This window comes from Xenopus laevis, chromosome 3L (genome assembly GCF_017654675.1).
Source record: "Xenopus laevis strain J_2021 chromosome 3L, Xenopus_laevis_v10.1, whole genome shotgun sequence".
NCBI lineage: Eukaryota > Metazoa > Chordata > Amphibia > Anura > Pipidae > Xenopus > Xenopus laevis.
The window spans coordinates 152,848,180-152,962,556 of record NC_054375.1 but is presented as its reverse complement, the minus strand read 5'-3'; the positions used below and the strand labels follow the sequence as shown (position 1 = coordinate 152,962,556).

Sequence of the window (114,377 nt, the reverse complement as noted above, 5' to 3'; positions counted from 1 at the left end):
ATGGCCACCTTTGCATTCTTATTTAATGAGCAATCATGGTTATCAGCTAAGATTAACAATAACTCAAATAAATTACTACTGCCGTGCATAGTCTTAAGGTGGCCATACACGGGCCGATAAAAGATGCCGACAGACCAAGTCGGCAGCTTATTGGCCCGTGTATGGGGCCCCCCCCCGACGGGCTTCCCCGATCGCGATCTGGCCGAAAGTCGGTCAGATCTCGATCCGATGGGACAAAAAATCCCGTCGGATCGTGGCCGCATCTGTTCATTGATGCAGTCCCGCGATCTGACCGCAAGTTCCCGTTCGTTAGGACCCACGATCGGATCAGCCCAATATTGCCCACCTCAATTTTAGCGGGTCTTTCCGTGTATGGCCACCTTTACACACGCAGGCTCACGAGGAAACTTCAGGCGACTTCTGAAAACAAAGTGATCCGAGTGCCATCCTGACGGTGATTTACATTCTGGCCGGCAGGGCAAGGCAGTTCGGGGAGATTAGTCGCCCCGAAGAAGAGGAGATTTGTTGCCGAGTGACTTATTTTACCGAATCTGCCCTAAAAGGGTGTTGTAAGGTGGATTAAGCACCATTAAGTCTTCTAATGTTTAAAATGTTTTATTGATTTTCACACAAACAGGAAAATGAACATGACAATACCATGTAGACATGGAAAACATGTAAAATTGATATATTAGCATGCTATTTTCAAAGAACAATAACATTGAATGTAGAAACTACATAAAAACAAATAACTGAAAGTTAATTAAGCCAATGGATGTAAAAAGAATCAAAAGGGGAAGAAAAAAAAAAAAAAGAATTCCATTGTTTTCAGCAAAGTTTGAATACTCGGTTGCCAGTATATTATATACGGAGGAACCTCAACATTTGATCTTTGTTACCATTAAGTCTTCAGGGTTAAGGTGCCTTGGCAATTGAAACAATTTCAGAATATTCAGGGGAATTTTAGTAAACTTAAAGCGCAAATTCACTAAGATGCGAAGTTGCGCCAGGCGCAACTTCGCCGCTCTTCGCCGCACTTCGCCAGGCGAATTTTCGCCAGGGCTCCGCAAATTCACTAAAATCCGAAGTTGCGCACAGGGGTAGCGTAAGGTTGCGAAGTTGCGCTAGCGTTGTTTCGCTATATAAAGCGAAGTTGCGCTAGCGAAGGCTAATTTGCATACGGTGCGAAATTCAAATTTCAATGGAGGAACACGTATCAGCACTACAAATGCCTAGAAAACCTTCAAATCTGCAAATAAAAATTTTATTTTGCCCTACACATGTGCCCACTGTCTAGGTAAGTTGCCATGAGTCAGGAAATGTAGGGGGGAGGAAGGGGAGCCCCTATAAAATTTTCGATCTTTTTCAGCCTATCAGCCATCATGTAGAAAACACGCCAGTGTTTTTTGGGAAACAATCCCTATCTACTCTATTGCGCTTCGCCAGGTCTGAGGTGGCGAAGGAAGTCTAGCGTAAAAGGTAGCGTTCAGTACACTGCGCAAGTTAGTGAATTTGCGTAGTTTCATCGCTAGCGAAGATTCGTCTGGCGTAAGGTTGCGAAGTAACACTAGCGAAACTACGCCAGCGTTCGTTAGTGAATTTGCGCAGTAGCGAAAATGCCAAACGCTAGCGAATTAACGCTAGCGTTCGGCGCTTCGCACCTTAGTGAATTTTCCCCAAAGGGTCCTGAAACATTAGCCCAATAAGAATCTTCATTACTGGGATTAACTGGGGTCTGTGGAACCAGAAGTTTGGGGACTATGTAACCTTGTGGCACTCTAAGGTTGCCAATTGGCATATTTAGGATGGCATTTACATACCTCCCAACATTCTGGAAATAAAAAGAGGGATAAATAGAGTTGCCGCTTGTAGCATGGCAAAATTGTTGGACCACGACCATTTTGGTGGCCACACCCCCTAATTACCATGTTCATTTTACTAAATTTGGCAGTTTATGTAAGTTTGAACACATTGTTGATTACATTGTGTTTTTTTTCAGTTATTATAGTTTTGCTAATGCAGGTGAATTGTCCATTAAGCTGTGAGACCGGTTTATCTTAATTGTTACAATGACTTATTTGCTTATCTCGAAAGTTTTAAAAAGTATCTGTGCACCTGGTGGCTGTTCTGGGCTCTCTGCCAAAAGCCAATCAAGTTAGAAACATTGTATCTTTTTCTGGCTATTCAGTGTAGGAGATTTTTTAGTACGAATATGGGACTGCGAGATTAGCTGTCAAAAGCGTGACTGTCCCACGAGACAGTTGGGAGTTATGCGTTTAATTGCTCCTGAGCCTCCATATTAAGGACTGGATTTAGGTTTGCTGAGCAAGGAGCAGAGGATAGGGGTGATGGCATATGTTGGTTGGCATAAGCCTGCCAAATCTAATGGCATACAGTGTGTATAGTAAAATATTTGCCCTTACACTTATACTTTATCTTTTATAACAGACTTTCAAGTCCTGAATGGAGATGACAACCGTTTTCTGGCCAAGAAAACCCAGTACTCTTGTCTTTGTCCCACTTATCCCCTTGGCTGTCACACTTAACAAGGGCTTTGCATCCTAAAATATTTTGGTTGCTCCTCTAGCATAACTGGGAGGGTTTTTAGATGTTCTAAACTGATAAAACATGGTTTTCTGTCAGATCACAATAAAAAAAACTTCTCCTTCATATCCTCTGCTTGCTCTTGGAATGCTGTATCTGTGGAGCAGTTCCTCCAAAGCCTAAGGAACTGTCCCATAGGTATCCCACCCAGCAGATTTTTTGGGTGGCATGAGATAGCATGCAGTAGAGCAGGGATCCCCAACCTTTCCAACCAGTGAGCAACATTCAGAAGTAAAAGGAGTTGGGGAGCAACACTAGCATGAAAAATGTTCTTGGGGTGCTAAATAAGGGCTGTGAATGGCCATTTGGTAGCCCCTATGTGGATTGTCAGCCTACATTGAGGCTCTGTTTGGCAGTACACCTGGTTCTTATGCAATTTAAACTTGCCTCCAAGCCAGGAATTAAAAAATAAGCACCTGCTTTAAGGGCACTGGGAGCAACATTCAAGGGGTTCATGAGCTACTGGTTGGGGACCACTGCAGTAGAGTATTGCCACTGCAGGACTTCCTATAGATTGTTGTATGTACTTCTTTGTCTACCACCATCAACTTTACATCCAAGAATTCAATTGTTTGTAACTTGTATTCACTTATAAATCTTAAATTTACTTTATTTTGGTAGACAAAGAAGTACATAGAACAATCTATAGGAAGTCCTGCAGTGGCAATACTCTACTGCATGCTACCTCATGCCACCCAAAAAATCTGCTGGGTGGGATACCTGTGGGACAGTTCCTTAGGCTTTGGAGGAACTGCTCCACAGATACAGCATTCCAAGAGCAAGCAGAGGATATGAAGGAGAATATTTGGATCGAGGCAATGGACGTAAAACTGGAGATAGGGCATATCAGATATGTTGACAGGCCTTTATAGACTGCAGCAGTTGGTCAGTAATTTTGAAGGAATAATTAATGCCTTAAAAAATTGTTTTTTGATGAGTGCAAATAAATTCATTCAAAATAGGCATGAAAACTAATGACAATATGACCAAATTGAGGAATATGTGTAATGTTACTTTAAGAGTAGACGTGAGGTGGCAACACGCGATTGGTTTTAAAATTTTGGGGAGGGATCTCCTGGGGTATAAATCTTGTGACCAAATGGAAAAACAGTAATGCCGATGAATAAGTACCAGTGGGTACGAGACACGTAAGGCGGAACACCAATTGGTCTGTAGGCCTACTTTTTAATATTTATGCTAAATAAAGAATCATTTTTTAACTTTGAAAGAATGTTTTGGAATATATTTTTGGACTTGATTATTTATGCCTTGCATGGTTTCCAAGTTATACACACAAGTTACACACACGATTTAATTATATTTTATTAACAAGGCTCTGTGACCTTTAGCTCTTGTTTGCAGTTCCTTTCTTTATGGTACAAATACAGTCAGTACAGTGTAGATATTCCACAGAGAGGCAGGCAGGGCTTCATTCTCATGTGAGTAGATTAGTGTTACCTGCCTCCTCTCACTGCTCAGGTGTGTAACATAGTGTGTAACATAGTGTGTAACACAGTAACAGCCAGGGACTCGCTTGCATCATGGGCTTTGCTGGAAACAAGTTCTTCTTTCTCCTGTGCTGCGTGGGATACTGTGTCTTCAGTCAGCATCCAGTGGCCTTTCCTCAAGAGGAGACGAGCTCCTACTCCCCAGTATTCTCTTGTAGATAGAGTCTGTCTTTCCACCCAAAATATTAATCTCAAGATTCCTACCCCCAAACTTGGTCCCAAATTCATTGGTCCTTTTCCTGTTATTGAGGTCATCAACCCAGTTGCCGTTGGTTTTCAGCTACCTCCAGAGATGCAGATCCCTAATGTCTTTCATGTGTCCCTTCTCAAGTCAGATTCATCTTCTGAGTCTTCTCCCTCTCCTCCCTCTCCTGTTCTTGTAGATGGCCATCAGGAGTTTGAAGTAAAAAGAGTTTTGGACTCCCGGGTTTCTAGAGGTTCCCTGCAGTATTTGGTAAAGTGGAAGGGATTCGGTCCAGAAGAGTGTTCCTGGGTGAAAGAATGGACGCTGCGTCACAACGGTGGCGACAAAATGGACGCAGCATCATGACACAATCACACACGATTTTGGCGCCAAATGATGACTATTTAAAGCGCCAGAACACTGCAGTCAGTGCCCTTATATAGGTTCCACATAGTGAGTTCCTGGGTGCGCTATTCTACTTTCTAATTGATTCTGATCTTGACCTTGCCTGTTAAACCGTGTACTGAACCTTTGCTGCCTGAACCGACCCTTCTTGCCTGGACCTGACTACGCCTTTCTCTTAACCCCTTGGATACCTCAAACTGGTTGGACTGTGCTTCCTCCTTGGTCCCCTACCCCTAGTTGAGCCTTCGGGCCCCTTAAGCCCTCGAGTAGTTTAGAGATGAATGGGAGCAGCGAGATAGGATGGGGAGGGTTTATTGAGACTGTTGGTGACAAGAGCATGTTTTAGTTCGGAGTGAAAGATTCCAGTTGAAAGCGAGAGATTAAAGGAGAAGGAAAGTCTGGTAGCACTTGGGGGTGCCAAATGTTAGGCACCCCCAAGTGATTGTATTGATTTACCTGAAACCTCCTATCAGCCCGGGGTTTTTCTAGTGAGTACCACGGAGAAATCTTCTTCCGACGTCTTCTTTCTTCGAATTTCCCGGGGCTAACGCATGCGCAGTTGACCGAACGAGCTGAATTTTTAGTTAAAGTTTGGCTTTTCGTTCTGCTTTTCTCTCTTTATATTTAACGTATGAAACTTTCCTAATTTGAAAACCTTAGAAATGTGTTCAATACAATAACTTTATCTAAACCTTCATTTCTTCACTAACCCCAGTCAACACTTCACGTACAAATGCCGCCTTTACCATTAAACAACGCATTCTCCTTATTTTCTGCATCGACATAAGCAACTCTGTCACAGTCTGTCAAAAAATAAATAATTGAGAGAGGATAGATGAAGGGGGTATGAGGGTGCGATGGTCTGAAATAAAGAAAGTAAGCAATTTAGCTTATTCGGTTTCTCCTTGGGATATACACATTTAACCATGTTAGTGACTTTGGAAGTACATCCCATGGTCCCAGCATCCCTCAGGAGAAATTCCTTAAGCCCTGGTTAAGTGTGTACCTTAAAACACAGAGTAGTAGTTCATGTCCATGTGGGGTGTTGGTGTTGCTTTAACACAAGACATAGGGAATAGGCCATACCTACTTAGAGTCAGTTTACTCTCCTTGCACACCATTTTGGAATTAACACTTCAAGGTCCAGCATACAAGGTGTTGGTTTGTCTGTTGTTTTTCCCACAATGGGAGCCACCTAATTTATTTTACTATAGACACCCTCCTGCTCCCCACCCCAACTCATACTACTATCAGAGGGCAAATAGGCTCATGTAATGATCTAGGTGGGACCAGTATTTCCATAACTCAGATATACTGCAATCCTTACAACTGTGAAACCAGATCGGGATACATCATATTTTTAAGAGTTTTTGTATTTCATTAATTCCCTCTTTTGATTTTTTTTTATGTTTTATTGAGTGATTCCTTCTTCTACAGACTAGTGGAATGCGAACTGTTGCTTACGTAATTAGCACCCCTTACACCAGTGGTCCCCAACCAGTAGCTCGTGAGCAACATGTTGCTCTCCAACCCCTTGGATGCTACTCCCAGTGGCCTCAAAGCAGGTGCTTATTTTTCAATTCCAGGCTTGGAGACAAGTTTCTGGTGTATAAAAACCAGGTGCACTGCCAAACAGAGTCTCCTGTAGGCTGCCAGTTCATATAGAGGCTACCAAACAGACAATCACAGCCCTTATTTGACATCCCCATGGACTTTCTCATTCTTGTGTTGCTCTCCAAACTCTTTTAACATTTAAATGTGGCTCACGAGTAAAAAAGGTTGGGGACCCCTGCCTTACACTATTGCACTATTTTAACTCTTTATTGTTTATCACAAGATATAATAATGACAACACATCAAAGTGTGGACACTGAATTTATTTGGAATCAATTTATTTGCATTCATGGAAATTTTTTTTTTTAAGGCATTAATTATTCCTTCATTCACTGTTTAAGTTCTATTTTCTGATTTAGGCTATAGAGCTTCTTCTCCAAAGAAAAGACTTAAAGTTTTCTTTGCATGGTTTCCAAGTTATACACACAAGTTACACACACAATCTAATTATATTTTATTAACAAGGCTCTGTGACCTTTAGCTCTTGTTTGCAGTTCCTTTCTTTATGGTACAAATACAGTCAGTACAATGTAGATATTCCACCTAGAGGCATGCAGGGCTTTGCTTCATTCTCATGTGAGTAGGTTGGTGTCGCATTGTTACCTGCCTCCTCTCACTGCTCAGGTGTGTAACATAGTGTGTAACATAGTGTGTAACACAGTAACAGCCAGGGACTCGCTTGCATCATGGGCTTTGCTGGAAACAAGTTCTTCTTTCTCCTGTGCTGCGTGGGATTCATGGCAGGGGTAAGTACAATGGGGGGCAGGATATACTGACATATTGGGGAGGGGGTTCACTGTTTAAGTTCTATTTTCTGATTTAGGCTATAGAGCTTCTTCTCCAAAGAAAAGACTTAAAGTTTGATAGTGGTTTCCATACCGAGAGGAGTGGGACTGCTATGGGCACAAACATGGCCCCCTTCTTTTTCCAACCAGTTCCATGTCTTTGGAGATAGGAAACATCACCAGTCCTGTGTTTTACCATTTATTTGAAGGTGAATTATGAGGCTCGATTACTGTATGTTTTGTTCAGCCTTCTGATATTTTTTGTAAAACTGTTATAATGTTTTCATTCAACAAAAAAAAACAAACATGCAAAGAAGATTCATGACAGTGAACAAACAGTCATGGTGTTACATAGTAGTACCGCACATAGTAATGTTTCCATTATACTTCCCTCGCACCAATGCCTCGATGTTGCATGTAGTTGTAAGCGATGTCTGCCAGGTTTTTTACTGTCATATAACATATCAAACAATATAATAATAAAAAAATAACTAGAAAAGGAAAGAACAGAAAGAAAAGAGAGAGTGAAGAAGAGGAAAGGAGGAGAGAGAGAATGTCGCCATTTATTGATATCACTAAGCAGTATTTGTTATTTATAGTATATACCTTGGCGGAGGAGGCGAGGTTGTGGATATTTCTTTTGTCCTTAAAGGTGAACTAAACCCTAAAAATGAATGTGGCTAAAAATGTTACATAATATTATATAATAATATTTATATAATATATTACATAATATTTATTCCAGATATCGTAAAATAACAATCTAACAATCTTTTACCTTTATGGTGGGCTCATAACATTTTGAGGTCTTAGGTTGCAAGGGAATGTGGTCCTTTCAGCTTATTTGAAGGCAAACTGTAAAAACTGATTTTCGTCTCTTTATCGCAAGGTTTGGGATGATTCATAGAGTATTTTGTATAATTTATATTAGATCCATATTTCTCTACAGAATCTGCGGTTGTCTCATACTTTGTTTAGAATACCAACTATAATCAGAGATAGACAAAATACTCTATGTATCATCCCAAACCTTTTGATAAAGTGGTGCATCTCATTTTTACAGTTTGCCTTAAAATAAGCTGAAAGAACCACATTCCCTCGCAACCTAAGACCTCAAAATATTATGAGCAGTCTGTGCCATAGTAGAGATTTATTTTTTACAGTTCACGAGCCCTTGTATTACTGGCGTCTGTACGGTAACCAGAACACACCCATGTAGACACAGCGAGATCAGGCCTGCTGATAATGCCTTGCTTAGAATTGAAATCAGAACCTTGTTCCCACAGCCGGATGGGGTTCAAGCACGACCAGGGAGAGAAGTCAGATAGACTTTTCCTGCAAATTCCTACGAACCCAAATTTTTTAACATTGATGACACCTATTTGCTCAGCATTTATAGACTTCCTTTAAGGAGAATGAAATTAAAGAGTTTCAGTTTGTCCAGGTCTAGTAACAGCAGCCTATAGAACATTGGTAACAAATAAACAAGTCACCAATCTGTAATCTGGCTTACTGGTAGAATATACAGTAAAACCCTCATTTCTCCCCATTTTTCAGGGAACCAGAAAAAAATGGTGTAAAATCTGGAAAAATTGAAAATCAGGTAAATGCATTACGCATAATATTATGGGTGGGACCACAAAAGAATTGGTGTAAAAAGATGGAAGACTTAAAATCAGGAGATTTAAAATTGAGGTTTCACGGTATAATCTATTGGTTGTCGGGCTATTTAAACATATATTTGACAAAATCACATAAAAGAATTTAAGGCTCCTTATAAATAATAAACAGGAGGAGTCTTAAATAATATATGCCCAACTCTGAATTCGATATCGAGACTTCCCAATCAATTGGTACAAAGGGTGAAAAATCAGGACAACTATTTCACAAAATAATTAATTTATTTATATATAATAATAACAAATCAAATTATTACTTCTTACAAAATCCACCAAATACTTCTTGATATCCACTCAGTACAAACTCAAAATAAAATTTACCACCAGATATTAATCGATAAGACCAAAATCATCAACACAGCAAGCATCCACAAGACAATATACACTTTTACTATTAATAAGGTATTATCTAACTTGGAATCAAAGGAGGAATATGTGACTGATCTGGTCTGTTTAAGGAATTCTACCCTCAATCTTTTACTTTCCCATTAAGTCACTAGCTTGGACATCATAATATATATGTACTAATAAAAGGGAAAATAAACCCAAATTAAACAGAATTATTCCCAGTTTGCAATGCTGGGAAAGTCGATGTTTAGGGTATAACTATAGAATATATAGGAATAACAAATATCCAAGCAGACAACTTAATTGGTATTAAATATAACTAAAGTTCTCACTGGCCTGTGATATCACCCTGATCTCTCTTCCTGGAGCTTTAAGACATCTGATCCTTTTCTTTTATTTGGCTTGTAGTTTAAAAGTCTGTTTTTCTCTTTCCAGTCCTCTTTTTCAGTCCTTTCCTTTTCTTAGTCCTCTTTTTCAGTTCTTTCCTTTCTTAGTCTTTCCTTCTTTTAGCCCTGTAAGAAACTTACCCTGTTGGTCTAGTGGGCAGCAGGGTCCACGCCGCGTCCTTGGCGTGGACGCCCGCTGCGCCGCTCCTATCCTTGATCATCCTGCCCTTGCTGGCGCCATCTTGGATTACTAGGGCGCGCGTGGCGCGTCTGCGCGCCTCTTAAAGGCGCAGGCGCGCTGGCGTGAAATTGCGCACGTTTTGGCGCCAATTGGATCCCTATTTAAGGCCCATTCAGACCTGTAGCCAGTGCCTGTTATAGGATCATATCCTGTGGTTTCCTGAGCTTTTGCTACCTGTTTCTGAATTTGCTATCCTGACTGATTATCCGTGTTTGACCCAGCCTGTTCCTGACTACTCTGCATTCTGTATCCTGACCCTTGCCTGCCTACGACAACTCTTCCTGCTTAACCCCTTGCTTGATCACCTGGTTTGACCCCTTGCCTGCCTGACGATTCTATTATCTGCCTGCCTCGACCCAGCCTGTCTGACCATCCTTCTGCCTTATCCAGTCTGTCTGATTATCTGGTTTTGACCCCTTGCCTGCCTGATGATTCTGTTATCTGCCTGTCCTGATCCGGTCTGTTCCGTTTCCACCTGACGCCTTGTCCTTGACCTTCTGCCCAAAGACTCTTGCTATCCGGTCGTGCCCCTTTGCCAGCCAGAACTCCTCGCCTTGTACCCCTCGTTAAGTCCAGGTGGCACCCAATAAAGCTGAGGGCTCCTCCCGAAGTCCAAAGGTGGTCACACTACTGGTGAAGCCGAGCGGAGACCAGGGTCCTTGGCATTTGTTCTGGTATTGGGTGCCGGCCGTGACAAGCCCCTTTTTTCCTTCTTTCTCCTCCTCTCTTTCTATCCCAGTGTCTCCTAATTTATCCCTCTGTTCTGTCAAAAACTCAACCCCTGGGATTAATCAACTAACCAACTGGAATTGAAGGGTAGTCTCCAAAGTTAAACTATCACCAGATAATCTAAATATTTTGTAAAATGTCAATTATTGACCCCTGGACGTGATGTCCTACACTACCTGTAGATGGCACTATTGCCTCAAACATCGTGGCCTAAAAATATCCAAAAAATACAAAATAGCCTTTGACCCTCCTTGGTCTGGTGTTAAACATTAAAGTTGACATTGTCTGAGACTGGAACAATACTTAATGATTCCTTAATACCTTTGGTACATACAATATATTTGTGAACACACTAGCCGTTAAAAATTGGTCTGGTCTTTGATTAATTATTACCATAACAAACATACTGGGGCAAATTCACTAAGCCGCGAAGCGCCGAACGCTAGCGTTAATTCGCTAGCGTTTGGCATTTTCGCTACTGCGTAAATTCACTAACGAACGCTGGCGTAGTTTCGCTAGTGTTACTTCGCAACCTTACGCCAGGCGAATCTTCGCTAGCGCCGAAACTACGCAAATTCACTAACTTGCGCAGTGTACTGAATGCTACCTTTTACGCTAGACTTCTTTCGCCACCTCAGACCTGGCGAAGCGCAATAGAGTAGATAGGGATTGTTTAAAAAAAAGTCAATTTTTTTTCTAAGTCCCAAAAAAACGCTGGCGTGTTTTCTACATGATGGGTGATAGGCTGAAAAAGATCGAAAATTTTTTGGGGCTCCCCTTCCTCCCCCCTACATTTCCTGACTCATGGCAACTTACCTAGACAGTGGGCACATGTGTAGGGCAAAATAAAATTTTTATTTGCTGATTTGAAGGTTTTCTAGGCATTTGTAGTGCAGATACGTATTCCTCCATTGAAATTTGATTTTCGCGCCGTATGCAAATTAGCCTTCGCTAGCGTAACTTCGCTTTATATAGCGAATCAACGCTAGCGCAACTTCGCAACCTTACGCTACCCCTGTGCGCAACTTCGGATTTTAGCGAATTTGCGGAGCCCTGGCGAAACTACGCCTGGCGAAGTGCGGCAAAGTGCGGCGAAGTTGCGCCTGGCGCAACTTCGCATCGTTGTGAATTTGCCCCATAGGCTCTATTCTATGGATAGCCTTTAAAATTCTTTAAGATGTTCCCATCTTATACTCAAACAGACACCAAGGATTATACAACCTTTGAAATTTGCTTAAGTTTAAAGTTGTGAAACACCGGGGTCAGCAGATCTTTACCATCCAACATTAATTTGTATAAAACAAAATAAAACACTTATTCCTCATTACTACATGATAGATCAAAATATGCACAATATATAAATCATGTATACATAAAATAATAGAAGGTTATATTATATAAAATAGAAACAATTATATGTTATTATTGAACCTAAATATTCTTATATTCTTGAAAATTCTTGAAAATCCGACATGGTTAATTGATCGAAAATGTCGACAGGGGGGACAAGTGTCCCGGGCATGAAGGGGGGCCCGGCAGTGCTGCAGTTTTGAAAAGAGTCAATGTTTTTTTTAAAAATATTTTTTGGGGCCCCAATTTTTTTAACTTCTAAGGGGGGGGGCCCTGGCGTCAATGTTTTTTAAAAAAAATGTTTTTTGGGGCCCCAATTTTTTTTAACTGGTAATTTTTTTTTTTAATTTAACATATAATGGGGCCCAGACCATCAATAGCTTTTTATAAATTGTGTATGGGGGGTTACTTTTTTAGCGCTGATGTCTGTGTGGTCTTTGGGCGGGATGGAGTGGGGCTTGGGTGGGATCTGGGATGGGGCTTTGGCGCTAGTGTGGGCGGGGCCTAGGGGCCCCCAAAAATTTTGTTGTACGGGGCCCCGTAATTTCTAATGGCTGCCCTGCTTGCTAGAATTTACTGGTTAACTGGTAAAATATGGAATCTGTTTTTAATTAGTCCAAAATGTAAGAAATAATATACAAGTATGGGGCATAACTTATTGATAAAATAATTATTCTGTGTCAGGAGTAGGGTTGCCAACTGTTCCAATCAGGGAAGAGGGACAGGGGGGCGGATGATGTCTGTGGGGGCGGGTGGATGACATTGGGGGGGGCCGGCCACATGGCGTCAGGGGTGGACCAGTGATGTAAGATGACATCAGGGGTGATATTGATGACAAGGCCATCAGCAGTTGGCTGATCTCCATGTCATTAACGTCAGTGGCCTGTCCAGATTTCCTAATTTGGAGAGGCACTTTTCACCCTGACAGCTCTAAAAACCGGGCTGTCTGGGTAAAAACTGGACAGGTGTTAACCCTAGTCTGTTGCAGAGCGCTCCGCTTCAGTTTAAAAATGGCGGCTCCCATAATAACATGCCATTGTGTCGAATGCAACATATTTTCTTCATCTGCATAACATTTGCTGTCATTTTGATTTCACTTGTTTAATATGAAAATCAAATCAAATATTTTTATAATATATTAAATAAAATAAAAATGGCGGCTCCCATGGCTGCCACCTTATGTCATCGACAAGGCTAGTGACATCATTGTGCCACATTTCGGATCGATAATTCAAAATAAAAGGACGTCAGAGACCTGGGTTCAAATCCCGAACATAGGTCTTTCTTGCTGAACTTCCTGTTGCTCCTACTTTGTTTTCTTGCCTTGATCCATCGGTTCCTGACCTCCTGCTTTGACTTCATTACTTGCTGCTTTCCCTGATCTTGTTGCCTGAATATGACTGGATATGTGCCAAAAGTAGAATTTGTAGAAGGGGTTCAGTGTATTTAATTTCTAATTATACATTGGCAGCACCAATGTGTAATTAACCACTAATTATATATATAAACCATTGAATTGAACAGGGATGTGGTGTCTGAAACAGGTCAGATTAATTCATTGTTTTTTTTTAATTTTACAGTGGAGGAATAAAGGGTCAATTTAGAATTTTTGGCATAAACAGTGCAGATCTCCACTGGAAAAACATCTGTCGGGGCACCTTGACCTTTTAGCATGAATAGATGGATCAGTTCTAAGCAGCTTTTCAACTGGTCTATTGCACTTAATATCAGTTATGTTTCATGACTCTTCCTCTTCAGCCTTTATCCTGTCTACAGCTCAAAATGCAATATTGTTCTTGGAGTCACTGACCCCATCAATAGGGTTGGTACCGTCTTCTGAGTGACAGACAGGGCGGGTCCGATGATATCAGGGGTGGTCCCAGTGATTGAGGCAGGCAGATGATGTCAGAGGGCGTGCTTATGCCATCAGGGGTGGGGTTATGATGCGCGATAGGCTAATCACCACGCAATTCATTTTAAAACCAGGTCCAGATTTCCTAATTTGGAGATCTGGACTGAACGTTTTCACCTGGACAGCCCTCCCGAAAACTGGGCTGTCTGGGTGAAAAAAAAAAGTATTGATTGAGCCTTCTGCTTTATTTTTTGTTTTTCTGATTTTTTGTGCTGAGTATCTTTCTGTCATCCTCTCCTATTCACATCGAGTCTGTTCTCTAGTTGTTAGGATAATTATTTATTGCAACTGTTTAAATTTCATGGAAAAGAGCTGAAGAACAAATAAAAAAAGAAATAGAAGAAAACAAAATGAAGACTAATTAAAATACTGTACACACCTTTTACCAGGGTCTTGATCAAAAATCATGAGACCCCATGCTACTAAGTTAACAGGACCCTCTCCACAGGAGGCTCCAATTATTACCCACAATGATAGTGGACACTGCTATCAAGTAAAATGGGCCCAAGTGGAAAAAAAGCCTTTACGTCCAAACTTCCACTGTAGACCCCTCTACTAAACCTATACCTACGCTCATATCCCTAACATTGGCGCACTATCGCTTAAGGGGCTCTATCCCCACCTAGTCACTCCTCATTATGAAAACAGGATATCTGTGCTCGCTAGCCCTCTCTAACTTTCACTCTAAGAGTAAACTAACTAGCCACTACTATCCTCTAGCTAGCCCTGATGATACTAACCTCCCCATTGGTCTGGCCACTTTGGTCTGGATGCTGCCTCTTGATGTTCCTAGGCCTCTATAGGAAGTGCCTGAGCAAGACACTGCCTTATATAGGCTCCTGCAGGGGAATTCCCCTACAGGCCAATCATATGGGTTGGTGCCACCTACTGGCTAAACTAACACATTACCATAAGTATTTACAGTAATAAAATAAAATATATTTTACCTCGTTACAACCCAATATAATAAAAAAGCATAAAGAGTAGCAACAATGAAAACATGAGGGCATTAACTGACCATTTACACCCCAAAACCAACTTGATCCATAGGCTCTTTTTATGAACGGGATTCAAGTTGAACCCACCATTGCTGTCAGAGAAGGGGAGTAGCAGGCTTTTCTGAAGTTGCCTCCCACCTTAACCCACACTGGGAACCATATGTTTCTGGTGTGGGTTAAGGTGGTGTGTGCACCAGATCATACAGAGAATAAAACATTACACAGGCTAATACCATAGCCCGCTGAAAATATTGAAAATTAAGGCTAAAAAGATGCTTATTTGATTGGTCAGTAACTGATTTTGTTTATAGTTCATCTACAGAATTCTGCCGATAGACTCTTTTGATCAGTACCATCTTCCTCCTCCCAAAAACGCCAGTGCTAAGAACTCCAACCTTACATATGAGGAATCTGAGTTTGCAGACCTTCTCAAACTGATAGACTGGCCTTCACCTCCATTTTCCATTACCAACTTCAGTCTTTCCACCAACCCCAAGCAGTGCTGGTACGAGCTGATGAGTCCACGTACTGTATACCATGTGGGTGAAACATTAGAAGTTCTTATCACAGCCAAGGATCACTATGGAAAACTCAAGTCCTATGGTGGGGACTTCTTCCAAGCCAAGCTGCACTCTCCAAAAATTAAAGCTGGTGTCACTGGGCATTTGAAGGATCTTAACAATGGCACCTATTTAGCAACATTTCTTCTTCCATGGGAAGGGGAGGCCCAAGTGAACATCAGGTTGATTCACTCAAGTGAGGCTGTGTCTGTACTTAAGGACAAAAGAGAGAGACATCCGGAAAAGGTGAATGATGTTGTATTAAACAAATGTTCCCTATAGTTACCAATATTGGTCTGGTCCAACAGAAGATTGATGGGAGGGCTCAAGTCAATTCAACCTAAATTCTCTGGCACGGAATAGGTATTTTCCATTACATAAGACCCAAAACTGAACCTACTGTCCTCTGACTCCAGGACTTAATTGAAAATTCTATTTTTTTTTAAATGGAAAGGAAGGATGGGCCTTACTCAACAGTACCCCTTTTAATTCTCATACAGCATCTCTACTCCTGGAGGATCTATGTAGGCTGAGGAGGGTCAGTGGCAGATAGATAGATAGATAGATAGATAGATAGATAGATAGATAATAGATAGATAGATAGATGATAGATAGATAGATAGATGATAGATAGATAGATAGATAGATAGATGATAGATGTAAAAGTAGTGTTATTGAAGTTGAAATGGGGTCAAGAAGCGGAAATATAAAAGGAGAAGTAATGTCATATACATTTAGGGAGGGGTGGGGACAGGCATTCCCCATGTTTAATTTCATTATTAATTGCAGTTATATTTCCTTCATGTGACATTAATTTTTTCCTGTTTTATTCATCTTCTTCCCATGGTAGGCTTCTCCGGAGAAAGAGTGTATATGATATAGTGTATGTTGCTACATGTCATCTCAGGAACACAACGTATTTATTTAGCAGTCTTGCTTTCTTCCATGCTTTGGAGCCCTGCCACAGTACTATATGTTGGATAGATTCAGAATGATCATGATAAAGAGAGAGCATGGTACTACAGTCAACCCACGGTTGACCCTCAGACAAATATAGAATATATGGAGAGATGGCCCCCAAAGCAGGGGCAACAAGTGCACATTTACCTCGTTTGCCTACCCATTGTCCTACTCTGTATATAAAAGGAAGTCACATTAAACAATTGACAGAAAAAAGAGAAAAATAGGAATAAAGGGGAAACAATGACAGAACAGGAAAAAGGAGCAGACGAGAGTGGAGAGAGAAGAAGATGAGGAGTAGCTAGTGGACCTTATGCCTCTGGTTCCTTCAGGGATCCCACTCTTAAAACAAAGATATAAATAGATCATAATAAAGGAAGAGAGAAAGCCATAATGGCTAAATAATAATACACATATTGCCAAATGTGATGCCATCTCAGTTATATTACTCTTTGTGACTCTTGTGGGCTGAGCCCCACTCATTGTTTAGAGCAGTCTTTTTTTTCTCACTATTCACATTTATCTATAACATTATATGTGATGTATGAAATGGACTTTATCCCGAGAGAAGGGAACAAAATGCCATCATTCAGATATATACTTTTATACTTGATAAAAACAATATCAACCTAATGTTCTCAAGCAAGGGGACCAATATACAGATAAACACCACTTTAACAATTAATTAAGTTTGGTGAAACCAACTGAGTGTGTAAAAATGTGTGTACAGTTACACTGTCATTTACTACCTCCACCTGGTGCTCAGGTTATTATCTTACTCCCCACCCTGGGCCCTTTGGGGTGAGCCTTGTCAACTAAAACTAGTAGCATGAGGTGATGATGAATACAAAATTCTCATGTTTAGGGCAGACAAAAATGCTCAGGTTTGGGAAGATTAGTTGCACAGCGACAAATCTCCTCTTTTTTTGGGTTGACTAATTTCCCCTTACTGCCTTCCGCCGGGTGGAATGTAAATCACTGGCAGGATGGCAATCGGTGCGCTTAGTTTTCTGAAGTCACCCGAAGTTGCCTCACGACTTCAGAAAACGAAGCGCTCCAATTGACATCCCTCCGGCGATTTCAATTTTAGCCGGCAGGAGGCAGTTCGGGGAGATTAGTCGCCCCCAAAGAAGAGTCGATTTATCACTGGGCTACTAAAGGTGGCCATAAACAACAGATTAAAGATGCCGATATCGGTCCTTTAGATCAATTTGGCAGCTTATCTGCCCATGTGTGGGGGCTCCCGACGGGTTCTCCCGATTGATATTAGGCCAAAAATCGGCCATATATCGATTGGTCAAGTTTGATTTTTTTGTCCGATCCAGGACCGCATCGGCTAGTTGATGCGGTCCTGCGACCCATCGGAGCCCATTCGTAGTATTGTAATCCGATCGTTCGGGCCCGAACGTTCGGATTCATCCGATATTGCCCAGCCGTTAGTGAGAATATCGGGTTAAGATCCGCTCGTTTGGCGACCTTGCCAAACGAGGATCTTATAGTGTATGGCCACCTTAAATCTCCCCGAATCTGAGTGTGTGTCTCTGCCCTTATATAGTCCCTGACCCAGTTACACCCAAACATGATCCTTCCAACCCTGTACCACAACCTCTGATAAAGGAACAATGGGCAGTTTGATAAGCCTGAAAGTGTAGAAGGAAGAACAAAGATGGGGGATGTATATATATAAATATATATATATATTCAGCTCCTAATCAAATGTATTATGGTATTTAATATATAAGGGTTGCCATGTTGTCCCACAGGTGTATTTTAATGGGTATTTCCATTTTAATGGGAGCAGTGAAGTAAAAGAGTGTAACATTGCAGTCCGAGGAGGAGACGTATGTAACTACAGTGATCCTGTGACTGGGGACCCCTGGCAGTGCTTAAAACCCCAGAAGATGCCATGCGACTCATTGGTCTATCACTCCATGGGCGGGTACCGCAGAGTCACCAACTCACTGGAGGATTCGTTACTCAATGGGTGAGTTACATAATAACTGAAATTTGCTTTATAAAATTAATCTAGGATAAAAGTGACACTAACTTAAGCTGTTTCACTAGTCGTGATGTGAAAGCACGTGAGAAAATAATATAAACTGGATAGTGGCACAAGTATTAATATTTATAATGTGCCATCCCAATAAATCTGATGTCACAGCAGCTATTCTTGTTTTAAATCCTCTATTTCCAGGGGTTCAGCCCCCCTAAGGTAGGTAAAACTGGTGACATACTAAGCAAAACACCTGCCTTGGGGGAAACCAGCCCTCACTAAACCACTAAGGGGCAGATTTATCATGGGTTGAATTGAAAATTCACATTATTGAGGGTTTTTTTCAAGGCCAAAACTGTCAAATTGCTGTTTTAGTCAATGGGAGACGTTCTGGGAAGAATTTGAAGTTGTTTGCCGCCTTCCTGACATTTGAGTTTTTTTTCAGAGAAAAAACTCGAATCGAGTTTTTACATCTTGAATCTAATTCAATTTGAAATTCGATTCGAGTTTTTGGGTGATCCTATTCACCCGAATTTAACAAATTAGATTTTTTTAAAATTCAATTTGGATTGGTCGAATTTTGAGTTCATGGGAGTTTATGGGAGTATTTAAAAGCTCACATGAATTTGAAATTCGACTTTTGAGAAATGTGCCTCCCAATCTCTCACTCAGCTCTGTCACTGCTCAGAATATTAAAGGAGCTGGAGCTTTTACTTCAATCAAGATAGAGCCAGCCACCAACTCTACAGGTAATAGACCAACAATAAACTCAGTAAAGCCTCTTGTATATTCATATCTCTTATCCTAAATCTTCCTTCTCCTCTTCCTTCAACCTCCCATACACTTATCACATTTCCTGTCACTCTCTGTCTTTCTCTCCTCCTACTTATATTATCCCTCCCCCAGTACTACCTATCTTTTGTAGGTCTCACATCTAGACTTCAAGTCTGTTCTCCTGGCCAGGAACCAAGTCAACCTTCTGGGTTTTATAATAATGACATCTGGACATCGTTGGTCTGTCTGGGGAGACATTTCCCCAGCCCATCTGATGCTCGTGACTGTCTTAAAGGGAAGGACATACACATGTTTGGGGATTCCACTCTACGCCAGTGGTTTGAGTATCTGGAGAGCTTTATACCATGTAAGAAGATGAGAAGAAACTCTATCATATTAAACTTTAATGTTAATGCAAACCTTTACTTTAACAATACAACATAATAATACAGTATAGTGTATTATGTACACGGATATGGCTGGGCTCATAAAACAGTTAGGGGGAAATCTGAATCAGTACAACAGCAACCAAACATTTGTCCCATATCTTCTAGCTGGGTTTGTGAGTGAGTTTAGTTATATAAATTGGGATTACTGGATGAATCAAAGAGAATGTAGAAAATGTGAAGGCTGATATGGTCTTGCATAAAAAAGGGGCATTAACTCAAGGTATGAAAACATAATTATGTCTCTTTATAGGTCACTGGTGAGGCCTCATCTGGAGTATGGGGGCAGTTTTGGACTCCAGTCCTTAAGAGGGATATAAATGAGCTGGAGAGAGTGCAGAGACTAAGTGCAACTAAACTGGTTAGAGGGAGGGAAGAGTTAAATTATGAGGGGAGACTGTCAAGGTTGGGGTTGTTTTCTCTGGAAAAAAGGCGCTTGTGAGGGGACATGATTAGACTTTACAAGTACATTAGAGGACATTATAGACAAATAGCAGGGGACCTTTTTACCCATAAAGAGGATCATCGTACCAGAGGCCTCCCCTTTAGACTAGAAGAAAAGAACTTTCATTTGAAGCAACGTAGGGGGTTCATCACAGTCAGGACAGTGAGGTTGGGGAATGCACTGCCGGGTGATGTTGTGATGCTGATTCAGTTAATGACTATAAGACTTGGATGATTTTTTGGACAGACATAATACAAAGGCTATTGTGATACTAAACTCTATAGTTAGTATAGGTATGGGTATATAGAATTTATGTGACAGTAGGGAGCGGTGTGTGTATGGATGCTAGGTTTTCATTTGGAGGGGTTGAACTTGATGGACTTTGTCTTTTTTCAACCCAATTTAACTATGTAAGTATGGTCAATGGAAATAAGTGTAATGCAAATTAGGAAAAACTGGGAGAAGGTCAAAGGAAGAATAAGGTTTAGAAGGTGAAAGGAAAAGTAAATGTTGAGGTGGTCATACATTGGTCTTTTTTTTATTACAAACGTTAAGAGCTGAATATGCAGATATAAAGGTAGAAACAATAGAATTCTATCTGACGATTCAGCATTAAACACTGCCCGATGTTTGGGCACCTTTAAAGGCACCCAATCAAACAAAACATTTCTTAGCGATCAGCAAGCCAACCAATATCCAATTCTTTTGCCGATATCAGTCAGCTTGTCTTCCTCCATACACGATATCTGTGCAGGTATGGTCACCTTTAGACGGCCAAATGAAAAAAATGTCTTAAGGCCCCACATACACGGGCTGATAAAATCTGCCGACAGACAGAGTCGGCAGCTTATTGGCCCGTGTGTGGAGCCATCCGACGGGCTTTCCCAATCGATATCTGCCCGAAAGTTGGCCAGATCTCGATCGGGCAGGTTAAAAAATCCCGTCTGATCGCGGCTGCATCTGTGCGTTTATGTGGTCCCGTGATCCGCCCGCCCGTTTCTGATGCATTATGATCCGATCGTTGGGCCCATCGCCCACTTCAATGTGGGCATATCGGGGAGAGATCCGCTCATTTGGCGACATCGCCAAACGAGTGGGTCTCTACGTCTTGGCCACCTTAAGAAGGTGAAAGGCAGATAATAACTTATAATAAAAAAGTTGTATTGGGTTGTACTGTTTTAGAATCATGCACAATGACCTGAGATGGTAAAACGTAGTCCCCCCGAAGAATCCATATTGAAGCAACCAAATTCGTAATGACTTAGAAGATGATAGTGAGCCACACCTGCAATGACTTTGACATAGTTGGCCAGCTTAAATATAATTACAATACAATATATGGATAAACACTCCCTGTTAAATAGGAGGGCATTTTTTTAGTAGATTAAAGTACAAAATGTCTCAGTGTCCTATATGTATGTATATATATATATATATATATATATATATATATATATATATATATATATATATATATATATATATATATATATATATATATATATATAAGGATAAAGGATGAGTGCAGAAGACCTCTTGTTTTTGCCTGAGATGGTGTCTACACACCAATATTACACTTAAAAAAAGTTATTGGTAAGAATTTCATTTTAAATGGCAGAATAAATTATTTGCTACACAATGTCCTTTACAATACAAACGACACCATAAAACTGAAGACAGAATCCCTTTATGAATTTAAAATGCCGGGGGAATTCACTACTACTCAGATGGAATAAAGAAGTTACTTGGATGTGTTGCGAAATGTTTTCAAGAATATTTAGAAAGTTCAGTTGCTTTAAGGTGGCCATACATGGAGAGATCCGCTCGTTTGGCGATGTCGCCAAACGAGCGGATCTCCCTCCGATATGCCCACCTTGAGGTGGGCAATATCGGGCCGATCCGATCGTGGGCCCTAGGGCCCAACAATCGAAACCTAACGATGCCTAACGGGCGGTCGAATCGCGGGACCGCATCAACGAATAGATGCGGCCGCGATCCGACGGGCTTTTTTGTCCCATCCGATTGAGATCTGGCCGACTTTCGGCCAGATCTCGATCGGTGAAGCCGGTCGGGGGGCCCCATACACGGGCCAATAAGCTGCCGACATGGTCTGTCGGCAGCTTTTATCGGCCCGTGTATGGCCACTATTAGACTTACCTCCACTAGATAAGGGGATGGAATATTATGTAACCCTCTAAAGTGAGATGTAAGAGGTGAAGGAAGGGAAAAATGATGTAGTGTTGGGCGGCTGAAATGAATGTAATGTGCACAGAGTAGGCTTGCTGGCTACAGTAGATACTCCTAGAATGTAGAATAGTCTAGAACAGGACATAAGAAGAAGAAGAACACTAAACAGAATTCTTTATGATTCTTTCTTCAGCTCTAAAAAGAATTGATCTGCATGTAAATTACCAGTCTGGCCCCTTGCTAGCTGTGGATCCAGACGTTGGCCTGGTGATGAGATGGCGGGCACATGGAAACCCTTTGCGCACCACCAAGACTATGATCTCCGACCTGCACTATGAGACAGCCCACCTGTATGGGATTGGTGGTGGACCACAAACTGTCGTGGTCTTTACACTGTGGGCCCACTTCACCACATACCCAGTCAGTGTATATATACAGAGGTTGTTTAGGTTACGGAGGGCCATTTCCTCTCTGCTTTTCCGGAGTCCTAAGACCACTGTGCTGATTAAGTCGGCTAACACTGGCTACAAATCGATTTATGGCAGCGACTGGCTCTCCCTTCAGCTGGACATTTTACTCAGAGCTATCTTCAAGGGCATGGCTGTAACTATCCTGGATGTTTGGGACATGACCTCCTGCCATTACCTTCCTGATAATATCCATCCAGGAGCTCCAGTTATCAGAAACGAAGTGGACCTCATGTTGTCCTATATCTGCCCCAGATGAAATCATAAAGAGATTAACATTCAGACATTTAGACAAGAGCAAAAGAGATGTTTAGTGGTCTTCATAAATCTACAGTGTTGGTGTCATCTTGCTCTTCCGTTAGCATCTCACCCTACCATGGTTTCCATCCAAACGGTGCCAGGAAAAATAGGCACTACTGCATAATTTCCCCACTGCTACTATAGGCACCATCTCTCCTTACTATACCTGCTATCCCACAACCACACTCCCTTCCCAGAGACTATTATCCACTGTTACTATAGGCACCATCTCTCCCTACTATACCTGCTATCCCACAGTCACACTCCCTTCCCAGAGACTATTATCCACTGTTACTATAGGCACCATCTCTCCCTACTATACCTGCTATCCCACAGTCACACTCCCTTCCCAGAGACTATTATCCACTGTTACTATAGACACCATCTCTCCCTACTATACCTGCTATCCCACAGTCACACTCCCTTCCCAGAGACTATTATCCACTGTTACTATAGACACCATCTCTCCCTACTATACCTGCTATCCCACAGTCACACTCCCTTCCCAGAGACTATTATCCACTGTTACTATAGACACCATCTCTCCCTACTATACCTGCTATCCCACAGTCATACTCCCTTCCCAGAGACTATTATCCCACTGTTACTATAGACACCATCTCTCCCTACTATACCTGCTATCCCACAGTCACACTCCCTTCCCAGAGACTATTATCCCACTGTTACTATAGACACCATCTCTCCCTACTATACCTGCTATCCCACAGTCACACTCCCTTCCCAGAGACTATTATCCCACTGTTACTATAGGCACCATCTCTCCCTACTATACCTGCTATCCCACAGTCACACTCCCTTCCCAGAGACTATTATCCACTGTTACTATAGGCACCATCTCTCCCTACTATACCTGCTATCCCACAGTCACACTCCCTTCCCAGAGACTATTATCCACTGTTACTATAGGTACCATCTCTCCCTACTATACCTGCTATAGTTGTCTAAAGTCGTCCCTCCCTAGAGATAATTGTCCTGATTGCTAGTACAGGTGCTGTTTTGAGGACAGTCAAGTAAAAATACATTTACTATTTTTATAATGGGGAAACTTTCTAATTTCTTGATATTTCATTTTTTTTATTTAATAAATGGTATTTTATGAATCAGTTGCCCTCTTTGTATCTCTAAATAATTATGTGCATATATACTACAATATATATATATTCATGGCTGGATTTGTGGCAAGGCCACATAGGACTGGGCCTAGGGCAGCAAGATTTTAGGGGCAGCATGCCGCCCAGCCGCAATCCAAGCAGCACTGGGGATGCATACTCCTGTACACATCATCCCCAGTGCTCCAACACATGTGAATGTTTGCGCTCAGGGGTGGGGGTGGTGCGAGAGCAGATGCCGGGCACTAGGACCCAGTGGCGTCGGGGCACCTAAGCCCTAAATCCTGCCCTATATATGTGATTTATAAGTCATCTCTGCTTGAGATGAGAGAGAAAGTCGTGACTTTCCCTCTAGTGGCTGAAAATCTATTTTCTTGTTCTGTCACTTGGCAATGGCTTGGGAGCATTGCAGCCCACTCTGTATAGTAAATATTGTTGTGCACCCTTCTATGTTACCAGCAATGGCAGTGAGCTTTCTGACACTTATGGAAAGTTCTCTTGCCCCAGGTGCTTGCTTGTCTCCTGGTGGAGTTGTGTTGGGAGGAGAAGTGGGTGAGTAGCAGGAGATATCTGAGCAGCAGATTTGTGGCAGTTATCAGTACTGCTCAATATCTATGTTATTAATGGCTGTGATAGATACTGAACTGATACAGAACTGCAAGAACTCAGAGAATCAGTCAAGTTGTTTAGCGATCGTGAAGATGCTTGTGTAGTTACATTACCTCCCAGCAAAAGTCGGAAAATCAGAAAAGTTGTCTAACTTTGTTGTTTGTTTTAGAGAAAGGTTCCCCAATTATGTTTTAGCCCGTTATATCTTTATTGGATTCATCTGAAGCTTGCAGGGCTTGTGCAGCATTGTGGTGTAGAACTTGTAGAGTACGGAGCACCAATGGAAACCAGGCGTAGTTCACTAAAAAAGTAGACATTTATTAAAATCCAAATATAGCGTGCCCAGACATGATAGGGGCCATGCGCTCAACGCTTGCAGGGCTTGTTTTTTACACTCTGTGCTGTAGAAATTGTAGAGTACGAAGCACCAATGGAAACCTGATGAGCGCAGGGCCCCTATCATGTCTGGGCACGCTATATTTGGATTTTAAATATGCTTAATAAATTTCTACTTTTTTAATGAACTACACCTGGTTTCCATTGGTGCTCCGTACTCTACAATTTCTGCATTATCTCTGTCTGTGGGGGATTGCGGCTCACGTGTAGCACACTGGAGCGCAGCTGAGTCGGTAAGTGCTCCCACTAACTTCTTGTTTTTTTCTACAATGCCATTCTACTAATACTATGTGCCAGGTATCTAATCAAGCTTCTTATTCTGTGTTGATAAAAGGCGAGACAGTGAATGACTACATGCCACGACTGGCTGCATCTCTGCATTTCATCATTGTTACCATAGAGCAGTTTACTGTGTGTTCCTGCACTTCAGCATTGTTAAGACAAGATACACTCGTGAAGGAATTTATTAGGCGATCCCACCAGAAGCCATTTACTGCTGTACCCATGGTTTGTAACTACCAACAAGTCTTTTCCCAGCTAACTCTTGCACAAGTCTAAAACAGCGAGACCTCTAGTGCCCAACTATAACACATCACATTGTTACATCCTTTCTCTTTAAAGGAGAACTAAACCCCCCCAATAAAAAAAGCCCCATTGGCTACCCTAGATAGACCCCCCCTCCCTGCTTCTTATCCCTATATGAGGGTCCCTGGACAGCATGATCACTTATTTATGCAAAGTAAAGCAGTGGAGCTCATGGGCGACATCTTCCGGATCTTTGGATCCACTTTCCTCCCTTCAGAAATGTAAAGATTTTTTTGGCGAATGCACAGTTGGTATGAATACGGGACTGATCCAACTGCACGTGTGCCAAATAACGGAAAATTTTATCATACTTACCGTAATTTTCGTTTCCTGGTTACTATGGGCAGCATTCACACCTATGGGTTTATCCCCGCCCTCACTTTGTTATAGGACAGAAGTTAATTAGATTAATTAACTACTCTATATGACCCCCTTCTCCCCTCAGCTCACTGTCTTTTGATGTCCGAGATTATAGTGGGAGGGTTTGGTGTGAATGCTGCCCATAGTAACTAGGAAACGAAAATTACGGTAAGTATGATAAAATTTTCCGTTTTCCCTGGTCACTATGGCAGCATTCACACCTATGGGTCAGTACCTTAGCAGTCCGAACAGGGTGGGTTCACAATATAAACACTTACACCACTTATATGCATTAATATTATTAATCGGCCAACTGGACCGTCTCCAGTACCTTCCTACCAAAGGAAGTCTTTTCTGAAGTAAATAAATTTACATGATAGTGATTTAGAAATGTGTTTGTTGAAGACCAAGATGCAGACTTGCAAATCTTTTCCAGCTCAACATTCGCCTGAAATGCCCAAGAAGTACTCAAAGATCTTGTGGAGTGTGCTTTAACCCCTTTAGGAGATTGTAACCCTTTCGCCTTGTAAGCCAAATGAATACATTTCACAATCCATCTGCTCAAAGTAGCCGCTGAAGCTGCTTGTCCCTTCCTGGCACCATCGGGGACCACAAAAAGTCTGTCTGACTTTCTCCATTCCTTTGTTTTTTCCAAATAAATGGAAATACAGCGAACTAGATCCAACATATGCCACTTCTTTTCCTGTTCTGACACAGGATCTGGGCAGAAAGCTGGTAAAATTGATTCATGATTGACATGAAAAGTTGATACGACCTTAGGTAAATACCCAGGCACTGGCCTTAATTTTACCTGATGAGGTTGAATTACAGTAAAAGGCGAAACCGCCGACAAAGCCTGCAAGTCACTGACTCTCCTTGCGGAAGTTATTGCTGTAAGGAACACAGTTTTAATTGTGAGAAACATCTGCGATATTTCCTTAAGAGGTTCAAAAGGTTCTTCTGTAAGAGCCTGTAATACCAACGGCAGATTCCAGGTTGCTGACAGTGCTCTTACTGGAGGTCTGAGATGTAAAACTCCAGCCATAAATTTTGAAATGTTTTTATCCTTTGCGCACTGAACCCCTATGAGAGCTGAAATAGCCGACACTTGTAACTTTAGGGTTCTCAGACTTAGACCCTTATCAAAACCTGCTTGTAAAAAGGCGAGAATTTGCATAATATTTACTTGTTCTTGAATTATTTTCCTTTCTTTACACCATTCTGAAAAGATGCTCCAGATTCTATCAGACGTTCTGTTTGTAGAAATTTTTCTAGCAGACAGCATCGTATTGATTACCTGATTAGAAAGGCCCTCCTTACTTAACCTTTCCCTTTCAACCTCCAAGCTGTGAGGCATAAGACATGAGGATTGGGATGCCTGACAGGACCCTGACTCAAGATATCTTCCCTTTGAGGCAGTCTCCAGGGGCTCCTTATTACCAAGGATTTGAGCATTGGGTACCAGCTTCTCCTTGGAATTATTGCAATTATGTCCGCTTTCTCTGCCCTGATATAAGAGTCCTCTGCACTCGACCCATTATCAATATACTGCGGAGATTGAGACATTACCTTTGAGCATTGATTGTTTATTCATATATTGTATTTGTCTGTATGAATTCTGTGGTCACAGCCTCATTGCACCCCCACTTAATGGTTTTAAAACTAGTGGTGAGCACAACTTTCCCTTGTTTGTTATAGTTATACAGGAGCAGTGACCAGCTCTATGTTGTAGCTCCCACCCTTCCCAGCTATAGTCAGGTGATCCCACTGGTGTCTAATAAAAGGGCAGCCAAGTTTGGGAGGTTTACTTTGAAAGCAGCAAGTTAAGTTGCAGGTAAAACTAAGTCTCTTTGTAAAATGTATAATGAAGCAATAGAATTCTTAATGAATCAGATGCATGGAGGAGCACACCCTAAACTTAAATAGCAACTTGCCCGGCTGCTGGTAAATAAATAGTACCGCAAGATTTATTGAAAAAATCCTTGAGAAAGAGAACAGTTGGAGGCCCATTTACTAAGGGTCGAATATTGAGGGTTAATTAACCCTCGATATTCGACCATCGAGGTAAGATACTTTGACTTCGAATATCGAAGTCGAAGGATTTACCGCAAATACTTCGATCGAACGATCAAAGGAAAAATTGTTCGATCGAACGATTGAATCCTTCGAACGATTCGAAGGATTTTAATCCATTGATCGAACGATTTTCCTTCGATCAAAAAAGCTTAGAAAGCTTATGGGGAAGGTCCCAATAGGCTAACATTGGTGCTCGGTAGGTTTAAAGTGGCGAAGTAGGTAGTTAAAGTTTTTTTTAAAGAGACAGTACTTCGACTATCGAACGGTCGAATAGTCGAACGATTTTTAGTTTGAATCGTTCAATTTGAAGTCGAAGTCGTAGTCGATGGTCGAAGTACCCAAAAAAAACCTTCGAAATTTGAAGTTTTTTCAGTTTGAATCCTTCACTCAAGCTTAGTAAATGTGCCCCATGGTGTTGAAGTATTCCCATTGAATGCACTACTATAATATATATAGTGAATAAAGTACCACCTCTTGTAAATTATAAGGATATTATAAGTTAAGGAGGAGTTTCATGACCATATAAAAACATGAGGCCGAAGGCTGAGTGTTTTTATACAGGTCATGAAACTCCAAGGTAACTTCTAATATCCTCATATTTTGCAACAGGGGGTACTTTATTTATTATAATACACAAATTTCAGTGAGTCATGTGACAGAAATGACATCAGAACTCACCGTTTATAACTGATGACATCAGAACTCACCGTTTATAAGGATATAATTTACAAGATATTCATGGCTTTTGTGTATTATGAGGATATCATTTACAGTTTGATCCCATGGGGAAATGACCAGACTGTATATATATATATATATATATATATATATATATATATATATATATATATATATATATATATATATATATATATATATATAGTGAATAAAGTACCCCCTCTTGTAAAATATAAGGATATTATAAGTTACCGAGGAGTTTCATGACCATATAAAAACACGAGGCCGAAGGCCGAGTGTTTTTATACAGGTCATGGAACTCCGAGGTAACTTCTAATATCCTCATATTTTACAACTGGGGGTACTTTATTTATTATAATACACAAATTTTAGTGAGTCATGTGACAGAAATTACATCACTACTCACCGTTTATAACTGATGACATCACTACTCACCGTTTATAAGGATATAATTTACAGGATATTCATGGCTTTTGTGTATTATATGTATATATATACACTCTGATCTGGATTTCCCAATCGTGGGTGCTGGTTCAAATAATACATATAATTTTCACATAGAGCCGCACTCCATTTATCAGATAAATCAAGTTATATTTATTTGAATAAATATTTGTGTCCAACGTTTCGGCCCACCTTAGAGAAAGGCCCTGAAACGATGGACACAAATATTTATGCAAATAAATATAACTTGATTCATCTGATAAATGGAGTGTGGCTATATATATATATGTACATATATAATGTTGGCTGTCCAGTATTTGCACATTTGTCTCAGAACTGATAAAAACTGAATGACTTGAGTGCCAGCAGCTGACTCCTTTATCACATTCATTGTCGTTCACTGATTACTAGTCAAACATTTTGGGGCAGATTTACTAAGGGTCGAATATCGAGGGTTAATTAACCCTCGATATTCGACTAGGAACTAAAATCGTTCGACTTCGAATATCGAAGTCGAACGATTTAGCGCTAATCCTACGATCGAACGATCGAAGGATTATTCGTTCGATTAAATCCTTCGAATCGAACGATTCGAAGGAGTTTAATACAACGATCGAAGGAATATCCTTCGATCAAAAAAACGCAGGCAAGCCTATGGGGACCTTCCCCATAGGCTAACATTGACTTCGGTAGCTTTTAGCTGCCGAAGTAGGGGGTCGAAGTTTTTCTTAAAGAGACAGTACTTCGATTATCGAATGGTCGAATAGTCGAACGATTTTTAGTTCGAATCGTTCGATTCGAAGTCGAAGTAGTAGTCGAAGGTCGAAGTAGCCCATTCGATGGTCGATGTAGCCCAAAAAACACTTCGAAATTCGAAGTTTTTTTAATTCGAATCCTTCACTTGAGCTTTGTAAATCTGCCCCTTTGTGTTCTTGCCATTAGTATTATGTTACCCAGCAGGAAGGCTTTTTATAATCTCTACTTGTTTCTACATATTTCTACTCTAAACAAGTCTGTGCACTTTAAATCCTGGGTTATAGGTCAGGGGAGTGCACGTGCACCCCAATAGCACCCGTAATTTATACACCAGGTGCTGAGAATTGTTTTGGTCTCAAAATCTTCCGACCTTAGACTCTGAGCCGCATCCTCTCACTTTCCAAAAGAACCCGAAATAGCAGCTATTGGAGGCAGTTATATAGTACTGCAACAAAGGATGATAGAAATAAAATATCATTCTTGACTTAAACTCATTGCCCTTGGCTGAATCCCCCAGGCATATTCGTACAGTCGGCAGGATCATAAGTTTATTGAAACATTTTACCTGACGCATTTCGGCCAAGCTGGCTCATCACGTCACCAACACTGACAGCCACACACAATTAAAGCATAACACGGGACTCAGTACCATTTCTTTACAATTAAACGATTTGTTGAATGTCAACCAGGTTTAACAGCATTCCTGCAGGGTCATATATAAAAGAAGTGTACACACCACTTGAATGGGCTTTACATTTCCAAGATAAATGAGCTGTGAGTGGAGAAGGATAAATATCAAGTGCGGGTGCAACTCCATTAGCCACATCAGCCATTCTTGTGTGTGTAAATATATTGGTGGCAAGTGAAGGGGTGAGGCTGTAAGGGGAGAGAATGTCACAACAGACATTTAACAACACAATTTCAGTTACTTGTTCAGGTTTCTACAGATTTTTAAAATATTGGGAAATGGTTTCGGGGTACGATTATTGGACTGTTCGATGGGAATCCTCCGTTTTCCAGGAATTTTTAGTTGCTAGGGCTCATTTACCTGTGGCTGTCCAGGCTGCCTGTGTTCAACATGTAAGCATGTCCCCTACCTGTTATCTCACTTACAGAATACGGCTGCAACAGAGCCTGTATATGAGGACAGACCTGAGATGAACCTACTTATTTTTTAGGAACTCCCTGGTTTCGAACTTGGTACCTAATTGCCATATGCTCCAGTGCTGAATTTTTGGCCTACTTGCTAACTCTAAGCCTTGTGCCATCTGTTTCCTGTTCCTGCTCCTGTTTCTATTCCTGCTCCCAGTGTCGGACTGGCCCAGGAAAACTCCCGGTGGGCCCAGGGGTCAGTGGTCCTCTTGCTTCTAACCATTTGGCCTATTACATGATCATTCCCTATTTCTTTATGAGAACAAAGAGGCAGCAGAATATAGTATAGAATATAGAGAAAAGAGACTAGGAGAATAAAGAGGTTGAGTGAGGAGAGGAGGTATAGCAGTTTGGAAAGTGGGCCCTCAGCCTAAGGGGCCCACCTTTTCTGGTGGGCCCCTGGCATCCCAGTCCGACACTGCCTGCTCCTGTTCCTGAATCTGGCAATCTTGTCTTGTTCCTGCCCCATTTCTGTACTGTTCCTGTCTGGTCCTTGTTCCCTTTGATATTGATCTCCCAGTATTGACCTCGACTGCTTTTTCGACTTTTTATGTAATCTGCCCAGGCCTGGATTTGTGCAAATACTATTATATTATATACTATATATACTATATATATACTATATACTATAATATTTGATACAAAAATATATAATAGAAGAAATAATAAGGAGAAAACACTCACAGTTCACCTCAGTCCCAAGGTGCAAAAACCAAAAACACTGTATCCAAAGGATGTGAGGGTCTCCAAAAGTAAAGAGGCAAATGTAAAAAGTAGAAAAATTTATTAGGACATGAAGACCTAACGCGTTTCGTGCCTATAGGGGCACTTACTCTATAGGGGCACTTACCCCGTGTGCCAAGTCCCATTGCTCCGGTCCCAATAATAAAAATTTGGACGAATAAAAGGGAGGCGACGGGGTCAACAAACGTCAGGGTGCCTGCTATGTAAATCCGGTCCTGGTTTCGCCCGTCCTGACCTTTGACCTGTTCCTGATACTCTCTGTCTGACACCTGCCCTTGACTTTTGGCCTGAACCTGGACTTGTTTTTGTTGTCGTTCTATCTCTCTGCAGAGGTTTGTGCAGTTTTATCTGTATTAAAATGTAAACGTATACAGCACATTGGCTCCTGTTCATCAATCCTTACAGAATGAAGAGCCTACCGGTAATTTAATCTGCTGCATATTGCTGAACTGCTGGGCGATTCCCTGCGATTATGCAGGGCAAAAAGACTTGTTTGTGGACTTTTTACTTTTGTGCAAATCAATTTCAACCAAGCCCTGTTTTGAACATGTACATGAGAAGCAGATTAAGTTGACCCCACTTAGAGTAGGTAGTAGGCCAATATATCCATTTATATCCATTTATAACAGCCTTGTTTTTTCAGAGTTTTACCACAATCTTTGCTAAATCCTAGCACACTTACTGCCTCCCCTAGATAGAGCTCCCCTCCACCAGGTGATGAGTCATTACCACTCATTTGTAATTCTCCACATATACTGGGAATCATAGAGCATTCTGGGAGATATGTACCTTCTCTCTAGTGTTTTCCCAGCCACAGTGCCACCATAGGAAAAACCAGCACACTCAGGATTTAGAAAAGGAAACAAAATTGTTGTAAAGTTGACTTTTCTGTCTAATAATAATCCCACACCAACTTCCCCACTACATACCCAGTGTTTGCAAGGGGATTTGGCATCAAAATTACAGCACTGTGACATCAACAGTATTTAGCATATGTAATAATGAGTGAGTGAAAAGTGAAGTGCAAGCTGTTAAACAGCCCATGACAGATGTAACAACTGTGTTAAAATCAATTTTAGACTCACATGTTGCTCAGAACTCTCATAACTCAAAGAGAGCGATTGGGCAACCACAAGACTGATATTAAACAAATTATTGTTAACAAAGACCCATTATCCAAAGAGGAATTCATCAAAGACAAAGAGTAAAAGAAGCCATGGGAAAAAACATTTCCTCAACACTTCACCAAAGAAGGACACATTGCACCTACCCTCCGCTGTATGGAGGACTCGGAGGACTAAATGAAAGCTTCCCATTGAGTTGTTTCCATTGAACAGCGGGGCTATGTTTTTATATTATATCCATGTATTTGTTCATTGAGAGGGGTATTGGACTGTAGGTCTAATTTGATGAGGGCCTGGTGGCATGCTCTTCTTGGTTCCAAGTGGTGGTTTATGTCAATATGGGCAATGTCTGATACCAGATATTAATCTGTACCGGTTCCTACCTAACCTTTGGTTGATCCAGAGGAAGGCAGACCCATTTCAAGTCATCTCTAATTTGCCTCAAAAGGGGAGAAAATTCCTTCCTGACTCCAAAAAAGGCAACTGAACCAGTCCCTGAATCAACTGTTTGCTCAGAGCTCATTTACTAAGAGAGAACTTGAGAAGCCAACAACTTCACCACTCCCTCGTGATGTCCTGATGTTCTCAGGAAAATTCCATGGTATGGTTCTATTTTTTATAGTGTGATCTTTTAGGTCACTCAAATTTTTGAAACCCAAAACTCAGGCACGGGGGCATGGTGACATTTTTTTGCAACGGCAAACTTTTGAAAAAGTCAAGAAGGAGAAAACGCATTTGGTGTGGGGACTAAGTTCCTTGAATGGCCACGCAAAATGCAACAATCCAATGCAAGGGTGAATTGGGAGGTATATTGGCTCGTGTATGACATAAAGACAAGATTAATAGTGGCACGAACCACCAAAAAAGTAAAAAGTTGCCCTCAACCTGCCTGATTATTAAATTCTGATGCTAATTGCACTGGTTTCTGTGCTGCCATGTAGTAATTATCTGCATCCAAAGGATTTTTGTATATTTTACAAAAAGTAAAACAATCCATCATGTTTTTACCACAAGTCTCTGCTCCATTTTCTCCATTTCAGAGACATGTGCTCTCTTCCATGAATACAGTGCTGAGTGAACTTGGCTCTGTTCATAAGGTGTGGGCGGAGGGGATGCATGTGGGTGGCCAGCTCCCATCATTTAACAATGCAATGGGGTGCCAGGCCCAAGAAATAGGTGCTTTTTGCATGTGAACTTATGTGCACCCACTTGCACCCCTTAGTGTCCTTACAACTCTGTGTGGGGTCTTCATAAATGATTCCTATGATCTGTTGTTTGTATTATCATGTGGTTTATGTCTAATAAAGGCATATGTGAGCTCTCAGCAAACCTACAGATCACTTTCCTACTACAAGTATGAGACTTACAGGCCTGTACCCACCAGGTTGAGACTGCAATCCTTTTTTAAAGTGGTCTTTCTACTGCAGGGGTTAGTCATTTCAGGGGATGTATAAAAGGATCCAAACATGCTTGATCAGATCTAAGGAAGTAGTAGGTGTTTACCTCCTTAGGTTAATCTTATAGGGTTTGGATTGCCTACCTTGTAGTATTTTCAAGAGGGGACTAAAACTGTTATTACAACACTGACTTACAGTGCACATTTAATGAATATGTTCCAGATATTGAGATGTTGATATATTGAATAGTACGTTGGATTTTCTGCTTGGATCATTGGCATTTACTTTCTAAATCATCGAGTTCCAGGCTGACAGCAAGAACGGTTTAAGCCACTGGAACGGCTGTGCCTGGTGGAAATTGTTGATGGAAATTGTTGAGTTCAAAAGGATGTGGAAGTGCCTCCTGGCCTAACAAGCTGATAGGTATGCAACTGGAACAATCTGTCAACTGTCTGTCCTTCCAAGTACAAACAGTGCCACCAAGACCAACAGACTTAGTTGGAAAATAAACAAGTTGACCCTTGACTCATCCATCTCTACAGTCACATCTACTGTATATGAACTTATTGAACCAGAATAAAGTTTCAGTATCTCTATAGCAGAAATGATCCAGCCCAGGAGTTTCCCATCTTGGATTTTGTTAGGAGTGTCTGTGACACTCACATGCTCAGTGGGCTCTGATTGGCTGTTGAGAAGCTAAGCTTAGGGCTCGTCACTAATTATCCAGCAGAAAATGAGCTTCCCTGGCTGTAATATAAGCTGATGCTACAGGTTTGCTGATTATTCAATTCTGATGCTAATTGCACTGGTTTCTGTGCTGCTATGTAGTAATTATCTGTATCCAAAGGATTTTTGTATATTTTACACCTGTCGGAGAGATAAATCTTTATCTCTTCTGCTGCTAAACTGGTAAGTAAGTCTTGGAAACTTCCATCTTTTTGTCAAGTTGATACTTTCCTGTTGAATAACAGAGTAATGGTTGAAGTCGTATCCAGTTCTGCAATATTATATTTATATGTCTAGTCTGGTAACGCCGACGGAAGAACGATGACCAGACTGTGTAAATACAGGTTCATCAGACCTGAGTTCTAGTACCAGTCAAACAAATCCTTATTCAGTGGCCGTAATAATGTATTTTTTTCCATCCACCTCCAAAAACCAAAGTTGTCTGATATTCTCACATGTTAATGGAGCAGGCCAAGGAGGAACAACATTTTTCTGTTATTTGTTTTACACAAAAATACTGGAGACCAAACTTCCACTCTGTATTCTAGATGGGGTCTTGCCTGTGTTGCGACACTGTTGGCCAAATATAAGTAAATCGCATTAAATGCAATGACACTGTCCAATTGGCTTGACATTAGGAGTCATTTCTAGCATGAAAGACAGGGTGCAAAGTGCTTAAACAATCCATCATGTTTTTACCACAAGTCTCTGCTTCGTTTTCTCCATTTCAGAGACCTGTGCTCTCTTCCATGAATACAGTGCTGCCTGAACTTGGCTCTGTTCATAAGGGGTGGGCGGAGGGGATGCAGGTGGGTGCCCAGCTCCCATCATTTAACCCTGCAATGGGGTGCCAGGCCCAATAACTTATGTGCACCCACTTGCACCCCTTAGTGTCCTTACAACTCTGTGTGGGGTCTTCATAAATGATTCCTATGATCTGTTGTTTGTATTATCATGCGGTTTATGTCTCATAAAGGCATATGTGAGCTCTCAGCAAACCTACAGATCACTTTCCAACTATAAGTATGAGACTTACAGGCCTGTACCCACCAGGTTGAGACTACAATCCCTTTTTAAAGTGGTCTTTCTACTGCAGGGGTAAGTCATTATAGGGGAGATATAAAAGGATCCAAACATGCTTGATCAGATCTAAGGAAGTGGTAGGTCTTTACCTCCTTAGGTTAATCTTATTGGGTTTGGATTGCCTATTGCCTACCTTGTAGTATTCTCAAGAGGGGACTAAAACTGTTATTAAAACACTGACTTACAGTGTACAGTTAATGAATATGTTCCAGATATTGAGATGTTGATATATTGAATAGTATGTTGGGTTTTTTGCTTGGATCATTGGCATTTACTTTCTAAATCATCGAGTTCCAGGCTGACAGCAAGAACGGTTTAAGCTACTGGAACGGCTGTGCCTGGTGGAAATTGTTGATGGAAATTGTTGATGGAAATTGTTGAGTTCAGAAGGATGTGGAAGTGCCTCCTGGCCTAACAAGCTGATAGGTATGCAACTGGAACAATCTGTCAACTATCTGTCCTTCCAAGTTCAAACAGCCCCACCAAGACCAACAGACTTAGTTGGAACAGAAACAAGTTGATGTGCAAACCAACATGACAGAAAGGTAGAACAGTAGAACGAATCCAGCACACGAAATCTGCTCAAGGGTTATTACCCGTGTTTAATGCCAAGCCAAACAGGTTACAACGAAGGGGTACGCCCCCAAAACGTTGTAACCTGTTTGGCTTGGCATTAAACATGGGTAATAACCCTTGAGCAGATTTCGTGTGCTGGATTCATTCTACTTATTTACCATTTTTTGGAGGTGCCGTCCTCCTATGTTCCATGCACCGTGAACGTGAAAATAGGGAACAGGTGTGCATCTGCATTTCGTTTGGCTGAAGAAAGGTAGAACAACCATTGGGGACCACAGAGTCACTGAGGACAAAGGAATTGGATATGAAACCAGGAGACACAGAATCACCCTTGACTCATCCATCTCTACAGTCACATCTATATGAACTTATTGAACCAGAATAAAGTTTCTGTATCTCTATAGCAGAAATGATCCAGCCCAGGAGTTTCCCATCTTGGATTTTGTTAGGAGTTTCTGTGACTACTAATCAGCCTTATATTGTGACATTTCTATTCTATGTGTACTGTATATTGTGAGTGGGTCCCTAAGCTCAGTAAGTGACAGCAGCACAGAGCATGTGCAGTGAATCAGCAGAAAAGAAGATGGGGAGCTACTGGGGCATCTTTGGAGACACAGGTCTTTACTGCTAAAGGGCTGTGGTTGCCTTGGGCTGGTACAGAAGCACAAAACATCATGTACAACATTTCTAGCTACTTCTTTAGTTAGGTTTTATTTCTCCTTTAAGGGGGAGACTAGTGTAGTCTAGTAATTCCTTAGTCCATTAATCACCCCAGTGTTTGCTTGTTTGTTGGAACCTCAGATCATGGGATTTACTGAACATTACTATGCTAGAGATTACTAAGGTATTAACTTTTTTTCCTGAAAATTTTGTCTGCATTTGGTTGGATCCTAGTAAGCCTGGATTTGGTGTAAAGGCTACAAAGGCCCAGTTTAGGATGACATAAATTAAGAGGAGAAATGCTTCCAAGCCACCTGGGAAACGTGCTTAATTGTGGAGCACTAAGTGCTAGGCTATGTAATTGGATCCTTGGGTGGTCCAGACAAGAGTAGTCAGGATAAAACATTGAGAGTAAAGTCATACAGAAGTGGCCTATCCCTGAGCAGTGGCGTGACTAACAACGCAAGGACTTGGGTGCTGGTTGTGCACCAGCGTCCCCCATTGGGACCTTCTCTACCTGATTCATGTGCTAGTCTTTTCCCAGCAGACACACCAAAAAAATTCCCTCTGCCCTACCACCCATGATATTATTTATGGAGGCTCCAGTGGGCCCCATGATGCCCGGGTGCAGCCGTGGTAGGTATGCCACTGTCCCAGGGACTTGCTATCATTTGATTTGTTTGTAGCATGGGAGAGATGAGACAATCCTGGACATAACAAAAGGGAGGTCGATGGCATCATAATGGCCCCTTGGTTATACTCTAGTGCTTGGATAAGAAATCATAAATGGGCTGATGAAATGACTGAGAAGACTAGCAGAGATGATAGTGATCTGTCACATGGTGTGAATTAAAGTGACAGAATAGGGCTGGGAATCATTTGGGTGGGAATAGAAGAAAGGTACAGGTGACACTAGTGTTTATTTCCTTGATGAACTGTGTAAATGTTAGTGTTAGTGTTAGTGTAAATGTTAGTGTTAGTGTAAATGTTAGTGTTAGTGTAACTGTTCTTTGCCGAAGAGCTTAAGGAGTTTGTTATTGCTCAAGCAGTGCTCCAGAAGGAAAATATTAAGACTAATGTTTCACATCAGGTTTTCTCTTTCACTGCAAAAATGTCTCCAGCGAATATGGCTCTTCTGTTGGCACCTGCTTAATGTGCCAGTCTCCCACACTTTCACTGTTTTCCATGTGCCAGTCTCCCCCACTTCTCCCATTTTCCATGTGCCAGTCTCCCCAATTTCACTGTCTTCCATGCGCCAGTGTCCCCCACTTTCACTGTTTTCCATGTGCCAGTCTCCCCCACTTTCACTGTCTTTTATGTGCCAGTCTCCCCACTTCTCCCATTTTCCATGTGCCAGTCTCCCCACTTTAACTGTCTTCCATATGCCAGTCTCCCCCACTTTTCCCATTTTCCATGTGCCAGTCTCCCCCACTTTCACTGTCTTCCATGTGCCAGTCTCCCCTTTTCCTTACACAGGTTACAGTTATGTATCTTAAATCAGTATGAAGATGGTGATATTTTTCTTAATCTGTATGGGTGTCAGGGGTGTTGCTGGGAAGCTAAAGCACCCGAGGCTCATGACACATATATTATAGTACAATATACATGTACAAATATGATTTATCTTCTCTATTCTGAAATTCGGACTTCCCTTTACTTTGTGTCCCTTTTCCCTTCTGTGTTTGTCTTATCTTTAGCAAGGGACTTAGAGAGGGAGTTCCGGGTTACTTAGAGATACAACCTGTGCCACGTAGCTGGAGCTTCAGAGGTGTCAGAAGGTTTTGGTTCCTTAAGGACTCGGCTATTTTTTCCATCAACAACAAGCTCTTTGCCAGGGATGGGGGGCGCCTCAATGATGATGGTGCAGCTGTTTTGGGGGAGAGGGTGGCTAGAGGGTTGGAGGAGACTTTAGATTAGGAGTAAGCAGGGGTACAGTGAGTAATTCTGGGGAAGACAGGCAGGCCCGGATTTGTGGAAAGGCCCCCTAGGCCCGGGCCTAGGGTGGCAGGATTTTAATGGGGCGGCATGCTGCCCCACCACACCCACATTGGTTCAAAAACACTGGGGATATTTTTTTTTTTTTTAAATTTCCCCATTGAAAGGGAATGGCACAGGGGTGATGAACGGCAGTTGGCCTAGGGGCGCTCTCTATGTAAATCCGGCCCTGAAGACTTGTTAGTTGAGGATTTGGGTATATTTGGCGTTGCCGAAACACAGCTGAAGGAGTCACAGTAAATATATGAGGTTATACCTTGTTTATAGGGATGGGGCAATGAAAAGTTTCAAACCCAATATAAAGGGAGAAGTCATAGCGGAAATGAAGGGGCTGAAGCCCTGGGGCAGAACTTTTCACAGATTGTTAAGTATCAGTCAAATAAATTGTAAGTTTTGCTATTGACACCCCCCCCCCCCTCAAGTTGTGCAAATTGTAAAGACTGCAAGTTTGGGGCAAGTCTTGATGTTGGGAATTACAGATACTGACTGGGGCAACAGGACAGTTAATGGGAACAAGTTTATAATCTGGTTACATGAAAATTGTATGTCCCATGTTGTTGAGAAGCCAATCAGAAATGACCTTCAGTTTCACTCTTTAATACATATGTCCCGAAAAATCACATACAGCAACAGAATTCTCCCAGTGTTTCTTAGAAATAAATGTAACTAGCAAGATAGGCGTGACTACTGAGGGACTTAGTAATCCTTTGTTTGCTAAATATGTAATGAAACAACACGTACCTGCTATCCCACAGTCACACTCCCTTCCCAGATACTATTATCCACTGTTACTATAGGCACCATCTCTCCCTACTATACCTGCTATCCCACAGTCACACTCCCTTCCCAGAGACTATTATCCACTGTTACTATAGACACCATCTCTCCCTACTATACCTGCTATCTCACAGTCACACTCCCTTCCCGAGACTATTATCCACTGTTACTATAGGTACCATCTCTCCCTACTATACCTGCTATCCCACAGTCACACTCCCTTCCCAGAGACTATTATCCCACTGTTACTATAGACACATCTCTCCCTACTATACCTCCTATCCCACAGTCACACTCCCTTCCCAGAGACTATTATCAACTGTTACTATAGACACCATCTCTCCCTACTATACCTGCTATCCCACAGTCACACTCCCTTCCCAGAGACTATTATCAACTGTTACTATAGGCACCATCTCTCCCTACTATACCTGCTATCTCACAGTCACACTCCCTTCCCAGAGACTATTATCCACTGTTACTATAGACACCATCTCTCCCTACTATACCTGCTATCCCACAGTCACACTCCCTTCCCAGAGACTATTATCCACTGTTACTATAGACACATCTCTCCCTACTATACCTGCTATCCCACAGTCACGCTCCCTTCCCAGAGACTATTATCCCACTGTTACTATAGGCACCATCTCTCCCTACTATACCTGCTATCCCACAGTCACACTCCCTTCCCAGAGACTATTATCCACTGTTACTATAGACACATCTCTCCCTACTATACCTCCTATCCCACAGTCACACTCCCTTCCCAGAGACTATTATCAACTGTTACTATAGACACCATCTCTCCCTACTATACCTGCTATCCCACAGTCACACTCCCTTCCCAGAGACTATTATCAACTGTTACTATAGGCACCATCTCTCCCTACTATACCTGCTATCCCACAGTCACACTCCCTTCCCAGAGACTATTATCCACTGTTACTATAGACACCATCTCTCCCTACTATACCTGCTATCCCACAGTCACACTCCCTTCCCAGAGACTATTATCAACTGTTACTATAGGCACCATCTCTCCCTACTATACCTGCTATCCCACAGTCACACTCCCTTCCCAGAGACTATTATCCACTGTTACTATAGACACCATCTCTCCCTACTATACCTGCTATCCCACAGTCACACTCCCTTCCCAGAGACTATTATCCACTGTTACTATAGACACCATCTCTCCCTACTATACCTGCTATCCCACAGTCACACTCCCTTCCCAGAGACTATTATCCACTGTTACTATAGGCACCATCTCTCCCTACTATACCTGCTATCCCACAGTCACACTCCCTTCCCAGAGACTATTATCCCCACTGTTACTATAGGCACCATCTCTCCCTACTATACCTGCTATCCCACAGTCACACTCCCTTCCCAGAGACTATTATCCACTGTTACTATAGGCACCATCTCTCCCTACTATACCTGCTATCCCACAGTCACACTCCCTTCCCAGAGACTATTATCCACTGTTACTATAGGCCCCATCTCTCCCTACTATACCTGCTATCCCACAGTCACACTCCCTTCCCAGAGACTATTATCCCACTGTTACTATAGACACCATCCTCTCCTACTGATACCTGCTAACCGCACATCACACTCCCTTTCCCAGAGACTATTATCCCACTGTTTACTATAGACACCATATCTCCCTCACTATATATCCTGCTATCCCACAGTCCCACTTCCCTTCCAGAGACTATTCATCACTGTTACTATAGGCACCAACTTCTCCCTACTATAGCCTGCTATCCCACAGTCACACTCACCTTCCCAGAAGAACTATTATCACCTGTTACTGATAGACCAACCCCCCATCGTCTCCTAACTATACCTCTGCTATTCCCACAGTACATCGCTTCCAGAGATCTACTATCCATGTTATGATAAGCATCTCTTCCCTACTATTAATACCTGCTACCCACAGTCAACTCCTTCAGAGACTATTATCCACTGTTACTATAGGTACCGATTCTTCCTACTATACCTCTACCCAAAGTCACACTCCCTTCCCAGAGACTATAATCCACTGTTACTATAGGCACCATCTCTCGCCTACTATACCTGCTATCCCACAGTCACACTCCCTTCCCAGAGACTATTATCCACTGTTACTATAGGCACCATCTCTCCCTACTATACCTGCTATCCCACAGTCACACTCCCTTCCCAGAGACTATTATCCACTGTTACTATAGGCACCATCTCTCCCTACTATACCTGCTATCCCACAGTCACACTCCCTTCCCAGAGACTATTATCCACTGTTACTATAGGACACCATCTCTCCCTACTATACCTGCTATCCCACAGTCACACTCCCTTCCCAGAGACTATTATCCACTGTTACTATAGCACCATCTCTCCCTACTATACCTGCTATCCCACAGTCACACTCCCTTCCCAGAGACTATTATCCACTGTTACTATAGGCACCATCTCTCCCTACTATACCTGCTATCCCACAGTCACACTCCCTTCCCAGAGACTATTATCCACTGTTACTATAGGCACCATCTCTCCCTACTATACCTGCTATCCCACAGTCACACTCCCTTCCCAGAGACTATTATCCACTGTTACTATAGGCACCATCTCTCCCTACTATAAACCTGCCTATCCCACAGTCACACTCCCTTTCCCAGAGACTATTATCCCACTGTTACTATAGACACCATCTCTCCCTACTATACCTGCTATCCCACAGTCACACTCCCTTCCCAGAGACTATTATCCACTGTTACTAAGACACCATCTCTCCCTACTATACCTGCTATCCCACAGTCACACTCCTTCCCAGAGACTATTATCCACTGTTACTATAGGCACCATCTCTCCCTACTATACCTGCTATCCCACAGTCACACTCCCTTCCCAGAGACTATTATCCACTGTTACTATAGCAACCATCTCTCCCTACTATACCTGCTATCCACAGTCACACTCCCTTCCCAGAGACTATTATCCACTGTTACTATAGGCACCCATCTCTCCCTACTATAACCTGCTATCCCACAGTCACACTCCCTTCCCAGAGACTATTATCCACTGTTACTATAGGCACCATCTCTCCCTACTATACCTGCTATCCCACAGTCACACTCCCTTCCCAGAGACTATTATCCACTGTTACTATAGGTACCATCTCTCCTACTATACCTGCTATCCCAAAGTCACACTCCCTTCCCAGAGACTATAATCCCACTGTTACTATAGGCACCATCTCTCCCTACTATACCTGCTATCCCACAGTCACACTCCCTTCCCAGAGACTATTATCCACTGTTACTATAGGCACCATCTCTCCCTACTATACCTGCTATCCCACAGTCACACTCCCTTCCCAGAGACTATTATCCACGTTTGGAAGTATTTGTAGTAACATGGACCAGATTCAGCCTAAAGAAGTGTCCGCGTGGGCTACCGAGAAAGATGTAGACACTGTTGGCATATTTGCGGTGGACGGTGTAGGCCCAAGGGTTACTCAGAAGGGCCTTTAGCTGGTGATGGAGGATGTACCACTATGTAGGGGGAGCCGCATAGTGGCCGAGGCCTGCTCTAAAGTGCCAAATAGGCGGTCGTTGTTATATAAGGTTTAGGGGGAATACTCCACCAGGAATATCCTGAAGGTTTGAAACCCGTGGCCTATGTCAGTCGGAGTATCAGCAGCACCGAGAAGAATAATCCTGTGCATAAATTGGAGTTTTTGGCTCTAAAGTGGGCCATTACTGAGAAACTGCATGATTATCTATATGGAGCACAGTTTGAGGTAAGAACTGATAATAACCCGCTGACATACATTTTAACCACTGCAAAATTGGATGCTGCGGGGCACCGATGGCTGGCTGCTTTAACAAATTATCAGTTCTCATTGAAATACAAGCAGGGACCTAAGAATGTGGGTGCAGATGCTCTTTCCCGTCGCGAAGGAGGATGAATGGGAAGAGATTCCCAGTTTGGCTATTGCTGCTCACTGTGCCACCGCGGCGGTGTAAGGACAACACATAGCCAGCAATGAGTGTGCCACGAGCTCTGCATCAAACTGAGCCGATATTCGATTTTCTACACAGTGGACTGAGATTGAAAAGCTACAACCTTGGGAGAAGTTGGCCACAGAGGTATGGCACCTAAAGCTCAACAAAAAAAAACCTAACAATTCAGTTACTGCGTTCTTTGCTTCCCACGCGGCAACAGAGCAGCAACCTAAACCGGGCGCCATCTTGGATCCACCGCAGGCCCGGCCAGACTCTGATCCCATGCGAGACGCAGACCACACACGTGTCTCAACAGAGGAGTTAAAAACCATGCTTGTCGACATTAAGCGAACCCTGCAGGCGGAAATTAAGCAACTGTCGGTAGACATACGCAGAGAGCTACAAGACCTAGAGGAGCGCACGTCGCATATCGAAGCCAAAATGGGTGAATACGCGGATGCACATAACGACTTAGCTGACAACCATGCAAAAGTCGAAAAGAGATGGAACGACTGGTGAGTAAGATGGCAGACTTGGAGGATTGCCTGCCGCAGGAACAACCTCAAACTGCGTGGCATTCCAGAGTCAGTACAGGCGCAGGACTTGGAGGAATACCTAGCAGCATTGCTCAAGGTAATTATGCCTGATACCCTGACAATAGATAGAATACATAGGATCCCCAAGCTACGCAATGCCCCAGACTCAGCCCCATAGATGTGCTCACCAAATTGCACTTTTCCATATTAAAGAGAAACTTCTGCGTTCAGCCCGACACAAAGATAGCTGGCCTTCAAAATATGCTGACCTACAAATTTATTCAGACTTATCCCAGGCTACCTTAGCAAAAAGAAGAGCTTTTGGGGAGGCCACTAAGATTCTCCGGGACAACAACATTCCGTACCGGGGGGTTCCCGGTTAAGCTTATAGTCAATAATCAAGGTACCACGACCTCTCTTATAACACCCGAAGAGGCCAAAAAATCACTTTGCAGATGGAACCTGCTAAACACCCAAGCCTCCCCTCCACGCTCCCCACGGCAGATGCAAATACAAAAGCTGTCCAAGGAGTGGCGAGAAGCATAATATAAAACGCCGGCGCAAGCCCTGATGGAATATCTTGCAAACCTATTCTCGGTCCTAAGCACTGCAACTATGGCTCAGGGAGAACGGAGAGTCCAGCCCTCTCCCATACTTCATTTTTTCTTTTTGTGTTCCAAGCGCTGTTGCTTGTTATACCAACAGATACAACCCACTTTCCCCTCCACATTTCCCAGTTTCTGGAACAGCTGGGATACAATCTGGCGCAGTTCTACTTAAGTACCTACGCCATGAAGAGACTAAATGTTATTGTTGAACCAGAGCTGGTTCTATCTTGGTTTTTTATTTGGTTTTGGTTTCATACTAAATGTTTTTTACCTAATTCCAAGCTGCATTCTCACCATCTCATTTGTGGTACAGGTATGGGACCTATTATCCAGAATGCTCGGCACCTGGGGCTTTCCGGATAACGGGTGTTTCCATAATTTAGAACGTCATACCTTAAATCTACTAGAAAATCATGTAAACATGAAATAAACCCAATAGGCTGGTTTTGCTTCCAATAAGGATTAATTATATCTTAGTTGGGATCAAGTACAAAGTACTGTTTTAGTATTACAGAGAAAAAGGTAATCGTTTTCAAAAATTTGTATTATTTGATTATAATGGAGTCTATGGGAGACGGCCTTTCCGTTATTCGGAACTTTCTGGATAACGGGTTTCCGGATAACGGATCCTATACCTGTAATAAAGCACTGCGTATCTTGACAGCGCTATATAAATAAATGATGATGATAACACTAATAAGTCACAGTATATTTCTTATCGATGCATTTTGTTACAGTTCTACAAATTAATGTGGAAAGATAAGCTCTGGATCAAGCAAACATGCGATGCACAAGATGGTTAAATTTTATTCACTAAATGCCAGGGGGCTGAATACTCCGCAAAAAAGAAATCTGGCCCTTAATGAAGCACACAAAATTAAAGCGGATGTACTGAAGTTCCAAGAAACTCATTTAAAAAAACATTTCATAATAAAAGGTTCCCACATAACTTCCACGCCCTATCAAACACTAAAACTAAAGGCGTTTCTATATTAATTAGTGCTACTACCACATTCCAGATGCATCACATGGTGGCTGATCCCTTAGGCAGGTACCTATTGTAAGTCTGCACGCTAGATAATCAGATGTATACATTGATTAATGTCTACGCCCCAAATGAAAACCAGTTGCAATTCCTAAGTAAAACACTAACACATCTTATGCAATATAGAAAAGGCAAATGTGTTGTAGCTGGGGACTTTAACCTTGTGCCAGACCCCCCTATGGATATTCACAGAGCTACCTCACAAGCCATAAATAAGCAACAACTAACACAGGCTAAAACGTTCAAGGAATTACTCCACAGCTATGCCCTTATTGATGTATGGAGAGCTCTGCACCCATTGGAAAAAGAGTACACATATCATTCTCCCAGATTTTTAACCCACACAAGAATTGACCTCTTTCTTCTAGACCCCCAGACCACAGCACAAGCCACAAAAGCTTGGATAGGAATCCAGTCATGGTCTGACCATGAACCAATTGGAATTGATATAGGTTTCTTCCCTAATAGGAAAACCTTAACCCCTTGGAGATTCAATGATTCCCTACTATCTCACCTAGATATCCTAGAGTACCTGAAATTATCCCTGAACTCATACTTTCAAACCAACGTCACTCCAGAAGTTGATTGCCAAACGGTATGGCTAGCACACAAAGCCACAATGAGAGGAGAAATTATCTCAAGCAGCTAACCTTCTTAAAAGAATCTAAAAAATATTAAATACAGCAGACAATCAGAGATCTAGAGTAAGACTATTATACCCAACCCACCCCAAGCTAACAAAATTCAAACACACAAGCTAGAACTGCAAGAATTACTTCTTATTAAAACAGAACATAGGCTAAAGCTCCTCAAACTATACTACACAAAAAGTAATAAAGCTGACAAATTACTTGAGAAATAGACAAGCCCACACCAGAATACAATATATAAAAGATTAACAGCACAAATCACAGAACCATGAAAGATAGCTAACCATTTTACCTCGAAAGATAGCTAATCATTTTTGCCTACTCTTCATTGTACAGTTTATCTAATAAACGAGACGAGCCCCAACCTACACAAGAAGCAATACTAACATGTTTAGACATATAAGTCCCTCTGAGGCACAATGTGAACAACTAAACGCCTCTCTCACCAAGGAGGAAGTCATCCAAGCTTTAAAATTGTTAAAGCTAGGCAAAGCACCAGGGCTGGATGGCTACACCAACGCCTACTATAAAGCATATGCAGATATCCTAACTCCCCATTTGCTGAATCTATTTAAATCCATTATGGACACGGGTGAAATTAATCCTGAATTCCTCCAGGCACATATCTCAACCATTCCCAAACCTGGAACAGCACCAGACCAATGGCACAACTACAGACCTATAGCTCTACTGAATACATATCTCAGCTTTACTCCAAAATACTAGTACTTCCTCTGAACAAAGTTTTACCATATTTGATATAATATGATCAGGTGGGATTTTTGCCTGGACGTCAAGCTCCTGAAAACACTAGGAGGCTCCATAACCTCTTACACATAATCAAATGGGGAAAAATCCCAGCTTTAATACTAAAATTGATAGGATCCACTGGGGATACATGATGCACACCCTCAATAAATTTGGACTGGGGCAAACCTTCCTGAAGGCAATAACCCCACTTTATTCCAAGCTTTCAGCTAAAGTCTTTACCTCTGGAATTCTGTCAGACGCCTTCAGTATCTCTAATGGTACTAGACAGGGGTGCCCGCTGTCCCCCTTGTTTTTTGCATTAATGGTTGAGCCTTTAGCCATCAGAATAAGACAGAATCAAGATATCCGTGGGGTCCCGACAAAGTCTGGCCACAACACTATAGGATTATTTGCGGATGATATTATATTAACATTAACCAACTTACATGTAACCTTACCTAAAGTTTTCCAAGAACTACAGTCCTTTTATCAGACATCCTGGATAAAATAAATTCCCCAAAAAATACAGGCATTACCAATTAATATTCCTGAGCAGGAGAAACATCAACTTAAAAGTAGTCACCCATTTGAATGAAGAGACACCTATGTCACATATCTAGGGGTTAACCTAACTAAAGGCCCAGAACTACTATACAAATATAATTACATCCACCTACAGAAGACTATTCAAGAAAATTATTTTAAATGGAAACCTTTGTATATTTCATGGGAAGGCAGGATAAATGCTGCCAAAATGAATATACTGCCGAAAATGTTTTATTTATTTAGGACAATACAGATTGATCTCCCGTTGCATTATATTAAAACATTGCAGAAACAAATGAATGGGGAGGGAACAAACCTCGTACAGCTGCTAAGGTATTGCCACAACCAGTTTCTGTAGGAGGTTTGGGACTACCGAATGTCAATAGCTATTATAGAGCATCATTGCTGGATACAGCCATAAAAATGCACAGTCCAATTTCTTGCAGACAGTGGCTAGACTTCATCCACTGTCAGTATTCCCCAGCTTTTATGGACTCCACCGCAATATAGACCTAAGCAAAATCCACACCTACCCACCACTGAGTTAGTGATGAAAACTTGGGACAAAGAGAGGTCTAACTTAAAAACTGGCAAACGTATCTCTCCCAGAACTCCATTATTAAGCCTTCAATTTTTTCTACAGGATCTACCTGTGCAATCGTGGATAACTAAAGGACTGAACCTAGGTAGAGACTTATATGGAATAAATAAATATCTATCATTCCAGGATCTACAAAATCAACATCAACTTGCGGACATCGATAGATATACCTACATAAGAATAACGCATTTGCTTATGAAGCACATACCAAACTATAAAAGCTGCCCACAACAATCCAACTTTGAGCAACTAACAGCTTCAGGATGGTCTTCAAGAGCGACTCTCTCTAGTAGTTACAAACTTTCGGTTATCGATCCCCAGGATCACAAATATCCCTATATGATTAAATTGGAAAGGGATCTACAACTATCCCTAAATGCGAACCAATGGCACGATGCAGCACAGATACTATCGGGGACCATATAGAATCACATAAAAAATTGATATACAGATGGCACCTGACCCCAATGAAACGAAACAAGATCTCGGATAAGCACTCGCCGTTATGCTGGAGAAATTGTGGGAACAATGGAACTTTACTGCATTTGTGGTGGGAATGCCCAACAAATATGGAATTCAGTGTATCGTACTATATCAAACGTCCTCCAAATAGATATTCCTTGTGAACCACAAGTAGCACTACCGTTGATGTTTCCAGAACAAGTCCCTAAACCTACTAAAAAATTGCTCTTCCACTTGACTATGAAGATTTTCATTCATCCAGGTCATAGTGAAGAGTTACAATGTGCCATTGTAAATGGATTAGTGGAAGAGTTTATATGCCGAGAACTTCCCACACCAGTCAGTTGTACTGAAGAAGCTGCTCGGATGAGTAGTGAAACGTCTTCATTGATTACTCAGCAAGTCCAGCTCTTCCACTTGTTTAATTCCACCACAATTATGATAGCTAAATACTGGAAGCCAGGGGGCCCCATACAACTAGAGCAAATCATTGCAGCTGTAGATACCAGAGCAGCAATGGAACATATGGCGGCCCGCATTGAAAACAGAACATCAATGTATGAGACTATATGGACACCATGGCTGGCATACAGGAAAGTACAGACTGTAACCTAAAGGCAGCCATTGCCTATGATACAGCACAATGAATGAACCCACTGGTAAGTTAGAAATGACATAACAATAAGGTGACTGAGTGCAGCTTGGATTACGGTTTAGAAATATTAATTTAAATCACAAATTTTCCTTTTTATTTTTTTTATTTTTCATCATTTTCAATTCTGTTACTAATACCAACAGGTGTCTCTCCTTACTGTCCTGTTTACTAAAACAGAATTACAGAGGTTCGTACCTACTACGGGGACCTTAAATTTTCCCATGTGTAAAAGGTTCAATGTGTGAATAATATGTTATTCTGTTTTTCACTGATTGCCTCAAATAAAGAGTTATAAAAAAAAAAAATGAGATCTGCTTGTGAGTCAAGATATTTTGAATCCCAAGATCACACGAGCAGATTCAGGGCGATAAAACGTTTGTTTTTCTCAATTAAAAATATGGTATATATTAAAAATGGGGTATAAGATATTAAAACAGCTTGCGTCTGGTCGTTAGCTAATACGTAATTCAATTCATTTTAAATTTCTTCATTAATACAATAGAGGATTGTGGGAATTGCAGTCCAAAAGGGGATACATTAAATCAACAGTCCTGCAACAACACAAAGGGAGGGGGCGGTCAATCACACTCGGAAGGGAAGGGTTCATAGACTTCATTCATTGCAATAAGGCACCTGTCACGTTGCCAGAAGTGGGCGGTTTGACGAGAGGTGTAGACGCATCACTACGTTTTTCATGGTTTAGTTTCCCTTGGTACAAAATGAGATCCATGGCAGAGCATTCCCCATGTGTTGTTATTTCCCATCTCTGTTGCATTATTCTAATGTTACATTGTAATAGACATGAACACCAGGCTCGCCATTACTCACCTGCCTCCGACACAACACCTGTTTCACCGTGGCTGCTGCTGGAGCAATGCCAAATTTAGGGGTGGGGCAAAGACCTATAGGCTGGGGCATTGATTATTGTACAGCCCCAATCTTCGTGATTACTTAGATCTAGTTTGTATATGAAATTCATACATGTATCTGGTTGTCATGGGTTGGGGTGAACTCTATACCTTCCTTATCCTCCAGTTGATTCAGTCATACACGGCACAACCGTTTTTCAAATGCAGGTGCGAAGTTGTACCAGTGCAGTTGGCGATGCTAATACACAAGTCCTGGCATGGCTACTGTTCTGTATACAAGGAGCAGTGTCGGAGGCAGTGCATAGTGTTTTACATGTTTAAAGGTAATTGCTCTAAACATTTCAATTGATGGAGTTTACTGTGTTAACTGTGCTAAGGTATAAGCCATGAAGACATCACAGGGAGGGTAGTTGTGTTCAGGTAAATACAGGCTGATAGAAAGAGCTGAGAGGGCAGGTACATTCAGCACAATGTAGAGGAGCTGCATAATCCACAGAGAGGCAGGCAGGGCTTCATTCCCATGTGAGTAGATTAGTGTTACCTGCCTCCTCTCACTGCTCAGGTGTGTAACATAGTGTGTAACATAGTAACAGCCAGGGACTCGCTTGCATCATGGGCTTTACTGGAAACAAGTTCTTCTTTCTCCTGTGCTGCGTGGGATTCATGTCAGGGGTAAGTACAATGGGGGGCAGGATATACTGACATATTGGGGAGGGGGTTCACTGATTTAGTTCTATTTTCTGATTCTGGTTCTAGAGATTTTGTTCATATTAAACAAATTAATGTCTGATGGAGGTTTCTATCACAAGAGGAATGGGACGGCCATATGTACATTCTTGGCCCCCGTCCTTCTCCAACGTCTTTGAAAACCTTAATGGTCCTTCATTTTACCCTCATGGTGGTCTCATAAGACTTTTAGATGTTACGTTGCTATGGCATGTGATCCATTGAGCTGATCTTCAGGTGCACTCTAATGTCTGAGATGCAGTGTTGGCTCAAAAGGTTTGAGATGATACATTGTTGTGTATTGGGTATATCACTTGTACTGTCCCCGTCACTGTGAGAAGTGAATCAAAAGGCAGTTTACTCGCCCTTCAATTACCACACTGTATACGTTCTGGAACTTTAATGATGATGATCAAAACAAGGTAGAACTGTAGATCAGGGCCGCCATCAGGGGGGGACAGAAGTCCCGAAGCGCCGAAAAGACCCAAAGTAACGAAAGGAGGCCAAGTTGAAGTCCTGAAGTTCAATTGTACTGAACACCAATGTGTGTTTTGTTTTTTGTTTTAATCCCCTGGCCACCAATGTATTATTTTAATATTCTATAGGCCCCTGCCACCAATGTTTTTTTTAAAAATAATTTTGGAGCCCCAATTTTTTTTAACTTGTAAGGGGGCCCTGGCACCAATGTTTTTTTTAAAAATATTTTTTTGGGGCCCCAATTTTTTTTAACTTGTAAGGGGGGCCCTGGCGCCAATGTTTTTTTTTTAAAACTTATAAGGGGGTCCTGACCATCAACAGCTTTTTATAACTTTAATAACTGTGTTTATAACTGTGTGTGAGGGGTTAATTTTTTAGCGTTGATATCTGTGTAGTCTTTTAACTGTGATGTGGAGTGGGTGGGGTCAGGGGTGGGGCTTGGGCACCAGGGTGGGTGGGGCTTGGGCACCAGGGTGGGTGGGGCCCATAGTATTATGAACAAGCATTAAGGCAAAATGCAAATGTACCAACGATGCTTGGATAGGTTTGCTTGGAAACAAGGATGGATCAGGATTTCACAGACTCGTGAATCGTGGCTGTTACCACAGCATGACTGCTTCCTCTCTGCACCAGGAAGTGATGTAATCAGAGAGAATTTCAGAATGGATAATAAACAGCTGCCAGGCCGCAGTCCTAGAAACGACCAGCTCTAGATGCTCAATATACAAACGTATAAGAAATCATTGCATTTATAGGACTCCCCCAAGATGTAACCAAATTGCTCACCCTTAACTTTCCATTTCAGTGGCAGAAAACGCCAGTCTCCTTTCTTGGCATCCATTTGACTGCTAGCTACGACACATTATATTGTATAAATTATTCCAACATATCTCGCAAACTAGGCAAATGCCTAGAGGACTGGGGCAAATCCCATATCTCGTGGAAAGGTCGCATTTGGGCTGTCAAGATGACGTTATTCCCTAAATTATTATATTTCTTCAGAGCACTTCCCCTCTCACTTAACCTTTGTGATTTGGAAAACTTTGAAACTAAGCTGCTCAAATGTATATGGAATAATAAATTCCCCAGGGTAAATAGGAATATACTATACAGGTCCTTTTCTAATGGAGGCTTAGGTTTGCCCAATCTCAGATACTATCACTGGTCAGCACAGTTATGTCAGCTCCTGACCTTACACTGCAAATTAGTGGGTTGCAATTGAGAATGCCTTTGTTGCCCCATTTGATGCCTCAAAATTCCTTTGGTTACCCAAGAAAGCCCGACCTAAAACTATGAGCCCTTGCTTAGCCTATTCCCTACACTTATGGGATATCATTTCTCTTAAACACCTGTGAGGCCCGAAACATGTTGTGTGGACTATAATAAAATTGCACTTTAGCAGTTATTCTGCAAGTTTGTTCCTCTGTTCTCCGCTTTCGATTGTTTACAAGATTTGAGGTGTGTGGACGGAGCACCTGTGAGACAGCGGGACTGGCCACATTGCTGCTTTCCACGTGTATTAAAGACAAAGTGAAGGACATTTATATTCCGCCATATACACGTAAGCAGAACCTACCTGAGCATGTCGGTGGAATCCACCCCAAGCACTAATGACCACACATCCACCTTCGCATATGAGGATTCTGATGTGGAACGTATTTTGAAGCGTGTTGAATCTTTTCAGTTGGAGGTTTCCAACTTTTCACCAGAATATGACGCTGGAAAACAGTTATTGAACCTGCAAAAGAAAGAGATCAGCCTTACACTGCATGTTAGCACTTTGGCCCAGTATATTAAACAAAAGCGCATCCCAAGAGGCTTGCGGCTGGACATTAAGCCTAATCTAGGCATTGAAGACCCTGCCTTTAACCAACAGTGGTTTGCCATATGCAATAAATGTAGCCTGGACCTGATGCTACTATCAGTCGATAATCTCTCTACGCAAGTGGAGACAATTAGATCAGATATTGAAAAACTCCGTACACAAATAATTGCGGATAAAGGTGAGGAAGAAGCCGTTAAAATCTTCTCACAGCAGCGTGAACCACTCAATAGACTGCGTGAGCAGGTCGCAATTAAAAAAGCATCGAAACTAGAAAGAGACGCGAACGATTATCTTCAAAACCGGGTCTATACATGGCGGGAGGACCGTTACCAGCAGAGGGAAGACCGCTCCTACCTGAGAGAAGATCGTGGCCGCCAGAGGGAGTATCGCGGCAGAGGAACGTACCGGAAAGCAGAGGGACAGTATTGGCAACGCACCAGAGGAAGTTCCCGGACCGGATTGCCAGCCCCACACGGATACTCGCACCAGAACTATCGCTCCACTCCAAATGCTGCACATATGGAGTCATATGCGTCCAGCAGCAGCGACGATTACAGCCCATCCACCTCCAGCCAGCCTTTTTTAGATGTGGATCCACGGGAAAAGGGCTATCCACCGAAGCGCTCATACAAAAACCCTCGAGCACCTATACCAAGGGAGCAATATCCACAGAGACTCCACTCCAAGCCGAGGTAACTGACTCATGTGACTTATGTATCAACATCTCCTCATATTCACTGACTGATACAGAGGTTTCTCTGCTAAATAAGGGTTTGGGATATGTACCTTACTATGAGAATAATGTGTATGAATGGGAAATAGAATTTTTGAAATTTGTCAGACGCCTTAAATTAAAAATGCATTTCAAAGATTATCCAGATCTAGATACCGGTACCCAACTGGATTATATCCAATTTAAAAAACCTAGTAGCTTTAATCCAGTAGTGGAAAATGCAGCAATTACCACCTTTGAAAATGTGATTAAACAGGAGGTCCAAAAAATATGGGACGTTAGGGGTAACACTAGATCATTGGCTAACCTTACAAAAAAAGAAAAAGAGGCCCTACACTCATTGACTAACAATATTGATATTGTAATAAAGCCAGCCGATAAAGGGGGTGCAATTGTCATAATGGACACATGTCAATATATGCAGGAAGCAAACAGACAATTGTCTGTAGTGGAACACTATGAGGTCACCCCTACCGATCCAGTCTGGTCTATAAAACGGGAAGTAGATAGTCTGGTATTAGCCGCATGGGAAAGTGGGATCATAAACTCAACCACAAAAGATTTTTTAATCACCGACTATCCCCGTACACCTGTTCTCTATCTACTCCCAAAAATTCACAAGACACTGACTGACCCACCAGGGCGCCCTATTATATCGGGTATAGGTTCCATTTTGGAACCTCTTTCAAAATTTGTAGATCGGTATCTGCAGCCCTTAGTACAAAATATACCTACATGTCTAACTGACACGACTGACCTACTCAGACAATTACAAGATCTGACCCTAACTAGCCCGGACGTAAGCCTTTGCAGTATAGACATACAAAGTCTATATACTGCCATACCCCAAAACGAGGGAATTGCCTATGTTGAAGAAACCTTACTGGAGACGAATATCCAACATCACCTTATCTATTTCCTTATAGATTGTCTGACTTTAGTTCTGCATAGGAACTACTTTAAGTTCAATGACAAGTACTACTGGCAACGCCAGGGTACGTCGATGGGTGCGTCGGTGGCCCCTTCGTTTGCCAACATTTTTGTTCACCATCTTGAACAAAAAATTTTTTTGCAGGGTAAGTTCAAGGGGCACATTTTGAAATATTGGCGGTATGTGGATGACATACTCATTATTTGGCAAGGTACCGAAGATACCTTCAAAAATCTGCTTATTGAAGCCAATTCTTACCATCCGACGATAAAATTCACTGGGGAATGGTCGAATACATCACTTAACTTTTTGGATGTAAAATTAGGTATCTGTGGTAATAGCATCATAACTGAGATGTATTCTAAACCCACAGACCGTAACACACTTTTACTCTCTTCTAGCTACCATAACCCCCATACCATGAATGCCATACCAAAAAGCCAATATTTACGTGCACGCCGCATTGCATCGACTGATACACAATACAAATCAGCGGCTAATTTGCTTACAAAAAAATTCTCACAACGAGGATACTATATACCAAAACTTCAAGCAATAGAGACTCTAGTAAGCAAACAGGACAGACAAGAACTCTTAAAAAGGAAAGAAAAAAATAGATCTAATCAAATTCAGAGAATTCCCTTTGTGTCTAAATTTGGTAGACAAAGCAAAAAAATTGAACAAATCGTTAGACAGTATTGGCCGATCTTACAACAAGATACGACATATGGCTCACTGTTTAAACAACCTCCGCTCTTTAGCTATACTAGAGGACGTAGCCTTAGAGACTGTCTCTGTCCCTCTGATGTTACCCAGAAACAATCAAACACAATGTTCTGGGGACCACCTAAAAAAGGCACTTATGCCTGCCTGAATTGCATATGCTGCAGTTCTATTATAAAAGGGGACACAGTAAATCATCCGACAAAAGGGAATATCATTCGGCTAAAGGATTTTTGTACTTGCGAGACCAAAAATGTGATCTACATGCTAAAATGCCCTTGTGGGTTAGCCTATGTGGGCCAAACGAGTAGGTCAGTGAAAGAACGTATAAAAGAACACAGAGGCAATATTAGGAATTATAAAGTTGGCACACAGTCAGATACCCCTGTATCTAGACACTTTACATCCCACGGACACAGTCTCATACAATTAAAATGGTTGGTGCTCGAACAGGTAAAAAGACCTAAAAGAGGGGGCAACCTCTCTAAATTGCTTCTGCAGCGTGAAGCACTTTGGATAAAAAAGTTAAATACTATGACACCTATGGGCCTGAATGATTATTGGAGCTTATCTCCATTTCTGTATTAACTGCCATTTGTATATTTCTCCCATTCCAGATTTTGAGAAAAACCTACATTTCTACTGTGGGTAAGAGCTGAATACTTTAATATATATATTAATGAGTTAGCACCGATAGCCTATGATTAATACATGTTTAGCATTGCTTGCCCTGTTAGTAGGCTTTATTAGCAGTTCTAACAAACTATTTCAAGTGTTTTTATATATGGAAATATATCCACTTTTATATATATGGAATTATATCCAATTTTGGTGTTAACAATGTTTGTTTTATTGTTACATTTTATTGTTACATTTTAGGTTCACGTTGAGATTCTTATCTTGGACTTTTAGAACACAGTCGACACTTTTCACCGCTTGCACATACATATTGCCACCTTAACATGTATTACATGTTTTTATATTTATATTTATATTTATTGTTAAACCTCTATGATGGGTGGGGGCGGGGTGACACACCCCCAGGTGTGGTTATATAATGTTGTACTTTGCACTGGCACTTCACACTTGAAAAAGGGCCTGTGAGGCCCGAAACATGTTGTGTGGACTATAATAAAATTGCACTTTAGCAGTTATTCTGCAAGTTTGTTCCTCTGTTCTCCGCTTTCGATTGTTTACAAGATTTGAGGTGTGTGGACGGAGCACCTGTGAGACAGCGGGACTGGCCACATTGCTGCTTTCCACGTGTATTAAAGACAAAGTGAGGGATATCATTTCTCTTAAACACCCACTCATTACTCCCCACACTCCTGTTGCACCTCTCTTTGGCAACTCAGCTTTCCCAGCCGGATTACAGGAGCACCTATTTCACTGGTGGCTACAAAATGGACTGGTATCTGTGAAATCCCTATTAACCTCTAGAGGTCCCTACACTAGTGATGACCTTTTAGATCATTACCACATTACCAACTTCCAGACTCAGAGAGATTCTGAGCCTATCAGGTTATCAGTGGCGGAACTACCGGGGGAGCAGGGGATGCAAGCGCGCCAGGGTCCGCACCCCCTCAGGGCCCCCCGGCAGCCCGCGCGCCACTAAAATGCGGGCCGAAAATTGTGAACCCCTCTAGTTACGTAACTGCTGGTTATACATTTTATACAGGGATGCTGGAAGCCACCGAGTCTCATGACATCTCTAGTTCGTTCTATGAACGATGGTGCACTATAGGTGTAGCCCCTAAAGGAGCTATTTCAATTCTATACTTGCAATTTAACACTCCAGCCAGACTACTGCATTTACCATCTGTTACCAAATGGGAAATAGATATAGGGAAATCATTACCTGAACACGATTAGTTAAAGCTTTGGGGAAATACGCGTAAAAGCTCTATTAACACATTCATGCTGGAAGCGGGTTACAAGGTATTGCTCCGTTGCTATTTAACTCCAGTAAGATTAGCTCAATTTTATCCAGATGTTAACAATGCATGTTTCAGGGGTTGTTCTACGACAGGATCAATGTTTCATGTGGATGTGTCCCATAGCTGTGAGATTCTGGGTAAGGATTTACACTCTTATCTTCTCTGTATTACATCTCAATTTAAAAAGGGACCCATATGTTGCTTTGTTGGAAGACGTCCCTAGGAAACAGGTCCGCTTACTTAATCATATTTTTCTAGCTGCCAGACAGGTTATTGCCTAGGCATGGAAATCACCTTCTTTGCAGTATAACATGGTAAAAACAAAACTAGATTGGATTCTCGTTAATGAAAAGCTAACTAGTATACACCTTGATAAGTACCAGATCTTTGCTGATATATGGCAACCCTGGATAGATTACAGATTTCAAGGCACTCTACTGGTTTCCATGCTTTCATTATAGCATCCCCAACAGACAACCCCTTTCAATACAGGCTCCCCTTACAATAAGATCTAGTTCAATTGACAAGATACACTTTTGTGGAAGTCAGCCATTGTTGTCATACTAGTATCTTGATACTGCTCCCTGTTTTGTATGATGTACCCCACATTTGGAATACCTTACCTCTCGATACTTGTGACCAATATTTGGTCTAACCTACTTTCTTTATCCTCTTTTTATTTTTATTTATTTTTCCGTTACTATCTGTCTTTAATTTATTTTTTCTTTGTACTGTTCTATATTATATATAATACGGTTCTGTTCTGTTCTCAATACACAATGAAAGATAGACATACAATCTGTATTATTATCATCATGATATATTTATGGTATCCCTTCTCTGGTGTCTACACCAAACTCTTTTTCTATTTCACATGCAGCGCATTTGAGGCCAAATATAGCTATTGCTGGCGAGGGGCTGTTGCCAAAAACATGCACTTTCATCCGCCATTCAATGATGTCCTGCGCTGGGTCGTTGTCAGGCCCGGATTTAGGGAAAGGCCCCCTAGGCCCGGGCCTAGGGCGGCAAGATGTTAGGGGCGGCAAGAAGGCGCCCCCTAACATCTTGTGTAAGTCGGCTGCTCCTGATAGATCCGGCTGGCTTTAGGACCGCTCCTCCAGCCTATCTCCCGCTGTGGCTCCGCCCCCTCACACTCCTCTCTGTGCTCGTGCTGCTGCTGCCTCTGCTGTGCTGCGTGTGTCCCAGCTGATCTGTTCCTGGTATGTACATTTAATATTTCCCCTGCAGATCTGCTGTATATCGGCCATGTAGAGAAATATGTCATAGTCAACTTGCAGATTTGCTGGAGGTGCAGAATCACAAGTGTTCTAACTTCTAAACCTGTTACAGATTTTTTTATGTCCCTTTCCTGCTTCCTACAAAATGAAAACCATTTCAGTTCTTGTATTATAAGGGATAATGTACCCCCTACTGTAAATGATAAGGATATTAGAAGTCACTGAGGGGTTGTTCTGTGACCATATAAAGGCACAAGGCTGCAGGCTGAGTTATACAGGGAACTCTGAGTATCACTCGTGTATTATAAGGGATAATGTACCCCCTACTGTAAATGATAAGGATATTAGAAGTCACTGAGGGGTCCTGTGACCATATAAAGGCACAAGGCTGCAGGCTGAGTTATACAGGGAACTCTGAGTATCACTCATGTATTATAAGGGATAATGTACCCCCTACTGTAAATGATAAGGATATTAGAAGTCACTGAGGGGTTGTTCTGTGACCATATAAAGACACAAGGCTACAGGCTGAGTTATACAGGGAACTCTGAGTATCACTCATGTATTATAAGGGATAATGTACCCCCTACTGTAAATGATAAGGATATTAGAAGTTACTGACGGGCTTGTTCTGTGACCATATAAAGGCACAAGGCTGCAGGCTGAGTTATACAGGGAACTCTGAGTATCACTCATGTATTATAAGGGATAATGTCTGCTGAGAAATAGGAACTACAAAGATTATGATGCTGCCAAGATTTGACTTTTTTATTTTATAATAAATATTTAACTGATGCTGCGGCTGCCCACTGTAGCACAATTGACAAACTTATCAAAACAAGGGACACATCTCTCTCTGCATCTATGTATAAAAAGGTGTCTATATATAGAGAATATATATAGATAAATCTCAAACAAGCCTAACTGCTAATTGATCCATCTGATCCACTTTTGCATAAATGTCCTGATTGGAAAAAGATTCACATCCAGAAAATGCGTGCGGGGGGGGGGGGGGCGGCACAGTAGCTGGGCCTAGGGGGGCAAGGAGGGTAAATCCGGCCCTGGTCGTTGTGCTTGTACCAAAAGAATCAAAAAGTTTCTGTCTTCAGGTCTGACTACGAAACAATGAAACATTTGAGCGATGTCGGATAGAAAGGCAATAGTACCTTTCTGAAAGCAGAGCAGCACCCCAAGGAGATCAACGAAAATGCCCAACGCTAGCAAATTCACGCTAGCGTTAAGCGCTTCAGCGCTTAGTGAATTTGCCCCTATGAGTGTGGGTAGGGGGACAGTCACTTGTCTAGGGATTCTAAGTGAAAGTCGTGTGCCCTTCTCCCAGTGGTGTTAATGAGTCCTGCACAGGTTCTAAGAGAATAGGGGAATTGGTGGCCCTTTAACCCAAAAAACTCAAAAAACTCTGATCTGACCAACGATCTATTGATTTGATCATCTAAGATTGCATACAGTTTGATTGCTCTATCCCTATGTCCAATAGGAAAGACGCTGACCAAGCAGATTTTTGAGCATGCCCGGCCCCTATGATTTCTTCCACAAACTTTAGTACTCAAAGCTGTCACTGCTGCTACTGTATTGCTTTCCTATCCCTCTCCACCATGCTCTCCCTCAGCTGGAGTTTTCACAGACCATGGGGCAGGGCCAGGATGCAGAGCGGACACGTGTCTATCGCTATCACATTCTGAGCAGCAGACTGTCCTACTGCAGTCCTTTGCCTTATGTGTAGTAGATGCACAACAATGATAACAAATGTTATTTTGCTTCAAGAAAGTCTTTCTTTCCTCCAAAGGTTTTGCTCTGAAGCTGCGGCATTTAAGCAGAGAATTGGGCTTGCGATGTATGGGACAACCTTGCGTAAGATCTGCCATCTTGGGTTCAGTAGGCTCCTTCCATGATGGTGTAGCTGAAGAGATGTCCGTCTTATGCACTAAAACAGGAGTTCTGTGAGTGACAGTCTTGTGAAAGTTTCTCTCTGGCCGTCTGAGTTTTGAGGATCCAGAATAAACCCTCGGTCATTACGCCTCTTTGCTTGTTGGGTGACGAAGTTCACAAAGAAAGAGAATGGTGGGAAATGCACATGATGCAGCTCTTTATAATTAGACAAGGGATAACTACGACGGTCTGGAGAATCTACTCAGTAATGTAAAGTGTCATGTTGCTGGTAGCAGGATTTCATATGCTGGTAGGGAAATTGTGACAGTTTGTGGCCACTGTATGATGCATGTCTCCTGCTTCTGGGGCTGGATTAGAATGGCTGAGTGATGGGGAATGTTTTTGTATGTATTCCTTGGTTTGCTGCATAACAGTTTCAGGCTTTACATCGAACTGGATGTCAGGTTTGTCACTAATGTTGCAGTCAGTCTCTATTGCAGCCTCTAACACTTCTGCTTTTGCAGCTGCTGATTTTTTCAAGCTCAAAACTTCAAGTGAGGCTTCTAGACATGCCCTTTCTTTCTTTATCTCTGCTTCTTGTTCAGCAAAAGCTATTTGCGCTCTGATGGCCTCTGCTTTGGCTCTGGCCAGTGCTGCTGTCTCAGAAGAGTGGGATTTATATGAATGTCTAGATGAGCATTACACCCTAGATCTGATCTTGAATGTACGTTCAGACATCTTTGTGTTGCTAGATGTGTGACTACGTCTGTTAGTACCTTCAGTCAAACCGTGGTGGATGCTGTAGCTACACTGCGTTGCTTGATGGTGGTGTCGCGCCTGGATAAAGCACAGCCTATGTCCAGCGTTGTTCTACTGTCCTGTCCCCGTCACCGTGAGAAGTGAATCAACAGGCAGTTTACTTGCCCTTCAATCACCACACTGTATAAGTACTGGAACTTGTTTAATGATGATGATCAAAATAAGGTAGAACTGTAGATACAAAAAATATAGAGGTATCAGAATACATTCTGGATACATAAGATACAGATGAAATACAATAAAACATATATAAACATCTGATACATGTTATAGAGTCCTAATGAGGCCTAACACAGGTTACTGCTGAGAGGGAAACATTGAGTCACAAACTACAACCTGGAGGCATATAGCAGTAAAATACACATAGTATTATGAACAGGCATTAAGGTAAAACGCAAATGTACCAACGATGCTTGGATAGGTTTGCTTGGAAACAAGGATGGATCTGGATTTCACAGACTCTAGTGAATTGTGGCTGTTACCACAGAAATGACTGCTTCCTCTCTGCACCAGGAAGTGATGTAATCAGAGGTGACAGAGAAATAAAGGCTGCAGTGCTAGAAACGACCAGCAGGGGATACCCTAGATGCTCAATATACAAACGTATAAGAAATCATTGCATATGAAGAAATTTGCAACAATTAAAGAATCCAAATGTGTGGAATACTGGCAGAATTACTGCTGTGGCAGCACATCACTGATGTTTTGATACTACAACCACCCATTCTGTAAAGAGAATTGGATCTAAGATAGATTGATAGATGGGAAGATAGATCCATAATGGATGGATGGATAGATAGATAGATAGATAGATCGATCGATCGATAGATAGATAGATAATAGATAGATAATAGATAGATAGATAGATGATGGATGGACGGACAGATAGATAGATGGATGGGAAGATAGATGATGGATGGATGGACGGATAGGTGATGGATGTGAAGATAGATCAATAATGGATGGATGGAAAGATAGACTGATGATGGATGGGAAGATAGATAGATGGATGGGAAGATAGATAGATACATGATGGATGGATGTAAAGATTGATAGACAGATAGATAATGGATGGATGAATGGAAAGATAGATGGTTGATGGATGGATGGATGGATGGATAGATGGCTAGCTGAATGTATAGATAGATAAGCAATGAATGGTTGAAAAAAGACAAAGTCCATCAAATGAAAACCCAGCCCCATACACACACCCCTCCGTACTTTTAATTAAATTCTTTATACCCATATCTATACTAACTAAAGAGCTTAGTATCACAATAGCCTTTGTATTATGTCTGTCCAAGAAATCATCCAAGTCCCTCTTATAGTCATTAACTGAATCAGCATCACAAAATCACTGCATTCCCCAACCTCACTGTCCTGACTGTGAAGAACCACTTAGACAGATATATAGATAAATGATGGATGGAAGGATAGATAGCATCAACGGCTAACATAGCACTTCCAAAGATACTGTTTACCAACCACTCCATTCCCTTCCTCATTGGAGATTATATTTATCACACTTTTTTTTACAATTTTATCAGATGTCATTTCACGAGCCCTTGTATTACTGACGTCAGTAACCAGAACACACTCATGTAGACACATCGAGATCAGTCCTGCTGATAATGCCTTGCTTAGAATTGAAATCAGAACCCCGTTCCCACACCCGGATGGGGTTCAATGAGCCACTGTATGAGCCGTTGGTATAAAGGTGCACAGTTTGCTACAGATCTATATCAACCAATCTTCAGGCATTTACTGGTGTTACGGTTACAAATACTTTATAGGCTGCTGAAGTTTATTAGACCGGGGCAAGCGGTACCTCTTTAATTCCATTGGAATCCATAAATGCTGATCAAATAGGTGTAAGCAATGTCTCAAAGGAATTCTGCTTTACAGGAAAAGTCATTATCACCAATCATTTTATAAACTGCAATCTGACATATGGAATCTATTGGCTAATTGGCAGAAAATGCAAGAAACCGTTGGGCCTATTTACCTTTATGGGACATTACTCAGTATTATTATTATTATCATGTATTTTTTAGAGCACCCACATATTGCTCAGCGCTGCAAAATAAATGTGTTCATACAAAGAAATCACATGAATTACATACATAGAACATACAGAGTTACTTACAACCATTACAAAAGGTGAGGAAGGCAGTGTGCAAAAGAGCTTACACTCTAAAGGGGAAGGAGTTAGGACACAAGGTGTGGGCGCGGGCAAGATCAGAAATTAGCAGATGAAAGATGTATATGGTATCACTAAACAGAGGCTTCTCGAAATAAGGGAGTTTTAAAGGAACAGTAACACCAAAAAATGAAAGTGTTTTAAAGTAATAAAAATATAATGTCATGTTGCCCTGCACTGGTGAAACAGGTTTGCTTCAGAAACACTACTATAGTTCATATAAACAAGCTTCTGAGTAGCAATGGCTGGAATTGAAAAAAGACTGTATGGCACAGGATAAATAATGGATAACAGATAACATTATGTTCTACAGAGCTTATCTGCTGTGCAAACTGAGCCTTTTCTCCTTTGAATGGCTGCCCCCATTGCTCCACAGCAGCTTATTTATATAAACTATAGTAGTGTTTCTGAAGCAAACACACCAGTTTTACCAGTGCAGGGCAACACTACATTAAATTTTTATTACTTTAAAACAATTTCATGTTTTGATGTTACTGGTCCCTTAAGAAATCTTTTGAAAGCAGAACGGTTGGGAGAAAGTCGGACAGATTGTGGGAGAGAGTTCCAGTCTTGAATGTGAGCGTGTGAGGAGGTAATAAAAGAAGAGTTAAGGAGCAGGTCAATAGAGGAGTGTAGTAAATGGTTGGGTGAGTATATAGAGACGAGTTAAGAGATTTCTTGAAAGCAGAAAGGTTGGGAGAAAGTCGGACAGATTGTGGGAGAGAGTTCCAGAGGAGGGGTGCAGCCCTTGCAAAGTCTTGAATGTGAGCATGTGAGGAGGTAATGAGAGAAGAGTTAAGGAGCAGGTCAGTAGAGGAGTGTAGTAAATGGTTTGGTGAGTATATAGAGATGAGTTAAGAGATTTAGGGAGGGGCAGAGACTTATGAAGTGCTTTGAATGTCAGGATTGTCAGAATTGGCAGAGTAACATGGAAGAGGAGGAGCGGTCGCTGAGGTGTATGAGCCTCGCAGCAGTGTTCATTATGGACTGGAGAGGTGACAGTCTCTTGCGGGGAAGGCCAATTAAAAGAGAGTTACAGTAGTCTAGTCATGATATGATGAGAGAGTGAATAAGAATTTTGGCAGAATCTTGGGTGATAAATGATGGTATTTTGGATATGTTTCTTAGGTGGAAGTGACATGATGTAATAAGTGACTGGATATGAGGAATGAAGGACAGGGAAGAATCTTGGATAACCCCAAGGCACCGGGACTGAGCACATGTCGTGATAGTGGAATTGTTAGCTATGATAGTTACTTCTGGGATGTTACGGGTGTTCGTTGGGGGAAAGAAAGCCATTTCCATTTTAGAGAGGTTTGCCTAAAACCAGATTGTAGGGGGTCCAGCAGGTTATTGTCAGAGAGGAATGGCGTTAGTCTGTTGGAAATTAGGCACTCAAGTAGTTTAGAGATGAAAGGTAACAGAGAGATAGGTCAGAGGTTATCAAGATTGGAGGGATCAAGAGACATTTTTATTCAGAATGGGGGTAACAAGAGCATGTTTTAGTTGGCAGGGAAAGATTCCAGTTGAGAAGGAGAGATTATATAGATTGGTTAAAATCTTGATTAGACAGTGGTTGGCATTGCGGAGAAGTTTGGAAGGAAAGGGATCAAGTGGGCAGGTGGTAAGGTGAGAAGAGGCCAAAAGTTTTGAGACTTCTCATCAGTCACAGGGGAGAAGGAGCACAGGAGAGACTGGGGAGTGTGGAGGGAGGGTGGTGAATGACTTGGGGGGTTGAGTAGTGTAATGTCACTTCTGATGGGGGGCAGTTTTGTTTTTGAAATGCTCAGCAATATCTTGAGCAGAGACAAATGTGCATGGAGGGGGTGGGGAAGAGGAAAGAAGAGTGTTAAAGATAGAGAGAAGGTGTGACAGTTTTTTAGAAAGGGAGTTATTGAAGTAAAGTACATTTGTTTGGCTTGGGAAAGGCTGGTGTTATAGGAGCGCAGAGAAGATTTGTAACTCCAGAAGTCTGATTCGCAGCGACGCTCAAGTGCAAGTGAGTATATTTAGAGAGCTTTTGTATGAGCAGTATGTCAAGGTAGAAGCGGTTTGGGTCTAGTGCATTTAGTTTTGTAATGTGCAGTAAAAGTTTCGTAGTTTCTTGTTTTGTTTTTTTTGTGTTTCAAGATTTTTATTTTGTTTTACATAAAGAAGCAAGATTTTAACAGAAGTCCAATGCTGGACTATGAAACAAGTGTATACAGTTTAAGGTGGTTAGCTTCTTGTTTGCAGGATGAAATATCAGGAATGGTTTATTATGAATAAGATTCCTTTTCTTTGCCACTGTTTTCAATGTGTGCCAAAAAGTGGAATTTGCAGGAGGGGTTCTGTGTATTTAATCTCTAATTAAACATTGGCAGCGCCAAACATGTTAGTGGATTGTACAACGGAGAAATAAAGACATACTCAGAGAAAATGAAAGGCGGCACTCCGGATAAAAGGATGGCGGTTTATTGCTACAGATCACATCACCTGACGCGTTTCAGGGCAACTCCCTTAATCAAACCTATGATTTAGGGAGTTGCTTCTGAAACGCGTCAGGTGAGTAAGACTTATTACAGTAGGAACGCTGGTGGTGCCGCATTAAAGACAACCGGACCTTATGGACCGGCCTTATTTCCTTTTGACTTAGAGAAATAAAGGAGCCATTTTTAATGCTTTTAGTGCAGGTTTCCGCTCTTTATAAGGCATATTTATGGAATTTGATGTCTTTTTGCCATTTGAAAATCCTCTATCGTCCCTCTTTGGGTTTGTTATTGGAAGTCCTGAATCTCCATGAAACCCACATGTAAAATAGCATTAGGAGGCAGGAAGAAACATTTATTTGATTCCATTTATTGTGGATAAAACTAGAGATCTCTAAAATATTCAATAGATGACCAATCCTAAAACATAGGTATAGGACCTATTATGCAGAATGCTTGGGATCCGGGTTCCGTAATTGGGATGGGATTTTTAACATGCATTCAACTGGCCTATAAAAGTTAATATACAATACTTTATGTTTAATGAACCTTCTTCAGTCTTTACCCTTCAACTCAAAATGCTATTTTATTCTTGGGAAACAATACAAATGCTTTCATCCACTTGCAAACAAAAAGGGTGTGTTTATTTCACGAGTTCATAGTTTGACACCAAATCACACCACTTGTTTTGGGGAGGTGTGTTACCCAATCCCTTCCTCTGGTGTAAATGACCCCAAATTCCCCTTAGCTTTATACAAATAAATAACAGCACCCCCTAGTGTCCATCTGGAGTAATTCCTTGTATTCAAGTCCATGTGACATAGTCCATATAAAGTCCTTTATGCAATTCTATACGTTAGTTTTCTTTATCTAGAATGATTAGGTGGCAGTGACAGAAGGAGATAACACTCGTAAATTATTACAGAGGGAAATAAATTGGATCATGAAAATCGACACTGCTGATAAGGGATGAAATGAGGATGTGAATTCAAGTGATTTTTGTAATTTTTTTGTAATTATTGGTTGTATTACTAACATTGTACTGTTCCTTTCTAGATTAAGAAAAGAAAGGGATAGAATTGCAGTAGTTTAGCAAGATATATAAAGCCACAAGGTCATAATCTTTGTTCTTTCTGTTTCCATGTGTCTTGGATTATTTGTGCACATTTTTGCCCTTGTTCCTTTTGGTGAACTCTAGGTATGAAGGACTTTATATGGATGTCACATGGACTTGAATACAAGGAATTACTCCGGATGGACACTAGGGGTGCTATTGCTTATTTGTATAAAGCTAAGGGGAATTTGGGGTCATTTACAGCCGAGGAAAGGAGTGGGTAACACACCTCCCCAAAGTGGTGTCAATTGGTGTCAAACCATGAAATAAACACACACTTTCTGTTTGCAAGTGAATGAAAGCGTTTTTATTGTTTCATTGGTCACTGGAGGGAAGGTACCAGTTAATCCACCTGCACTCCACTATTTCTTTTTCTGTTTGTGGAAGATATTATTCTGGGGGTGACCAACCCCAGTGGCAAAAAAAGTTGTTTTTTTTGATTGATTGATCCTTCTGTTTTAATGCTTTTCTGATTTTGTTTGCTGAGTATATTTCTGTGAAGGCCCCCCCCCCATTCCACTTTTGAGTCTGATTTCTGGTTGTTAGGATAATTATTCGTAGCAACTTAATAACTGTTTACATTTCAAGCATTAGCGCTCAAGAACAAATAAAAAAGGAAATAAAAAAACACAAAAAATAAATAAAAAAAACCCCAAAAAAATGATGAGACCCCATATTATCAAGTTTACAGGGCCAAACAAACAGGTCCCAATTATTAGCCAACTAGTCCACCGAGCTCCTTGTGTGGCAGGCCCTGCCAACAAGTAAAATGGGCCTAAATGAAAAAAAGCCCCTTCATTAGAGCCACACCCCCTATCTGCCTTGGCCCCTCCCCAATCAAAGCAAATCAAAACCCTTCCCACAATCCACCCAAACTCCATCTACTCCATCACAAGTCCTGCCTTTTTCATGGCCAGTAAATGTTGCTTTTAGATCTAGCGTCTCTCTTCCATTGGGCCCCCAACAGCAGTACCCCCTTGACCCCCCTGGTGGCCACGCTGCCTATTTCACTCCAGTCCCACATAGATTTACAGGACAATATATAAACAGTGAGGAAACTTGCTACTTTATTCATGGAGTATTATGCAAGGAGTTGGCCCTGAAATACAATGAAAGAATCTGTGTAGAAAATGTTTCTATATTATTCTACCATGTAAGGCTTGAATTTGGATTGCATAGTCTTTCTACAATAAACATCATTTTCCCCATTGACTGAAATATATTAATCTACAGTAAACTAAATGAACCTACATTATATTAATTCTTGCATGTGGAAAGTCCTCCCATACGGAATTCGAGGTGCTCTAATTTGAATGGTCAGTAACCAATATAATTTATAGTTTATCTACAGAATTCTGCCGTTGGATCAGTACCGTATAGGTCCTCCCAAAAAAACCAGTGTTTCCGATCAGATGGACTCCAACCTTACATCAGAGTTTGCAGACCTTCTCAAACTAATAGACTGGCCTTCACCTTCATCTTCCATTACCAACTTCAGTCTTTCCACCAATCCCAAGGAGTGCTGGTACGAGCTGAAGAGTCCACGTTCCATTTACCATGTGGGTGAAACATTAGAGGTTCTTATAATGGCCAAAGATCACTATGGAAATCTCAAGTCATATGGTGGGGACTTCTTCCAAGCCAAGGTCCATTCCCCAAACCTTAAAGCAGGGGTCACAGGACATGTAAAGTATCTTAACAATGGCACCTATTTGGCAACATTTTTTCTTCCATGGGAAGGGGAGGCCCAAGTGAACATCAGGCTGATTCACTCAAGCGAGGCTGTGTCTGTACTAAAGGACAAAAGAGAGAGACATCCAGATAAGGTGAATGACTTCTACATTTTCTGCTATGGGACTTCTCCTTTACCCAATGCCCCTGTAGAAATTCAAAACTGCACTTACTGTCCTCTGGCCCCATGACATAGATTTATTCTTAAGCAGGGCCGGATTTACATAGCGGGTGCCCCTAGGCCCGCTGTCGTTCATCGCCTCTGTCCCCTCCTTTTAATTTGCTTAAATTTTCATCATTGGGACCAGAGCAATGGGGATTGACGTACAGGAAATTAAAAAAACTGTGCATCCCCAGTGTTTTTGAACCAATCTGGGTATGGTTGGGCAGCATGTCGCCCCCTAAAATCCTGCCACCCTAGGTCCGGGCCTTGGTGGCCTCTCCACAAATCCAGGCCTTTTTCTTAAGTGCCAAAGGAATGTTAGGATCTTACATCCTATTCCAGCACCTCCTGGGGGCTATGCAGGCTGGGGATGGATGGGGCAGATAGATGGATGGAAAAATAGAGCAACTGAAGCTGAAAAGACGTCAAGTAAAGAAGCATCGAGGTAAAAGGAGATAATCTGATATACATTTAGGGAGTATGTGGAAGGGGCAGAATCAGTGGTTGTGGCCAGTTTATGCTTCTCCTACCTCATGTCATTTTGTGCTTTGTATTCCCTTTACTTTCTCTTCTCTTGGGATGGCAGTTTATATTCCTGAAGGTTCTCCTCCCTCCCACATTGTCAATCCTTTACTTTATTCTCTCCTACATATTCTCTCCATTCTATTTTTACCCCACCTCCCTCTGTTTCATTCCATTTAGGTTTTCATTCTTCCAGGTCATGGTATATCTAGTGGAAGTAAATCTAGAGCAACTGGACTTGCTGAGTAATTATGGGAGACTTTTTATTACTCATCTGATCAGCTTCTTCAGTTTAACTGAAGAAGTTGCTTGGATGAGTAGAGAAACGTTTTCAATAATTACTCAGCGAGTCCAGTTGCTCTAGATTTACTTCTGCTAGAGATGTTTAATTCCAGTTACATTTATTTCCTGCATGTGCCATTCATTCCTGTACATCTTTTCCTGTTTTTCTCCCCTTCTCCCCATGGTAGGCTTCTCTTAAGGTAGAGTGTGTTCTCTCTATTCAGCAGTGTGCATTGCCACAACACCTCAAGAAGAGGCAGGGTTTTCAACTTTAAAACCTCGCCCCACTATGTCTTTTTTATCAGTGGTGCTTTCTTCCATGCTGGTGAGCCATGCTGACATACTACTCATTGGAAAGGGTTTGAATGACCATGATAAAGAAATAGCACAGTACTATTATCAAGCAAGGTCAGCCTTGGACAATTATAGACAATTTGCAGAGTTGACCCCAAAGCAGGCAACAAGGGCAGAAAAAGAGAAAGACACAAAAAAGAAGGGATAAAGGGGGAGCAAAAAAACATAACAACAAAGAGAGTGAAGAGAGAAGTAGGGCCCCCCAACCTTTAAATAAAGAAAAAAATAGGTGATACTATAAGTAGAGAGAAAAACACATTGTTGAAATGGCAGACTTCCATTCCATCACAGATATATTGATCTTTGTCACTCTTGTAGGCCAAACCCCACCCATTGTTGAGACCAGTCTTTGCTCGAAGCAGAGAAAGACTTTTTGTTATTCACTTTCCTCTATAAAAAAATGTTACATATGTGCCTTAGGCCAAAGGAGAGGGACATCATATGTATGTGGCCCCTGGTTGCTGGGTCTTGTCATCCAGAAGAACTAGTAGCATGGAGTACTAATTAAAACAAAATGTTTACCTATAAATCGTCCCTGATCCAATTACGCCCAAACATGCTCATGATCCTCCCAACCCTGTTCATTGCACCACCACTTCCAAACAGGAAGGGACAATGGAGGTGTAGGAAAGCCTGTAATACTTTCAGAGAAGTTAGAAGGAACCACATGGGTGTCAGATACATATACATTTAGCTCCTAAACTTTTACTATGGTATTTAGTGTATAAGAGTTGCCGTTTCATCCTGCAGGTGTATTTTAATGGGTATTTCCATTTTAATGGGAGCATTGAGGAAAAAGAGTGTAACATTGCAGTCCCAGGAGATGACGTATGTAACTACAGTGATCCTGTGACTGGGGACCCCTGGCAGTGCTTAAAACCCCAGAAGATGCCATGCGACTCATTGGTCTATCACTCCATGGGCGGGTACCGCACAGTCACCAACTCACTGGAAGATTCTTTACTCAGTAGGTGAGTGGAAGCTACCTGGTGACCAAAATGTCCTTCATAAAATAAATCCAGGATAAAACACATTACCACAAACCAGATGGTGCAGCAGCTTTTCTTGCTTACAACACCCTATTTTCAGGGCTTCAGTCCCCAAATTACAACATCACAGTCGCTTTAGAGCAATGGTCATTGGGTGGCTGCTTGCTTTTTTCTAGGAGGTGGTCAGCAGCATGACAGTTGAAAAATAAACCACTTAATCACTCACTCATCCCTCCCTCAGCTCTGTCACTACTCAGAATATTAAAGGGGCTTTTACGTCGATCAAGATAGAGCCAGCCACCAACTCTAAAGGTAATAGACCAACTGTACATAGAGCAACTATAAGCAGTAGAACCTCTATAAACGTATGTATTGGATCCTTAATTTCTTTCTCATCTTCCACCCACCTTCCTTCAACTAACAGCATTTCTTGTCACTCTCAGTCTTTCTTTCCACCCCTACTTATAATATCCTTCCCCCAGTACCACCTATCTTTTGTAGGTCTCACATCTAGACTTCAAGTCTGTTCTCCTGGCCAGGAACCAAGTCAACCTTCTGGGTTTTATTATAATGACATCTGGACATCGTTGGTCTGTCTGGGGAGACATTTTCCCAGCCCATCTGATGCTCGTGACTGTCTTAAAGGGAAGGACATACACATGTTTGGTGATTCAACACTACGCCAGTGGTTTGAGTATCTGGAGGGATTCATACCAAGTAAGAAGATGACATTAAACTTAATGTATTATGTACGCAGAATATGGCTGGCTCATAAAAACACTTAGGTGCAAGTTTGAACCAGTACAATAACCCATAGCAACTAGACCTTTGTCCTTAAATCTTTTATTCTAAAGTCCAAAATCTTCCCGGTGGGCTTGATGTAGTGCTTAATAATGTAAATACTTGAGGTTACTGCATGAACCCAAGAGAACTTGATATGGTCAATGTAAATGTGTGTAATGTAAATTAAGAAAAACAAGTGGAAAAGATCAAAGGAAGAATAAGGTTATAGAATATCAAAGGAAAGTTGATCGAAGGAAGAAGAAGTGTCCGAAAGTCAAAGGAAGGATGAGAGTAAAAAGGTCAAAGAAAAAACAGGTAGGTCAACGAAAGAGGAACTTTTGGAAGGCGAAAGGAAGAAAAAGGGGTACAACAATAAGGAAATGAAATTCAAAGGAAGAATAAGAGTAGAAGGTCATAGGAAGAATATGTTTTAGAAGGTTAAATTAAGGGTTACATGTCAATTGAAGAATAGGTGTCATAAGGTCAAAGAAAAGTAAGTTTTACAGGGTCAAATAAAAAAGGGCTAGAAGGTCAAATGAAGAATAAATGTCTGAAGGTCAAAGGAAGAATAGGTATTAGAAGGTCAAGGAAAAGTTAGTGTTAAAATAAGGATTGGAAGGTCAAACAAAAGGTAAAGTTTGTCATTCATGGAAGGGTCTACTTGTTTAGCCATGTTGCCATATTTGTGAATCTTTGCCCCATCTAATTACCCAAGTCGTGAATCAAATCTGGCTCATTCTATTATTTTGCCCTTTGACCAAAATTGCCATTTCATAAAGGATCAACAAGCAAATAAGGAGACAAGTACTTATTTTGGGCCTTCAAACAAGACTCAAAAGATCAACACTGTCATTTACTGAAAGAGACCAATAATAAGTTTGAATGTTTTCATGCTTGACAAACAATACAAACATATCACACACCATTTGAAGAGCCAGAAAAATAAGAGAACAATGAAATTCTAGGAGAATGAATGAAACAAAAGAAAGGATCCCATAATGAAAAGACAAGGTGAGAGAAACTCAATGAGACGTTGCAGGAAATGGCCCCACTCTTCTATATTGTCCTTTAGGACTTAAAATGTTCCCTACCAATCAGTTGAACTTTAGAAGTTGCTCAGATGAGTAGTGAAACTTTTCAAGAAATCTCAGAAAGTCAATTTGCTTTAGACTTTTCTCCACTAGATAAGATGAAATGTGATTTGTTCCTCCAAAGAGAAATGTAAGAGGTGAATGTTGATGGTGAAAGAAGGGAAATATGATGTTGGGTTAGGCGGCTGAAATGAATGTAATGTGCACAGAGTAGGCTTGCTGGCTACAGTAGATACTCCTAGAATGTAGAATAGTCTAGAACAGGACATAAGAAGAAGAAGAACACTTAATAGATTTCTTTATGATTCTTTCTTCAGCTCTGAAAAGAATTGATCTGCATGTAAATTACCAGTCTGGCCCCTTGCTAGCTGTGGATCCAGACGTTGGCCTGGTGATGAGATGGCGGGCCCATGGAAACCCTTTGCGCACCACCAAGACTATGATCAATAACCTGCACTATGAGGCAGCCCACCTGTATGGGATTGGTGGTGGACCACAAACTGTCGTGGTCTTTACACTGTGGGCCCACTTCACCACATACCCAGTCAGTGTATATATACAGAGGTTGTTTAGGTTACGGAGGGCGATTTCCTCTCTGCTTTTTCGGAGTCCTGAGACCACTGTGCTGATTAAGTCGGCTAACACTGGCTACAAATCGATTTATGGCAGCGACTGGCTCTCCCTTCAGCTGGACATTTTACTCAGAGCTATCTTCAAGGACATGGCTGTAACTATCCTGGATGTTTGGGACATGACCTCCTGCCATTACCTTCCTGATAATATCCACCCAGGAGCTCCAGTTATCAGAAACGAAGTGGACCTCATGTTGTCCTATATCTGCCCCAGATAAGCTCATAAAGAGATTAACATTCAGAGACAAGGACAAAACAGACATTTATTGGGCTCCCTATATTTATAGTGGATCCAACCTATGACTGTTGAGTTGTTGTTCTGCTTCAGTACTGACATTCAGTGTTAGTGTTGTCATCCTGTTCCTCCATCAGCATCTCACCCTACCACACCACCAGTCTAACCAGAGCCAGAAGTAGGCAATACTACTTTATCTGGTGCCCTACCTGCCTGTGTGCAATTCTCAACTGAGTTGCTCACTGACTCCAACCTCCTGGTGTTCATTCTTCTCGCTGCTTCCTGACCTCTCTTCCACCCCCTCCCACACCTGTGGAAGTGTGTCCCTTATTTGCACCCTAGACACACAAATCTATTGGTTACCCCTACTTTCAGTCCAGGCTATTATCCACACTGCTACTATCAGCATCTTCCTTCTATCCCACAGCCACACTCCCTTCCCAGAGACTATTATCCCACTGTTACTATAGACACCATCTCTTCCCTACTATACCTGCTATCCCACAGTCACACTCCCTTCCCAGAGACTATTATCCACTGTTACTATAGGTACCATCTCTCCCTACTATACCTGATATCCCACAGTCACACTCCCTTCCCAGAGACTATTATCCCACTGTTACTATAGACACCATCTCTCCCTACTATACCTGCTATCCCACAGTCACACTCCCTTCCCAGAGACTATTATCCACTGTTACTATAGGCACCATCTCTCCCTACTATACCTGATATCCCACAGTCACACTCCCTTCCAGAGACTATTATCCCACTGTTACTATAGACACCATCTCTCCCTACTATACCTGCTATCCCACAGTCACACTCCCTTCCCAGAGACTATTATCCACTGTTACTATAGACACCATCTCTCCCTACTATACCTGCTATCCCACAGTCACACTCCCTTCCCAGAGACTATTATCCCACTGTTACTATAGACACCATCTCTCCCTACTATACCTGCTATCCCACAGTCACACTCCCTTCCCAGAGATTATTATCCCACTGTTACTATAGACACCATCTCTCCCTACTATACCTGCTATCCCACAGTCACACTCCCTTCCCAGAGACTATTATCCCACTGTTACTATAGACACCATCTCTCCCTACTATACCTGCTATCCCACAGTCACACTCCCTTCCCAGAGACTATTATCCACTGTTACTATAGACACCATCTCTCCCTACTATACCTGCTATCCCACAGTCACACTCCCTTCCCAGAGACTATTATCCACTGTTACTATAGGCACCATCTCTCCCTACTATACCTGCTATCCCACAGTCACATTCCCTTCCCAGAGACTATTATCCACTGTTACTATAGGCACCATCTCTCCCTACTATACCTGCTATCCCACGGTCACACTCCCTTCCCAGAGACTATTATCCACTGTTACTATAGACTCCATCTCTCCCTACTATACCTGCTATCCCACAGTCACAGTCCCTTCCCAGAGACTATTATCCACTGTTACTATAGGCACCATCTCTCCCTACTATACCTGCTATCCCACAGTCACACTCCCTTCCCAGAGACTATTATCCACTGTTACTATAGACACCATCTCTCCCTACTATACCTGCTATCCCACAGTCACAGTCCCTTCCCAGAGACTATTATCCACTGTTACTATAGGCACCATCTCTCCCTACTATACCTGCTATCCCACAGTCACACTCCCTTCCCAGAGACTATTATCCACTGTTACTATAGGCACCATCTCTCCCTACTATACCTGCTATCCCACAGTCACACTCCCTTCCCAGAGACTATTATCCACTGTTACTATAGACACCATCTCTCCCTACTATACCTGCTATCCCACAGCCACACTCCCTTCCCAGAGACTATTATCCACTGTTACTATAGACACCATCTCTCCCTACTATACCTGCTATCCCACAATCACACTCCCTTCCCAGAGACTATTATCCACTGTTACTATAGGCACCATCTCTCCCTACTATACCTGTTATCCCACAGTCACATTCCTAATGGTAACTATCCTCCTACTGGTGCTGCTGTGAGTAAGTGTTAAAGAGGATTCAGCACTGTCAATACCTATAAATGCTGCTCGTGTGATGACACAGACCCAGTAACTGTGAAACCAGATTATGTGGTGAGAGAAATAGATGCAAACTTAGTAAATATGGGAGTGACAGGGTATCAATAATTACATCTCATTTTTTTATGAAAAGGATGTGCAATATGTAAATAGTGAAGAAGTGAAAGATCCCCATTGTCTGTAAAAGAGAGGTCATCCTGTCAACTGTCCAGTACATGTAGCAGATAGTTCAAGGCAATGCCACAAATTTCTTCATTATTTTTTTTGTTACTGGGGTTCCTGACCACACCCACCAGGGGGCACTTTCACTATTGGCCTGTGCAAATCACAGAATAGAAAGGACTGTGGTATCAGAACTACAGGGATATACAAATATAGAGCAGCGGCAGTGTTACTAAGAATACCTCATTGTACATGACGATGAACGTCATAAAAAACTCCTCCAAATTAATGAAGGTCCTTTCTTGTCTGACGTGCAGCCAAGTCCAATGAGAGAATCTGTAATTTCACTTATTACCAGTCGGCCACATACAGGGGAATGTAATAAAAGTCGCAAAGAGCAAAACAATTCGCACCAATAAGACTAAAAATCCACATCTCGCAATGTAATATTGTTCCTTAAACTGTTATTGCATTGCGAATTTTAATTGCGCATTGCGAATTTTAATTGCGCACTAATAAGAAGTGCTTGAAGGTGTCGTAATCGTTTGGAGCAAACATAACGACTTTTTCAGTAAGAAGTTTTATTACATTGACTGCGCATTGGCGCAAACTATAAAATTCGCAAATGGTCTTTCACTGTCGGAAGTGGTCGCTAAACAGTTTCCGGGCTCGCAAAAGCTATATTAAATTCGCACAAAGCAAAATTTGTTCGCACAAAGGCATAACGTTTCGCATTGCGAATAGTTTTTCCGTTAGCGATTTTTATTACATTCCCCCGTTAGTGTAGTAAATTCTGTACAACTTGACTGCCCTTACACTAAGCAAACCCTTCCTATACTGATGGTAAAATGTCCTTTCCTTTGGTGTAAGGGAAAGTTCCTTTCCCAACTGCAAAATGTAATCACAAACAAAAATATAGTTCACTTGTAATTAATGTTCACTCACTTGTATTACCCAATTTCAGGCCGTGTAGAGGTATATAAACCAGAATAGGGATACTAAAAACAAGAGAAAGCAGTAAAACCTCACACTACATTACTAAAATTAATTGAGATCTAATTATATAAGTGCTTAGTGCTATTATAATCATATGCTTAGTTCTCAATCAATTTAGCACCAACATACAGTGAATGGTATTTCAATCGATTGTGTTATATACAAATAATGATTAAAGTGCTTAAGTGCTATAAATTAGGTGCTGTGACCTTCAACAAAATGTATCTACACACAATTGATGAATAATCTAAAAGTTCATGGTTCTTATATGAATTAAATAAGGTGCTAGTGCTGTAGTTATAGTTTTAAAGTGAGTTCATGGTATCAAACAATTAAAAATAAAGTGTCAGCAATTCATGAATAAAAGTCAGAAATGAGAAAATAGTATAGGGGTGGAGTTGTCCCGAAGAAACTGGCTGCGTTGTTCACCACACGTGGGAGAAAGGCAGAACACTGAGGACTGTGGTCTCGTTACTACGTTTAACTGTCTTGTAAGGAGAGATAACTTTGCTATAAAACCAACAAATCCTCTAGAGATATAAGAGAATAACAGGAATGAATGCTGCGCTAGTAGCGCTACAATTCCATTAAATTTCTCTGGATCCGAGATTCAATTAAGGTTTAAAAAGGTAAGATTTCAATTGATGAGCTTTTTTTTTTTAAAAAAAAAAAGGGTTTGAAGGCTCGCCGACGTACGTTTCTCTTACGCTTTATCAAGGCAAAAGTAAACGTAGTAACGAGACCACAGTCCTCAGTGTTCTGCCTTTCTCCCACGTGTGGTGAACAACGCAGCCAGTTTCTTCGGGACAACTCCACCCCTATACTATTTTCTCATTTCTAACTTTTATTCATGAATTGCTGACACTTTATTTTTAATTGTTTGATACCATGAACTCACTTTAAAATGATAACTACAGCACTAGCACCTTATTTAATTCATATAAGAACCATGAACTTTTAGATTATTCATCAATTGTGTGTAGAGACATTTTATTGAAGGTCACAGCACCTCATTTATAGCACTTGAGCACTTTAATCATTATTTGTATTAACACAATCGATTGAAATACCATTAATTGTATGTTGGTGCTAAATTGATTGAGAACTGAGCATATGATTATAATAGCACTAAGCACTTATATAATTAGATCATAATTAATTTTAGTAATGTAGTGTGGGGTTTTACTGCTTTCTCTTGTTTTTAGCAACTGCAAAATGTAATGAAGAAAATATATACAGACAGGGCATAACTGTAAGAAACAGACCCTCTGACTGCCGGGTGGGGGGTCCAGGAGTTATAGGGACCCAGTGGGACACTGACACAGTTTTACAGAAATCTTTAAATTATCTCACTATGAGACTGAGTTTCTTCTAGCTCTGCTACTAAGTTCAGGAGTTAGTAGCCATACCCATATTTTTTTTTGTTTTTATGAAGGGGAAACGGATTTATGAATATTTCATTTGTAATTAAATAAAAGTTATTCAGCAAATCAGTTGCCGTCTTTTTATTACAAAATTGGTAGGTACATGTATTTATATATATATATATGATTCAAATGTCATTTGGGATCTTCTCAACCTGAACACAAAGTAATGAGAGAGGTGTATTACTCCCTCTAGTGGTGGAAAACCAATTCATTGCTGCCCCAATACAAAGTATGGTAAGAGGCGAGGGTTAAAGCTCTCCCTCTAGTGGCTGTTATGTTGCAGTGTAGGTTTCTTTCCATCCAGAAACCAGTTTGCTGTTCTGTATGACATGTGAACAGTAACAGCAAATTTTTTTTTAAGAACATTCGTTAGGGCACATCAAAAAATAAACACCAAGACAAATTAAACTTTAAAATTACAAAGCCTTTATTAAGAAATAACTTACTGAAACTCCACTTCCTGTCCTCTTCAGAAAAGGCGACAGGGCGACGATCCATCCTGCTGCGCTCGATTTCTCCTTCCTGTCACCCGGCTGACTGAGAAGAGCAGACAAGGAAAGGGAATCACCCGGGCAGAGCGACTTCAGGAAAAACTCAGTCTGGTTCCGGTTGAGAGAAGCAGTCCTGATTCCGGATCTCTGTCCCCATGCCCTCCCAGTTGCACTAAGTTGTTCCCAGTATCTCCACAGCTCAGTGCAAGGCAAAGGACGCGGGGAGAGTTACGGCCAGTCTGGAGCTGCCTCAGTGCAGCAGTGCAGCGAGTCTACATCCAACTTTAGATGTGCAGGTGGTTCTGCAATAAATAAAGAAGTCGGCTGGCTTGCGGTTTGCTTGTCCTTTATTTATCGGCGAGCTTGATAAATTCTCCGGCCAGGGCAATGTGTGACTCCCGGGTTGTTGTAGGTACAGGAGGGCTCCTCACTCTCTCTATAAATCAACGAGGATGGTACAGGTAAGGCAGCGGCTTCCCACAAGGAGGAATTAGTGAGCCCAGTGCGCTCCTTGCGCCGATGCAATGTTGGGCAAACACAAAGTGCATTAGATTAAGTGCAGTGACGGGGTTAGTGCAGAACAGAGTGGAGCTGTCATGGATGAACTTGTGGGAAGCCGCTGCCTTACCTGTACCTTCCTCTTTGATTTATAGAGAGAGTGAGGAGCCCTCCTGTTGGATGGAGACTCGCTGCACTGCTGCACTGAGGCAGCTCCAGACTGGCCGTAACTCTCCCCCAGTCCTTTGCCTCGCACTGAGCTTTGGAGATACTGGGAACAACTTAGTGCAACTGGGAGGGCATGGGGACAGAGATCCGGAATCAGGACTGCTTCTCTCAACCGGAACCGGGATTCTGTCATGATTTTTATGATGTCGTTTTTATTTCTAAATGACACTGTTTACACTGCAAATAATTGACTCTACAATATAAAATGTCATTCCTGAACCAGCAAGTGTATTTAGTTGTAATATTGGTGTGTAGGTCCATCTCAGCTCATTTTGCCTGGTCATGTGCTTTCAGAAAGAGCCAGCACTTTAGGATGGAACTGCTTTCTGGCAGGCTGTTGTTTCTCCTACTCAATGTAACTGAATGTGTCTCAGTGGGACCTGGATTTTACTATTGAGTGCTGTTCTTAGATCTACCAGCCAGCTGTTATCTTGTGTTAGTGAGCTGCTATCTGGTTACCTTCCCATTGTTCTGTTGTTAGGCTGCCGGGGGTAAGCAGGGTCAGACTGGAGCCTTCGGGGCCCACCGGGGCTGCAAACAAAGGGTCCTCCTCACAGTCCTCGGGCCCCCTCCATAACTCCGATTACCTGGTCCATGGCGTGCAAACATTCACCAACAAGGCACACAGTCATTTATTTATGCAGTAGCCGGGGGAAGCACATCTGGGCCGGCTGGGGCCCACCTGTTTTTTTTACCGGTGTTCCGTCGGCCCAGTCCAACACTGGGGGGATATCACTCCAACTTACAGTACAGCAGATAAGAGTGACTGAAGTTTATCAGAGCACAAGTCACATGACTGGGGGCACCTGGGAAACTGGCAATATGTCTAACCCCATGTCAGATTTCAAAATTAAATGTAAAAAAAATCTCTTTTGAGAAACAGATTTCAGTGCAGAATTCTGCTGGAGCAGCACTATTAACTGATGTGTTTTGAAAAAAAATTTCTTCACATGACAGTATCCCTTTAAGTTTACCAGTTTACCAGTCTCCCCATCTCACCCCTTATACACTTCACCCCCCCACTCTGCTAGATTCCCTGGTCACCGACTCACCGACCTACTGATCATCTCCTTCAGTAAGTAAGGCTGTTTCTCAAGGTTTTAGTAAAATTACATCTTTATGAAGAATTTCAGTGTTCTACATGAATGGGGCCTACCTGCAGGAAGGGAGTCCTCTTGGGGTTGGAGTAGTAGAAAAAGCTTGGCCAACTAGAGAGGGAGGATACATTTTCAGAGCCAATTGCATGAGGTCCCAGTGTGTTGGTTGGAGATGCAGTGAATGAGGCCAGGCCAGGTTGATAGTGTTGGTTTAGCAAAGACACAAGTCCATGAAGCACATCCCTGAACTGGATCTTAAAGCTAATTTGCATATATAAATTAGAACAAGGAAGGGTATGGAGAACCATGCAGCACGCAGTTAATATGTAAACTTCCTTGTGCTACTGTTCTCTGTACGACAGAGAGGCAAGTAGGACCTTGCTTCATTCTCATGTGAGCAGGTTGGTGTTGCACAGTTACAAGCCTTCTCTCTGTGCTACAAAACCAGGGACCATGGGCTTTGGTGGAAAGAAGTTCTTCTTTCTCTTGTGCTGCATGACATTCATGGCAGGGGTAAGTGATGGGGGTACAGCTATAAGATATACTGACATACTATCTCATACTGAACACTAAGGGGGTTATTTATCAAAATCAGAATTAATCCCATTATTTTCTGAAACAGAATTCGACCAAATCCACACGGGTTATTTCCCGTTATTTCCCAATACATATGCCGGATATATTCCAGTTTGGGAAAATTTTTTTGAAAATTGTCAGAAAATTAGAATTGTAAGATTTTTTGGGTTTTTGCCCGAAAACTACAAAATCCATCAAAGATCAGGATAGTTTTGGGACTTCTTCCTTTGATTTATTTACAATCTCGCCAGGTTTGAGATGCTGGATTTTCAGATTCAGACTTTTTCCATCCTCGGGGTATAATAAATGACAAAAAATTTTAGTTTTCTTTTTCACTAAAAATTCAGATTTTATAGTAACAAAAACTTGATTTTTTTTCAAGTTTTTGGCATTCAGACTTTAATAAATAACCTCCCAAGAGACTTTTTGATTTTGACTATAGAGTTTGTGGTCAAAACAAACAAGTCAATAGAGAGAACATCTCTAGGGGAGTGGGACGGCAATGGGCTCATCATTTGAGGTGACCTACTGTCTATTTGGAGGGTGATACTTTGTAATGTTTTGTTTTTATCAAACCTGTAGATGGGGAGCCGATCAACATTTTAGATCTTAGGCTGGTGGGATTTCTGGCCAGTAAACCCACTCCTGGCTGCCTCTAGATGCCATTGCCTTCACACCATTAGGTCTTTGTCTCCCATTGTATACATCAGCCAGTAGAGAAACACCCAATATCCCTTCTGTGCCTTGTGTCACTGAAAAGGATGGAAGCTCTCTGTCACCATTGATGCACAGGCAGATAGTGGATCCGTTATCCAGAAACCCCTTTTCCAAAAAGCTCAGAATTCTGGGAAGGCCATCTCCCATAGACTCCATTTTATTTAAATAATTCAAAATTTTAAAACATATTTTGAATCCTCAGAGCATTGTTGAGTATTTGGAGCCATATATTGTGTTACAGAAGTGGAATTATGCACTAAGTAAGGAATGGGCACCAGCAGGTAGTGCTTGTAGAGTAATGGGGTTCATAACTCGGTGATCATAGAAGGTTATTTTTAACAGCATTATCTGTATGAGCAATACAAGAATATAATGATCAAGCTATAAACAACATGTTTCTGTATAATATTACACAGACAACCAATTCTAAAACACCCTTCCCATAGGCTATAAAAAGAAGAATTCACTTACCTACAACAGGGAAAATTATGACATAGCGTGGCTTGAAGAATGAGCTTATATTAAAGTGGAAGCTCACATTTTCATGGACTTTTACACTATTAAATTTTTGTCGTATGCAATAGATGGATTGTGTCTCTTTAATAAAAGAAAACGTAGTTCTGCTACAATTTTTAATGCTGTTTTGGGCTCACGTTCCACATAGCTGTGTACAGGTGTTTTCAGATGAAGGCAAGAAAAATCACCATTTTTCTTATCCACAAAACATTTCATTGACCTTTATTGCCTCTGATAACGATGTTAACCAAGGCTAACCTTACCCATTGCAGTTCAGCACTTTCGATTGGTTGGTAACTGATATATATCATTTACAGTTTTTCTACAGAATTCTGCCAACAGAATCTTTGGATCAATATCATCTTCCTTCTCCCAAAAAAGCCAGTGTTAAGAACTCCAACCTTAAATATGAAGAATCAGAGTTGGCAGACCTTCTCAAACTGATAGACTGGCCTTCACCTCCATCTTCCATTACCAACTTCAGTCTTTCCACCAACCCCAAGCAGTGCTGGTATGAGCTGATGAATCCACGTTCCATATACAGCATTGGAGAAACATTAGAAGTTCTTATCACAGCCAAAGATCACTATGGAAAGCTTAAGTCCTATGGTGGGGACTTCTTCCAAGCCAAGCTTCATTCCAGAAAGGTTAAAGCTGGGGTCACAGGACATGTAAAGGATCTTAACAATGGCACCTATTTAGCAACATTTCTTCTTCCATGGGAAGGGGAGGCCCAGGTGAACATCCGGTTGATTCACTCAAGCGAGGCTGTGTGTGTCCTGAAGAACAAACGAGAAAGCCATCCAGAAAAGGTAAATGTGTGATGTTGTACTTAACAAAAGTGTCAGTTACCAGCATTGTTGTGGTCTGCTACCATTGCATTTCTTATCATTTGAAAATAGTTTCTCCTGGTGGATATCTCACTGGGACAGTTCCTACTTATACAGAGGACTTGATGCCCGTGGGAAGCCTTTCAGAGGAGAGCTTTGGGGCTATGGGATAGATTCGAAAGAGGATAAAGAACAGATACTATTAGAAAAACATACGAGAAAACAGTGTTAAGTGATAAAAACATTCTGCTAAATAAAGTAATAAACAAAAGAAATTAGAAGCAGATGACAAATTAAATTGGGTTTGTAACCAATTATTTGTTGTATTAAATGTATTAAATTATAACCAGTCAAAAAGGGCCAAGGTTTATGTTACACAGTCCCCAGTGTCAAGGGCTAACAAAACAAAAAAGAGTGTCCCATAAGAAAAATGATTCTATACAAAATACCAATTTATCAATGTATAATAATGCTTTGTTTGCCTTTTGACTTATTGAAATTTTTATATTATTTACCCAGAAAGGTACACCTGTAACATTGCTATTTAATGAACAAGCAGGTTTAAATGTGATAATACCTGGGTTTGACGCTTGCATATTTTCTAATGACATCATCGCGCTTAGAGCGAAATTCAAATATTTTGGGGCGCCACATCCTACTTCCTGTAGCCCAACATCAGCCTAATGTCATGTAGTTCCTGGTTGCGCTTATTGTCTGGTTTTCCTGTGTCTGATTTGTGCCTGTCCCTGACCTCTGCTGAATCACTGCCTGTACCGACCTTTGCCTGTTACTGACTATTCCTCTGGATCCTGACTCTGTACTGCAGGACTGATTGGTTTTGACACCGGCCTGTTCTATGACTACACTTAGCTCTAAGCCTGTCCCTCCTGTCATACGTTACGGTTCCCATGTCTGCCCAGAACTACCCCCTTGGTTCTCTCAAATTAAGACCTTGTGGCATCCATGTAGCGGAGGGCTCTTCCCGAAGCAAAAGGCGGCTGTTGTTGTGGGTTTTGGGATACCAAACGTGGCATTAATCTTTTGAGTGGTTTTATGTCAGAATGGTAGGAGTTGATTCTGTTTGGTATTATGGCTTTGTAATTGCCAATGATTAGCCAGAGGGTATGAAACGCGTAAGGCAGGATACAATGGGGTCTGTATTTATATTATATTATTAACATGGCATTTTTAATAGAATTTGTATTTTTTATGGAGCATTTTTTGTTATGGCATACCAGCTATAACATAGCGGCTCCAAGGTTCAAGCAAAGGGTCCGGGGCGGGAGGAATTCGGACCAAAAATGTTTTACGGTGAGCGGCGCATGGGTTTTGACGATCATGTTAGAAAATTAGAGTCTTATCCCAACTTTTGTATCTACATATCCACAGTGAAGCCCGAGAGAAGCACGGGACGTACTGGTTCTGTAGCAAAACTTTTTGTTATGGGACATTTTTTTTGGTGTTTTAACCAATTTTAGGTCTTGAAGCCAAGGAGAGTATAGTTTTAACACATTGTAAAGTAGTTCATTCAGATCTTATAAAAGTTTTAGCTAGAAAAAGCCTAGTTTTGTTTATAGACATAAGAGATAAACCATCCCATATCAGGAGGTTAATGGGAGGTTTCAGGCTTTTGTGGACCCATGTGGCGACCAAGCCCGTTGTCCTAAATTCCCCACCATGTAGAGGTCTTCTTCCTTTAACCAAGACCCCTGCAGGTATTTAAAAAAATGATCTCACTGCTGTTTGGCCCCATGACTTAATGGAGAATTCTGTTTTCTCTTTTCCAAGCTGCTGCTCTATTCTACCCTTTTCCTATTTCATGACTACCATTCTCTTTGTCCTTTAGTATCTTTAAGGTGACATTATTTCCACTTTTCCCACTTTTATCTTCTGTACCCATCATGTGAAATCTACCCCCCCCCTTGTTCCCTTCTCTTCACTTCTTCCTCTGTGTCAATTTACTCCCTTCTTTCTCTTCTCTTCTTTGTTACCCCTTTATTTTCTTCTCTCTGAGGATGTCCCTTACTGTTTCCCCCTTCTGCATATGAAATTCTTGGTTCTTTCTTGTATCTTCTCCAACACCTCATATATCATTTCTTAATTCTCCTTTTACCTCCCTCCATGTCTAATGTTATGACAAATTCCAGTTGTAATTGTTCACTTTGTCTGCATACCCCTAGTCCCATCGTGAGAGCAACAAGGGCAAGTAGAAAAGGAGAGAAATAAAAAAAAGTATATGCTAAAAGAGATAGAACAGGAGATAGAAAAGAGAAATAGAACAGGAAACAAGTGAGCAGAAAAATATGGTGATGAGAAGTAGATGAAGCGATAAAAAAATAGATTAGATTAGTAGACACTGTGCCTAAGGTTACATAGTTACATAGTTACATAGTTACATAGTTACATAGTTACATAGTTAAATCAGGCTGAAAAAAGACCATCAAGTTCAACCCCTCTAAATAAAACCCAGTGTCTATACATACACACACTGACCCCTCCATACAGTCACATAAATGATATATAACCCTATCTATACTAATTGTTGTATCACAATAGTCTTTGATATTATGTCTGTCCAAGAAATCATCCAAGTCCCTCTTATAGTCATTAACTGAATCAGCATCACAACATCACCCGGCAGTGCATTCCCCAACCTCACTGTCCTCACTGTGATGAACCCCCTACTCTGTTCCTTCAAATGAAACTTCTTTTCTTCTAGTCTGAAGGGGAGGCCTCTGGTACGTGATTCTCTTTATGGGTAAAAAGGTCCCCTGCTATTTGTCTATAATGTCCTCTAATGTACTTGTAAAGTCTAATCATGTCCCCTCACAAGCGCCTTTTTTCCAGAGAAAACAACCCCAACCTTGTCAGTCTCCCCTCATAATTTAACTCTTCCCTCCCTCTAACCAGTTTAGTTGCACTTAGTCTCTGCACTCTCTCCAGCTCATTTATATCCCTCTTAAGGACTGGAGTCCAAAACTGCCCCCATACTCCAGATGAGACCTCACAGGGACCTACGGTATAAAGAGACATAATTATGTTTCATCCCTTGAGTTAATTTTTTATACAAGACAGAACTTTATTTGCTTTAGTAGCCACAGAATGACACTGCCCAGAATTAGACAACTTGTTATCTACAAAGACCCCTAGATCCTTCTCATTTAAGGAAACTCCCAACACATTGCCATTTAGTGTATAACTTGCATTTATATTATTTTTGCCAAAGTGCATAACCTGCATTTATCAACATTGAACCTCATTTTCCAGTTTGCTGCCCAGTTTTCCAGTTTAGACAAATCACTGTGCAAAGTGGCAGCATCCTGCATGGAACCTATAGTTCTGCACAATTTAGTCTCATCTGCAAAAATAGAAACAGGACTTTCAATGGCCACCTCCAGGTCATTAATAAACAAGTAGAAAAGCAAGGGACCTAGTACAGAGCCCTGTGGTACTCCACTAACAACACTGGTCCAATTAGAAAATGTTCCATTTACCACCACCCTTTGTAAGGTTACTTTAGGGACCCTCACCATTCCAGCCTAACTTCTGCTCCTACTAACTATTATATGGAACACACAATGATAAATATCAGCCATATTGCTGATATTAATTCCAGTTCCAGTATTAGTTCCAGGCTGAAATAGTTCCAGTGCTGCCAGGTCTGATCTGCTTAATCGCCCCATATCTCCATGTCCTGTAGCCCTCATAGTAAATGTTTCAGAATGGAGCAAAAGGGAAATACAATTTATACCGCATTAATATTTATAAACTTCCTTGTGTAGAATGTCTACGCTTCCCTAAATGAATCTGTTCTTGTTTGCTAAGTGCACTTCATCCCCTACTGCATGGAGGTAGTATAGAAGTAGACATGCTTACAAATTCTGTACTGTACTTTACCCGCTTGATGCCAGCATAGTGTCATAGTATCTCTCTGTAGAGGCCCCCTTGCTTGTTAGGGCGAAATGCTTAGGGCCAATGGAGATACAGTATTGTTCCTTTTTTAATGAATCTACAATAAATATCAAATTTTTAACCTTATTTTTGGCGGCCCTTGTGGAGTTTTTCGAGTGCCCGATACACCCCTTCTTGTATATTACTGGTTTATCCTCTCCCTAAGCTGAGGGTCTGGTGCTGGTGCACCTGGACCACCTGTTCCACGTGGTGGGTGATCAACATATTTTATGTTCTGTGCCCCCTCTTTTGGTAGTTTAATACCCCTTGCTTGCTAGGCCACTCCCACTGCTAGCTTCTGCAGGTGATATTATTATTTCATAGGAGAACATATAAACAATCGAGATAAAGGAACCTCTAATGAAGCAGGAGGGAGGAAAGCAAGGGCAGGGGATTATCATACTTTCAGCTTGCAAAGCACAAGGGTGTTCAGTGTGTAAGGGTTGCCATTTTTCCCACAGGTGTATTTTAATGGATATTTTCATTTTAATGGGAGCAGTGAAGTAAAAGAGTGTAACATTGCAGTCCGAGGAGGAGACGTATGTAACTACAGTGATCCTGTGACTGGGGACCCCTGGCAGTGCTTAAAACCCCAGAAGATGCCATGCGACTCATTGGTCTATCACTCCATGGGCGGGTACCGCACAGTCACCAACTCACTGGAGGATTCTTTTTTCAGAAGGTGAGTGGGATACTGAATACCGAAACTTTATTTATAAGAAAGACAAGTGATTTGCTCCCCTCTAATGGCTGCCAATGAACTAGGCTGTCCTAAAGTACTGACTAAAGACTGACTGCCTACTAACCACCTGCCTTGGGGAAACCCAGCCCTCACTAAACGCCTAAATCTCTCACTCAGATCTGTCACTGCTCAGAATATTAAAGGAGCTTTTACTTCAATCAAGATAGAGCCAGCCACCAACTCTACTGGTAACAGACCAACTATATACTCAGGGACTATAAGCAGTAAAGCCTCTTCTATGGTCTTATGTCTTAAATCTTATCATTGGGTTTCCTTCTGCTCTTCCTCCCAAATCCCTTACACTATTTTTCTGTTACTGTCTCTCTTTCCTACCCTACTTATATTATCCCTCCCCCAATACCACCTATTTTTTGTAGGTCTCACATCTAGACTTCAAGTCTGTTCTCCTGGCCAGGAACCAAGTCAACCTTCTGGGTTTTATTATAATGACATCTGGACATCGTTGGTCTGTCTGGGGAGACATTTTCCCAGTCCATCTGATGCTCGTGACTGCCTTAAAGGGAAGGACATACACATGTTTGGGGATTCCACTCTACGTCAGTGGTTTGAGTATCTGGAAAGATTCATACCAAGTAAGAAGATTCATAAAATAATAGAATAAAACTTGCCGCATTAAATGTTAATTCAAACTTTCCCTATAACTAGACAATACATTATGGGGCACATTTACTAATGGTTGAATATTGAGGGTTAATTAACCCTCAATATTCAAATATCAAAGTTAAATCCTTCAACTTCGAATATCAAAGTCGAAGGATTTAGCGATATTCGTTCCGAATAATCGTTCAATCGAATGATTAAAACCTTCAAATTGAACGATTAAAGGATTTTTATCCATCGACCGAACAAAATTCCTTCGATCAAAAATTTGCTAGAAAGCCTATGGGGACCTTCCCCATAGGCTAACATTGTACCTCGGTAGGTTTTAGGTGGCGAACTAGGGGGTCGAAGTTTTTTTAAAGAGACAGTACTTCGACTATCGAATGGTCGAATAGTCGAACGATTTTTATTTCGAATCGTTCGATTCGAAGTTGTAGTCGAAGGTCGAAGTAGCCAAAAAAAAACATTTGAAATTCGAAGTATTTTTTCTTCTTTTCCTTCACTCGAGCTACAGTAAGTAAATGTGCCCCTATATGTACTATGTGCATGGAATACGGTGCAAAGCAGTGCAAATCAAAGCTAGTACAGTAACCCATAACAACCAAACATTTGCCCTTAAATCTTTCCCCCTGATCCCACCTACTCTCTGGGTGGGTTTGTCAGTGTTAGTAATATAATTCTTGATACAGTAAAAGGAAATATGTGTCATGCAAAGAGTCAAAAGAAGAGTAGAGTTACAAGGACAAAGAAAAAAATAAGTTGGCCATACAAGTAGTGGTCTACTTCTTTAGCCACATTGCCATAAGTGTTAAATCAAAGCTAGCCATATGATTGTTTTGTCCTCAGGTAAACGTTGGCATTGGATGGATTGGGGGAGCCATGCCAAGCTGTTACTAAATTTGGACTTTGTTTATGGCCCCTTGTTGTCCTCTGCTGATAAGAGTTGTAAGAGGAGGGTGGGATGATAGAAAGGGAATTATGATGTAGGGTTATGCTGTTGGAATGAATGTTATCTGCACAGAGTAGACTCACCGGCTATATTTAATAGATCTAGTGTTTAGAGTCTAACAGGGATATGAGAAGGAGACGTAGAACACTAAACGTAATTCTTTATGATCCTTTCTTCAGCTCTAAAAAGAATTGATCTGCATGTAAATTACCAGTCTGGCCCCTTGCTAGCTGTGGATCCAGACGTTGGCCTGGTGATGAGATGGCGGGCACATGGAAAGCCTCTGCGCACTGCCAAGACTATGATCTCTGACCTGCACTATGAGGCAGCCCATCTGTATGGGATTGGTGGTGGACCACAAACTGTCGTGGTCTTTACACTGTGGGCCCACTTCACCACATACCCAGTCAGTGTATATATACAGAGGTTGTTTAGGTTACGGAGGGCGATTTCCTCTCTGCTTTTCCGGAGTCCTAAGACCACTGTGCTGATTAAGTCGGCTAACACTGGCTACAAATCGATTTATGGCAGCGACTGGCTCTCCCTTCAGCTGGACATTTTACTCAGAGCTATCTTCAAGGGCATGGCTGTAACTATCCTGGATGTTTGGGACATGACCTCCTGCCATTACCTTCCTGATAATATCCACCCAGGAGCTCCAGTTATCAGAAACGAAGTGGACCTCATGTTGTCCTATATCTGCCCCAAATGAGCTCATACAGGCATTTAGATCCAAAACTAAAACAAACTTTTTGAGGCCTTCCATTATACACAGTCTAAGCTGTTACTGTGGTACCACAGTATCTTCCCAGAGACTATTATCCACTATTACTATAGGCACCATCTCTCCCTACTATACCTGCTATCCCACAGTCACACTCCCTTCCCAGAGACTATTATCCACTATTACTATAGGCACCATCTCTCCCTACTATACCTGCTACCCACAGTCACACTCCCTTCCCAGAGACTATCATCCCACTGTTACTATAGGCACCATCTCTCCCTACTATACCTGCTATCCCACAGTCACACTCCCTTCCCAGAGACTATTATCCACTGTTACTATAGGCACCATCTCTCCCTACTATACCTGCTATCCCACAGTCACACTCCCTTCCCAGAGACTATTATCCTACTGTTACTATAGACACCATCTCTCCCTACTATACCTGCTATCCCACAGTCACACTCCCTTCCCAGAGACTATTATCCACTATTACTATAGGCACCATCTCTCCCTACTATACCTGCTACCCACAGTCACACTCCCTTCCCAGAGACTATCATCCCACTGTTACTATAGGCACCATCTCTCCCTACTATACCTGCTATCCCACAGTCACACTCCCTTCCCAGAGACTATTATCCACTGTTACTATAGGCACCATCTCTCCCTACTATACCTGCTATCCCACAGTCACACTCCCTTCCCAGAGACTATTATCCACTATTACTATAGGCACCATCTCTCCCTACTATACCTGCTACCCACAGTCACACTCCCTTCCCAGAGACTATCATCCCACTGTTACTATAGGCACCATCTCTCCCTACTATACCTGCTATCCCACAGTCACACTCCCTTCCCAGAGACTATTATCCACTGTTACTATAGGCACCATCTCTCCCTACTATACCTGCTATCCCACAGTCACACTCCCTTCCCAGAGACTATTATCCCACTGTTACTATAGACACCATCTCTCCCTACTTTACCTGCTATCCCATAGTCACACTCCCTTCCCAGAGACTATTATCCCACTGTTACTATAGATACCATCTCTCCCTACTATACCTGCTATCCCACAGTCACACTCCCTTCCCAGAGACTATTATCCACTATTACTATAGGCACCATCTCTCCCTACTATACCTGCTATCCCACAGTCACACTCCCTTCCCAGAGACTATTATCCACTGTTACTATAGGCACCATCTCTCCCTACTATACCTGCTATCCCACAGTCACACTCCCTTCCCAGAGACTATTATCCACTGTTACTATAGGCACCATCTCTCCCTACTATACCTGCTATCCCATAGTCACACTCCCTTCCCAGAGACTATTATCCCACTGTTACTATAGATACCATCTCTCCCTAAGTGAGAAAAATATTTGCAAATTCAATATATATGGGGGTGGAGCAGTGTTGAAATTCTTATTTATCTATAATAAAGCATGTGCAATATTTTAACAAATAACCGGTCTCTTCATGTAACATAGTAAGTTTCGTCAATTAAGTTCAACCTTTTAAGTCTATATATATAACCTGCCTGCCAAGAGCTGGTTGATCCAGAGGAAGGCAAAAAAGCCTCTCCAATTTGCCTCAGAAGGGGAAATAAATTCCTTCCTGACTCGGAGATGCAATGGGACCAGTCCCTGGATCAACTTGTACTATGAGCTATCTCCCATATCCCTGTATTCCCTCACTTGCTAAACACCATCCAACACCTTCTTATACCTATCTAATGTATCAGCCTGTACCACTGATTCAGGGAGACAATTCCACATTTTCACAGCTCTCACTGTAACAAACCCCTTCCCAATATTTAGCTGGAACCTCTTTTCTTCTAATCGGAATGGGTGACCTTGTGTCAGCTGGGAAGACCTACTGGTAAATAAATCATTATAGAGATTATTATATGATCCCCTTATATATTTATACATAGTTATCATATCACCCCTTAAGCGCTTCTTCTCCAGTGTGAACATCCCCAATTTGGCCAGTCTTTCCTCATAGCTAAGATTTTCCCTTTACCAGCTTAGTTGCCCTTCTCTGTACCCTCTCTAATACAATAATGTCCTGTTTGAGTGATGGAGACCAAAACTGAACGGCATATTCTAGATGGGGCCTTACAAGTGCTCTATACAGTGGAAGAATGACCCCCTCCTCCTGTGACTCTCTGCCCCATTTAATACAGCTCAAGACCTTATTTGCCCTTGATGCTGCTGACTGGCATTGCTTGTTACAGCCAAGTTTATTATCTACAAGGACTTCAAGGTCCTTTTCCAGAATGGATTTGCCTAGTGCAGTCCCATTAAGGGTATAAGTGGCTACATACAGTGGCGGAACTACCAGGGGTGAAGGGGTGGGTTCGCACCCCCTCAGTCGGTTTGTGTAGATGAGGAGGGTCCGGATGCATGGCCTGCACCCGTGCCCCCTAGTTACGTTACTGGCTGCAAATTTTTACATCCCAGGTGCATGACTTTACATTTATCAAACACTGATACATTACTTACAATACCCTCCACTAGGTCATTAATTAACAAATTAAATAAAAGTGGACCCAATAACGAGCTGAGGGACCCCACCAAGAACCTTACTCCAAGTAGAGAATGTCCCATTAACAACCACCCTCTGTACCTGATCCTGTAGCCAGTTTCCTATCCATGTGCAAACGACTTCATTAAGCCCAACAGACCTTAGTTTAGAAAGCAGTCGTTTGTGGGGCACAGTATCAAACGCTTTGGCAAAATCCAAATAGATCATATTTACCGCCCCTCCACTGTCCAGAATCTTACTTACCACATCATAAAATGCAATCAAATGTGTCTGACATGACCTATCCTTCATAAAGCCATGCTGATTGTTGCTCATAATGACATTCACTAGGACAAAATTTTGAATGTGATCCCTTAACAAGCCTTCAAATAATTTGCCCACCACAGATGTCAAGCTTACTGGCCTATAATTGCCAGGCTGAGATCGTAATCCCTTTTTAAATATAGGAATTACATTAGCTTTTCTCCAATCCGTAGGCACCATACCAGATGAAAGCAGAATCAAGTCCTCTCTGCACCCCCCCACCAAATTTTAGGGCCCATAAATACTTTTTTTTTTATAAATCTTTATTATAGCAATTTATTATTTATTATTACAAAGAAAAGAAAATGTCATAGTGTGTATTGGTAAGTCCCAGAGGTAGTATATAATAAAAAAAGAACTCCACATGTAGGTAGTACTGAAGTTACAGCATACAATTAGTAAACACAATAAACTAAATTCAAATAAAACAAGTGAAGAAAATAAGAACAAACTAAAAATTACATAATAGAGTAACATTGTGAAGGTTATATACATCCCAATATTATCATGGGCATTTCAGCTGTTATGGTTTATTGGAAAGGAAATGATCCCATGGTGACGAGATGGCAATATGAAGGTCTAGTTTTTCATCCAGGAGGGTTGAAAGGTAATGCATAGGTTGAATAAATGTAAGCCTATCAATGACCAAAGTAACAGAAAGTGAGGCGACTAGCCAATGTAAAGCAATGACGCAGCGGCTAGCTGCCAGGATTTTAGAAAACAAGTTTGCGTGACTGTTATGCAAGTTTAGCAGCGCCGGGCCAACCCGGCCAGGCGCCCTAGGCACCGCGCGCATGTGCATAAAAAAGGACGTGCACATTCGTGAAAATAAGATGCAGCAGATAGGAATTGCATGCTTGTGCTAAAAAGAGCACACATGTCACCTACAGCTGCAAGTGGGGACCGGACTAGAGGGTAGGAGAAGCAGAGAAGTTGCTGCCCAGGCGCCCCCAGAGTTTTCTGCCCTAGACACGTGCCTACTCTGCCTACCCCTAGTTCCGGCCCTGAAGTTTAGTATAAGGTAAGGATAATAATACTGATTCAATGGTAGGCTCACTGGTTACTCCTATAATCTGAGAAGTCATTTGATAATATTCAGTCCATAGATCTTAAAAAATAGGACAATGCCACCCAGCGTGAAGGTAGTCTACTCTAACCGAGCAACCCCTAAACCATGTAGATGGAAAATTTAATTGATGGCATACTTATGAATAAAAGTAAGATACCAACAAACATCTCCTTATATGCTATTTCTTTTACTCCTACATTGGAGTAAAGATTCCTGATAGATAACCAAACCTCTGCCCAGGTTGTGAGCAAAATGGAAGAACCCAGATCATCCTCTCATGTTGCCTTGTAATTGTGGAAAGTAGATCGACTTCATTCAGTTTGGAGTAAATTAGTGAAATTATATTGCGGCAACAATGTTCATATAATGAACTTTCTCTAATTTTTCTTGGTGGGGAGACTGAGAGTCATAAAAGCGAGAAAGCTGATTATAGTGAAATATCTCAGTATTAGGGGTGGCATGAGAGTTACGAAATTGGGAGAATGATTTCAGACCTCGGAATGATAATTTCATATCTGATGCAAAATTTGTTATCTGACCACTACTGGAAAGCTGAATTCTTTCAAAAACTATGAAATTTGTTTATAAGAAAGGGAAAGTCGGCCTTATATAAAGTATGATATGATTTTGTGAATTTGACACCTAAGCAATCCACTGAGTGTTTCCTCCAATGAAAAGGAAATTTTAATTAAAAAAAGCTTTAATTGGTGCTCAGGTATACTAACTTGGAGGCCCAAAAGTTTATGAAATTTATCAAGGACATTGAAAAGATTAGGAAGGCTTAGAAGGGGTTTAGTTAGGGTAAGATTGATGTCATCGGCATACTCAATTTATAAATTTGGTGAGATTTTATATATATAGAGATATCAGTGTCCTGTTAAATTGAAAGTGCCAATTGCTTGATAGCAAAGGACAAGAGGAGTGGGGATAAAGGACATCCTTGGGGTGTGCCTCTTGCTATAGAGATAGCCAATGATTGTCTGCCTAAACATTTTAAATGAGCTATTGTGTGCTTATACAAAACTCTGAGGGCATCCAGAAAGGGGCCTGTAATACTATATTTAGGTAGTCAAATGTAGTTAAAAGCCTTATGTATAACAAGCATAAGGGCCAACAATGGAGTTTTTGAAAAAATTGTGTCTTAAATAATATTAATGAATCTGCATGTGGTGTCTGCCTTTCGGAAACCAAGCTTGATTGATCCTGGTGGATTAACTGGGGAAGCTATGCGTTTAAGCGAGCTGCTAGAATCTGTGAAAATATGCTTATATCCATCCACATTATGAACAGAGATAGGATGGTAGTTTTGAACAAAGGTTAAGTCTTTATTGGGTTTGGGAAGGAGGGACAGATTGGCGTATAACATTTCCCAAGACAACGAATGACCTTGAAGCATCTCGTTAAAAAGTTCTAGTAAATTTGGAAGTAATAGATTGCAAAACTTTGTGTAGTAAGAAGGGTGGAAACTGTCAGGGACTGGACTGGAAGTGTTCTTTAGATGGCTAGTGGCTACCTCTATTTCTTCTGTAGTAATGGGGGCCATTAAGGGAAGAATTCTCCTGAGGCGTCAATTTCATTAACTTCAGATGGCAGTAGTGCCTCTTTATCTAAACGAGAATGAGGAGCAAAGAAATGTAAATTTGCATAAAATTCATGAAAATGAGTAACAATATAAGATGGGGTTTTAATAACTGTCCCATCTGCAGTCTTAGTTGATGGGACGATAGGCCTGATCTTGCCCAGGAGCGTAACTATAGAGGAAGCAGACCCTGCAGCTGCAGAGGGGCCCAGGAGGTATAGGGGCCCCATGAGGCCCTAATTCATACACAGTTTCAAAAAATATTGAAAAAACAAGTCATCCACGAAACATTTTTGTGGGCCTGAAAAATAATTTGCCGTGGGGCCCAGTAATATCTAGTTAAGCCGATGATCCTGCCAAAGCTTCCTAGCTAAAAGGCTTGTCTTTGAGGAGGAAAACGTATCCACTTTTTGATATAAAAATTAGGCATGCACCGAATACACTTTTTTGGATTCGACCAAACGCCCGAATTCTTTCGCAAAAGATTCCCCCGAATACCGAACCGAATCCGAACCCTAATTTGCGTATGCAAATTAGGGGTGGGAAGGGAAAACATTTTCTTCTTCCTTGTTTTCTGACAAAAGTTACGCAATTTCCCGTCTGCCCCTAATTTGCTTATGCAAATTAGAATTCGGATTCGGTTCGGCCGGGCAGAAGGATTCAGCCGAATCCGAATCAAGCTGAAAAAGGCAGAATCCTGGCCGAATCCCGAACTGCATCCTGGATTCGGTGCATCCCTAATGCTTTCAAATTCTGATGAGCTTGGGTCAGGGCTGCCAAAATATATAGGCTGGAATTATTCTAATGTAGGGGTTCCAAATTAGAAAAGTCCTTTTCCAGCATTAACAACTCATTATAATATTCTTTCCTTTTCTGTGAGACAATACTGATAGGACACCACGTATCTTGTTTATGGGCAGCCCAAAGTGCACTCTTAGAAATTCATCCAAATTATCAACCCAAGAATTCTCAATGGCGTCAGCAATCTTATTATATAACGCAGACGTCATGAAACATGATCTGACCATGAAATATGACTTATTATCAGCATTGGTAACATTGGAGATAGCAGATATATACATAATCAATCCTGGAATAGGAATTAGAGGTGCTGAATATAAGGTGTAATTGTTTGTATTAGGGTGAAAATACTGCCAGGCTTTTAAAGGATGAAACATGGAGATGCTGCTCCTGATAATTTGAGGCTGATGATGAAGTTGAGATGACTTGGCCTTGCCTATCCTGTTTAGGATTAATTATTAAATTGAAATCCCCTAATAAAACCTGTCTCCTGCGTGTGTTTCAGCAATAAGGAAAACACATCGGAAAAAAATTGCTGGAGGCTTATGGAAGTGCATATATATTCATAAAAGTAATAGTTTAGCCTAGGATTGTGCCGTAAAGTAATAAATAGCTACTTTCAGTGTCACATATAACTGTTTATATGACTACATATGGAACGGAATGATATAGCCACTCCATGCTTTTACTTTTTAGCATAAGTGGTGGCAACAATGTGTGGGTAGGATTCATGTAAATATGGACAAGACCCTTTAGTAGTCCAGGGGGTCTTCTGTACGGCTACAACATCAGCATATGACTTAAAGGGGTGGTTCAGCTTTTAGTTAAGTTTTAGTATGATATAGAATGACCACTAGTGATGAGCGAATCTGTCCCATTTCGATTTTCCGAAAAATTAGCGAAACTATGAAAAAAATTGTGAAACGGCTAAATTTCGCAAAACACATAGAACTAAATGGGCGTTTTTACACGCGTGACAGTTTTTCTCACTCCAAATGGATTATAGTCAATGGGCGTTTTTATTATGGCGACTTTTTTCTCCAAATGTATTAAAGTCAATGGGTATTTTTCTTATGGCGACTTTTTTCTCCAAATGCATTACAGTCAATGGGTGTTTTTTCTTATGGAGACATTTTGTCCTAATGCATTAAAGTCAATGTTTTTTTTTCTTATGGCGACTTTTTTATCTTAATACATTAAAGTTAATGGGCTGCTTTCTTTTTCTCCAAATGCATTTAAGTCAATGGGCGTTTTTTCTTATGGGCGATTTTCGCTGCAAATCTTTCTGCAGCGAATTTTTGCTGTAGTTTCACGAAAAAATTTGCACATGGCGAAATTAGGAATTTCGCCTCGAATTCATGACTGGTGAAAAAATTCAGTCATCACTAATGTCCACGTCTAAGCAGTGCCGGGCCAAGACGACCAGGTGCCCTAGGCAACCAGGCCGGCCAGCCCTCCCCCTGCAAATATCTGAACGCCAGCGCCCCAACACAAGCGCCTGAATGCAACCTACTTGCACGCGCAGTAGCAGAGGGGAAGTCAGGGGAACGAGGGGAGGGAGGAGAGCTCAACCCAGGGAAGTTACAGGGACTAGAAGTAGGTAGAAGATGTTTTTACAGGTATGTGCCTGTTTCCCCTCTGTTGTTGCACCGTAGGCAAGTGCCTCTTCTGCCTACCCCTTGTTCCGGCCCTGCTTCTAAGCAACTTTTCAATTGGTCTTCATTATTTATTTGATATAGTTTTTGAATTATTTGTATTCTTCTTCTGACTCTTCCCAGCTTTCATCATAACCTACACACTCTCTTCATTTACCCCCACCCCCAATAGTTCAAGTGGCTTGGAAGACTTTTTATTTGTAAATACACTCAGCAGAATCTGCCCTTCTTTTGCACTTACTGCTATATAGATATAGGCTTCATAATGTAGCGTTATATGTTGGAAATGTGTTGTATCTCATGCTCTAAAATGCAACTGATTTGTCCCATGACTCCTGAACGTGCCGATGCCAGACACATATAATTGTATGGAGCATTATAACTCGTACAGATCAAAAACTCCCAGCAGTACACTACCAAACTCTTCACTCCAGAAAGCTGCCGACTTTAGGCATCAAGGCACAAAATTCCACCAACGGCAGGTCTACACTTGGGATCCATCCATTTTTTAAAAGAACTCATTCTGACAAATCCAAAATGGGTAAATAAGTCGTTCTACTCCAATTTTCCAAACGGCAATGCTACAGTTAGCGGTGTTTGTAATAACAAAAATGGAACAAAAAGTGTAGGGATGTTTGGATATAACATTTTATCTCCCGCATGACATTAGCTATGAAGATCAAACATCATAAAAATGTATTCCTGGGATCCACTGGACAGTTTAAAAGGCCAGTGTATGGGGGGATTGCCTACGTCTCGGACATGTTGAAGCCCCAAGATGAAACTAGCGCTTACGAATTAACACGAGGATTACTTACATCTTGTGTTACTGACTTTGTGCGGGTGGTCTTTGTTTAAGGAAGATACCATTTTGCTAAAAATTGCTGTGTAATACCTGTCCAGAGCTATAAATTAGGCTTGACTTATAGAATCCCTCCAGGTTTTATGAAGGCATCAAAAGCAAATAAAAGGAAGGAACCCGTGATGAGTCCAACAAGCTATTTCCCAAGATCCCATTGTGTTGAGAGTATAATGTGTTTCTTAGGGCCGCCATCAGGGGGGGGACATGAAGGGGGGCCCGACAGTGCTGCACTTTTGAGCCGGGCCCCCCCTTCCGAGCGCCGAAGATTTTCGGCCATTTTTGATTCCGAACAGCTGAAAATGCTGAAGTGCCGAACAGCCAAAAAGTCCCGAAGTGTCGAAAAGACCCGAAGTCACAAAAACAGCCGAAATTGAAGTCCTGAAGCGGCGAAAGGACCCAAAAGTCATGAAAGGAGGCAAAGTTGAAATCCTGAAGCCATGAGTTCAATTCTACTGAACACCAATTGGTGTTTTTTTTTTTTTTAATCCCCTGGCCACCAATGTATTATTTTAATATTCTATAGGCCCCTGCCACCAATGTTTTTTTTTTTTAAAAAAAAATTCAATTTTTTTTTAACTTGTAAGGGGGGCCCTGGCGCCAATGTTTTTTTAAAAAATATTTTTTTCGGGCCCCAATTTTTTTTTACTCGTAAGGGGGGCCCTGGCACCAATGCTTTTTAAAAAAAACTTTTATGGGGAGCCCTGGCGCCGATGGGGGGCCCTGACCATCAATAGCTTTTTATAAATTGTGTGTGTGGGGGGGGTTACTTTTTTAGCGCTGATGTGTAGTCTTTTAGCTGTGAGGGCGGGGTCTGGGCGGGGCTTGGTGCCAGGGTGGGCGGGGCCCAGGGGGCCCCCAAAATGTTGTTGTACCGGGCCCGTAATTTCTAATGGCGGCCCTGGTGACTCTTCCCTTGAATGAATTCTGGGATGTTGTCTCTCTCCTTACCATTATAGGTGGTGCACAGATTCTCTCTGATTCATAGGAACTTCCAGACGCTCTTTAGTGGGAGCCAGTGGCCCAATGGATAACTTGTCTGACTATAGATTGTTGGTTCAAATCCTGCCAGCTTGGCACATCCTTAAATTACATTTCTATCTAATTTAAATAATAATAATGGATATAATAACGGCATTGGAGGATCATTTTAGCAGATCTGTTTTTGGCTCAGGAATGACCTTCTCTCCCTAAAACAGTTTTCTCCAAGGCAAGAACATTAAAGACTTGATTAGCACCCAGTTATAGGACAGGAGAGAAAGGGGCCACATGTGTGAAGATTTGGGGTCACTTTTGTTGCCATAAATGTAAATCTTGCAAATTTCTTCAACGAGGGAGCAGCGTGAAATGTTTTCAAACCAATGTGGTTTCAATGTCAAAATCCTTGATCACATAGAGATTCCAAATAATTTGTGTCATAGAATTCTATTGTTATGCGAATGGCTAGCCGAACCCTGAGATTAAAAATCCGGGGTTTAACCGACTGAGCTATACAGACGCCCCGCGTCAAGCCTCTCTTCTGACCCTTGTCTGACTTTCTTTGTAAAAAAGGAACACTGAATCACATATGAACGGGGGTCACTGACCCCATCTACAAAACAAATGCTCTGTACGGCTACTTTGTTATTGCTATTGTGTATCACTCCTCTTTCTATTTAGTCTCTCTCCTATTCATATTCCAGTCTCTTATTCAAATCAGTGCATGGTTGCTGGGGTAATTGGGACCCTAGCAACCAGATGGCTGAAATTGAAAACTGAAGAGCAGCTGAATAAAAAGCTAAATAACTCAAAAACCACAAATAATAAAAAATGAAAACCAATTGTAAATCATCTCAGAATATCACTCTCTATATCAAACTAAAAGTTGACTCATAGATGAATAACACCTTTAAGAACCTTTAGCCATTAAATACAGTTATCAGACCCCTGCCCTGAGGGAGAAAGATGTATCTTAATATCGCCTACAGACCCCCAAACATAATAGCTGGGCAGCCAGTAGACTATTCGCTTCCCAGCTTATGTCAAGCCAAAGTAAAAAACTAAATGGATGAAAGCTCTTCTGCCGAGGTCCAACATATTTGTGGAAATGACTGGACTCATTTGAAAGCTGAAAAAAGTCAGAACAAAAAGGCAAAAATAAATACATAAATAAATAAATAAATAATAAATAATGAAGACCAATTGAAAAATTTACTAGAACTGGACATTGTATAAAGTTAACTAGAAGGTGAATAACTTTAAATTTGCTCATCTGTGACATTCCATATACGGTATTTTGCACCCATTGTTGTGCAGGGTACACATTTCCTGAATATTAGGAATATTATAATTTTTTCCCCCTAAAAACACTGGAAGCAGGTGAAGATAAAGCTCCCCCACCACCAACTGTCATGCCCCTGAGTACAGAGATGTTATCATAACAAGGAACACCACTAGGTGTCACCCTGCCTGTGTTTTCCTAAAAATGTGACACTTTTAAATTATTTCATAGCGTGATATCGATACAGCAATGAGGTTATAAATGTCACTGATTCAGTAGCTCCTGCCACAAGGTGGCGATCTTGCTCAGTGCCTGCTCTTTAGTAATTGCTGCCAGTTCATTACAGTCTTGCCATTTGGCTACTCAAAGGTTAAAGGGGTTGTTCACCTTTGAGTTAACTGTTAGTATGATGTCGAGAGTGATATTCTGAGACAATTCGCAATTAGTTTTCATGTTTTATTTTTTGTGGTTTTTAAGTTATTTAGCTTTTTATTCAGCAGTTCTCCAGTTTGCAATATCAGCCATCTGGTTGCTAGGGCCCAAATTCCCCTAGCAACCATGCGCTGATTTGAATAAGAGACTGGAATATGAATAGGAGAGGCCTGAATAGAAAGAGGAGTAATAAAAAGTAGCAATAGCAATACATTTGTAGCCTTATTGAGTATTTGTTTTTTAGGTGGGGTCAGTGACCCCCATTTAAAAGCTGGAAAGAGTAAATCATTTTAAAAAAAACTATAAAAAATAAATAATGAAGACCAAATGAAAAGTTGCTTGGAATTAAAAATTTTATAACATACTAAAAGTGAACCACCCATTTAAGTCATGTTTCAGCATTTACAACTCATATTAAATCTCCCGCTCCCTTCTGCAACCAGTCATTCCGTCTCGATGACTAAATATCCCACAGGGATGAACTTCTTGGACGTGAGCCCGATGATCTGGCGAGCACACGCCAGTCTGACCGGTTACTGACACAGCAGCAGATGGCGGGCACTGGCGCATGGAATGCGTCACATACAGCCCAGATGGAAAGCGAATAATCACTTTTATATTCCCATATCTGTATACGACAGACTCACTCACATTTACACACATTCCAAGATGATGCAGTTGGGCACTGTGGGGGGGGGGAGGGGAATAATGGGAAAGAAAAATATAAAGATGGGGGCAATACAATAGCAAGGGGTAAAAGAAGAAATTACTTGACATTTACACAGGTATGGGATCTGTTATCTGGAAACCTGGTATCCAGAAAGAACCAAATTACGGAAAGGCAGTCTCCCATAGACTCCATTTTATCCAAAAAATCCAAATTTTAAAAATGATTTCCTTTTTCTTTGTAATAATAACACAGTATTTGGCCTATTGGGTTTATTTAATGTTTACATGATTTTTACATGAAGAAAGTCTTTTCCCAGAAACTATTATCCCACTGTTACTATAGGCACCATCTCTCCCTACTATACCTGCTATCCCACAGTCACACTCCCTTCCCAGAGACTATTATCCACTGTTACTATAGGCACCATCTCTCCCTACTATACCTGCTATCCCACAGTCACACTCCCTTCCCAGAGACTATTATCCACTGTTACTATAGGCACCATCTCTCCCTACTATACCTGCTATCCCACAGACACACTCCCTTCCCAGAGACTATTATCCACTGTTACTATAGGCACCATCTCTCACTACTATACCTGCTATCCCACAGTCACACTCCCTTCCCAGAGACTATTATCCACTGTTACTATAGGCACCATCTCTCCCTACTATACCTGCTATCCCACAGTCACACTCCCTTCCCAGAGACTATTATCCACTGTTACTATAAACACATCTCTCCCTACTATACCTGCTATCCCACAGTCACACTCCCTTCCCAGAGACTATTATCCACTGTTACTATAGGCACCATCTCTCCCTACTATACCTGTTATCCCACAGTCACACTCCCTTCCCAAAGACTATTATCCACTGTTACTATAGACACCATCTCTCCCTACTATACCTGCTATCCCACAGTCACACTCCCTTCCCAGAGACTATTATCCACTGTTACTATAGACACCATCTCTCCCTACTATACCTGCTATCCCACAGTCACACTCCCTTCCCAGCGACTATTATCCACTGTTACTATAGGCACCATCTGTCCCTACTATACCTGCTATCCCACAGTCAAACTCCCTTCCCAGAGACTATTATCCACTGTTACTATAGACACCATCTCTCCCTACTATACCTGCTATCCCACAGTCACACTCCCTTCCCAGAGACTATTATCCCACTGTTACTATAGGCACCATCTCTCCCTACTATACCTGCTATCCCACAGTCAAACTCCCTTCCCAGAGACTATTATCCACTGTTACTATAGACACCATCTCTCCCTACTATACCTGCTATCCCAGAGTCACACCCCCTTCCCAGAGACTATTATCCACTGTTACTATAGGCACCATCTCTCCCTACTATACCTGCTATCCCACAGTCACACTCCCTTCCCAGAGACTATTATCCACTGTTACTATAGACACCATCTCTCCCTACTATACCTGCTATCCCACAGTCACTCTCCCTTCCCAGAGACTATTATCCACTGTTACTATAGGCACCATCTCTCCTACTATACCTGCTATCCCACAGTCACACTCCCTTCCTAGAGACTATTACCCACTGTTACTATAGGCACCATCTCTCCCTACTATACCTGCTATCCCACAGTCACACCCCCTTCCCAGAGACTATTATCCACTGTTACTATAGGCACCATCTCTCCCTACTATACCTGCTATCCCACAGTCACACTCCCTTCCCAGAGACTATTATCCACTGTTACTATAGACACCATCTCTCCCTACTATACCTGCTATCCCACAGTCACACTCCCTTCCCAGAGACTATTATCCACTGTTACTATAGGCACCATCTCTTCTACTATACCTGCTATCCCACAGTCACACTCCCTTCCCAGAGACTATTATCCACTGTTACTATAGACACCATCTCTCCCTACTATACCTGCTATCCCACAGTCACACTCCCTTCCCAGAGACTATTATCCACTGTTACTATAGGCACCATCCCTCCCTACTATACCTGCTATCCCACAGTCACACTCCCTTCCCAGAGACTATTATCCCACTGTTACTATAGACACCATCTCTCCCTACTATACCTGCTATCCCACAGTCACACTCCCTTCCCAGAGACTATTATCCACTGTTACTATAGACACATCTCTCCCTACTATACCTGATATCCCACAGTCACACTCCCTTCCCAGAGACTATTATCCACTGTTACTATAGGCACCATCTCTCCCTACTATACCTGCTATCCCACAGTCACACTCCCTTCCCAGAGACTATTATCCACTGTTACTATAGACACCATCTCTCCCTACTATACCTGCTATCCCACAGTCACAGTCCCTTCCCAGAGACTATTATCCACTGTTACTATAGGCACCATCTCTCCCTACTATACCTGCTATCCCACAGTCACACTCCCTTCCCAGAGACTATTATCCACTATTACTATAGACACCATCTCTCCCTACTATACCTGCTATCCCACAGTCACAGTCCCTTCCCAGAGACTATTATCCACTGTTACTATAGGCACCATCTCTCCCTACTATACCTGCTATCCCACAGTCACACTCCCTTCCCAGAGACTATTATCCACTGTTACTATAGACACCATCTCTCCCTACTATACCTGCTATCCCACAGTCACACTCCCTTCCCAGAGACTATTATCCACTGTTACTATAGACACATCTCTCCCTACTATACCTGCTATCCCACAGTCACACTCCCTTCCCAGAGACTATTATCCACTGTTACTATAGACACATCTCTCCCTACTATACCTGATATCCCACAGTCACACTCCCTTCCCAGAGACTATTATCCACTGTTACTATAGGCACCATCTCTCCCTACTATACCTGCTATCCCACAGTCACACTCCCTTCCCAGAGACTATTATCCACTGTTACTATAGACACCATCTCTCCCTACTATACCTGCTATCCCACAGTCACAGTCCCTTCCCAGAGACTATTATCCACTGTTACTATAGGCACCATCTCTCCCTACTATACCTGCTATCCCACAGTCACACTCCCTTCCCAGAGACTATTATCCACTGTTACTATAGACACCATCTCTCCCTACTATACCTGCTATCCCACAGTCACAGTCCCTTCCCAGAGACTATTATCCACTGTTACTATAGACACATCTCTCCCTACTATACCTGCTATCCCACAGTCACACTCCCTTCCCAGAGACTATTATCCACTGTTACTATAGACACATCTCTCCCTACTATACCTGATATCCCACAGTCACACTCCCTTCCCAGAGACTATTATCCACTGTTACTATAGACACATCTCTCCCTACTATACCTGATATCCCACAGTCACACTCCCTTCCCAGAGACTATTATCCACTGTTACTATAGACACATCTCTCCCTACTATACCTGCTATCCCACAGTCACACTCCCTTCCCAGAGACTATTATCCACTGTTACTATAGACACATCTCTCCCTACTATACCTGATATCCCACAGTCACACTCCCTTCCCAGAGACTATTATCCACTGTTACTATAGACACATCTCTCCCTACTATACCTGCTATCCCACAGTCACACTCCCTTCCCAGAGACTATTATCCACTGTTACTATAGACACCATCTCTCCCTACTATACCTGCTATCCCACAGTCACACTCCCTTCCCAGAGACTATTATCCACTGTTACTATAGACACCATCTCTCCCTACTATACCTGCTATCCCACAGTCACACTCCCTTCCCAGAGACTATTATCCACTGTTACTATAGACACCATCTCTCCCTACTATACCTGCTATCCCACAGTCACACTCCCTTCCCAGAGACTATTATCCACTGTTACTATAGACACCATCTCTCCCTACTATACCTGCTATCCCACAGTCACACTCCCTTCCCAGAGACTATTATCCACTGTTACTATAGACACCATCTCTCCCTACTATACCTGCTATCCCACACTCACACTCCCTTCTCAGAGACTATTATCCACTGTTACTATAGGCACCATCTCTCCCTACTATACCTGCTATCCCACACTCACACTCCCTTCTCAGAGACTATTATCCACTGTTACTATAGACACCATCTCTCCCTACTATACCTGCTATCCCACAGTCACACTCCCTTCCCAGAGACTATTATCCACTGTTACTATAGACACCATCTCTCCCTACTATACCTGATATCCCACAGTCACAGTCCCAGAGGTTTTTGCATCATATAATTTTGACCAATAAGTTCTGCTTGGTCTCCTGTATTCAGAGATGAGTAGTTGGAGTTTGCCTCATCAGAAAGTAGGACAGTGGGAAATAATCAGCCGTTTCTCTTGTAATGTAATTCTCAGCAGCTTTTCTTCTGTATAGGCAGGTTTCAGCCAAGATGAGTCTCTTTCATGCTCAGATGAATGGACTGGTTCTATCCCTGCGCTGGATCAGTGTTGAGGCTGCAGAACACAGAAGCTGATACCTACAGAACCCTGGTAAATGGATCTGTCCCTGGCTCACCAATAGTACCAGAGTTATTCGGCTCCAATGAACCAATCAAAGAGCTGAGAAAGTGCTGCCCCACATGTGCTGAGAGTGGAGAGTGTTGGTAAGAGCTGGCATGGTGAGTCTCAGCCCTGGCACCCAGAGTCGTAATTGGTTCCTGTACCAGAGAGACAAAGGCTGCGGGAATCTACACCTCTCATTTTTACTTTTATTGCTCCAGTCAGTGGGAGAAGCACAGGGGGAGATGTGTAGGATATTCAGACAACTGAAGTGCTGGTGAGTATTAAGTATTAAATAAGTAGCATGGACGACTGCTAAACTATAACTCCCAACATTCTTCCTTGCGCCTTAAAATCGTACCTTAAAAATTGCACATTGGGCGATTCTGAGCATTTTGTACCTTCTTTCCGTTTGAGGGAAATAAAACACAACCAAGTGCCCCATTCAGTGGAAACTGCCTTAAAGTATAGGGGCTGCCGTCCCTATTTTCATGTGGTTATCAATACAGTGATGTGGGTAATTTAGAGTTTTTTGGGCCCACCCAAGCTACAAAATCACCAGGCAACCCCATCTGCCATGGCCCTTAAAGGCTATAATGCATTGTCCATTTATATTAAATTATATTAGATAAAAAAAATCTCCCACATCACCTACCAAAAGTATAGATGTCTGATATTCTGTACATTTTCCTTGGCTGCTCTCTTTCCCATGGTAAGGCAAGGGGGTGGGGCTTGGAACTCAAGGGAATAACTGTTTTTTTCCCCCTATGCACTCATTTCTATGGAATACTGCTCAGCTTGATCCGAATCAATGCCGGGTTTTTTTCTTAATCAGTTCTCCAGTTGGTTCCCTCTCCGCTGATTAAATATAGTCCCGCCCCTGCTTAAACATGGGAAAGAGAGCAGCCCAGGAACAGAAAGTAGAGAGTGCTCAGTATTTGGATAAATAGTGGTTGGAAAATGGAATCATGATATGAATGGGCCTATGTTTTATCCTGTATTTGTTAGGGGCAAATTTACTTATGGTCGAATATCAAGGGTTAATTAACCCTCGATATTCGACTGCCGAATGGAAATCCCTCGACTTCGAATATCGAAGTCGAAGGATTTACCGCAATTCGTTCGATCGAATGAAAATCGTTCGATCGAACGAAAGATCGTTCGATCGAACGATTACATTCTTCAAATCTTTCGATTCAAAGGATTTTAATCCATCGATCGAACGATTTTTCTTCGACCAAAAAATACTTAGAAAGCCTATGGGGACCTTCCCCGTAGGCTAACATTGACTTCGGTAGGTTTTTAGGTGGCGAACTAGGGGGTCGAAGTTTTTTTTAAAGAGACAGTACTTCGACTATCGAATGGTCGGATAGTCGAACGATTTTTAGTTCAAATCGTTCGATTTGAAGTCGAAGGTCGAAGTAGCCAATTCGATGGTCGAAGTAGCCAAAAAAAACATTCGAAATTCAAAGTTTTTTTATTCTATTCCTTCACTCGAACTAAGTAAATTGGCCCCCAAGTATCATGTGGGTACATTGTGGCTGTTTAGCTACTGACCTGCAAGTCCTAGCAGCCTCCATCTTACTTTCTCCAGCCCCAGCCTTGCCCATATGGTGGGAAAATAGGAGTTAAACTCCATTTACATGGTTTTATCCATGTAAAATGGAGCCTTTGGCTTACAGTTGCAGTTGTAACCTAAGTAATATGGAATATTTCTCTTTCTCGCCCTCCCCTCTCCTTCTACGCTGCTCCCACTCCTGCTGAGCTCACTGCTCCCACTCAGGTTGCAAAAATGTTTCCCTTCTTAGAAACACAATCGTTTTTCAATTAGTGCACCCCCCTGACCAGGCACATTCTTCCTTCTTCTCTCAATGCATATTACAGGCCTGAGATGGGAGAGTAGAAATAAGGTTAAATAAATATTCTTGCTACAATTATTTTTTTTAAAGTTCAAAGTTGTCAGAGGGATACAAATATCATTTATGGTCTCACTTCTCATGCCATGTTTTATAATTCCCCAAATTTAACAGTGATTTTCTTTGTTAAAGGGATCCTGTCATCGGAAAACATGTTTTTTTTCAAAACGCATCAGTTAATAGTGCTACTCCAGCAGAATTCTGCACTGAAATCCATTTCTCAAAAGAGCAAACATATTATTTTATATTCAATTTTGAATTCTGACATGGGGCTAGACATTTTGTCAATTTCCCAGCTGCCCCTGGTCATGTGACTTGTGCCTGCACTTTAGGAGAGAAATGCTTTCTGGCAGGCTGCTGTTTTTCCTTCTCAATGTAACTGAATGTGTCTCAGTGGGACATGGGTTTTTACTATTGAGTGTTGTTCTTAGATCTACCAGGCAGCTGTTATCTTGTGTTAGGGAGCTGTTATCTGGTTACCTTCCCATTGTTCTTTTGTTTGGCTGCTGGGGGGGAAAGGGAGGGGGTGATATCACTCCAACTTGCAGTACAGTAGTAAAGAGTGATTGAAGTTTGTCAGAGCACAAGTCACATGACTTGGGGCAGCTGGGAAATTGACAATATGTCTAGCCCCATGTCAGATTTCAAAATTGAATATAAAAAAATCTGTTTGCTCTTTTGAGAAATGGATTTCAGCGCAAAATTCTGCTGGAGCAGCACTATTAACCGATTCATTTTGAAAAAAATGTTTTTTCCCATGACAGTATCCCTTTAAGTCAATGGTTAAAATAACAGGACATTATTGGTCCTTTAAAGCCTATCTACATGCCAGTCAGGCTCCATTTCTCTTAGTCTAGAATGGGACTCAAAAAGGACTTCTTTTGCAGAGTCCAGCAAGGCAGGCAGCCAATCAGCACTTGTTTCCTGTTTGGAAGCAAACATCTGATAGGTTGCAAGTAATCACTACACACAATTTAATTTCTCTTGCACCTTCATGTTGGTTCTTTTGTAATGAAAAAATTCAGGTCAAAGCAGCCAGAACGGGCCAGATCCTTTCAAACCAACAGGCACATTGTCTTGTACAGTAGCATATCTAGAGCCACTACTACTGGACCCCACAGCAAATTATTTCTCATGCCCCCAAAATGTCTAGAGGTTGACAATTTTTACCAATAATTATTAAAAATTGTATATGAATTAGGGTGTAATGGGGCCTCTATATATATATCTCTACTTCATCTGTAGTTACGCCCCACCAGCTTGAGAAATAATTTTTTTTGGAATTTTGATGAATGTTTCAGGGGTAAAAAAAAATAGGGCTGCTGTGTGTGGCCAGAGCTACAACAGTTCTACGTATTAAGATAAACAAAGAGACTTGTTTTTCTGATTGTCTTTTAGCCAACGTGTAGTTCCTTTCTCCCAGTCCCATTACCAACCCTGTCAGATCATTCCTTTCACTTTCAGACTTAGTACATTTCATCCTTGTAATTGGAATCGGCCCTAATCATTCCAGGGCTCATAATATACAGACACACCCTAAGGCTCGGAACAGCAGCCTCTTCTGCAGCCGGGTGACAGCAGTATTTTTTGAGTAATAATAGGGGAAGCAGCATCTAAAGCTGCAGTGGGAGCCGTGGTGGAGGGAGAAATATTCGTTTGCTCAGGTTATACGTCCCTGGCAAATATTAATGTCTGGAGATTGCTATGCTGAACTTAAATTTACATATAAAATAAAGATAAAAAAGGACAGGTTCCCCCAAAGAATAACAATATTATTTTAGGTAGAATGACTCTAGAATGATCAAGCTGTTTTGTGTTTTTTTAATGTCGGTGTGTTGTTTTAGGGGGCACACAGAGCGCTTCTTTTTCTGAAGTCGCCCGAAGTTGCCTCACAAGGAAACCTCGGGCGCCTACAGAAAATGAAGCGCTCCGAATGCCATCCCGCCAACAATTTAGATTCTATCCGTCGGGAGGGCTTTTCTGGGAGATTAGTTGCCCGAAGAATAGGCGATTAGTCGCCGGGTGAATAAATCTCCCCGAATCTTTCTGTGTGTCTCTGCCCTTAAAGAGATACAGACACCAGAAATTACAACTTTTTTTTTAACATCTATTATAACATTGTATTTGCATGAGCTTTAGAATGACCCCATCAAAGTACTTGACCCATGCTTTCCTTTACCTACTTAATCCCAATTTTCTTCTCTGAGGGGGCTGCCATATTTGTGCAGCAGTAGTCCGTTAGCATTAGAAACTCTAGCTCAGGGGTCCCGAACCACCAGGCCTCACCGGGCCGCAGGCTGTGCCGAATTGGGCCGCCTCTAGTCCCAGCTGCAGTCTATAACAGCTGCAAAAACAATGAAAAAGTCCCTAATTACCCGAAATCCCAGATCCCTGACACGCCATTACCATAACAATAGCAACAGCTGTGAGTAGCCCAGGCGCTTTGTACTGATCTTGATAAGGACCAAAATACTGCTTGGACAGATTTTTTGGTAAACCTGAAATGCACATTCATCCCCCCCACAGTCCTGGATAAAATTATCTTGCTTGAAACTGGTACGTGGTGCAAAAAAGCTGATCGAGCTGACCAGTTGAGAAGGGACAGTCTGGTTTAAGAACTTCAATTAATGGAAGACTAGAGTATAGTATGTAGAGAAAAGAGACTAGGAGAATAGAAAAGTGAGGATAATAGTTTGGAAAGTGGGCCCCTGGCTTCCCAGCCCAACACTGCTTCCATATAAATTTACAACAACCACAAACTTCTCTCTTTAAAGTCAAATAATATAAAAGACAGTTTTCACTGACCCAGCCAAGCAGGAGAACATTATGTGTGTGTTCTGAGACACACCTATGGACAGCTGTAATTTATGTGTTATTAAATAATGCTACTTGGGATTATATTGTAGCACAAAGTACACATCCCAAAGGTTTGTTTGCACTTGTACTGTGCCCAAAATATACATCTGTGCAAACCTCTGATTACACAGTAAAAGTCTGACAGCAGCCAAGCGTTAATTGCGCCCTATGAGAAAAAATGGAAGTACTTACCCAGTGCGGTTTTGTATAGGGTGTTTATACGTCTGGTAATAAATTTGCCTTCAGCTCCAGAAGTGTGCAGGACTCCAGCAACTCCTGCCCACTGGTGGGCACTTTGGCTCAGTTCCAATCGTTGCCACACAGACTATACATCACTGGGGGCAGAAATGGAGTGGTGCATAAAGCATTTTGGAGTTAACCAAAAAGTGGCATTGAAGGAGCCCTGGAGTATCTTGAAAACTGAGTTCTAACTGCAAGAGAACCTGGAGGTCATATTGGGCAGGCAGGAGGAGTAAGTTAATGGTCATACACTTAAATACCTGTTGCCAACGCAGTATTTGTCCAATGGGATTGTCTGAGATGCTTGATAGATATTGGGCTGATTGTTCAGATATTGGCTGAGAAGGTCATTGGGAAGGCCTCCAGGATGTGCTGTCAGTCTTCTAGGTAGCTTCTGTTGGCCTTTGAATGGCCTATTGCAGTGATCCCCAACCAGTAGCTCGTGAGTAACATGTTGCTCTCCAACCCCTTGGATGTTGCTCCCAGTGGCCTCAAAGCAGGTGCTTAATTTTGAATTCCAGGCTTGGAGGCAAGTTTTGGTTGTATAAAAACCAGGTGCACTGCCAAACAGAGCCTCAATGTAGATTTACAATCCACATAGGGGCTACCAAATGGTCAATCACAGCCCTTATTTTGCAGCCCAAGAACATTTTTCTTGCATGTGTTGCTCCCCAACTCCTTTTACTTCTGAATGTTGCTCATGGGTTCAAAAGGTTGGGGATCCCTGTTGCATTGTGGGTCAAGAAAGAACTGAAGCTGATTTGGCAGCAGTGTGATAAATAGGCCTCATTTTCTATGCATCGATATGATGAGATGTTAATGAGGCCGAAGAACATATGTTTATTAGAGCTCTTTCTGATTCAATCCAGACAGGAAGGCTCCAGCTCTGCTACCTAAACTGATGCAGATGTGGCCCCAACCTTGACATGAAAATAACTATATATTTACCAAGGTCATTATTTGGCCTAGAGACCCCCTGTAATGATGGATAAACCCTTTCTCAGCTACTCTGAGACCAGTCCTGGGGACTCATGTAATGGTATTAAATGCAGAAGTGCGGTTACATGGAACAACCCATTGAATACTTGTTTCTATTGTCAAGCATGACTAATTAAAGCTGATTGTTTATTGGTTGTTATGGGATACATCACTAATAAAAAAATGTTTTCTATAATTCACAATAGCAAGTAAGGTTATATAGAATGTCCCTCATATCTAGGTGGGTTTTACCTCACAGATACACTTATACCATGTGACACACACACAGAATTATGGGTAAGTGGGAGGGGCCTGTAACAAGTAGTTTATATGAGATGTTCCTCATATCTAGGTGGGTCTCACCTCA

The 114,377-nt window shown here is 41.6% G+C and overlaps 4 protein-coding genes across 6 annotated transcripts; all 4 read left to right on the top strand.

Moving 5' to 3' along the window:
* The first annotated feature begins 6,836 nt into the window (after positions 1-6,836).
* On the top strand, positions 6,837-23,127 carry LOC121393083 (NXPE family member 3-like). 2 transcript variants are annotated; one of them, XM_041587345.1, is made up of 6 exons: positions 6,837-7,061; positions 15,055-15,549; positions 18,027-18,247; positions 18,929-19,005; positions 19,182-19,397; positions 22,302-23,127. In XM_041587345.1, the coding sequence occupies exons 1-6, from the start codon at positions 7,002-7,004 to the stop codon at positions 22,832-22,834; spliced, it is 1,602 nt and encodes a 533-aa protein (XP_041443279.1). In that variant the 5' UTR covers positions 6,837-7,001; the 3' UTR covers positions 22,835-23,127. The 2 variants fall into 2 exon arrangements, with proteins under 2 accessions (XP_041443279.1, XP_041443280.1); XM_041587346.1 differs by lacking the exon at positions 19,182-19,397.
* Positions 23,128-50,894: 27,767 nt separating this feature from the next.
* On the top strand, positions 50,895-75,030 carry LOC108711751 (NXPE family member 3). 2 transcript variants are annotated; one of them, XM_018253763.2, is made up of 6 exons: positions 50,895-51,556; positions 69,303-69,788; positions 71,765-71,985; positions 72,245-72,315; positions 72,505-72,720; positions 74,195-75,030. In XM_018253763.2, the coding sequence occupies exons 1-6, from the start codon at positions 51,497-51,499 to the stop codon at positions 74,725-74,727; spliced, it is 1,587 nt and encodes a 528-aa protein (XP_018109252.1). In that variant the 5' UTR covers positions 50,895-51,496; the 3' UTR covers positions 74,728-75,030. The 2 variants fall into 2 exon arrangements, with proteins under 2 accessions (XP_018109252.1, XP_041443277.1); XM_041587343.1 differs by having other exon boundaries at positions 50,896-51,556; positions 72,245-72,720.
* LOC121401658 lies at positions 53,444-57,573 on the top strand. The gene is made up of 3 exons (XM_041587344.1): positions 53,444-54,604; positions 56,917-56,947; positions 57,179-57,573. The coding sequence occupies exons 1-2, from the start codon at positions 53,670-53,672 to the stop codon at positions 56,921-56,923; spliced, it is 942 nt and encodes a 313-aa protein (XP_041443278.1). The 5' UTR covers positions 53,444-53,669; the 3' UTR covers positions 56,924-56,947; positions 57,179-57,573.
* Positions 75,031-83,793: 8,763 nt separating the features above from the next.
* Positions 83,794-91,497, top strand: LOC121401657 (NXPE family member 3-like; the record flags this gene model as incomplete). Its single annotated transcript, XM_041587342.1, has 5 exons — positions 83,794-84,339; positions 88,770-88,990; positions 89,168-89,238; positions 89,428-89,643; positions 90,800-91,497. Coding segments are annotated over 5 exons (1,587 nt in total), but the record flags the coding sequence as incomplete, so codon positions are not given.
* Positions 91,498-114,377: the final 22,880 nt, after the last annotated feature.

What these genes read in the sequence shown, in the direction of transcription:
- LOC121393083 (XM_041587345.1), top strand. Translation starts at nt 7,002, where the DNA reads ATGGGCTTTGCTGGAAACAAGTTCTTCTTTCTCCTGTGCTGCGTGGGA. An exon ending in GAGAGAGACATCCGGAAAAG is followed by an intron (nt 15,550 to 18,026) that starts GTGAATGATGTT and finishes GTTGTCCCACAG; the next exon opens with GTGTATTTTAATGGGTATTT. An exon ending in GCCAGCCACCAACTCTACAG is followed by an intron (nt 19,006 to 19,181) that starts GTAATAGACCAA and finishes TATCTTTTGTAG; the next exon opens with GTCTCACATCTAGACTTCAA.
- LOC108711751 (XM_041587343.1), top strand. Translation starts at nt 51,497, where the DNA reads ATGGGCTTTACTGGAAACAAGTTCTTCTTTCTCCTGTGCTGCGTGGGA. An exon ending in GAAGATTCTTTACTCAGTAG is followed by an intron (nt 71,986 to 72,244) that starts GTGAGTGGAAGC and finishes TCCCTCCCTCAG; the next exon opens with CTCTGTCACTACTCAGAATA. An exon ending in TCTGGAGGGATTCATACCAA is followed by an intron (nt 72,721 to 74,194) that starts GTAAGAAGATGA and finishes TTCTTTCTTCAG; the next exon opens with CTCTGAAAAGAATTGATCTG.
- LOC121401658 (XM_041587344.1), top strand. Translation starts at nt 53,670, where the DNA reads ATGTCGGTGGAATCCACCCCAAGCACTAATGACCACACATCCACCTTC.